Here is a 111,348-nt window from a genome sequence, read left to right as displayed (position 1 = left end):
TGAATAGCCAACAATATCCACATAAACACCACGTGTCAAAGGGCTCAGCATCCTAATTGTTCTTACAGCCTATACTCTTGACACTAGCATTAGAAAATCGAAAAGGCCAAACTTCAAAGTCCCTAACTTCAGCAAATGCTTCAGGGGGCCAAATTCTGCCCTGAATTAAAGCCTACTCAGCATCACTGGCTTTAGAGAACATTGCTCAAGTAAGAACTTGTGAGCTGAAGGGACACCACACGCATTCTTCTGATTTGGTTAAGGAACTTTGCTTCAGAGGTTATGAGGCAGAACATCTGATCAGTGTATTACTCTTTTCCCAGTCCTCCAGAAACCACAACTAGGAAGTAGGCAATACAAAGAAGGAATAGGATGGAGAAGGACAAATGATTTGGAATAGATGCCCTTATCATAAGAAACACAAGGAAGCCTACGTAAATTGTCCATGATTGTACCATAATTTACACTTACTTTCTCTGAAGGATGTTTCAAAGCAGCGTTGGCAATAACTTGCTAAGCAGGGACAGTACAAAAAGGGAAGGAGAGCTAGCATCTATACAATGAAGCACCCTGAAGCAACTATATTTCTCCAGATCTACACAAGTCAGTGAGTTTAAGAATGAAGACCCTTTACATTGCCACTGAGTGGACAAAACCAAACCAGAACACACTGTACCCTCTACAGAATTAAATTTGCATATACTTCTGTATTTGCTCTATCTGTTCAGAAACAAAATTGGCTCAGGTAGAAACAGTTACTGAAAAAATGAAGGGTTGGATGTGACTTTACAGGTCAGATTGAAGTACAAACTTAATGTTACCTTCAATACTAAGTCTGAATGCAGACTTCAGCTGTAGTGTTATCACTTTCTGGTGTGCTACAGAATTTTCCAGACCATGTTTGTAAAGAAACACTGCTTTTTGCCATGAGGTACTTAGGATGACATGGTGTTTCTGAACTGTCCTTGCCCCAGGAGATTGCCCCTCTTCTCACTGCCTTACTGCATTAACACAAAAGACCCTAATATGTCAAAACTCTTCTGTGCTGAGGTCACCTGCCCAGAGCTGTTGTCCTCAACCACAGTCGTATTCTCCAAATTATGCACAATGCACATTCAGTTGCTGTCTCTCCTTAGCTTCCTCAATCACATTCATTTATCTTCTCATTCATTTTCCAGTAGCAGCTTCAGAAGAAGTATGGGGAAATAAGCAAGAGAAGAGAAGCAAGACCAGTGTCAAAAAGGAATAGGAGAAATCTTCAGAAGATGGGCGTTGGCATAATAATTCTTAAGTACAGCTACCAGGAACATCATGTGCACCCATCACACAACATACTAATTGGCTATATTTTGACATCAGCTGTCAAACTGTGACCACGCTATTTAACAACTACCACTCTCATAGGTGTGCAAAGACACCAAATGATATTTGGAGTGAGCTGAGATAGATAGCCCTGAAATGACAGATTGTGCAGAAGTGCAAACTAGGCTTAGATATTGAGAGGGAGAAAATAAGGGGATACAAAACACCCTCCCCATTCGGTCTCCAGCTTTCTCCTAGATCAAGTCACTTCATTATTATTCAGCCCATGTTTCCAGGTCTACATCACAACCATTCCAATGCTTGTACGATCATAAATTAGTACCCCAAAAGAAGATCAAGCAGCAGCAGATTCGTATAAAAGAGTTTAAAGACTAAGCTATTTGCATTAAAGAAATGAATTCCACAGTAATCCCAAGATTCTTGCATGAATAGTTGTTTTGTAACCTCAACTCACTGCATCCTCTCTGAGGTATATTGGATGGCAAAGAATACTTTACTCCACTGCAGCCTTGCTTCCTCAGACTGAGTGCTTCAGCTCTATTGATGGCACTTCTTCCTCCCATGCTTCTTTACCTCTCTGTCCCTTAATGTGTTTCTTGTGTCAGCTCATCACCAGACACACCATTTATCCAACTACATACTGCTTTATTAATTACTAATTTAGATAAGAATAAATAACTCTAAGCTTGAAGGCACAGAAACAAATAGGCCACCATTAAAAGGTACAAGCAATAGGAAGGTCCCAACACTTGAAAAATAGGGCACTCAAATACAGTGGCATAAAGGGAGACAAGGACTTTAACTTGGAATATAAATGCAACATACCACATAAAAATTCAGTTTGATATCCATATCAACCACCAAATTTTGAATGGTTGCCACCAATACTTTGATGACCCACCAGTAAGAATTTCCTAAACATTACAAATTTCAGCTTGATACCATGCCTTACTTACACAAAACAGTACTTACAAAACCAGGGTCATAATGATGTGATGTAGCTTACAGGGCTGTATGACTCCAATATCAATCATCATACCAAACACAGGACTATCTAACCAATCTTAAGAGGTGATTGGTTAGGACATAGGTAGTAAGAGGAGCTAACAAAGAGCAAACCTCAGAACAAGAGATTTTCACCAATACCAGAAGGCAGACAGGTTTCTATGACTGGAAATTGTGTGACGGCCAACAGGGCTGTTCTGTGATGAATCCAAAGAACAGATTCTGAGAACTGTGCTTCTCTGAGATGTGGATCTGACGTATGGAAGGCAATCAAGTAAAATCAGAGAAAAATGTGGTGACCAGACCTCCCATTGAAACAAATGGCAATGCAAAATTATTACTGGAACAGATCAAGAATAACTATATCATGCTCTAGGTTATTTAAATAGAATCTCATATTCTTCAGCTCAGAGTACCTTAAAAAGGAGAATTAAGTTTGAAAGATTAACAGCTCTCACTTCCATTTTAGAATAATCTTAAGATATTCAGCCACTGAAATGTATTAGAAAAAAACCACCTCTGGAGCCAGAACTTTATTACGGTATCTGCAGAAATAGTCTTCAACAACTAACACCACCAAAATTTATAGAAGAAATTTAAACTAAAATTTATGGCAGAAATTGGGAGAAGCCTGTATAATATTCATAGTTCGTTTGGTTAGCATAGATGAATAGGGAAAAAAAAAATCAGGTAAGTAAGGATATGGAAATACGTAAGAGTATGTTAATGAGTAGACTGACACAAGGTTTTAAAAAAAAAAAGTACTAGTAATTAAAAACAACAGCCAGGCAATGAAGCTAACAAAAGGACCATTCCTAATACAACTGAGGTGCTGTGGATGATTAAAAAAAATCAATTAAATACTAATAGAAGGAACCTAAGCAAAAAATGGAGGCCTAAAACATGAAACCAGGCGTTATAGGGATAACAGAAACACAGGTAAGCTATACCAAAAGCATTCATGTTCAGGAAAGAAACACAAACATGCTAAGCTAAACTTGTACAAGGGCAAGACAAAAAGGAGGATCAGAAGGCACATTATGAATAAAGCACCGTCGAAGTTACAACTTTTCAGAAAGAATGGTTGTACTTGGGTATTTCTGAGACCCTACTAGAAACCAACTGGGTAAGACTTGGATGTGAATAAAGATGCTGTAAGATAAAGCTTAATGTTATCACCAGAAAGTGTATCAACATGAATGGAATTTACTTTCTCAGATTGAGACTGAAGAACAAATGCTAATATTAGGAGGAAGCAGTCCTCCTTCAAAATGATGGCTGACAGATTTTTTCATAAGATGAATAAAAGGCAAAAAGAATACACGTTTAGTTTTGTTAACTAATGAATATACTACAGGAAGGCTACCAGAAAATCAGTAAACTTGGATACAATGACTTCAAGTTAATTCTGTGTAAATTATTCAGAAAAATAAATGGAATATGTTTGCAATTAAGATGCACAATTCCAAAATTGAAAACTTTGATATACTATTGAACCTAGGTGGTCCATTGAACTGGCCATTCCAATAACCAAACATAGTTTTCTCAAATGCCTTAAAATAAAAAAAAGTAGGAGCATCTGAAGTCTAAAGTAAGGCACTGAAAAAAATCTCTTAGGAACTGCAGAACTAATAGAATAATTACCTCAAAGGGAGAGTCCATAAGACAGCATCTGTAGCTTACATACTTGGTCTTCAGAATTTAACTCAAGTCAATTAGCAAGTTAGGATTCTAAATACCAGTTAGCAGCTAGGCCTGGACCAAACCTAAGTGCTCTTCTGCTCTTGAGCTTTTGTGTTTAGCATATTTGGGCCTTGCTTTGTTAATCTTGAAGTGCCTCTTGTCATAAAATGTTATGCTTTGAAGTCTATCCCTGGTTTTGGAGGATAACTCATTTTCATAGAAATTTGTTTCTCCACCTTTGACGCTGGGAATACCAGGTCCTTGGAAGGGACAAGCTCAGACTCGTTTCAAAACAAGTGCATCTTGACTGGTCAGAATATAACTAGTATCTTAAGCATTCCCAAGGATTACATTTCAAAGCTTTTGCATTACTCACAGCAATTAAGATGCACCGAGTAAGTTTTGTAGTTTTAGCTCTAACTCTGTAATTAGTGATTTAAAACCGCACATATTTTACATTGTCTTGCCTTTCCATATGGCCAAATACATAAAGCACAACATTTTAGTCCAAACAAAAGCTTTTTTAAAAACAATCAGTATGTCAAGTGTAATTATTAAAGGAATTTTTTTCCAAGAGAACACAGTGACTTGACAGTCACTTTTACTGAAGCCCCATTCCACTGTGAAAAATGTACAGTCTACAGTATCTTAAATGAATCATAATATAGCTTACATCTTTAATGCCTGATCACAGTGCCAGAGGAGTTCAAAGAGCCCTTACTAAAACCAGAAGAATACAGTGGTTGCACAAGACACTGAAGTACCTACTTTGTAGCCAGAAGTAATTACGTTCATCTGCTAATCTCTTCTGGAGAAACTCGATCAAACGGGCAGAGATCACATCTATCAGATAAGAGCTCCATGCAAGACACAGGGGCTGCTGCTTTTCTTGAAAGCACAGCTAAAAGACAAAATAGCATTTTTTGTGTGGGATGGTGCAACATATATGCATTACACCCTTTGGAATAAAAAGTGTCAGTGTTGGGAATACATACCAATGATAAGGACTAACTGTATTTACTTCCTTCCTTTGCTTGAGAGAGTGCAAATCTACATCTCAAGATCACGCCACAACTATGAGGTTCTTGACTTTCACAAGCTCAGTAACTTCAGGTTTAAGAATCTAGTATTGTGAGGCCAGACACACAGTTGCCTCCGTGGATCTCGCTTTTACTCCCCCCTCTTCTTAAAATCATGATGGAATGAGACAGGATCTTGAACCTTCACCTGAACTATGCGATACATCTCACTTCAAAAGGCTATGAGTTAATGCTGTTGAGCTAGTTTAAATCAATACAAAATATTTCAGGTAGATAGCATTCAAGAGCAATAACCATGGGATACAGATTTAAACCTGGAAGCATGCATCATGTAGCATATGTTTTGGAGTTTCACAACGCTAGATCCAAGTAAGCAAGTGCAACCTGCAACTTCATGTAACACAAATGACACTGTACAGTCCAAGCAACAAAAAAAGGTCTTACTCAAACAACTACTTACTACCTACTTTCAAACCAGAGAGGAACTAAAGCACATCCAGGGGAAAAAAAAAAAGTAGGAAAAAATTGTAACATAGAACTATGTACCCTACTTTTATCTAACACCCTCAAACAGCTAAACTGCTTGTTGCAGTGTACCAAAATGAGTCTAAGCCTGAGCTAGAAGGCTTACATTTTATTAAGGTGGCTACGGTTTAGGAAATTGTAAATCTTCTATGGCTTATAATGGAGCACACTAAGCAGATTTAAAACATGTAAGTTGATGCCAGCAAAGTCAGGAAGAAAATGGTCAGACTTTGTATTACCACAAAAAAAACCCCAATATCAATTATATACCAAAACCTCAAATTGTAAGTGTGGAAAATAATTTTGCAGCATGAAGATGAGACAGTTTGAAGAATTTTACTGCTCCCTTTTTAATTTTTCATTATGGTCATACACTTCAACCTTCTTGTATCTGGAGTTACTTTGCTTCTGACCAAAAAAATCATTTGTGCGCATTAGCAAGGTGAAAAGATTCCAGTCTATCCCAGAAGCTCCTATTCACAAGTGTATTTGGTCCTCATTAATTTAAACCTCCAACCACCTCTAGAAAAAACAATTTAGAATACCTAGCTTTCTAAGTGCCCAAATGCAATAAAAAGTAATCATTATACTGCAGCATAAAATACTTAACACTTATTTTGAGCTGTGTACACTATATATGAAAAGATTACAAGAAAACACTAAAGTTGTTTTACCCACTGCAGTTCATCTACCAGGTCACATCTGTGTAACAATACCAAAGCCATACTCCAGTTACATTTGTGCATACTGAAAAACAGCAAAAGCCTTTTTCTGTCAATATTCTCATGCATGGGCAATCATTTACATCACTGTTACCATCTGTATTACCTACACTAATGGGAGCATAAGACAAAAAAGCCTGCTATGTAAAATGAAACTTACACATCTTTCTTGTGAAACAAGATGGAAATAAAGATTTATTTTTTTTACAGTGAATTAATTGCACCATATTCCTGCCTAATGTAACGTTACTTCAGTTACTGCAGGAGTGGATTTGACTATTAGCAAAAGTGCCTAAGACTTAGTAAATGCATCATTTAAACACATTGGTAGGGGAAAAAAAAAAATCAAGCGAGAATATTTCAAGGTATCCTTCCCGTTTCATGATTAAGCATTCTCCCTTTCTACAAGGTAAGAGGTTTTAATTTTTAAGACTCAAAAACTTAATTTTTCAGAAACAAAATTCTGGACACGTTAACATTGCAGTGTTGTGACAGTTAAGAGCTGTAATGCATTAACCACGACATTACCCATCCCACTGCCCCCCATCCAGCCTGCTCCAAAGTACTACTGTTACACAACAATCCCTTGAAATCCTCTGATTTTACATTGTAACAATGATAAGGAAAAAATATTCTCTATTTTAGTGAAAGTCCTTTATGCATTACAAGGATAAAAGGCATTTCACTGCCTTTCTTCTGTCATCCTAACTGAGCTGACATTATTACAGATAAAGTTCATGTACTCCCTACCCTCTAACAATGTTTTATCATGCCTAACACAGAAATTAAACCGTATTTCTCAGGAAACGGAAAACAATGGCTACTTTCAAGCTAAGGCTACTTTCAAATGCTAACCTTAAATAGCATAACAATCTATACTTCCAAACAGCAACATTAGACAAAAACCTCATTGCCATCACCAAATAGAGGACAGTAAATTCTGAATATCTACTTTGGGTTTACCACCTTTTCATTTAAATAGATAGTTTTAGGTCCTGTGTGAATTTATTAGAGGTGACTTTGAAATGCCAAGAGAAGGGAGAGAAGAACTGGACAGGAGTTAAATTTATTTTCATATGTTTCTAAAAGAGTGCTTTGTGTTAAACTTCCTTTGCAAAAATTAACGTTCCATGAAATAGAAGAGCAGAAGAGAATGCATCAGAACCACGGTCACTTTTCTACTTTGTAGCCAGGCGCATTTCATTTCTGGTTCCTGCTGCAGATTTACTTAAAACCCATCCCCTAAACATAAAACTTAAAGATGTAAAGAAAAGTCTTCCTTGCCATGTTTCCATATAGGCCTCTGTGGACGTCTCATACAGACCTCCCTCTAGGGCACAGTAACCCACAGGCACTGCTCTCACCTTCTCCCTCAAGAACTGAACTCTCTTCCAGAACAAAACACTCAAGAAATCAAATAAGCAGCTAAGAAGAGAAACAGTGCATTTGGCAACGCCTTTGCAGCTACCTGCAAGCATTAACAACCTTTTTTGTAACTACTTCACTGCAGAAGAGGGAACAGTAGGGAAGGTTTATTAACACACTGCATTTACAGAGCCTCCTGAAGACACCGGCCCTGTACAGCTGCAGGCCGACCCCAGGCCCGTGGCTCCGCGCCTGCCTGGGCACGGGGATCGCCACCGCCAGGCCCCGCACTCGGCCGCGGGGCCGCCTGACGCCTACCAGAAACACACGACCAGCTCAGACAAGACCCGGGCAGCCAGCGCGGCCTGACTTTATTTTTAACGGCAGGCGGAGAACTGCCGCCGCCGCCGCCTGCGGCAGACAACGCGCCTGAGGCGGCTGCGGCCCTCAGCCGCCCTCCCCGCCGCGCCCCGCCACGGAGCCGCCCTCCCCCGAGCTCCGCGGCGGGGAGAAGACGCCCCCGGCCCCGCTCTGGCTCTGCCGCCCGCAGGAAGGGCGGCGGGCGCTGGCAGCCGGGGGGGCCGGCAGCAACGGCCGCCCCCGCGCCACGGGCCGCCAGCCCAACGGCCGCCGCACTCCCCGTCGCGGGCGCGGCCGGGAAGGGGGGGGGGGAAGTGGAAGGGTGGGAAGAAGCGAGCACTTACGCACGCGCGCACAGGGGGGAGGGCGGGGGAGGGCCGGGGGTTATTTATAGCCCGGCTGCTAATTTGGGAAGCGGGATAACGCGCCCCGCGGAGCGCGGCACCTGCCGCCAGGACTCACCCCATCCCGCAGAGAGGCGCCGGCCCCTTTAAAACCACAGGAGACCCCTCCCTCCGGCCCTCCTCCCTTCCCCCTCCCCTCCCGCCGGGAGCCCGCCAGCCCGCCAATCGGCGGCGGCGACGCAACCGGGGCTGCCGACAGCCAATCGGCAGGCCGCTTAGTGACCGGAGGGGAGGCGAGGAGGCAAGATGGAGGCAGCGGGAGAGACAGCGGCTGCGGTGCCGGCTGAGGAGCTGCGGGCGCCGGCCGCCTTCGTGGCTCCCCTGCAGCCTGAGGTGGCCGCCGCTACCGCCATGGTGCTGCCGGAGCGGCTGCAGCGGCGGGAAGCGGAGCGGCAGCAGGGCGTGGAGCGGCAGCGGCAGAAGAAGGAGGCGCAGGTGGTGAAGGAGGAGCAGAGCGAGTTCTTCGTGGCTGCCTTCGCCCGGGAGCGAGAGGCCGTGGAGGCGCTCCTGGCGGCGGGGCCTCTGGAGGAGGCGGCCGCCCGCCTGCAAGGGCTGCAGAAGCTGCTGACCGAGAGCGTGCGGTTCCTGGCCCCCTACGAGGTGCGGCAGGGGCAGGAGGCCGTGGCGCGGCTCCAGGGGGACCTGGCAGCCCGGCGCCAGCAGCTGCAGCCCAAGAAGAAATTCGCCTTCCGGGCCCTCAAGAAAGAAGCGGCTCCGGGCAGCGAGCCGCGGCCCCCGAAGCCCGCCCAGCCTGCAGTCGCCGCGCCGGCCCCCGGCTACGGCCCCGCCGAAGGGGAGCCGGGCGGGCCGCCGCTGTGCGGGTTCAGCGGCGCCGAGGACGAGGAGCTGGAGCTCGGCCCCGCTGAGCTGCTGCAGCGCGACGTGGTGCTCTCCGAGCTGCGCGGCTGCCGGGTGCGGCTCCGCGGCAACGCCAACACGCTGCGGGTGCGGGACTGCCGGGGCTGCACCGTGCTCTGCGGGCCCGTTTCCACCTCCGTGCTGGTGGATGGTTGCAGCGATTGCCTCCTGGTGCTGGCCTGCCAGCAGCTCCGCACCCATCGCACCCGCGACAGCCGGTTCTACGTGCAGGTGACCAGCCGAGCCGTAATCGAGGGCTGCACTAAGGTCTCCTTCGCCCCCTACACCTGGAGCTACCCTGGTATCGAGAGAGATTTCGAGTCTTCTGGGCTGGACAGAAACAGAAACAACTGGAACCTGGTGGATGACTTTGACTGGCTGGCAACGGACAAGCCTTCACCCAACTGGAGCCTGATCCCCGAGCAGGAAAGAATCAGTTGCTGGGACTGACTGCAAGAGGCAGCTCGGTGCTGAGCAAGAAATCCTGGTGTAAACGCATTGATTCATAAACTCTGGGACTTAATTCCTAATATGCCATTAAATGATTCCATTTGGTATTTAAATTGTGTATTACAACATATGACAGGACTTTTTAAATTTAAGAATACCAGTAAAATATAGTTTACGGTTCTTACACAAGTTGCTGCTATAATCTTTATGTATCACTGGGGAGTTTGCCAATTACTGCAGTACCTCATTGCTGAGTTTTTCTAATTAAGGTGGGGCAAAGGGTCGATACACAAACAGGGAGCCTCTGTTAGAGCTGTTGTGCTGCTTTCACTTGCACAGGCAGAATCTGAATTAGCTGCAAGGAGTAGAAGCTGTACTGGAATGATCAAATAACAAATTTTTCATATTTTTGTGGTTTTTGAATTGCAGACAACAGTACACTATCTTATGGGGTGTATAAGAGAGGACTTCTGTGAGGTAGTAGAGACAAAAGGTTAATTTAAAGGAGGAGCTTGTAACTGAACAGCGTAGCAGACTGAGATGAATCCTAGGCTATGATATAATTATGAGCCAAGTTCTGTTAATGCAGGAGAAATCTGTAAGTTGTCTTTATTTAGACTTCTATTTCAAGTGAGATAAGTCTAAAGGGAAAAAAGTCTCCTAATGAACATTTAATCCTCTCCTAATATATTAATGATTGTTTGAAATTAATGAACCTGTAGAGGCTATATGAATGCTAAACCTTCACAATCTGAAAATACTATGTGAAAGGATGCTCCTTCTGTAAACAATTTTAACCTGAGATGGATGCGTGCTGTGAGTGTACTTTCAGGGGCATACAGTAGGTGCTGATTAACATTACAGAAGCTAGGTAAACTGCTCTGCTGCAGTCTGAAACTTCAGGGAAAAGGTATGTCCTACTAGTTGTTTCATCTGTCTACCAGACAGTAGGCTTTGTGGTGCTGTGTTGTTAATTTACAGCACCCTGCCACTGCATAAGTGCTGTGTTGACAGAGGGACTCAGTAAAAAGGGAAGATGAGGTGCTGTATTCCAGTTCCAAAATTGCATGTTATTGTGCATAAAGTACACAGTAATTTCAGTCCCATTTCTTCATTCCTAAATAAAAAAGTAGCAGCATTATGGAATACAGTGTTTTTACAATGCCCTGTTAGTGGTGGTGAAGTGACCACTATCCATAAAGTATACATAGCAGTTTGAGGTTCCCCAAACCACTTCTTAACTTGTGACATTTTGCAGGAAATCATTGCTTATCTTGCCTAAGAATCAGCTCAGAGTTGTATTTTAAAACTGCAAAATATTTATGCTGCCCTACCATCATATATGTGCCTCTAACAGAAAATGAATACTAGCTGTGAACCATCAAGAACAGCATCATTGCTATGACAAGTACTTGAAACTTCACTTTAGTACTTGACTAGTTTTGAGCAGAGAAGCTTTTTATCTAAGTTGTTTCAGCATATTTAATTTAAAAGGGGAGAAAAAAAGGGATTTTTATATATTCTTCACAACTTTCAGTTTTGTTTACCTCTGTTAATGTATACTTTTTCACTGAATTAGATTGTGTTTCAAATACTTGTTTTGAATTGTTTCAGTTATCCCTTTACTAATGATTCTTTTTGTATTGACAGCATTATGAAATGATTTAAAGAAAACACCCTTAGTCTTGCTTTAATATACATAATTGTAATATCTGTTGTTAAAGGGATGTGATCAGATGAGGCTCTCAAGTATCTTAATTTTAACGCATCCATCTTAGTACAGACCTAGATTTTGTAGTTAATATTTCTTCCCCGCATATCCTGGTAGTGACAAATCAATCCCCTTAGCATCCTCTAGTCCTGGGCCTGCAAACTGTTCAGCCTGTAAGAACTACGGAAATGCCTTTGTTCTGCTAGCCAAAAGCTATGTTTACATTTACTTACTATGTTGATGGACACTGGCAAATCTAGAAATGGAGTGACTACTGCTAGGCTGTAGCAGGTATCAGAGATGTGCACTTCTCAACACACTTCAAACTGGCATGTAAGTGCATTCCTGTGTTAGCTGTTGGTCCATAGCATGCAGTATTGCCTGGATAAACAGAGCATGAGTCAAAACAAGAAATTTTAGACTTCAATTTCAGTCTGAAAATGCTTCCTTAGTGACATTTTTCAGAGGTCAGTTATTGACATACCGGTTCCCAATGTTCCCCCCCAAATACTTAACTTTTGTCAAACCAAAATTACTAGGTAATACTCTCCAGCAATATGACTTAAGAGGAGACGGCTAAAGATGTTTCAGACCATTACTTTCTTTAAAGATTTATCATTACCTTTATAATACAAAACAGGTAACTGAATCTTGGTCTCAAGCATGACAGGAGACAAGAAAATTCAGTCTGAGAACAGCAAGTCCGAAGAAGTTTGGTCAAACAAGTACTTACGTGATTGTGATTTCTAGTTCTAAATATGTACTTTCATATATATATACACACAGTTGCACATGTTTCCATGCACCATTTTGAAATGTTAAATTTCCTAATGGAGAATCCTACTAGGAGAAATTCAAAACTATTTTGATCCAGAAGTATGTTAACAGTAACATAGTATGTGCACAGAAGTTACACACTAGGAAAGGTTTGCTAGCATACTCATAGGCTCTATCAGTATAGAAATTGCAACTTTTTCAGGTGTGGAAGAGAAACACCTAACCATTTCTATCCAATTAGTTATTTTAACAACACTATTTATAGTATTTTTTATTAAAATACATATGGAAAAGGAAGTCACAATTAGTATGAGCACTAGCAGGCCATCATCTGTGTGTCCCAGAAGAAACACTTCCTCCTGACAACAGCAGTGCAGACAGCTCCTGTGTTACCTGTGCTATAACCCCCAGTATTCCGCAAGCCCTTGCAGGTAGGAAAAAAGTAAAATGCCATGTGAGTGAGAGAATATTAGCCGATATCCCAAAAGTATGGTTATTCATTTGAGAATCCATTTTCCAGTCAAATCTAATGGAAAGCGGTAACTCAGGTGTATTGAGAATTATACACTCGTTAAATTTCTACAAAAGTATTTAAAAGCATGGTAGGAATAAATATGTATGTACATATATAAAAATGTTTTACAGGATAGATAGATATAATCTGTATTTAAAATTTCTCAGCTATTTCTTAAACTAATTTCTTCGCATTTCTTAGCATCTATTTTCTTAGATGGAAAAAAAAATATATGTTGACACATATTCAAACTAACGTTTTGGAAACAAGATGTTGGGGATACTTTGGCAGGTCTAGACTACAGAGTTGGCTAGATTATGTCATTGGAACTACTTACAGAGTAAATGCTAAACACTGAAAATCTGAAAGTCTAGTCCACAGTATTTGTAGCTTCAACTGACAAGGCGTCAGAAAAATTGCTTCCTGTCTGCAGGTGAGCTTTAAGCTGTTTGTTCAAGAGGTCAAAAACATACCTTAAGTATGGAAGCGATGAAATAGGTTTACTGAGAGTGTTTGGTTTAAACAAGTGAGGAATTTTGTGCTATCTTGTCTCTGGATGACTTGATGATGGAGCGTCTCATACATCACACTGAAGCAAACCTCAAAGAGAGCAAGGAGTGTGTCATGACGTGCCCTGAGCTGCCAGCGGCAAGTGGCTGGGCTCCTGAATTCCCCTTCTGAAGCTTGCGACCAAGAAATATTCAGAGGGAAGGTTGGGCAGAGTTCGTGCAGCAGCTGGTTTGAGGAGATGTGCCAGGCTGTCTCTGTTCTCCAGGGTCAAGGAGACTTGCTATGCCAGCCTGGTCAGAGCCGCTTTGTCTCTCTGCTAATCGCAGCTTGGAGAAAGGATGGCGGCACGTGCTCGGCTTCTTCCCTCGGAGCGATAAGTAATGCTGACATGAAGAAAACGCCTGGCAGCCTCTTCTAGGCCAGGAGCCAGGACTGCTTTGTGTGTAACCTGCTAGGGAGAGCTTGCAAAAATCTCCTTCCCTGGAGACCCATGGGCAAAGAGGTACTTTGTTCAGGAGGCTTTGCGCAAGCCTGTGCGCTGAGCAGGTTTCACGGCTGAGCAGGTAGCAGGTAAAACCAGGCTCGCAGTCGTGCTACAGGGAGGGCAGAAGCGGTCAGAACTGCTGTGAAAACAAGCTAGTTTCAAGCTACCTTGCCTAGTAGCAAGATGGAGGATTAAAAGCACAATGCAAGGGAGAAGACGGTTCAAGGAGTCCATTGAATGAGCGTGGTCAGGGATGGTAATTCCCCAGCCAGTTAAGAAGGGGGAGTGCCAGGAGCTAGCACCGATTGCTGCCTGCAGCGCAGGCAGCAGCGCACTGTTGGTTGCACCAGGGCTGGCCGGCGGATGAAGCAGTAGCACCACCAGCACCGTTGCCTCGGTCTGCAGCAGTTTGTCGGTGCGACCCACGTGTTGGCCAGAGTCACGTAACCTGCATAATGCAAGACTGAAGCAAACCAAGTCTCCTCAAGAACTTTAGCTCTGGTTTGCATTTCATTGCCACCAGAATAACCAAGGAACTTCTTTAAGAACACATACCCTAAAATTAATTTTGCTAGGCATCAGAAGGGGCTGAAAAACAAACACCTGCCAAGGACGTAGTTCTGAACATTTTATGAGGATAACAGAAGCATCAGCACCATAAACTAGGTGCAAATTGGCCCTGAATAAAGGGCTCGTTGGCAGAAAGGTAGAAAGTTTCTAAACAGTACGGGGCATGGAGGTGTGGAACCACCTTCCCCAGGGAGTCACGAGAGCAAACTCTTGGTTTAAAGATTTTTGAAAGCCAGCCTGGTTGCACAGCCCTCCTCCAGCTGACAGCCTTACGGAAATCTTTAAAGCCAGTGCAACTTCCTTAGCTCACCACAGCGCTGTAACTCAACCTTTTAAAGCTCGTATGTATCTGTGAATGAAATAAAATAGTTCTACGCAAAAACAGACAACCATGAACCCGCAGAAGAGAACTGAGACAATTCTTCAGCTCCACACAGAGCTTTGAGTGTTCGCATTCATTGAGGCTGTGAGAGGTAGCAGGGACTAAAGCTTGCCTCCAGGGAAGCAGCTGAGAGCTTTGGTGCTGCTTCCAGCGAGGCCACCATCTCACCTGGAGGTCCTGTCCCGAAAGGGGCCGACCCCCTCGGTTCCCGCTGGAGTCCAGGCATTTCCCTCTCTCTGTAACTGCTTCTCTGAATGCCAGGAACAAAAACAGAGTTATTTGCATTCCCTCTTTATCCCACCCTGTTTCATTCCAATAGATTCTGATCTGGACTCTAGCAAAATTGTTGTGCGAAAAAACAGGTAAGAAATATGTGCATAACACAATTTCTTAACACACTTTTACGCTTTATATTTTTGAGGCCTTGGATTTTTTTTTAATATATTAGGTGGGGTTTTTTAAAGCTGCTTTCTATTTAGGCAATAGCTATACGTAGACAAGGATCAAGTCTCAGTGGCTTTACCTGGAATTGATTCAGGTGTTACAAAACACTTAGGAATTCTTTAATGGAAGGAGTTTTTGTGAATACATACAATCCTCCTCCCTCCCCCCTTCATATACATCTTACGTCTGTCTTTCCAAGTAGATTTCTCCCAGCATATAAGAGTGGGATCTGAGGGCAGACTTGCTGGATTTGAGAACCGTATGCAGGCAAGTACATTTCTTTACATCCTTTGTACATCATCCTGCTGCTGCTCAGCTCTGCCCCCTTACTTCCTTCTTCCCATCAGGCTCTCCCCACTTCTTGTGACTGTGGCCTTTTTTCTATGAAGCCTTCCTGTTACAGCCATCGGAGCCGCACAAGAGAGGTCATAGCCTGTACTATACTAAAAAGCCAATTTAATCACATACAAGGAAAGATATGAATAGCAAGAAAAAAAGAGAACTGTGCAACTTGTGGAATTTCAGCATTTCCATTCACATCGTGATCTGATTTATCTGGCTTACTTGAGGATCCATCTGTTGTGCTGAGATGTTTTTCAGCAGTAATAACTATTGCGAGCCCTTTGTAAGCTTCTTTCAATTCCCAGCATATTTCTTTCCTGTTTCTGCAGGTACAGACATTGATTTATAACTTAGACTTTCAGTGGTGAATACTACACCCCAGGCATCACAGTAATACAAATAAATACTCATAATGAGCATCTTGGGGGTCAAAGAGAAACTGTGTTTTCTGAACACACGTTACCCGCGCTGCGGATAAGGATGGCTGAAATGCCAGGAACTACCCAGAGCAAAACCCCGCTGGAACCCCCACAGTGCACCCCAGCGTAGTTTAGGAGCCACAGCGTCTGGTGGATCAGATCGCCCTTCCCAGGGCAACTTGCCTCTGTTTCCAGCCTCAGGACCTGCAGGCACCTCACATGCCTTAGTAGTAGCCTACCAAGTTACTTGTGTAAATAGGAGGGGAAAAAAAGAGTCATAAATCAGACTTTTCTCCACCCGTTAATCATACAATGCGGTGCAGCCATTTTATCACGTTGTTCCTCAGGAGTGTTCCTGCACACACCACACAGTTACAAATGCAAGCCAAACCATAAACTACAGTGCATAAACAAACCTCTTATCTCTGCACAATGACTTCCTATCGCAGGTAAAACCAGGCATCTTCATCTTTGCAGTAAAACCTAAGCACTTCTAAGGAATGAAGAGAAAAAAGAGCCCAAGCAAGCCACATGTTTCATATCACAGAGCAGCGTGAAAGAAAGATTGGCCAGGAAATTATTTTTATTACCAACTAAAAGCACTTCCATAGTTTAAGCACATAGGATATACCTATACAAAGGGAATTCACCTTTTATATCTCATATTCCTGAGGACAGAAGCATCATGGTTGGTCCAGGACTAGGCAGCAGACTGTCCAGCAAATACCACGTTTTTAATGTTTGCTTTAAAAACAACTTTTTCCTCTCTCCTAGCATTAAATGGTAAGTTTGTGGGTTATGTTTAGGTTAGCAGGCATAGTTTTTTGAAAGATATCAATATTGTATTGTTATCCATAGAAATTACAGTTTTTTAACAACATTTTGAATTTGAACACAATTCATGGTGAGTTCTAGCAGATCAATAATCATTTAAATATTTTATTCTACCATTTTTTTCTCCAAAATGGCATATGAATTATACATTTGAGTTAATATGCAACCTCTGAGGAGACCATTAACCCAAACATCGTTGCTGCAATTAGCCTTTGTTTGCTGTGGATCCGTTTTGATATTTTCTATTTGAAGTAGAAAGCAGTAATAAGTCTGCCCAATTAAAGGCGAATCCCAGCCAAGATAAAGATTTGTAAGAAGAGCAGATGCCAGGTAAAACCAGTTTTCTTTTTTATGCTGTCCACACCCCACAACACTTCTCAATGATTCTGCATATCCTTCCTCTTCCTTAGGTTGCTCTGCGTGAGACAGCCCTCAGCTGATCGGTTAGTGCTGAAGCTTGCACAGGGCTCATCACCTCTGTGTCTGAGGATAAGGAGGATGCATTAACCCCCTGCTTTTAAAAGTGTTAATTTCATTTTTTGAAGGAAGTGGCAGATTATAGCACATGATTTAATGTCACCAATCTCCTGTAAAGCTTCCAAGCATGGTGAGTTGACTTGATAGCTGGGTAATTTTTGCCACTGTAAGTCCCCAGCTGGTATTGAACCACTAAAAGTACTTAAATAAATGGATTTCCAAATCTGGGTTGTTTTGGTTTGTGTTGATTGCTCTTTGTGATGACTTTAAAGGTATCACCTGAAGTCTTAAAGGTCTAATTAGTACCTGAGTGTCCCTTCCTGAGCAGGTGAATCACTGATCCATCTCCCAGAAACCACTAACTATTTAGGAGTGATTTATTAGGATGACTCCTGTTACTTTTGTTTAAGGAGAGGAGTAAGACAGTGCATTTGGAGGGATCAATGAGCCCCAAAGCATATGCTGCATGTTCTATTTCACTGTTTTTATTCCTGAATTTACAGGAAACACCCTAGTGTATACAACGACATGATTTTGCTGCATCAGATTTATCATGGCCATCTGAACGTTAAATTATTAAGGCAATGGGTATTCAGATCATCATCTGTGCTCCTGAATATAAGCTTCCCACTATCCAGAGCAGCACAAGGCTTACATCTGCTGTGGGCACATTTAATATTTCTTGTCTTATTAATTGCCCTGCAGAACATTTTTCACTGTATCTCCCTGTGATTCAGAGACCTGATAGAAAATTGTTTTTCACTTTAACTAGAGTTTCACTCTGTCGTCACTGACAAGAAAGGAAACAGTTTCAGGTTCATTTATCTAGAATTAACTTCAGGCTATCAGATAAATACACCCTCCAAACTATCTCGTATTTCCTAGCTGAGCCCTGGAGGAGTCAGTGTAATGTAGTAACGTGTGCCGCATGGTTATGGGATATTTTCCTGAGAAGCCAGGAGAGATGTTATTGTGCTTATAGTGTTACAGTGCTATGGCTTATTGCACAAAAATATTTAACAGGCTCTCCCAAGAAACAGCACTTTCCATCCACTTCACGGCAAGCAGACAGAATAACCCCTGCGGGATAATGGCCTTCCTCCTTTCCTCTTACACACTCACCCTCCGCCTGCAAGGGCAGCAGCAATGCTAACAACCAGGGCTGCTTTAAGAAAATCCCTATTACTAGCTGCTGTCCAGGTCACTGCAATAGCACCCGGATGGGCCAGGAAAGGTCCATCTCAGAAACTATTTACTTAGCACAGGAAAAAGTAGCAGCTTGATAGCCTTTGTCTTCACCGAAGAGACCTCTGGAATCCCAGATCTCAAACAGTAACTGAGCAGCACCCGCAGTACCACACAGCAGCAGACTACCACAATGCTATTTTTCAGTGCGTTTTTTTTAAATTATTAGTATTTTTCGCACTTGCCTTCCTCCTAGGCGGGTCCCTTCGCCTTTCCCTCGGGGTCGGAGCACCATGCTGCTGGCAGCCACTAAAGGATGTCCCCCGGGCGGTCGGGGGGGCTCTGGCCAGGGCAGAGCCTCCCGCTCCTTCTCCCGGGGCTGCTCCTTTCCCACCGGTGGCGTTAGCACCCATGCCTTCACACACCTGCAGGTTGATTTTGCATTGCCTGAGGTTGCCTGAGGTTAATTCTGTGTCGCCGTGGCAGGTGGTGAGCCAGCGCAGGACTTTCCCAATAGTTCTGAACCTCTGTGGGGCAAGGGGGGAACAGGTCGTGATATTTCAAAGTGAGTGGAACCCCTGAAGCACTGGAAAGAGCAAAAGCCCAGCATCCACGCTTGCCTGAAACGGCTGCGCGGCGTAAGGGGGAAGGCCACCGCCGAAGGAGGGGTTCGCATTCCTCCCTTTCTGCCTGCTACAGCACAAAAGCAGAGCCGGGCTGCAGGTCCCCCGGCAGACCCCGAGGACCCCGGGGGTGCCTCCGTTGCCCTGGCTGGTGACAACGGCCCAAGGGTCCCTCCCCAGCCGCTGGGTCAAATTCCTCCCTGGTGTAAGCTCCCGGGTCCCCTCGGGCAGCCCTGCTCCCCTCCCTGGCCCGGTGATTATCCAGTAAGCTGCTCATGTCGGCTCGCTTTTTATAAAAGCATCTCTAGATTTCAGGCTGGGGTTTATTTATTGAGTTTCTCCGAACTTTTCCTTTCTCCTTCCCTCCTGCCGAGGCCCAGAGATGGTACAAGCCCTGGAAGTAAATAGAAAGTGCCAAGCTTAGGTTTTTTAGGTCACCGTAAACTACGCGTTTATCTGCTTCCAGAACACGTAAGCCATGGGACGTCATCTCGGGTCAACACAGAAGGATAAGGACCAGAAAGGTGGGTTTGGCCGTAGATATGATTGAATCAGGATCACGCAGGGGAAGTATATTTTTGTATTCAAGCAGCCTTTTTTAACCTCGGAGCCCTCTTCCCTTTTCCTCAAAGGATCTATATTCTTCTGGCAACAAAGATCTTTTTATATCTCTGGGTTTTCACATTCTGCCCAGCAGCCTATCATAAGAAAGCACAAATCTACTAAATAGTAAAATGAGGGATTATTTCCACTCATCTGTTGACAGACATTTCTCCAAATTGGATCAAATGATTAAAGGTATTAGAATGACGTCTTGCAGATCCAGATCAAATGATTTGAAACCTTGAGACTGTTTCTCCTTTGCTTGGAAGGAACCACCAGAAATAGTTGTGGGTGGTAATTGCCCGTTATTCTCACTAATGTGAAATTGTTAATTTGGATCTTTGAATATTTTGCTTGCTTGAATCCTAACCGGGGGAGCTCAAGATGGAAGGACCGTGCAGTGGCTCGCTTCCCGCTGTGCCGTTCGGGGTCTCTTCCAACGCCTGAATGGTTCTTCCTCGAGTTGCTTACGCTGAGAAGAGGGGTCCAGGCTACGAAATCTTCCAACATCTCACATTACGAAGATGGCACTGCTGAAAGTCAAATTCAACCAGAAGAAACGGGTAAAACTAGCGCAGGGACTATGGCTCATGAACTGGTTTTCAGTGTTTGCTGGAATCCTTGTTTTTAGCATGGGGTTGTTCCTCAAAATTGAACTCCGGAAGCGAAGCGAAGTGATGGACAATTCTGAAAGCCACTTTGTGCCCAATTCTTTGATATTGATGGGTATATTATCTTGCGCCTTCAATGGTTTTGCTGGCAAAATTTGTTACGATTCTCTGGATCCCGCTAAATTTGCCAAGTGGAAGCCTTTGCTGAAACCTTACCTGGCACTATGTTTCTTCTTTAACATACTCATTTTTTTTGTTGCTCTGATTTGCTTTCTCATGCGGGGCTCTCTGGAGAGCACGCTGGCCCAGGGGCTCAAGAACGGTATGAAGTTCTACCGGGACACAGACACTCCTGGAAGATGCTTCATGAAGAAGACCATTGACATGCTCCAAATTGAGTTCAAATGCTGTGGGAACAACGGCTTCAAAGATTGGTTTGAAATTCAGTGGATCAGCAACAGATATCTGGACTTCAGCTCCAAAGAAGTGAAAGAGTAAGTGACTTGGTGGGGTTTGTATCGCGTGGTATCGTTCTTTGATCAGTATTATATTAAAGAAATATACATCACAACAGGCACTGTCTGGAGGGCGTTTTGTATAAAAAGGGTATTTTCTCTGCTCTTGCTTAATAAGCATCCCAAATGTTCAGCTAGATTGCTTCCTCCCTTGACAAATTCTTCTAACATTATCCAGAAAATAAAATATAAAGCACAATTCTCACTATTACGTGGTACAATGTAAACAGACTTAAAATAATACTTTTTACTGTCTTTTACCTCTTTATAAAGCCATTATTATCCCACATACACCTACTCCCAAAATCAACAGGAAAGTGTCAGAACTTCACTATTCCTAAAGCAGATTTCAATGCGACTTACTAAGTAAGTTCCTAATAAAAGACTTCCCTGGATATATACTGCTGACACCACTTTTAAAACTCCACTTTAGATATTGGCAATTAATCAGTCTCATGGAAGCAAATAGAAACAGTAATGCTTTACCAATAACTCATGTGTTTTAAATCCTTAAAATTTAGAATTTTATTTTGATATTCACTCAGTGGATTGCTTCAGCACTGTGACAATATTGAGCCATCAACACCCGTTGACGTTCTTAGCTTTACACAGTGTCCCTTGTAGCCAAATGGATTTTAAGTTCTCTCCTGTATAAAAACATGTGCCTAATTTTTTTAAACCTCACATGAAAACAGGACTAGTTTCCTCTATACAGACCAGAACAGATTGTCGACCAGAAACACCTTAACAGCTCTGATGTCAGTGACCAAAGAGGCAGTAATCTCAAAATCAGGTTAGGCGCAGTAAGCGCAAGTAAAAAATAAACATGAGAACAAATTAACTTTTGAAATAAAAAAATGAGCATTGAGCATAAATACCCACAACCTTTTAAAAAATTAAGCATCAGGGGAAGAGATCGTTACTCAGAGTTCTATGAGAACATCATTTGTTAATGTTCATTCTCTGTGGCTGCATAAAGGGTCTTGTAAACTGGAAGCAATCTGCCTTTTAAATATACTGCCTACATTAAAAATGTCTGAAGTAATTTTGAAAAAAGCTTTGTGTATCTCTTGGGATCCCTGCCTGACTGTGTAAATGGTATTTCACTTGTGTGTCTCTCTGCACATTGTTTTGACTTGTTGGGTGGTCTGGTGATTTTTGCAATTCTGAACTAGGACTTCATAGGGAAAACTGTTACAGGCTTAACCTGTTGCACTGCGGGGTTATAACAAATACATTCACTATTTAATAAGGGAGTATTTGCATTGCAAAGGTATGCCCATGGCTATAAATAACTACTTGAAAATCTAATAAGTTCACCTTGCCAGCATTATATGGAGATTTGAGAGCTGTAATCCAGCAGCAGTGGAAGGGCAAAGCACACAGAGAAAACAAGGTTATATTGTCCTTAATAAACGATGTCTTGTTTGGGACTGAGACTCAGGGCAATTTCTTTGTACTACTGAGGCAGGAAATAGGGCATTGAAAAATCCACAAATGGATGTTAATGAGTGAATTCAAGGTTTGAACTATGCGGTGGTGCACGATCTCTGCTCACATTCCTGGTGGAATATTCTGGCCCCTTTAAAGTCAATAGAGAAGTTCTCCTTAATTTCAGGGAAGGTGGGAGTCCATCCCCTGCAGTGTTTTTTTTTATATTATTTGTAGAGCGAAGGCCTGATTGAATTTCTCAGAAACTGGTGGAGAATTTACACATGGAGCATTTACACTGGTGGAGCATTTAGACCCAACTCAGAACACACTTTACATCTAGGGATAAAACCTCAACTGCATTTGGCATTTAGATATATTTAGGTCATGACTGCAAAGCGGAATTTTACTTCACCAGGCTGTTGCAATCGCCCCTCTCTCTAGGACACAACTTTAAAATAGCCATCTAGAATGCTACAAGCAACTCTCAGATTTCTTTCACCTTTCTAGATCACTGGGGCTCTCCATTCTGTCATTTTCAAAGCAAAATGGCATTTGTTAGAGTTGCAGTCCTCTTATTATAATATTTTTTTTCAGTGCCGATGGAACTATTTGCCTTCTAAGTATCCCTCATCTAAACATTTCATAAGGCACCAGACTAAATGGCTGTTTATGGATAGCAACCACAGTCTCAAATGAACAATAGTTGGGGAGCTCCTGCAAGGACTTCAGAAATTTTTCAACATCCTGTTGCTGAAGCACATTTCGTGTTTTCAATACTGGCTACTTTCCCAATCCAAGAATAAATGCGTAACCCCTTCCTGGAGCTATTATCATCAAAGAGAAGCTATTAGATTTGCTGGATCAATGGTCTAGCTGGATATGGTAGGTCCGAAGGCTGTTGTGGGTCCTTTTCCAAGCTCGGGTCACCTCCAGCATCTCCCTTCCACCCTAACTATGCTGTGATCACTCTTTTCTGACTGCCCCTCCTGAAATTTCTCTCTGCCATTTACTTTTCTTAAAAATTAATTTATTCGAAGAAGTGACACGAGAGGGCGCGTTTTCATCATGAAGAGTTAATTATAGACTCAGTGTAGCCTTGACATAGAAAAGGATTTCAGAGAGGAAAAACACCCCGGACAAACGCTGCTATATAAACAGGGGATGCGGAGAAATGGCGTCAGTGGAAAAATCCACGGTGCCTTTGCTTTCCTTCCTCGTGCAAATTTGCTCCGGTATATCTCTATATGTGTGTATTCACGCTTCCTTCTGCCCTTGCCCATAGCCGGATCAAAAGCAATGTGGACGGAAGGTACTTGGTGGACGGCGTCCCGTTCAGCTGCTGCAACCCCAGCTCCCCGAGACCCTGCATCCAGTACCAGGTCACCAACAACTCGGCTCACTACAGCTACGACTACCAAACGGAGGAGCTCAACCTCTGGCGCCGCGGCTGCCGGGAAGCCCTCCTGCACTACTACAGCAGCATGATGAGCTCCATGGGCGCTGTCGTTCTCCTCGTCTGGCTTTTCGAGGTAACCCTCTCCCCCCAGCCCTGCTTTGCTGAAGCACCAGCTCCGGAGAGGCAGAGTGTTTTTCAGCATGGACTTCTGAGTTAAAGATCAGATCTATGTGAAATAAATCATCCGCTGCTGTTCTTTGGCTGAGAAAACATATAATAGTGAACATCTGCATAAGGCCTGAAAGGTCCCAGCTGGAGACACAGCTGGGAAGCATGGGGTGGGGGCTGGATTGCAGACGCCCCTTTGAGAGCAAGGGGCCAGAGCCTCAAGTATCCCACAGCAAGAGGGGAAAAAAAGGACTGATTTTGTGCCAAATGCAGGGTGCTGAACAGGGAAGAGCACGGGAGGGCTCAGCTGTCCAGATGCATTACTTTTACATATGTCACCTTTAGTGGGGAATGAAAAGTACGCAAAGCAGTACATCAGAAAGAGATGGCAGTAATTTGTGGGACAGAAAATGGGGTTTATGTGCTGATGAGAATAAGACCTAGAGCCATGCGCAGCATCCAGCTTCAGGGCAGCATTTGGTTTAAGGTCCTTCATCAGCTTCATCAACGGTTTTGGTCACAAGAAGTGGTTTGGGTGAAGCAGATGAATTAATTTTATTTTATTCTGCTTCCCGAAACCACTGTACATGTGCAAACAGGTGCAGAGACTGCCCAGTGCAGGTATTTGTGGGCACCATAACATGAAGTGCAGCTTTGCTGCTAAAATACTGTTCATTCGATGCAAGGAAAACATGTCCTTCTGCCTCTGGGAGATGGCCAATTTTCCGGGCAGAGTGTTTAATCAATACCAATACGCAGGGAGCCTGGGCTGGCAGCGGCACGAGGGCTGGCGCGTGAGGCGCGGGATGCGGAGGTAGGGCAGGACAGGGTGGCACATGGGGAGGGTGCAGCTCACTGTGTGACATGGAGTGCAGCAGACCCTTTCTCACCCTTGCAATGCTGCTGCAAATGGCATTGCCTCTTTTAAATGGTTCAGCCAGCTTTTTAAAAATTTGGATAAACACAAATTAAAAAAAGATGCATTATATTTTGACACAAGCACTGGGCAACACCCTTCCAGGAATGAAGATGCTTTTTAGCAAATAAACACCTACACAAATAATCTGTGAACTGAAAAAAATATCATAAAGTTACTTCATGTTTTGTTATTTTAAAAATCACTACTCCGCATGGCTGAGAAAGGTACTACCTCCTTGTAGCACTGTTTTTCTGGTAAGAAAAGAAAGAGAAGCTCATGTCTCAGCCCAAATTCAAATGAAGAGCTCTTGAAGAGTGGGGAATTTCAGCTGTATATGAAAATCAGAAGGAAATTCAAAAACTCAGGGGAAAAATGCCCAGAAATACTAATGCCAGCTGTGAAAAATCACGACTAGGAACCTGTAACATACCTCTGCCGATTTGTAGGAGATTAATGATAGTGCTACATTAACATTAATAGCAGCGATAAAAATACAGTATTTTATTTCTAACTCTTCAAAGTACACCCAAGTAGTACTTTCAATCTGTGGTGTAGTGAAAAATACCATCTCTTCTTTTTTTCTTTGTCTTTTTCAAAATAAAAGGTGAGATTTTTCTCAGGTAATCAGAGGACTCTCGGGGCAAAGCTTCAAAGAAGTATCACAGTCCTGGGTTATAGTAGTTGGTCCTCCTGAATATTTATGACTTGCCTGATAGTCTACCACAAAGGGTCCAGATTTGGGTCTCAAACTCCCTCTGCTTTTAAGGCAAGCTTTGAAGGGAGGAAGCAAAGCAGGAAGCAGGCGTTAATTTAGTCTCCCTTGAAATAGAACCACTTTCTTTAAATCGCAGTCAGGATAGGAAACAATTTTTTACTGAGTCGGAGCGCAGCAGAGGTCCCGACTCTTGGCCAAGGGTAGGATGTTAGCCCGACCAGGGCACGACCCAGCAGCGAGTTAGCCTGCTGCTCTGCGCTTCTCGTTTTCCCTTTGACTGGCTTGCTGAGAAGTGACAGAAAAGTGCAAAAGCAAAGGAGCACCCTGGTTTGCTTTGCAGCTGGAGCGCTGTGAACTCCAGCCAAGCGGCATGGCCACAGCACCTCCCCAGCAAAGCCCTTCTGGGGGCTGGCGGAGGACTCTTCCAGCTGGGTTGGTGGTATTGACCTGCGGGAAGTGGGACAGAGCACGGAGGGAAACACTAATCACAGCTGTTGCTTTGAGCTGTCGAAAAACGTAATGTTCCAAATGGGTGTAGGGACCTCAGGGAAGACCATTTAGGTTTAACGTTTCTATATTAGGTGCAAGGAAGAATGAACCTATTTTGAAGTATTAAAACTTCTATTTGAAAAGAATGCAGCGTGTCATATTTTCTGGAAATATATTATTATCCACATGCTGCTTTTACTAGCAAAAGCTGTAGGCTTCCCAGGAGTGACAACCGGTCATGAGGGTGACAAAAAAAGATCACACCCTGCTCTAGCTAAGCCGCCTCAGGCTAAACCCTGGCAAACAGATGGGCTTCGCTGCAGAAGGTCAAGCAGAGCAAGCCTGGCTGTCTTCTTGACCTGCCTCAGCCAGCAAAGAGGAAATGGGGGGTTCAAGGGTGCCCTGAATAAAGCATTTCAAAAGGAAGGGAGGGCAGCAGCTGGTTCTTGAGATGCTCCAGGTCCTTCACCTGCATAAACATGTGGCTCTCGATAGGTCACAGCTACTGCAATGGCCGAGACCTTGAGATTCATCTCACATGTGGTGCCGCAGAGGGAGCCCAGTGCTGAGCTCCAGGAGGTGGGAATCCCGGAGAGCGATGAGACGCGAGCGGGAGGTGCAGTGCACATCGTGCGCTGGAGAGTAAACTCTCCAATGCGTTCACGGGGAGCGAACTCTCGATAATTCAAACCCAGCCCACAGGCAGTAGGAAACAGGGACCCTCCGGAAGGGCACGGTTTGCTCTGCTGCCGCAGACCGAGGGGCTGAGCACGCCGTGGTGCAGGGGGATGCACCAGCCCAGCCTGGCCATGCCCGGCCCTGGAGAAACACTGCGGCCTTGCTCTTCCTGCCACTTGAACATTGCTGTAACATGACAAGAGTTTGCACGACAGTTTGTCCATTGGGCGGGGGAAATAATCACTCAGTGAGACCGGGCTTTGGGGCCCTGATGCCCAGGCCTTCTCTGCTGTACTGTAATGAAGCACAGATCTCCTACTCAGAGCCACAGACTGGTTGAGGTTGGAAGGGACTCTGGAGGACATCCAGGACAACCCCTCCGGCTCAAGCAGGGTCACATGGAGCCGGTTGCCCAGGACCATGTCCAGACAGCTTTTGAGTATCTCCAAGGAGGGAGACTCCACCACCTCTCTGGGCATCTGTGCCAGTGCTCCGTCACCCTCTCAGTGAAAAAGTGTTTCCCGATGTTCAAACAGAAGCTCCTCTGTTTGTGCCCGCGGCCTCTCGTCCTGTTGCTGGGCGCCACTGAAAAGAGCCTGGCTCCATCTTCTTTTCACTCTCCCTTCGGGGATTTGTACACACTGATGAGATTGCCCCTGAGCCTTCTCTTCTCCCGGCTGGCTGAGCAGTCCCACTCCTCTCAGCCTTTCATCACAGGAGAGGTGCTCCAGCCCTTCATCATCTCAGCGGCCCTTCGCTGGACTCTCTCCAGTACGTTCATGTCTGTCTTGTACTGGGGAGCCCAGAACTGGACACAGCACTCCAACTGTGCTGAGTAGAGGGGAAGGATCACCTCCCTCGACCTGCTGGCAATACTTCGTCTAATGCAGCCCAGGATACCATTAGCCTTCTTTGCCAGAAGAGCACATCGCTGGCTCGTGTTCAACTTTGTGTCCACCATGACCCCCTGGCCCTTTACTGCCGAGCTGCTTTCATCTGGTCACCCCCCAGCATATACTGGTGCATGGGGTTGTTCTTTCCCTGGGGCAGGACTTTGCGCTTCTCCTTGTTGAACTTCATGAGGCTCCTGTCAGTCCATTTCTCAAGCCTTTCTAAGAAGTCACTCAAAGTATCTCTACAAAGCTGAAGTGGCTTTGGCTGAGGCATTAGCATACATTTTTGAGGCAGCAGACACATCCAGCTGCCTTCCGTAGTTTTGTTGATAATATGATTTACGCATTGCATGCAGCTCTAAGTGTCCTGGCCAGGACTTGGAAATGGAGAGATGGGGCTATTGAAAAGCTGCCTGCATTAAAAGTTCTGGATAAATGGTTTCCTACATAAAGTACTTCGGCAAAACTGATAGTCCAAGGCTCTATGCTGTCGTATAGGAGATAGACTAATTTGCCAGAGAGTTGTCTTTAACTTCCTGGACTCTTTTCTCATCTGGCAGAGAAGGCAGGCTCAGGTCAGGGAAGATGAGGAGACCCGAAACATTTTGCACTGCTTTTAGAAAATCTCAACCCCAGGGACCCAAAAGCTTTCTGAGCGAGATTTTTAAGAAAATTAAGTCTTCAACTGAGAGAAAATGTCACAGAATCTCATCTGAGGGCAGGTCAGCTGCTCCCTTCCGCACAAGCACCTTCCTTTTTTTAAAGCATGACCATCTTTATTTAGAGCCATCCAGGAAACCTGTAAGTACAGCTAATTTTGCTGTCAAATAGTGGGACTTTGTAATTCAGTCACAAAAAAAAAGCTCCTGCTGACATGCAGTGAAGTAGCACAAGTAGAGAGTAATGTGGAGGCCATCTTTTCTGACCAGTCCTGTTGATCTTTACTTGCAACAGCCATTAAAAGGAAAGATATTACTCCCGTAACTCAGCAGCAAAACTGGGGCTCAAATTGAAAGGAAGATGTAAAAGGCTTTAAATCTCAAGACTGGTGTGATGTGATTTCTTACTTCTTGTGACCTTAAAAGAATAGTGTTTCAACTGATTTAAGTCATCATACTATTGGGTATATCCACAACAAAATAAGACTGTTTCCAGATTCAGGGCCATTAGAACCTTCTTTGAGGACCAAGGTGTTGCAAGTCATGTGTTCCTATGTTGAACAGGATGAAAATTTGCCTTTGGATATGGAAGTGTTTGATGAAGCTTGTTTGTTTGACTAAAGTTTTTCCCTTACTGGTCTTGAATGAAGACAGAGAAACATCAACATCTAAAAATTTTGAGGGTAACCAATGGTAGCTTTAGTCTCCCAAGATTTTGGAGACACTGCTCATACACAAGCAGGATGACCAGGGTAGATAGATAGGCTAACGAATGGTCCACAGAAGCACATGCTTGAGCAGTGCCATGAGTCCAAAAGCCAGATGTGAATTTTGCAATCAGCCACACTATGTGGCTGAATCCTAACTTCAAATCTGCCCAGCTACCCAGTGCTGTAATCCTCCATGGCAGTTTGCATGCTTCCTTCATCTCTAATTCAAAAGCCTCAACAGAAAGCAGCACTTTGCAGATCCAGGGCAGCTCTCCATGGGCCTCAGCTGTGCCACCAGGTAAGCCACACACAGCAATACCAAACTCTTTAAGGAAGACCAGAGGTAATCACTTCCTTGGGAATTTGGATAGGATAACAGGGGCATCGTACTCTCCTTCCAGAGCAAACCCAATGTGGTCATTAACGACAACAAGTGGTCTTGATCTTAGCTTTACTTAGCACAGGAAAGACTAAACTAGTCTTTTGCTTCCCTATCCTGACCACCTGCTCTACCACTTCATCAAGCTGGCTCTTCTGGGCGCTGCCTTTTCTTTCTTTTCTCTACTTCACAGATCAATCACTTTTCTTCATAAGCACCACAATGGTGGAAGTCAGATTGTTCTGAACGGTGTCAGAAGGCAGGAGACTGGCTAAAAACATTCTCTCTGGAGGCAGGTTTGGGGGGTTGCCGGCGTCAGGGGCGTTACACCAGCATAGTACAGTAGAAAGGGTCTCAGTAAGGGTTGCTGGGACTGGTAAATATTTTATCAGAAATAGAAATTTGTTTTAGATGAAACTAGTGAGAGATACAGATCACCTCCTGCCTCGGTTTCCTTACTTGCACATACCTATATAAACACAAAACCGGATTTTGAAGTAGACAAACTGATGGCTCAAATCCTAACGCTGCTCTGTTCTGCACAGATGCTGATTCATTAATATCTCCTTGATCAAATTAATGTACTTGCCAAACATATTAAGGTCAATGGGAAGTAAAAATATTTAGAGTTAAAATTAAGTGGATGGTGGCAGAGCATATTGTTGCACATGTCCATGCATGTTGTCCAGCTTTATGGACATCTAGTGCACAGGAGCAGAGGTTTCATTAAAACCTCTCAGGAGGCGTCTACCCTGTGACGGGGTTCGTGGAAAGCCCCCTTGTGCACATGGCCACATAAAGCTGCCATCTCACAGCAGCCAGCACCTACTTCCTTCCTAAGTTGATGCATCCACGCATTGCTTATCAGCTATCGCATTTCCTGTGGTGCTCACTGATTTCAGACCTCCACCCTTTCCTTTCCTACTTCTGAAGGGACATTTTCCTCCTGCCAGCTCCCCTTCACCCCTCCTGGCCATCCAAAGGGGAAGGCTGCTCAGAATCTCCTCTCGATTGGAGGACTCCCACAGCCCTTAAACTGTATCTGTTTGGTGCCTTTGGGATTTTGCTCATGCCACCAGCCCGGGCTGCTGATAGCAGAGGGCGGCAAAGACGTAGACGTGGACAAGGGTATAAAGGTTTGCCTGACGCTCTCTGTCTTTTCTATTGCATGGTGCAGACATCCGTGATGGTTGGCTTGCGTCTTCTGCACACCTCTCTGGAAAGCATCACAAATCCCGAAGACCCTGAATGTGAAAGCGAAGGGTGGATCCTGGAGAACAGCCTGAAGGACACTTTGAAGTCTGCGCTGGAGCGTTTGAAAAAGATTGGTAAGTTCAATCAGGTGGAAGCAGATGCCGAAGGGGCGGAAGGAGAGGAAGGTGGGAAGACACCAGCCATCACAACGGTCAGTTGAGCTTCTAATCGATGTGGACTTTTTATCAGAGAGGAATAAAAAAACTGAGATTTGTGAATATCTACATTTTAAAAGCTATGTATCAACCATCAGAATACATATTTCTACTCATGCTTTTTTTTTTTTTATATGGGAGTATACAACATCGTGCACCTGGGGATGATACATTTATCCACAATGTGAGTACACCATATTCATAACTTCTGGGGGAAATGACCCCACTAGGACTTGCAATATTCACGTGTTCCCTTATTAGGGACAGTTAGTTAAAAAAAAAAAAAAAATTGCTGGCATTACACAGTGATCCATTCCATCTTATTTTGAAATTAAAAGTGGAATTTGAAAAGTTAATATTTTTTGCTCAAGTTGTTTTATCAGCATACTTTATGTACTTCAACTTTTAAAGACAAACAGATTGGTTTTCTGGGAAGTAACATGTTAGAAGCCAAAGAAAGAAGGATTTCCAGAACTGTATATAACTTAGTATGCAAGTATTTTGACAAACTTGTCATATAATGTGATTTTTGTTAATGTGCTAAGCAATGGTATTTTCTGCTGTATTCTTAAGATGTACATAGAACAAAATGCAAACTTATGCTGAGAATTTATGTACTAAGCAAAAATTGTAATTTAATGAAACAGCACAAGTATCATGAAAACAACATTAAGGTAAAATTTATGGAGTTTGTTTCTCAGGGTTTTTTTCAGCCTGTGTAACTTGAATGAGTGTGTTGTAGACTTAAGCTTCACCTTGTATTTAAACAAGCGGAAGCTTAGACGATTCCTCTTGTCGTGGGTGGAATCAATGCTATGAGCATGTGCCAGTTACAGTTATTCTGGACATTTTAATAAGTATGTAATCTCATAGCTTGCTCGAGAATTTTCAAGCGCAACTACTTTTAAAACAAGAAAAGGAAAAAAAAAAAAAGGCTACTTAGAACTAACACTTTAAAAGTTTTCCAGGGTCCCAGCAAATGAATACCATTCACCCGCAAGTACGTCAAGCCTCAAACTTTGAGGCCAGGGAAAAGTAAGTTTAAATCAGTCCCCAGTGTGCAAATTTTGCTATTTTTATTTTTCTTTATCAGTGATAGGGTACCCTTCATTATATCTTTTAAGTCAAAGTGAAGGCACATTTTGCATATGCTGCATCTCTCCAAACATACTGTCATAGCTGGAGGACCCTGTTCTCGTATACAAAGTTGGAATAAGAAATGGAAAGAGTTTGCTGTGGTGTGTGGCCTCTAGTAAGGGAGCAGAGCATCATTCGTGAGTTTATCTGCAACTGCCAGATAAATTCAGCTAAAGGGAAAGAAACCTGAGAGTGCAAACCCCAACCCCCTGCACCATCAATTGCAGACATCTCAGTCCCTCAGCTACGAGCCAGACACCACACTTATTTTCACCCCGGCTGTGCAAAACCTCTTCTTCTCTGCGGCGTGTGTACTTCGGCAAGCTTTCTCAGCAGGTCCCTTCCAGCAGGCTGGTGGCCAGTTCTTCAAACGAAGCTGTGTGTGCAGCTGCCTGATCATTGCACAGCCCATTAGTTTCCATTCTTCATCACTTGTGCACTTGCTCCAGCAGCACTCAGCTCCTCTGGCTTTTGTTCGAACTCCTTCTAGGGTGGACAGACCAGTTCACAGCGGGACGGGTAGGGATGTGTCAGTACATTGAGCCGTAGCCTATATCTCGGTGGCCAGGCTGTTTCAGGCCCCCTGCACACAAGGTTTGATTTTGACAGGTATTTGTGGCATCCTTTCACTGTTTCAAAGCTGGTCAAAGCTTTTAACTTTAGTTACGACAATAAATTTAGTTAAAATAATGAATTCAAAAGTTAACTCTGTTCTTTTGTACGTAAGACTGACTAGAAAAAGGGCAACTAATGTAAAAGCCAACTTGCTATTCACCACAGCCTATCGTCTATTGCTTTGCTGAGGGACACTCTGCACGGCAGAACTGTACAAACCAGACCAACTCCTTCCTTCTCAGTAAGACATCGCTACGACCAGCTGCTCCTCTCAGCTGGTCCGTTAGAGAAGAACAGGATTGTGGATGGCGCATGATGCGGCCACATATATCAGAGAAGAGCTTTTTGGAGGAGTCACATATGGGTAGGAGGTGCCTTACAAGGACTAGTTACACTTTTTCCTTGTGAGGCCTCACTGTGTTGTGACCTATGCTGGTTACTTGTCTAGACATCTGATTTTTCAAAGAGATCTAGATTTATTGCTGCCCTAGAAATCTGGCTTAGACCATTGCTTTAGACAGGACTCTCCAATTATTTGTGGTCGCTATTTTTTTTTTTTTCAGTCTATTGCTAGAGTGACATAACAAGTTGTCAAATTATTCTTTCAACACCACATTGGAGAAGCCAGTTCCCAGAGCAAGAGTCTCACGGTATTAGACAGGTAGAGAGACCATCGGAGACAGGTTTATGAAGAATAGTACTGGAATCAGGGTTTCGTACAAATAAGAACAAAGAGTGTATATGCTAATGCTGTCTAAATTAAAGCCTCCTGGTTAATGAAGATCTTTGTAACATCTTATGATTACTACAAGATTGTAATATGACTGCTTTGTAAAATATTGCATGTAATATATCATTCGTCCAATCTTAAACATACTCTCTTGTGACATCGCAAATGCTGTTCTAGATAAAGATATCTCTGCTGCCTGCAAATGTAAATCTAGGTATTAAAAATTATATTGCAAGTAAAGACCTCTTTAAAGAAAATGTTTAAATACATACAATTTAATACAGATTTCTTTAATTTGCATTACTGCTGACTTTTTGCTTCTGAATTCGTTTTTTGGACTTATTTTATGCATTCCTATAGATGGAAAGCTTTCCCCCCTCTATATAATGCTCTGAGAGAAAGCAAACCTTCCTCTTCTCATGTGCCCAGCTAAGCCCAGGATGTGCAAATAGACCCCTAAATCACTCTCCTTTTACTAGAAACAGAATTTGCTGGACAATTTTAGTAGTATCCTCTTGTAGTACATAGGAATTACAACGTCTTCACGGGCCTTAGCTTCTAGAAGTGCTCAACAAGTGAAACCACCAGCATCCTCAGGATCTTTGGTGATCAACTAAACTGTGTGTATAACTTCTTTTTTCCCCATTGAAATCTAACTTGCAACAGACATTCGAAAGAAAGCATTGTTGTTATTTTAAATTTAAGTAGTAAAGCTCACGTAGTCAAAGCTGCCTGCAGCAATCCAACAACTCCCAGAGCCGTGCCCTGATTTTCAAACTAATAAACTTCGGAAGGATGTGAGCTTAATTCATGCAAACCAGGCCACTTCTTTTTAGGTACCTCCATATGGATTACCGGCTTAAACTCCAGTACCAAGATCTGAAAGCCAGCCCAAGGCCTTGAATTGCCAACTTTTAAGAAATATCATTTATTTTTTAAAAGAAATGACAAAAAGTGCACTATTTTACTGGTGGCATTTATTTGAAGGGACACAGAACATTCACTAAAGTGCTTTAAAGGAAGAAATATAAACAGCTCCCTTAAAGCTATTAATTCCTAAGTAGCCTTAATACAATTGATAAGATTAGCCTCCATGCATTACATGAGCTTGGACATTTTATAATACCAGCCAAATGCATGTGTGCAGCTTAGCAAAGAGTACAGGAATGCTATATCGGGCTTATAGGCACCACGTACTTCCTAACTAATGGTCAGGGAAGGTTTTCAAGGCTGATATAAAGAAAAAGGGATTCCAGCACAACACTTACTTATTTCCACCTGACTTGTTTGGTTTGTAAAAAACCCAAACACTGCTCTTACCATAATCAACGTAAAATGGGGACGGATCACAAATCCTTATTAAAAAAAAAAAAAAAAAGAGCATTATTAGAGATTAGTTAATTAAGAGATAAGGCCAGAAAAATAGAATGGTGCCACGTGATAACAGCCCCCTGGGGGGAGATGGAGGCTTAGGCAAATTTATTTCTGGTAACAGGAATGCAGCTATCTGGACAAGATCCGAAGTAATGCGTACGTTAAACCTTTTTTTTTTTTTTTTTTTTTAAATTATATCAGACCTATAGTGTTCAGTGACTGACTGAAACACTGAAGTAGTAAAACACCTCTCTCAAAGCACCTGCGTTTCCTGATCCTTTGCTGATCCCATGTCATTTTACAGGTATTACTGAATTTTGACCCAAAGCACATTTGTGAGGTGGGAAAGCTGGAGGAAACCCCAGCTTGGAGCTCAGCTTTGTGGGCACAACCTCTGCAGCACCCATCCCCGGGGAACGTGCCCCCGTTACGCAGCCAACCCCTCGGGCGCGGTGTCAGAGGAAGGGCTGAGCAGCGGTCCCACCTCCCAACCCGCCGGCCCCTTCTGAAGCAACGCACAGAGAACAAGTCTTGCCTGATTAAGCTGTTTCTACTAAAAAAGAAGGATAGTCCATAAACATGAGTCAACTATTAAGTTCATTATGAGGTGCATTTCCATAGTTTGTTCTCAAAGGCAGTTTTTCCAGGGCAAAGAGTGGTGCGGGAATCAGACGTGCCAGGCAAACTCAGCAAAACAAGGACCAAAGGGCAGGTCTGCAGCCTGTCATCTGATGAAATCGCACCGTTTCATGAGGCAACCAAGCCTCCGCTCGTTTTACATCACGTTCCCAGGCAAAACAGGGTCAAGCATCGCAAATCAGAAATGGGGAGACTGAGGCACGTGGAACTCAGAAAGGCATGACGCTGTTTGGGGGGGTGATGAAAGGAGGAGACCAAAGCCTTGGCTCCCAGCAGCGAAGCAGAAAGCGGTAAGCCTGAGGCACACAATTCCCCAGACTGACAGTCTTGTTAAGAGGGTGCAAATGAAGTTTAATTCTTGAAAAAAGACGATAGAAATCACTTTGAAATATGCAACGCTACAGAATTTAACAGCAGCATCAAAGAATCACCATCCCTCCCAGCTGTGCATCCCTCCCAGCTGGAGACACACCGAGCCCACTCTCCAGCCGGGCAGTAACATCAGCACACGCAAACTGGAAGGAGATGGCTAGCTGCGTTCATCTGTTCCAAGACATGCATAGTCCCCAAATGCAAAGTTTTCCTTTTAAGACTCACTTTTTGCCTTCCCAACCGCCCAGGTAACCTGCTCAGAGGGTGGCACAGGGTTTGCCTTGGACAAAACGCTTTCTCAAATGGGTGTGTTTTGCCATTTACACACGTGTTTTCTCTGACACAAATAAGACTAAGGTTAAAAATGAAAAAAACACAGGTGGAAAATAAAAGCAAGGACAAGGTGAATTCACAAGTTCATATGAATGAATCTTTCCTTAATTATATAAATTAATCAAGAGCAGAAGTAACATTGATTCTGTAATGCTGCTGTAGGCATATTTTAAGTAAATTATGACAGCATTCCTTGTTTTCATTCCAGAATTTTAAGTGTAATTAGGTCCTTAAATTTACATTTATTCTCTACTTGTCTTAAGGGGTTTTTTAAATTTTAAAGTACTTCAGATTATTCTTGAGATTAGGTAATGTTAAAAATGGATAACATTAATTTCCTGAAGCATTTTATTCAGGAAGAGACTCACAATGGTATATCTAGATTTCAAAAAATTACTACCACAGCATGTCCCCAACTCCAGCGGGACAAAACGACTTTCTGTTCCCTCCCTCTTTGCTGGCACTCAACCAGGCATGCTGCTCACGCAGGTATGCATTCCCAGTGCCACATACCCTCCTCAAACAGGTCTCTGCCACCGGCAAAGACTTACACGTGGGTCCTGAAGCTCTGAAAGCAGGAAACAACCCCATCCTTCTTCCACTACAATCACTACCACTGCAGCCCTGGGAAACCACGTGCACCTCACTAGCCGTGCCCGGAGCAGAGCTTCCCACCTTGAGCACGTGTTACGCTCCAGTGCAATGAAGCAACCGCATTTGTTCTTGGGTTTGCTGTCTTAGACGGACGTGACACCTTTCAACACCTGCATAACTTTTATTCCGTATCTGCCCAACCATTTGAAATGCTACTCACACTGAAGTGTTTTATTTAAGTATCTCGTACCTGTTGATATTAACAGCAGTTACCCCCTAGCCTCCCAGCCGAACACTGTGCTTCTGCATGCTCCAAGTGCCACACATATTGCTATCATATAGCATTTAGCTTTCCGTTAAATAAAAAAAAACACTCAAAATTTCCTATTTTCAGCTCCATCTTGTTCAAGCTGATAGTAGAGATAGAGGGGAGCTTAAAGCCTGTATTGAGTAGACAGAAAAATAAAATGCAACAGAGAGTACTTTGTTTCAGAGTTCATGCAATCCTCTGAGCTTTCAGCTACTACATCATTTTATGAATTACCAAAGCTTGTCATGGAAAGATTTAAAATACACAGATGAGATGCCTGACCAGTTCAACAGCATTAAATGGATGCCCAACAACTACTGCAGACTTTTTTTCTTCTTCTAGTGTACTTCGTGCCGAATAGCACATTCATTCCAAAAGACTCTGATATAATCATTGCAAGAAAACGCAGGCTCCTTGGAGCTGTCTTTATGGGGAGCAAACGGTCCCCCTCTATGCAGACATCGCTGCTTAGAGGACACCAGTGAATTACATCAGTGAACATACTGCTGATCTCCTTGCCTTTGTTATTTTTATATAACCTTTTCTCCAATTTATTAACATGCTCAGCATCCTCCATGTTTAAAGCACTGCAAGTACAGAAATGTGTTCCACACATTATTCCTCAAATACGTGGTTGATTTCAAATCAACACCTTGGTTTTATAAGTCACTAAAACATCCCGCAGCGGTCTGCACAGATGCCATCACTAACCTGAGCTCACCTGTCCCACCCTGCCTGGGGCTCACTAGCCAGTCTGACTTTCTTTGCAAGATCCGACGCAAAGAACAAGCTGGAAAACTTACCACCTCCGAGCTCATGCTGTCTGGAAAGAGGCTGTGAAAATATATATTCACAAACTGATGAAAAAGTAGCGTTTAATCATTGCTGTCATGGAGACGAAGATCAGTACTTGCCATTTCTTAGCTCCTACACCTGGCGCACTGCGGAAACGCTTCATGCTCTCCCTCTTCTTTTTTCTCCAAGAGAAGACTGTTTGACAAATAAAGATGTAAGATTTGGGCATATAATGTTTGCATGCCAGGAGACGGGGAAAGGTGACAAAAGCAGCAGGATACTGAGACAAAACATGACACCACAGTTACTGCTGAATCCCAGTGGGTATAAGAGACCTTTCCAAAAGCCAGTTTGCCATCACCAACCAAAGGGCATGCAGGGAGGGCACAGCAGCCACCATTCCTGTCCTCTGTGGCACGTAGTTCTGGCCAGACCACTTGGACACACAGGTCTCGGTGCCTATGGGTGTAAGTGTGCGGGTGGATACAGTGAAATTAGAAAGTTAAATAAGATTAAATCACCATGCCCTTCCATAAGATGAAGCAATAGGATATTTTAGTATGAGGCTTCCACCTACCACCAAAAATACTTGGCCACTTCTTAGCTGGTGGTAAGTTGTACTGAACAACAGCGAAACACTCCCTACATGATCAGAGGGGTACAACACACGTGCAATGTGTCACATTCACAGGCCTCTGCTTTGTAAATATCTGAACTATTTTCACAGAATCACAGAGTCATTAAGGTTGGAAAAGACCTGTAAGATCATCAAGTCTAACCATCAACCCAACACCACCATGCCCATTAAACCATGTCCCACAATGCCACATCCACATGTTCCTTGAATGCCTCCAGCGAGGGTGACTCCACCACCTCCCTGGGAAGCCTGTTCCAATGCTTCACCACTCTCCCAGTAAAGACATTTTTCCTAATATTCAGTCTAAACCTCCCCTGGCGCAACTTGAGGCCGTTTCCTCTTGTCCTATCAGTTCTCACTTGGGAGAAGAGACCAACACCCACCTCTCTGCAACCCCCTTTCAGGTAATTGTAGGGAGCGATGAGGTCTCCCTTTCAGCCTCCTCTTCTCCAGGCTAAACAACCCCAGTTCCCTCAGCCGCTCCTCACAGGACTTGTGCTCCAGACCCCTCACCAGCTTCGTCGCCCTTCTCTGGACACGCTCCAGCACCTCTATGTCTTTCTTGTAGTGAGGGGCCCAAAACTGAACACAGGATTCGAGGTGCGGCCTCACCAGAGCCGAGTACAAATGTACAATTGCTTCCCTACTCCTGCTGGCCACACCATTTCTGATACAAGCCAGGATGCCGTTGGCCTTCTTGGCCACCTGGGCACACTGCTGGCTCCTATTCAGCCGGCTGTCAATCAACACCCCCAGGTCCTTTTCCACCAGGCAGCTTTCCAGCCACTCTTCCCCAAACCTGTAGCGTTGCATGGGGTTGTTGTGACCCAAGTGCTGGACCCGGCACTTGGCCTTGTTGAACCTCATACAGTTGGCCTTGGCCCATCGATCCAGCCTGTCCCGATCCCTCTGCAGAGCCTTCCTACCCTCGAGCAGATCAACACTCCCGCCCAACTTGGTGTCATCTGCAAACTTGCTGAGGGAGCACTTTTACTGTAGCTTATGTTCCTGTATCAGCCTGTAACATATTTAACAAAATACGTATTGATCCGCAGAAGGTAAAAATAATAGTATTGACAAAACTAGCTCAATACGGTTACACAAGAGTCACATCTGAATTAGCAATCAGATGCTGAGCTGACTCTCCCAGAACACAGCCAGGAATCGCTGTTTCTCCTGACCACTATTATCCTTGGAATAAAACAGATAATAATGAAACCCCTTCTTCCTCTTACTAGAAAAAGCTGCCTATCAGTCTTAAGAGCACAGCTCTGTGGGCCTTTGAGTCAGGTCTCGGAGGGCTTTCCAGTGGATGAATTCCCAGAGCCTGGTCTGGAGGCAAGCACTGACTGGTCAAGAGCCTCAGTCAAGCCTGGGATCCCCAACCACGCATGTGACATGGAGTTCCTCGCTGCCCCTTACCCAACGGTTCAAACTTCCACAACAGCAAACCCCCAAACTGCATGGGCACTGCTGGCTGGCAGCAAGGAGAGGCAGGGAGGCTCCAGCTCCTTCTGGGCATGCCTCCATGCTCTAGAGCTGCCTGCAGCCTCAGCAGCCAAGCAGGCACCTCTACTTAGTTATCCCAGGCTGATACCAATGCCCTTCCATCAGTCACTGCTGGTTCCCCAAACAAAGAAATGACACTCCAACAAGCTGAAGCCACTTACTGATAACTAGAAGTTATCAGCAACTGGAGATTAAGATATGCTACACACATAGGACTTTCATCAGGCACTAAAAAGATGGAGACTTTTTTGCCTCAGCAATACCTGTTTGCAATGTTCTTACTGTAGGACTTTTCCCACCTTCGCTTGAACATAGCCCGAAAGGAGAAGCCAACTCCACTCCTTCCCATTCTTCTAAACATTCAAATCCCATAAGAAAAAAAAAAAAAAAAAGGAATTCATGGTAAGGAGAGACATTTCTCTAAAGACAACTTGTGTGTAAGACTTCCCATCACTGGTAAGCAACCTTTCTGGGTGCCTGTCCCTATGCCTTTACACTGAGGATATCTTGAAACCATACCATACAACCTCAACCAGTTATCCAGAGAAAGCAGACAGTCAGATGGTGACACGTTAGCTATGTATGCAGAGGTGTGGGTGGCAGGCTCCCTGGCTGTCGTCACTCCTTGAGTGCCTGGAAGCATTCCTGCAGAAGGCCAGCCTTGGTAATTAACTACATCCAGTGTTGTTCCCATGAAGTCTCCAAACTTCTCCATGAAGGGTCAAGTAGGACTCTGGGGCACTCACCATAAGGAGATGAGGAACTGAACAGCTAATGGTAGAGAAGTGGATGCCTCCCTAAGAAAGTTTTCTTTTAATGCCAGTTAAGAGATGAAGAGCACCATGCCATTCGCACCAAGATGCAGGACTGGCCATGTAACAGTCCTGGCTCACCAAAAGCAGAGCAGATTGCAATATGAAAATACAAAGATCAGAAGACCCATAGAAGCCCCACAAAGATCAACCCAGTATGTCTTGCTATTATCAGAGATAGCCTCCCTATCCTAGTCATACACAAAATCATTCAACTGTTGGGTTAGTTTAAAGGCCTGTTCCTCTTTTTCTTCTTAGTGAATGAAAGTTGCTGTAAAACCACTTTCTCTGTATAGTAGATGTCTTAATTTAGAAAAACCTTCAGTACGATTTCAGACAACATCCTCGTAACCAATTTGGGGAGATACAGACATAGACTAGACTGGACACCGTGGACAGAAACCTGGCTGAATTTTCAGGCTCAGAGGGCAGCAATGAACAGTCGGACACCAACCAGTTACAAGTGGCCTTCCCCAGGTATTCATATTCAAGCCAAAACTGTTTAATACTGTCATATTTAACTCAATAATCAATAACCTCAACAGTGGGATGGAAATACAGAGCCACTACTTCTTGCCAAAGGCAATTCCTAGAAACGAGCAGAGAAGGGGAGTCCAGGGCAGAAGGGAGGCAGACTGCAGTCTCACTTGGATCATAACAGGATTCTACTGTGAAGAGGTTTGAGATGCAACTCTCCTTGTGCAATTTAATCTTCCAGAAAGGAAAAATAGCTGGGATTTTGTGCTGAAGGTGCTTTCACAGTAAGTCAAGCATCTAGCTTCTCCTCTACACATTCAGGTCACAGAGAAGACAATCACAGTGATGTAGCTTCTAAACAAAACACCAAAGCCATTTAGCATAAAATAAAATGCACTTAAATGAGATGCCAGGTCTGGAGCCTGAGAGCTGGTAAGGCTTCACATCAAAAGCAAAAGAACAGAAGAAGATCTGTGTGACTACACTTGTAGAGTAAGAAAGAGAGCCTCCTATGGCAGACTGCGGAGAATACAAAGTGTTATCCTGAACTATGAAAAGAGTAAAAAAATCATTATGGATGTGAACCTCAACCCTCATCCCTTGATAAAATATTTTACAATCCTTTAAAGAGACGATTAGATTTTTTGGTAGAGGTCAAGAAAGGTTTAGCTGACTGAAGCAAATGACACTAATAATATAATCATCTTAGCTTTTTAGCCAGGGAATTGCAGATGTTGCACATCCAGGTATTTCTGTTAGCTTGTGATTAACAAGGTGACACACTTGAAGGAACAAGCTCAGCAAAATTCTAAAAGTACTCATTTAATGTTAACACCAGAAGCATTTACTTGATACTTTTCAGCTTTGTTTTGTTTTCTGTTGTGATGGTTTCTGGTTTGGGGATTTTGTGGGGTTTTTGTTGTTTTTTTTCTCCCCCCAAACACATAATACACTGTAGATTGTACACATAATCATTAAAGTTATAGCCAATTTATTACAGATATTATTTCCCTCATACTGAAACAATGTTATATATATGAGTATTTCTACATTAATATAAATACATGCAAACCAAATGAGAAAATAGAAGTCTTGAGTAAAGAATGACTAAACTTGCAAGAAATTATAAATTGTGTACTTTGCAATTATTTGTGGTCACAATTTTACCAACCTATTCAACCTCGCAGTCTCCAACTCTGATCCCAGAGAAAAAAAAAAATATCCTTCTTGCTGTCAGTATTTTGCTTTGCACAGAGAAATCTGTCAGTATCAATTATCTTTTTAATATTATGCTTACAGGAAAAGAGAGTTTTTCAGTGCAGCTACACATTATTTGAAACTGTGGTACACAGCTTCAGAAGCAAGACTCTCAGCAAAGGAATAGTAACACCACCAAAAAAGTGTGATTTTCAAGTACCATGCACAGTAAACTGTTGATATATCAACCAGCTTAAGTAGGGGAAGGCAGAGATGAAGCATTAATGTCATTTTTTCCTGCAACTTCTGCATGTCTCTTTGTAAAAAATGACAGCAATATATAAATTATTAGAACTACAACAGGTAGTAGAGACAAGAGTAGTCTGTACTGTTTTTAAGAAAAGGAAATCAACATTGGCCAAGTTTCTTTATTTCATATTTCACATCTTCACTCAATACTGTTACTGAATGTTTGAAAAATTGTCCTGTACACCATGGATATACAAAATTTATCTGAAGCATTATATCTGTAAAAATAGAAACAATTCAGTCAGACCAAGTGTAACTGAAGACATGGCAGACAGTAAAAGGATTGCCTATCTGGGCTGAACACGTAGTCAGAAAGTAAGACTTAACTAAAAGACCCACAGATTATTAAGGAAACAGAACTATGTAAATCAAGATTTTACTAATTTGTCAGAAGATAGGAGAGATAAAGGTAATGGATTTTATTTTAAATCAATAAGCACAATGTCAGTTTTTAGAGACACCTTGGCGGTCTAATTACATACAGCTAGAAAACTCACTGCCTTCAGGCACCCTCATATCAAGTGCAAATCTGCGCAGTTATAGAATATATTTATAAAATATACTATATGCAAACATCTTTACAGAGCTTTAAATCAAGCCAAAAAGTAAATATACTTGATGGGACAATAGAAAAAAAATAAATGAATCAATGCAAAAATGTGGGCAGTGTGATTGTGGCCCTTCAATGCCAGAGGAAACCATTCAGTTTGTCTGCAACAAAAAGGAGACGGGATTTGCACCTTAAAAGTTGACTGTTAACAAAAATGAAGACAATATCCTCTGTGCTTCTGCAAATTAACATAAAATTAGCTGTCATGACATTTTACGTATTGTTGTTATCTTAAAATATCTTCTAAAGCACAATGTCAACCCTTGAATACCAACAACCAATCACATAATTGAAAGTGAAAGGGTTTCCCAGATAAATTCAAATTGCAAACTACAGAATTCTAAGGAGTGCAATGCTCTGGAAAAAGCTTTAAATTAAATTATTTTACTTGTAAAGCTAGTGTTAGGGTTTTTTAGTTAAAAAACAACTGGAAGCAAGAAAGCTGCAAGAGTACAAATGACAGAATCGTTTTAGATACACCAAGTGAAAGAGTGAATTATCCACTGATGCAGACAGAAACATCCATTTGCTACATTATTTGCTTCCTTACTTCATTCCATTGCATGTACACACAGCTTAAGTATTAAAATGCAGAATAATAAATAAAACGGCTCAGATTACTAGTAAGGGGCAAAACACAATCCATAATTGTGCTCTATCTAGTTTCTGTTTCAGCAGTCTTTTTCTCTTGCAGTTTATAAGAAAGATCATAGTCAGACTTCCAAAAAGAGTCATTCTTTTTTTTATCAGAAACTCAAGTTCATTTGCCCAGGTTTACAACCCAAGACACTTCTGTGAAGGAAGCACAGTGCAAATTATATGACTAATAAAACTTGCTTACATAGAAAGAAATTTACTTGATTAATGTTAACTGATATTCTTTATGAAATACATTGTAAAACAAAGATTAAATAACAGGACTGGGTTTGTGGTTTTTTTTCCTCAGACTTTTTTTCCCCTAATCCCTCCTTTGAAAAGCTTACTGAGTTACAAAAATCTTAATAAAGTTCCAGTCTTCAGCAGATAACCATTATAAATGCTGCCAATCAATGCCAACTAGTGTTTGATTTGCTTCTTGTGCATGTCCAATTTCCTCTGTGATACTGTGCTGCTGCCAGAGTTTTTGAATCTTTTTGAATCGTTCTTTGCACAGATGTAAGGGATTCCCGCGTCTGAAAAGGAGATAATAGGTGTCAGGAATGATAAAACACTGGAACTGAGCACAAACACTCAGGTGCGACATATGAAATATTAGCTAACCCTTTAAAATATTTTAATATTTAGATAACCCTTTAACATTATTCTCTTGTCAGAACAAATCAACAGGTATTTTGAGTAGTAAACTGGAGTGCTACCTTGTCTGGTCCCCCACCCTTACTGCTCAACAGATCTCGCCAGCCTTTGGGAATCTTATGCACAGTCCACCAAAGTCTGAATGTAGGTTTTCAGCAGTCTTTCCATGCTGAACCAGCTCATATTCTATGATTTTGACCAGCTTCAGAAGCAGCAAGCATTAACAGTATCAAGGCCCCAAACTATTCTCATAGGAAGCAGAGATAGGAGTTAAGACAAAGAACTACCACATTAGTTTTAAAATTCCTGTCTTTAAGAGATTTTTTTTCTAGTATTTACCTGAGTCCCTGGTCTGTCTCTCCGTAGTCATCAAGATACGGAGGAGGATAAAAGCAGCCCTTTGTTTTTCCAGCTAAAAATAGCACCTGACATTCTCGTACTCTAGAGAGAAACACAGAAGATTTTAGGTATTCATTTTTAGGTGAATAGTTTAATCACATTTTTTATAGACACTGCTTTTCCAATTCTCACTTACTTTCATTCTGTATAATCTGCATGTACAGTTTTTTAAAGGTGCTTTTGTTTTTCAAAACTAAAAATCTTACTCTCTTCCTGTTAAAAATAATGTAGTTACATGTCATATTATTTGCAGTCTGTGTAAAATACTCAACACAACCACAACAAGAAAATAAAACAATTTCACTTCTTGCTAATCTTTGCCAAAGTGAAAACAGACATTATCTAACCTTTCCTCATATGCAGGAAGACAACTAAAACAAATTTTCATGTTTTCAGCAGCAGCAACAACAAAATCAACGTATTTACCTTCATTGTTTTGTAATACTTGAGTGGAAATAAACACACAGAGGAAACAAATTCACTTGAAAATTAAATTCCAATTTTGTATGATACCTTATCTTCAAGGAAACAACCTCTGAACCATAGTATAAGGAAGTATAGTATACCATAGTATAAGGAAGATGAATACACTCTAGTTTTTAGGCAACCCTGTTATTAACAAACCACTGCCTTTACAAACCACCCCGACAATCACATTTATAGTACTATTCATTTCATGGCCACACACACCATCTAACCTAGCAGTGTAAGCAGAGGTGTTCAGTTCCTTACCTAAGGAATATGCCCACTCCAGAACCACAAGTGTATGTATGTGCAGTACAGGCTCCAACATCTTCTCCTTCTAATTCAGTTTGACAACAGTAACTCTGAGAACATAGCATGGTCCCACACACAAGGCACAATGTTGGGGCTCTGCTTTTATCGCCACCTGATTTTGGACACCTTTTGTTAAGCAAAAAAAAAAAAATATTCATTGTATGTATTAACTCTAGATGGTAAGAAGATTCAAAAGTACAGATCCCTGCAATTTCTATTTCACTGAAACACACAGTGGTTTTGCTGGAAGAGATGACAATCAATATGTGCCAGTAACTTTATGATTCTACACATCTTTCTGAGGCTTTCAGGTTAGAGGTTTCCCAGTTCATCAAAAGGAGCAGAAGACTTTAGGGGTCCTCACTATAATTGCATACAACTTACGAGAAATTGGATGCTTGGTTAATGAGGCAGCTGTAGTCATCCGGAAGGTCTATTAATTTGTTGGATTCTCTTGCATAGCTAGAATAAAGCAATCAGATTAACCACTCATATTTCAATGAATCATACACAGTGATTTCAAACTCATTCATGTTTTTCTGACTCATCTAATAGAATCTGTGAATAATTAAATTTTTAAAGTTTTTCTCTTCTCTGCCATTCATAGAATAAAATGGCAGCACATAGAAAAGGAACCTCAGCTAGACCACCTCCAGTTTTCTTAGTTACATATTTTACGAATTTGAGAAAACACACAGGCAGAAATTCAGAAAAATACATGTCATATCTATGCTTTTAGCTAAGCCTCATGATGAGGTCACTACAGGTTTAACGGAATATTTGTTCTGCTCCCTTATCAGTTTGCTTTATATTTTCCTTTTGTCAATAATATTGAATGGAAAATAGTCTGACACTCAAGTTCAGAGAACTTGTATCCTGAAGAGAATGAAATATTCATGCAATGAAAGGACCTATTTAATACCAAATATTTATATCTTTAGAAATAACAGTTAAAAGTTCATTTTTTTATGGCTGCTATACACTATATTTTAATAATCTTCAACTCTAGGAATAATACAAATTAGACTGTGAAATGTAAATAGAGGTTTGTAACAGAAGCAATGTATAAGAACACAATGAGAGAAAAAAAAAAATCAGTGTCAAGTTAGACATAATCTTGGGAAAAGCAGTTAAGAATCAGCGAGAGGAACACATGGAAAAAAATCCCAACAATCACACAAAACAGGAAATCAATAAAGTGTGTGAAAAGCAAATTTTATTTTTAGCAACTAACTCAGTGTTGATTTCACTGAAGAAATTGGATTCTTTAAAAAGCTCTTCAATGCCTGGTATTTTTAAACAAAGGTTATATGTCTTTTAGCAACAGTGTACCTTTTGAATCAGAAGGTACAAAGCTACTATAGGAAACATGAGAAGAAATGTTATGGCCTCGGATGACTGCAGATCAGTCTAAATAATAATTTAAGCAATATTTCACTTTTCTTAGAAATTTCAAAAATATCTTTGCTTATCCCCCAGTATCTTTGTCATTCAATAAAGCAGACCTGATACTAAAGCATCCTTTAGAAAATATATTTGCAGAAAACCACAGCATTAAAGTTTCCCCCGTCTCTATTTAAAATTTCTCCATGTTTACCTGATAGCATCTCTCTTGCCTTCGAGATATCTTTTTACTTCATTGTTACTACACCAACTACAAGAAAGAAAAAAAACTGGCTTTTAACATTAATGGATGATACTTTCCAAAAACAAATAAGTAAAAATTCTGAAGTACATCTATTCAATAATCTCTACAACCAAAATTATTTATTTCAAAACACTTCTTTCACAAATGCTTTTTCAAAGTCTACTATTCCTTTCCATATATGCACTCCTGGGAGAATACTTATATTACTACCTTGTGCAGAATTCCTTATTATATTTAAACTAAGCATAAAACCACAACTTACCTTTCTATTAAGGTGTTCAGAATCTCACTATTTTCTTGAAAAAGGCAAGTGAGGTTGTTTGGCAAGGAAAGATAGCTACATAAGTGTTCAAACTGGTTTGTTCCATTTACTGTAAAAAAAGAAAAAAGTGTAATTCTCATAGTGGCATTTTTTTAATGACATTAACTATAATAAATGAAATACAGCCCTAAATGGGACAGGTGATTTTTTGGGTGCGTTCTTTGTTTTGTTTTTTTCAATTGTATTCCCCCACACCCAAAATGTGATATGAAAGTGCTAGTAAAGGCACCAGAAGCTAAGTTGGAAAACTTTCCTCAAACTTCCCCTCTAAGTATGTTTCAAGCCTGTTCATGTAAGAACCACAACAGAGAGCTCAATGGTCTTTACAACTTAGTATGTCTTCATTTTAATGTCATCCATTAAATGGCTACTTTGTGGTCCTTGTAGTCCGTGACACAAGTTGAGACAGGCGATTGGTGACAGTATACCAGTGAAGTATACCACAGCCTCAGAAATACAGAAATTCCAAATGCCTGCAATGCTAAACTCTTCAAAAATATTACGTAGGACACAATTGCTACATTGCCATATTCATAACACTACTCTACTGGTTAAAATCCCTGGGCCTCTGCTCTCCCAACTCTGAGGACAAAGAGTACCTGTACCCCTTCTATGGCACAGCCTCTTTTGCTCCTGAATAAAGGAGTGAAGAAAATTAAAATGAAAGCTGCACTCACATCCCTCTCATGGCCAAGTGATTCCTGTTTCACAACCCCCAATAAAATACTAGAGAAGAGCAATACAGGCCAGCTGTGGGATCAATGGGTCATGGGGCAGGGGAGTGGGTAGGGAAAGCAAAACATCCAATGCTACAGCACCATTAGGACATCCCTTGGTGGCAGGGACCTGCAGGCAGGGATCCAAGCACCTGGGACTTGAGGACTGTAACAAAATGAAGCAAAGCCTTCCTCTTCCTCTCTCCTAAAACCAACTCTTTAAAGGCCCACGGACTTACTGTCTGGAAGTACAGCTGCACTTCGTACCTCATCTTTAGAGTATCTCTAACAAAGAAGTTAAGCGGTCACTACTGGTCCAGACTATGAATTTGAGAAAACTTGTTACAGAAAATCAAAGTTCAGAAATAGAGGTTTGTTGGGGTTCTTTTGGCCCAAATGCTTAAGCATCACTATTGTTAAATGAAAATTATCTACATCTTAAACACAATTTGTTAAGAAGATACGTATCAAGGAAACATCCTACAAGTTCTGTAGCTGTTCTCATGTCAGCTCAGCTGACATGTCATACTTTGTTTTAAACATGGGAATCTTGAAGCAGTGTGAACCTACTTATCATTACTGTAATATATTCAGATTTACATTCAGTCCCTACATACTTCACTGTCCTCCACGTATGTGTATGTTAATCACATCAATTATTCGGGGTGTAACATAACATCAGTGTACTTGGAGATTTTAATTGTTAGCAGATGCTGATTTGAATGAAATCAATGTAAGCAAAAGCAGGTCTCACTTGAAAACAGTAATAAATAGATTTGAAATAATCAATATTTCACTTTTTAACAGAAGAGCATCAGTTTCTGTTTTAAGTGATCTAGAACTGCATTGGCTTTGATGTTAAATACAGTTTTTAAAAGGAAACAATTCTTTTTTTTGCCTTTTTCATTATGCAGGTATGATTCTGCACTGGTAATAAAACCCAACATTCATTCATTCAGCTTCTTCAGAAAAGAGAGTTTAAATGTAATTTACTTCGTCCATAAATGTTTGTATCTTTTGAAAAGCTGATTTAATACAAAGCAGACAGTACCTTGAATTTCTGAGGGTGCTGGGACTCCATTTAAGTAATGGAAAAACAAAGCAGAACATCTCAGGAAAGGCATGATTCCAGCTTTTAGATTCCTCCACAGGTGCCAGCCTGAGGAAATTTCTTTCAAGGCACTTAAGAAAACACAATAAAAAAGTTTGCTTTTATTTAATCATTTCCGTCTGAAAGCTATATTTAGTAAGTCTTCAGTTGAAACAAGCATTATGCAAAGTGTTTATTTCAAAGCTAATTCCAAGAAAAACAATGAAATAGCGATTCATAAAAATGTAACCAACTGGGACAGTAAACTAAGGAAAATTCTGCATAGACATTTCAGATCCTAACAAGTTTCCTGTACTCAGATACTGCCAATTCCAGATTCTACACATCTGCAAACTAAAAAAGTTGTTCCAGAGCATAATCTTCATGAGCACAGAGGAATTTATAGGAATAGTTACTTGAAAATTACATCTAGAAGTAGTGGATAAGAAACAAGATGCAAGAGTTCGCAAGTTAAAAGTCTCATCTTTGACAGCATTAGTATATAGAAGCAGAGAGTCATTAAGGTAAGATCATCAAGTCCAACCATCAACCCAACACCACCATGCCCACTAAACAACGTCCCGCAGCGCCACGTCCACACGTTCCTTGAACACCTCCAGCAAGGGTGACTCTACCACCTCCCTGGGCAGCCTGTTCCAATGCTTCACCACTCTCCCAGTAAAGACATTTTTCCTAATATCCAGCCTAAACCTCCCCTGGCGCAACTTGAGGCTGTTTCCTCTTGTCCTATCACTTGTCACTTGGGAGAAGAGACCAGCACCCACCTCTCTGCAACCCCCTTTCAGGTAATTGTAGGGAGCGATAAGGTCTCCCCTCAGCCTTCTCTCTTCTGCAGACTGAACAACCCCAGTTCCCTCAGCCGCTCCTCATCAGACTTGTGCTCCAGACCCCTCAACAGCTTCGTCGCCCTTCTCCGGACAAGCTCCAGCACCTCCATGTCCTTCTTGTAGCGAGGGGCCCAAAAATGAACACAGTGTTCGAGGTGCGGCCTCACCAGCGCCGAGTACAGGGGCACGATCACCTCCCTACTCCTGCTGGCCACACTGTTTCTGATACAGGCCAGGATGCCATTGGCCTTCTTGGCCACCTGGGCACACTGCTGGCTCATATTCAGCCGGCTGTCGACCAGCACCCCCAGGTCCTTTTCTGCGAGGGGGCTTTCCAGCCACTCGTTCTCAAGCCTGTCGCGTTGCACGAGGTTGTTGTGGAAAAAGTGTAGAACCCAGCACTTGGCCTTATTAAACCTCATACAATTGGCCTTGGCCCATCGATCCAGCCTGTCCAGATCCCTCTGCAGAGCCTTCCTACCCTCAAGCAGATCAACACTCCCACCCAGCTTGGTGTCATCTGCAAACTTGCTAAGGGAGCACTCAATCCCTTCATCCAGATCATCAATAAAGATATTAAACAAGACCAGCCCCAAAACTGAGCCCTGGGGGACACTGCTTGTGACCAGCCACCAACTGGATTTAACTCCGTTCACCACAACTCTCTGGGCTTGGCCATCCAGCCAGTTTTTTACCCAGCGAAGAGTGCACCTGTCTGAGCCACGAGCCACCAGCTTCTCCAGGAGAATACTGTGGGAGACAGTGCCGAAGGCTTTACTAAAGTCCAGTCCATTGACAGCTTTTCCCTTATCCACTGTAGGGGTTCACCTGGTCATAGAAGGAGATCAGGTTGGTCAAGCAGGACCTGCCTTTCATGAACCCGTATTGGCTGGGCCTGATCCCTTGGTTGTCCTGCATATGCCCTGTGAGCGCCCTCAAGATGAACCTCTCCATAATCTTCCCCAGCACCGAGGTCAGGCTGACAGGCCTGTAGTTCCCCGGATCCTCCTTACGGCCCTTTTTGTAGATGGACATCACATTGGCAAGCCTCCAGTTGTCTGGGACCTCCCCTGTTAGCCAGGAATGTTGATAAATGATGGAAAGTGGCTTGGCAAGCTCCTCCGCCAGCTCCCTCAGTACTCTTGGGTGGATCCCATCAGACCCCATAGACTTGTGAGTGTCCAGGTGGCATAGCAGGCTGTTAACTGCTTCCTCCTGGATGATGGGGAGTTTATTTTGCTCTCCATCCCTGTATTCCAGCTCAAGGAGCTGAATACCCTGAGGATACCTGGTATGGCCAGGAGGGAGAAAATATTAAAAAGTTTTATCAAAAGATTAGCCTTTTACCTTCCTGTACACTGGCAAAGAAATTTATACAGCGTAAGTACAGCTACTTCCTCTTCACTGTTAGTGTCTTCTTGATCCATGCCATTATCTTCTGAAGAAGAATGAAATAAAAAGCAAGTTACTTCATATATGCATGTTTACACAGCAAGAATGTAATTTTTCAAGTTTTGAGAAAAAGGCCAAAACTAAGTGAAACATTCCACTGTACTACAATATGATGTAGAGGAAAAATGTTTTCTGCTGCATATCTTATGGGGCATGTTTATGCTATTGTCAACTCCACTGAGGTGTTCATTTACTTGGTTGGCTGGGTTTCTTAATATTCTTGCTTGGAGTTCTTAGCTTTTGGTATACTACAACTTATCCAGTTCCTCTTGCCAGAAGATATAATGATTCCTCACTTCGCTAACTGCCAGTTATTCATCATGCAATGCCTAAGCCAAGTTTCTGCAATAAACACTTCCAGGCACTGCTACATTAGCTGGAAAGCTAGGATTCATGACTAGCTATGCTCCAAAAAACCTCTAGTGTTAAGCAATAAAGACAAAAGACTCAATTTTCATGAGTACAATTTATCGATACTTTCTATGGGCTGAAAGAGAGGTACCAGTAATTTTATTTTGCCACTGTAAACTGCATATTTACAGATAGCACCTTAAGTGTTTTTCTAGTACAGATTTGAGGAATCATTTCAATTAAAGTTGAAAGAAAGTGGCATTACCTGTTGATGAGGTAAGTAAAATTTGTATTATGTGTGCCATAGTGACAAGATGAAACAGGTGAAGATCTCCAGTGCCAAGACTAACCCCTGAAAAATCCTGACAATGTATGGCAGGGAAAGAAAGCACCAAGCTTACCTGTAAAAGAAAACAAGAAAGCTGATATAGCCCTTCTCTTTTTGAATCTTTGCATTTTCTCTGCTCATGCTGCAACTATACCCTTTGAAGGCAGCATACCTCATAAAGCTAATTTTGAAGCTAATTAGCCAGCCATTATTTAAGGGGGGGGGGGGTGTGCGCGCTATTTTTTTGTTTGTGGTTTGTTGGGAGGGTTGGTTTTTGTTTTGGTTTTTAACATCCAAAAGAATATATGTTCCGCCTCATTTTACCCCTTTTTTTATTTATAGATAAGAGTACTTGCAACAAAAAAGAAAACTTTAAATTATATTAAGTAGTGAAAAAATACTAAAAACCTGAACATTTTGAAAGGTTCCTAACCCAGAGTAAAGAGAAAGTTTCCAATGAAGTTTTGACATAGTGCCTACTGAATCAAAGCATTATTAATGTATATTATGGAATACTTACCAATAAATGAAACATGTCAATATCAAGTATGCAAGGAACATCTCCATTTTTTTCATTAGGCACCAGTGCTGAGTATTTTAGAGAGAAAAATAAATGTATTAAATGAACATTTATATATGAAAAGGTTTTAGTGTACTTCAGTTACAAAATAAGAGCCACCTCTTTGGTTTATATGCTTAAAGTACTTAAAATACAAATGTACCTGTTTTGGCCAGAAAGGTGTGAATTCAAGAGTTGTTCAACATTATTGGAAAAGACTCTTACCTACTTGATTATACTGTATTGAAATTAAACAAACCCAAAGTAACATAACAGAGTAAGTGCTGCCATTCACTACTCCCATAGTGACCTTCTTTCATTGCTTAGGTTTCCAGTGCAAGATAAAATGAGATAATATCTCAAGCTCTGACCCAGAAATAAGCTCAAACACTAGTGACTAAACAGAAACACTAATTGTTGTCTGTTGGACAGCTGTTCAAAACAGTTCAAAAACTTTTGCAATTCGCTTAGCTTTAAAGGTTCTCTAAATTTGCCTCACATAACTCATTTGGCCTTATGGACTCAAAAATGCATTGCTAAAGAGTCTCTTAAATTCATTATTTTATCTCTAATTAAGAAAGAGCTAGGTATTGGTCTCTCCATCTCTGCAGTATCCACATTCACAGTAACAAGAAAGTATTAAGCAAAGCACTCCAGCTGACAAGAGAAATTCACACTCTTAATAAATTTCAAGTAATGGAGTAAACACCATCTAAAGCAAACATAAAGTGTCTTGAAAACATTACAATGTATTTAAAACAACAATCAAGGAACAGTTGCAAACTTCTTTACTCCAAGCAGTAAAATCTGATTCACAATAAAAGAGTTTAAACTGCAGCTATTAGAATAGTTTTACAATGTAGCTATAAGCATTAAGTTGCCAAGTTTAAAAACACTACTACAGTAAAAAATATTCTCATGATAATAACTTAAGAATACTTCAGCTGAAGACTGCTGCCTTGCTGGCCAGAAAATTAACAGCTCCAGATCTGTGACATTTTGAAGCTATTTCTATTAGCAAATATTTCACCACCACTCAAATGTTTTTACTTTTGTAAGCCTATAGCCACAGAACTCAACTCAAAAGTCTGAAAAATGCTTCTATCAAAAATGTGACCAGAGCAAGGGACTTTCAAAACCAAACTTTTATTCAATAAGTTACCTTTATGTATACATAGTTCATAGAATACCAACAGATCAAAGGCTAATAGCTTTCATTATTCATAGCCTTGAAAAATAAAACAACACTTTTCCTTCATAAAAATAAAAGCAGTACAGTTGCTTCTGTCAGCTGGAGGGAAGAAGAGCTTTGAAGAAAAATTGATTCGAGTTTTCAAGAAAATCCAAACCACACACAACACTGTATACTACAAAGCTCCAGTCAAATATCTAGCAACATTTTCTCTTCTTCTTCACATAGAAAATGGGTCAGTCATTACTGCTACAAACTGATGTCAATTGAGTTCTTCCCCATAAAGCTGACGACTGTTTGCTGAAGTAGGTGGTATCAATTCTACTAGTAATTTCAGTATATGAATGCATTTTAAAAGTTTCCCTGCTCTAGTGACTGTAAATATTAAAGTTATCCTATTTTATAATACCCTTTCAGAATAGTCCTCTCATGGGTAATTGCTGCATTGGGCTGAACGTCAGACTTTTCACCTGCATCTACAAATGCTTCAAGCTTGGAACATTTTGGCTGCTCTCATTGAAATTATCAACTAATATATGACATTACGCAATAAGTCCTGTCTTATCACAGATCCTACTTTTTAAAGGCAGAGAAGTTTGCAGATATATTACAGACCTCTGCAAATACCCTACTTCCTTTCAATGCTGTATTAATCTTAATTTCCTCCTCTTTAAAGGTCCAGCGTATCGCTTTTCTTCTGTGAAGGACCACGCTTCCTTCTCCTTTGCTCTAGGTACCTTTCTAAATGCAGCAATATAAACGCTGGGAAGAATCAACAGAACTTCTTCACAGCAAAATATCCATGCTTCTCTTGAAATGTATCTTGGAACTGCAGACCAAAACAAATGTCTTCTTTTTTTCCATTCTATAATGAAATATGTATAGGTGCACATGTGAAAATACCAGCTCTTGGTCTATTACTTGAAACCACTACATAAACCAATCTTCTTGTAATCAAGACTAACAATCATTCTGTAAGCATCTTTCTATATCTGTATCTTTGTAAAAAACAGAGTAAGGTGGTGAACTTACATGCTAAGAGAGTACAAAAGTGACCCTGTACTGCCGAAAGAGATGAAACTGTCCAGTGAGCTGCTGCGAATCTTGTTAATGATGTAAGGCAGTCATCCTTTAAAAACAAAGAAAAAGAGACACTGCCACAGTTAAAGAAGTTCCTCAATACGAAAAGATCTTTTGAGTTATGGCATTCTTTTCAGGCCCCTCAGGTGCAGTTTATGGGAGCAGTTTGACTGTCTAAGGATATGACAAAGATATTTATGTTTATGCAAATATACAAGTCCCCTTCAGTGTTCTTATTCTGACTGTTAACATGAAAAACTCTGGCCTTACTAAACTATGTATTTATAGAAAAAAATAGTTTTGCTAGATTTGATTTTTACATAGATCAATAATCAGATACTGACTGACTAAACACTGGGATGCAACAAATAGAGCTATCAAATAACCACAACTTAAAATGTAGATGTTCTGCATTAATAAAGCACAATTGCCTCTTTTTCCACTGATTTCGAGAGGAATTGCTACTTGATCCTTACCTGTCGACAAGGTAAATGACCAAATAATGGTTTATCCTCATCAGCTAAAATTCGTTCTGGAAAAAAACAAAACCCCAAAATATTTCAATATTGTGAATTTAACTAAATTCTGAAATTCACATATAAGGGAGCAAAATGAATACATTAGTACCTATAGTCTGTATCGTGTAAGCACAGCTTCCCCAGCACATTATAGGTACACGTGGATCTTCTTCATTTGGATGAACCTTCAAGCCTACTTTGTATGTTGCCGTACCAAAAGTTGTCAACATCTCTTTTATGCTCTCAGAATAAGGATTCCTGAAACAAAGAAAACAATATTACTAATTCATTTTTTTTCCACTGGCAGCATAGTACTTTTAATGATGAGCATTCACCTCATAGCTGAACACCTGGATTTTTAAAATTTAAGTGAGAACTCCAGTATCCTTCTTTGGATCTGGTATTCTGTAACCTCTTTTCTGTGACAGATGCACTCCCAATTATTTTTTTATTATCTGATTGGAACCAATCTCATTTTTTAGCGTTAAGAATATCCAGTCTTCAAAGATAATATAGTTAAGACTAAATTTGAAGAACTGTGTGTGACTGATGGCAAAATCTGCCATCAGCTGGAACAGGTGTCTTGCATTTTTGTGTGCAGTTGGCAGATAAATGCCTGTACCATGTAATCAATTTCATTACTTTCTCCCCAAGTGAAAAAGGGGTAGACTCAAATACAAACATACCATAGTAGCTGAAATTACATATTAACATGCTCTCCATTTCATAGTCTTCCTTGATGTTTTACTTGTAGTGCTGAGCTATAACGATGAGTCCTTCCATCCAGTACCAAGTAATAGGGAAAGAAAGCTTTATCCTGCTGTTGAAATTTATACAACAGCACTGTTGTCTCTGCACATCCATGCATCACATCCGCCTCTGAAATTCTACTGCATTATTTACTACTTGTGGGTTGGACTTCAATACCATCATAATAATAGTATCAATGCTCCTACTTAAGGCAAAATTCGTATTTTTGCCTTAATTAGTGAGACCTTATAAAAATAGAATGTGATTTCTGTGCTATGTTACCATTTCACGATGAAGTTTTAATGATTTATTAAGATGTAAATACATACTTCGGTTTGAAATCTGGTCTAAATCCTTCAGGTAATTGCAGCTGATCCATTTTTTCTGAATTACCAGAACTGCCTGTACAAACAAGAGGTAATAAAACACCAATTATTCACCTATACATAATTTTTACATTATAAGAAGATGCAGGAGCACATCACCAGAAACTGAAATTCCAAGCTACTCTTGCCACATTTGCCACCATCTCTCAACTCCACTGTGGTAGAACCATAATACTTGTTCTTTTTCATGAACTGGGGTTGTTTAGTCTGGAGAAAAGGAGGCTCAGGGGAGACCTTATCACTCTCTACAACTACCCGAAAGTAGGTTGTAGCCAGGTGGGTGTCAGTCTCTTCTCCCAAGTAACAAGCAATAGGATGAGAGAAAATGGCCTCAAGTTGCACCGGGGGCGGGTTTAGATTGGATATTAGGAAAAATTTCTTTACCGCAAGGATTATCAAGCATTGGAACAGGCTGCCCAGGAAAGTGGTTGAGTCACCATCCCCAGAGGTATTTAAAAGACTTGTGGATGAGGCGCTTAGGGACATGGTTTAGTGGTGGACTTGGCAGTGTTAGGTTAACCGTTGGACTCTATCTTAAGGATCTTTTCCAACCTAAATGATTGTATGATTTTTCACATACAAATATACACATTTCTTCAGACTTACTTGCACAGTCTTCATCTCGAAGTAAATACAGCGCTTTTATTTGCTGGGATGTTGTTTTGATCCACTGAGCTAGGTTTGGTTGGCCTGCAATATCTAACCTGTCCAAAAATATATATAAAACAGAATACACACTTCAGTTAAGAACAAACTATATACAGAATTAGTATTTCATAGGCATTCTATGTTCTTCTGTTTCACAACAGGCTCTTTCTCTGTTGCCCACGTATTTCTCTACCTTCAGTTCTTTTCCTGCAGGTCCTACACTTTACTGTCCTTTCACACTCTAAATTCCATACTATAGAATAACCAAGGAAGGTTCATAAACTAAAATAAACAGGCAGGCAATCCATTTGAGATTATAAAAACAGAAGATAATACACATTTTGAAAGGGGTTTGGGGGGTTTAGCTTGTTTGGGATTTGGGTTTTTTTACCATTTATTGAGGACACTTGTAAAGCAAACAGACCTGTTAAACAAAACTCTTGGTGGAGGAAGCAGAGGAATAACGGTGTTGCTTAAGCATTCACAAAGTGGGCAAAGGAATTCACCATTTTCTACATCATAACTTGTGTGTACTCGTAATCTTTGCTGTCTTCGTTGCTCTTTCGCTTGAACAGCATCAAAATACCTTTAGAAAAGAGCAAGATATTAGAGGCAAATTATTAAAACATTACTTGAAAATTCATTAATTTATATGTTAATGAAGACACTGTTTTGCCTTTTCCCAGATACACATAAGAGAATTATCCAAAGGAAAAAGCTCTACCCTCTGACTGATAAAATATTACTAACTGCACGCTATTCCCAGTTTTTGGCAGCCAAAATCCCCCAAAGTGCTGAAGTTCATTGGGCTGTTAAAATCAATGTTTAATTCTGAACTTTACCTCTCCCCCTAACCCTTATTTTCCTAAACGGAAATTGGTAGAGAGAATGTTGAAGGATTAAAAGAAATAAAATTCTGAGGTTTTACATAAAATTTTAAGGGAGGTGTTATGAGCATTATTCACGTGCATATTCCATTACAGGCCACAACAGAGCAGCAACAGGAAAAAATGGTGGCTGATCTCTGAATCCTATAAGAAAACGAACCGAATTCACTGCTTTGTTAAATGTAACTGCTATTCCAGAAGCCTCTGGAACGGTTTAGAGCGTGCCCAACAATGACCCAAAAATGATCTGAATATAGGCATCTAAGGACATTTCCAGGAGTTAATGGTAACCACACAGGACCATACATGAGCTACACAAGATGACAAAGAACACATCTTCAATGAGCAGTGATACCAAAGACCACAAATGAAACCTGCACCCGGTTATGGTCACAGAATCTCTGGGAGCTCCTAACAGTCTTGACACACAAGGCAAAATTTGAAACCAGGCACTTCAGGAGCCATGACAAGGAGCAAAGCAAGGGCCTAATCAAAGTCAGAGGCTTGAATGGTTTGCATTTGCCACGTGACCTTGGCACCACATAGCACTAAGCACGTTTATCCCCGTCCAAAAAACAAAGAATAACTGGAAAAGGTTTTATTAAAAAAACCTAAGAACAAAGGATAAAATTGAGTTTATGTTGAAGATGAGCTTTAACTAGGTCACAGATGTTTCTAGTTCAAACTAAACTTGATGGAGGAATTAAGAGTGCAAGGGACGCACTCTCATTTAAAACTTCAGTAGAGAGCACAAGAAACAGCAGGAATATGTCTATTACTGAACTGCAAAAACCCAAGAAAATCTAAGCTTCAGTGTTCAGATATACGTGCACCACAGGGGACTACGCATAGGGACAAACAATCAAAGGGAATGAAAGCTGCCATGTATGGCTTTGGATTCTTCTTTACCAAGATGACAAATGGTAAATGAAAATTATATTGTACACATTTACAGTATTTATTAGAATGATTTCTACTTTTCCCTTCTTTCTTTTTTTAAACAGAAAGCTGGTTTCATTGCTTCATGACATTAATTTTTAAGTCTACTGCATGGTATTGATTTTGCCATTAAAATTAAGTGCCATTAGGCAAACTGATGGTATGACATGCTGTTTGGACTGAAAACTTAAATATAGTGTTTTACCTTTGCCAACAGTGAGCATGCATAATATGTCCACAGCTACCCGTGTGTGTTCCACATGACAGATCTGGGTGCATGAATAATGGGTCATACTTTTCTGTATTTAAAATAAAACAAAATTAATTTGAAATAAGCATTTATCAAAAGACTAACTGTTGATAAAATGTTACTGCGTTTGCATTATTATTAAACTTTATCACAGAAGTATAACTCGTTTGATGAAGCATAAAACATATTACTCATCCACAACAACTTAAACTGTTTAGGTAATTAACAAGTATTGTGTCATTTTTTTCTGAATGTACGTACTGTATACTTAAACTTCAAACCAAGCTTTCAGAGGCACTGGGCCCTGGTAAAAGTTCCCAAGATCTACCTGCAGCTTTGGTGGTTTAGTACCACTAAACAAGGAGTCTAAGAACATTAATCTCCAGAGTGAGAGTGCAAAATGATTCAGAGCACAAGTTTTCTATGTGTTTACATACATAGAATCCAAAAGGAACCTTTGTAACAATGCCATTGATCAAAGAGTGATCTGTTTCATAAAGTTACCTAAACTCAAGGTATTGGATTTGGAGGCATTTCAGATTGTATAACTGAGAGGAAGGAAATGTGTATCTTGTGCTTTTACAGCAGTAGATCAACACCTCCTCTCTCTATAATGTTACGGGTGTAGTTTAAGAACAAACACTTCTGATTTTGAAGGGTTTTTTAATAGTTACAAATAATTTGTCATAAATGGCTGTCAGAATGTTTAGATAACGCTTTGCCGTGATTTTACATTATTATTATTTAGAAAACAAATTCTGCCTCACTAAAAATATGGGAGTTTTGCAACTGATTGCAATGAATTCATTCACAATTATAGAGTTAACATAAGAAGGTGATGCTACTGTCTCAAACTGCATGTGCTTGTTACAGCTACTCTGACAAGCATTAATATTAGAGACAACTATCAACACTACTTACCAGGGTCTGGAATAATTTTGTTTCTATTTTTAGACAACACAGTTGATCGCTGAATAAATGCTGCCAAGACCATAGCCCTGCTGTCCACTTTAACTTCTTGTTCCTCCTGACACAATATACACATAACAACCTGTCTGTGTTCAGCTACTCTAGTTTGCTCTGGTCCCAAGGCTGTGAGTTTTGCATCTGAAATTACAGGGCTAGAACATTCAAAGAATACTAGTGAGCAAATTATTTGAAAAACATTACAATCAGATCATCATTTAAATGTGATTAATGAGCTTTCTAGGTTTATGATAAATGCTCTCTGACAAAAAAATAGGTATTTTTGTATAAATGCCACAACTATGTCTCCAGAAATAGTTACACAAGAACGTATCTTCCAGAAAAAATTCATACCCTCCGAACAGTATTACCCACTCCAATTTAACATAGAAACTATATCTGCGACGCTCCATCATCACCATCCCTGAAGTGCCTGACAAATTTTGAAAACACTCTCCCCTTCCCCACAAAATCATTAGCGTGCTTCAATTCATATTTCCAGCTACAAGCAGATTTTCTTCCAGATCCTCAACAGACATAATGAGCTATTTCCAATTTACAATGTTTAATAGCATAGTCTCTTCAGTATTATTAACAGTTTACTGGATGAGCACTATGAGGATGGGATGAGGGAGGAACCAATATTTATCCCAGCATTTTGACAGTAACAGGGAGGAAAGCATTCCATTTACTGCTGCTTTTTTGGTCTCAAAAACTTTTGAATACTTTTCCATCAAGACTAAAAAAGGGCTTTTTTAAGCAGTAACAATAGGACAATCTGATGTAAAAGTTAAAGGAAAAAAAATTAAATTCGATTCCTTTACCTATTTTCACATACTCCGGAGGTTGAAGTATCTAGCTCCTCCAAAGTTTGCTGAAAGAGTTCTTTGTTTTCATTAATGAAGTGCCGTTGCATTTCAGACATCTGGGCCATGATCTTTTCCCTGCGCAGTCTGGCAATCTCAGCTTTTCGCTTCCTTTCAGCTTTGTCTTTATCACGTGAACTCTGAAATTGTATTGTTCACTCAGTCATTTTTAAAATAGTGTTGCAACAGACAATTTATTTTAGCTAGTGCTATGTGTCAAAACAATGAAAAACTCATAGAAAAAGAGAAGTCTAGCAAAACCATATTTTGTGCACTCTTTTCTTTAGCTCATGTTCAATGCCAGGTAGAACTGCAAGTCCAGAAAGGTACCCCTCCCCCTCAACTTTTGACTGTATTTTGTATTTCTCTTCCCTTTGAGCATTCATAAGATAAAAAGGCAAGTAAGTGACAGGTCTCTAGTGCTGCTCTTCCTCCATACTAGCTGTATTCCTAAATGCACTACAGTGCTCCAAGGTCTTTGTGTAGTATCTAGAATGTCACGTCGAGCTAAACGAATTGGCAGAGTTTATCTGGAATGACCTGCATGGTAAAAATACATAGATACCATTTCTTAACAACTTTCCAAGGAGTCTGAAATTATGGGAAGAGCAGAATCATTAAATGCTTTGATCAGTACTACAAACAGTTCTAAGCAGGAAACTTGCAAAAGATTTGGAGACTACAACATCTAAAGCAAAGAAAAATAGTCCAGGGACTCTCCCAATTGGTCTTTCAAACAAATGGGTTTGATCTATAAGCTGAGACAGAATTTCAGAAATCACTGATGTTTCCCATCTTTGATTTAGAACTGCAGTTAGAAATATAGTCCTTTGCTAGTCACAACCCAGACCTGTTCCAGATCAGTTAACTGTTACGGCTTACTTTTACCTCCTCCATAATAGTTCCTTCTGTCTCGGCCACAGGACTTGTAGAAGAGCTTTCTCTTAGTTTCTTAATAGTATTAAAAGTCTGTGAGAAAAAAAAAAAACACTTAATTTCTTTGTGACATGTGAATATAACTGTGTATACTATAATGCTGGCCAGATAATGTGCAGTGCTGGATTCCAGAAGAGGAAAAAAGTAGGTACAAAAAATCAACATCGGAAATAAGGAAATCATCACAATATAATTAGGCAAGTTTTAAAAATCTTCTTTCCATGATTTTCAGCAGTTATATAAAACAGATTTACCTTCAATATCCATCTGATCATGTCCTTGTGCACTTCCAGGTGAGGTGCGTTTTGCAGTGTTTCTAGCATAGCTAGTATACTAGGGGAATTACTGGGTGCGTCTCCTGGTTCTGAGAAAAAAATTACAAAGATAATTGATTGTACTGTTACCTGACAAAAGAATCACTTGCCACCATTAAAAACAACAAAAGAACAACACTTGTATATGTTCAGTAGCTGAAGAATTCCTTCAACAAACAGGCACAATACGTAACTTTCATTCCCCCCCAAACATTTTCATGAATACCCCTCCAAATCCTGAAAAGTTAGAGGAAATAGTCTTAAAAGTCTTGCTCACTGACTATATTTTCTTACAAGACAAACGCACTGTATGCGTTCCCTGGCTGTTTTCATCTTGGAAGCTGACATGTAGAACTTCCAATATTTTATTTCCCACCTATTTTAAATGGAAAAGGCTTAGCAACTTTCACATCTTAGCAAAACTAGAGGCACTAGTCAGAAGATGCAAAGGCAAGTCAAGATTAAAAGACCATTTAAGAACACAACTACAGTTTTTGCAATTGTACCATCTGATCATGTACAGCAATCTTTGTTGAGATGCTACTTAAAGATATTAAGAATCAGATTTACCGGGAATTATTCTACTTCTGGATTTCTGCTCTAGAGAAGGCCTTTAGTATTGCTACTATCATAGAATCTACACATATGTAAAGCATATATGTATAGTCAACTTGGTAAAATTTTGATGGATAAACAAATATAATCTTCTAGTAAATAATGTTTCAGAGAATAAAACATGAGATATTGGCATTTTCAGTTATTTAAAACTTGCTATATATTTGAAAAGAACAGCATACTTGATATTTTCTGAGTGAAGGTAAATGTTACAACATTCTCCTCACTGAGATTCTCCAGATGTTGTTTTTCTTCTTGTAGTGCCATTCCAAGCAAATGCAAAACCTAGGTAAAAATTATCAATTTTAGTACTTTTCTTAAATAATTCATATAATCTTTTTATATAGTTTGGGTAATTTATTAAGAGACAAGGAAGTCATACAATGAAATTACATAATAAGAATACATTTGAAGTTATATCTATATACGTAATTCCAAAGCTACATTACACAGGAGTAACAGTATTTGTTTACAAATTCTTAAAATTTTGCCAGATAAAAACCACATTATACCACTTGTATCTTTCTGTTTGCTGTCCTGTCTAGTGAGAAGTCAGTGCTTCTTAGCTTTCTCCCTAGCAATTGCATGTTATTATTGCAAGCCTCTGGACAGAACCATGATGCACACTTAAAATCCTTTTTACACACAAAATTTAACTGACAAAAAGTTAAAATTATTAAACTAAATTTATCCTAACACTCTAGAAACACATTTTAAAATAATGTTAACTTTTAGGTCAGCAAAAAGCTGTAATCTCCTTGAACTTAAAAATTGAAATTACCCTCTTTGGCACTAAAATAGGCCAAATGGCATTTTAAAGCTGAACTACTTAAGTCTTGGTGGTGAACTCTGTCATGCTGAATCAACCACTTTTGCCACCCCATACAAATTGGCAAGATGCTCTAGACAAAAAGAGTTACTGAATGCCTGGAATCAACACTGAAACCTGTGTAAGGAAAGGATAATCACCTGAAAATCTGTAGCAACATAATGCAACAGTCTAAGATAACTAAAGTATCTACAGAAAAAGTGGTAAAACCTGATTTGAGTCTTGAAGTTTTTTGAATTTGTTTTAATAAGTAACAGTCAGTTTTTCCTCAGTCTATCACATCTATCTAACATGGTCTCATCAGATATGGGCCACCTCTTCCTAATGTCTCATATCGACCTTTACATGGTGCTTCCAAGATGAGAGAGGTTGACTTGGGAAAGATGCAGTCCAACTGCATGGCATCAGTGAATACAAAGCACTGTTTCTGAGCAAGTGATAGGTCCCTAATGAACCACATGTTTTGGAGAACACCACAGAGGTACTTCAAATGGCTAAGCATGTTTTAGTTCGGTTTCAAAAAACTAAAAATAAAATCTTATTCTATTCAAGTAGTTATTCCAAAGCCTAGCCGTCTCACATTACCTAAATGTAACTACATTCTTCAATTTTGTGATTTATAATACTGATACATTGTTCCATTTTCAACTTTTTTTTGTGTTTGCTTATGTTAATTTAAACTTAGCTATGAAAGGTAATACACACTCAATAAGACTGAACGTCAAAAAATTAATACTCAGTTTCAGAGTGGGGGTTTTATTTCAAAATGTTATTTAAAAATCCATCAATAGTTTAGAAAAGTTTGGGTTTGGACACTAAGCCAACAACCCTGACCAATACGAATAGCCCTTTGATGGAAGTTCAGAACTTGCCTCTACACACCCCAGAAAATGACCATAATGGACAACAAAATCTACAGTAAGCCCCAGATTTCTAAAGATCATTATAAATATTGAGGAAGAAACAGCTTAGTTGTGTTTCCCAAAACTGACAGATTTTCAAGTTAGAAAATTCTTTTCTGTACTTTTATGATTTTTTTTCTGAAGTGATTTAGCCTAAACTGAAAATAAGCAAAGGAAGGTCAGCAAATACCATTTATTTCTCATTCAGAGTATTCTGGATGTTAGATACCAAGTAAACAACCCAAATCTATAAACCCATGTTAAAATGCTAAAATACATATTCCTTCCTTTAGCATAAGCATAATTTTAAATAAGGAAACATACCCTTTGCAGCATAGACTCTGACCAGGCATAGCCATTGTGTTCTACTGCCCACTGCAGTATAGTTCCCATAATGCACAGCATGACATCAGATTGCAGAATATTAATCAGACTTGCAAAAAGCGGGCAGAAAGGAGGAAGAGCTGGTGGTGGAAGTGCTGAAAGGGAAATTTGTGCATTTGACATTTCAGCATCTCTAAAATTTGCAACACTCATAAAATGTCTGACTTTCAAACAGCTTAACCCAAGTCAGTATACAGTTGCTTGATAAACAGTATTACAGGTAACAGGCTGTAACATTCAACATGGCTTGCATGTTACAGAAAAGCCAAAGGAATAAGCTGTTCAGAAGGCTCGTTCCATGACAGATCAGATTCCTGTCTATAACCAGGGAGACATAAGGGAAATTGCTACATTTTCACCAATTTCTGTGTAGCCCAAGAACAGGATGTTAGTCTTAAGTGTCAGGGCAATACACAGTTTGACAGGTGCTTCCCTCTTCTCCCATCTTCTCTCAAAGAGAAATACCTGTATCTTCTCTGTTCTGTCTTTTCAGCTTTCTTTGTGCTTCCTCTGCCTGAAATAGAAGAATGATGCCAATATTACTCAAAACCTGTAGAAATTCAAAACTAATAAAAATCATTCATACTTTATTACATTGTTACTGTTTTTTCCCTTTTTTCACAGCCTTAAAGAAAACAGGAAAGCTTCCATGTCTTTTCAGTTTGTCTTACATTCTACCTGTAAAGTAGGGCCTGCACCTTCAAAATTAATCTTTCATCTTGAGTCAGCCTGGACTCTTTCTAGCATAAAATTGTAAAACAAGTCTGAGCTAAAATGGTAATTTCCATAAAGGTAAGTGAAAATACAGATTGTTTAAATACTTTCAGTAATATAAGACCTAAGAGAATCCACAGATAATCTCCTGAAGCCCCACTAATTTCAGCAGATCTGTATAGGGCACAGGATCTGGGGCCACAGAAGTCACTGCAAAATCTTGGGCAAATTTCGTCAACTTTCTCAAATAAGTTAACTTTTAAAAGTTAACTTTTAACCAGCTGATAATACTTCTTCACAGAATAAAGCACTGAAAAAAAGCAAACCAAACAAAGACACAAAATAAAAAACAGAAAGTTAAATTACTAGGTACCTTTGATTGCTCTGCCCTTGAAAAGTGATAGAAATACAGATTGAAGTTCCTGGCACATTCTGGTTTTAGTTCATAGAGCCCTCTGCCTGTTAATCCAGGTTTCCTAAAATAAAACCCCAAACAAACAAAAAAACCACTTATGTTCATTGGTTATTAACATCTGAGCATAAAAGGTTAACTAGAACAGCTGAAAAACACTGCTCAACAGGCATTATAGAAATTAAATAAGTAACAGTATTAAGAATGATGCACATGAGCAAAGCCAGGGGGAAAACACCATGACCCACCCCCCTTTCTTCTATTCTCACATTTTCACTAATTTAGATATTACATTTTTAAAGCTGAAATATTAGAATTAAAGGAAACATACTTGAAACAGGCCACTTCTTCAATCACACTTTCCATTCCGGTCTCTCTGTTCTCCTACATTGAGTGAAAAGACAAGACAGTGTGTTACTGTAGTTCTTGGATTAAGCACGTTTAAATATCATACAACACTAGATAAGCATGCAAAACAAATGTAGTACAAAGTCATTTTACCAGCACTCAAGAGAACACTAAAGCACGTAACATGAAAATACATTCAGGAACACCATCTCTGCAAAAAGTATTTTTAAAAAAATCATGCTATTTTAAGTGCTTAAATTTTACTGGTTTTCCCTGTCATAATAAACTTGGATGTAACAGTAACAGAAGAAAACACTAAGTTAGCTTACTCAGCGTATCTTAGGAATATACAGTCAATATTTCTGGTTTCTAGGCCTTTAAAAATGAAATAAACAAAGCTAAAAAGACAAAGTTGCTGAAAAATGGTAAAACAACCACAAAAGGCAGCAGGGGAAATCAGCTCAAGCATGTAACACTACTTCGTACACAAATTACCTTGTAACATTCCCATCCCCTTCCTGCAGTACATACTCACAGCAGTTAACAGGCCAGGGAAAAAAGTATTTAAGACTGACAATACAATTTAGAACTCTAGCTTAAGTTCTAGTTTGCTCTTTCAATCCTGAAATATTTTTTAAAAATCATAGCAGTACCCTAAAATTTAACTTTTCAAATTGTTTAAGTTTAAAATATTTAGAACAATGAAAAATATTTCAGAATTCATCATTAAAAGTACTACCAATACAGTAAAATATTAACTTTTGAATTTTGACTGCCTTTGGAAATCATGTTTAAAAGATTACTTCAAAAATACTCTAAAAAAAAAATATTAAGCTTTGCTATCCTCCAAAACCACTCATACCAGAATTCAGATAAATGCTTCTGTCCATGCAAAGGAAGCATTTAAGTTACACAAGTTGTTATACTGTGTCTGATTCCATGTCTCTTCAATTATTGTTAAGCTTTAAAATATAACAGTTTAATTCTGGGTACCTCCAACAACCCACTTCCATACATCTATTCAGAGTTCACAAGCAGATTGAAGAGACTGCCGGCCAGATGGCCTGATAAGAAACAGTATTAAAAAGAAAAAAGAGCTGAAGAAGCTCTTGGGCTCCTGCCTCTTTCATATGTTGTTTCTTCTTCTATAGCTCTTTCTACCTTCTCCATGACAACTATTAATCTGTACTCATGCTAACCTTACTCTTAGCATGATGTGTAATGGGAGCAGCACAATTAAGTGGCATAAACTTGAGTACGAAAAATTTTCAGCAGTCAGCCTTATAATGTTCAAGTAGCTTTTTTTTTTTCTCTCAAGTTACTTACATCTTCAGGTAATGCCTTTACCAATTCACTGTGAGCCATTGGCCTGATGCTCAGCTGGTGGATGATCTCTCGTTTGATTTCATCTGTTGCATTTACCTGTCCTATTCCAGGACTGAATCTTTCACCTGTAAAAATAAAATGTAACTTTTTTTTTTTAGGATTTTAAACATTTATTTCTCTTCTTTTGCAACTTAAAGCAGAAGACTGGAAAATATGTCTCTTCTGTGAAATCTTGTGTTGACCCAGTGTTCAAAAATTCATTACGTTAATCTAAGCTAGTTTCAAGGCTTTTCTTGTAGGAAAGAAGTCAGAACTACAGGAAGTTCAAGATAGAACTGAACTTGAGATGACAATGAAGAAATGCTCATTCCATTAAAGAGACCATTAAAGAGACTAAAGCTTAAAAATTAATTGTATTCCGAACTTACCAACAATCATTATAATGAGGTATAGCATCTCTTCTATAAGAGTGTTATTTTGTTGAACAACATCCTGAATTAAAAGAAACAAAATTAATTTACATTTTTCAATTAAGGATAAAAGAATTATTCCATATGCTGAAAATATTTTTGCGCTGCTTCAAAACATTGCCCGTTTTCACCCTTAGCAATCCCAAAATAAGCTATGCTGAAATGCAATCACAACTGCCTTAAACTTCTTAAACAATGAAAAATTATGCATCAGTTTCTGACACTTACCAGTTTGACGGGTGAAAAATATTCATGCGTATTTCAAACTGCTCACACTAAATTAAAACAGAACTGGTTTTGCTTTTTTTAATCAACAAGTTCTACAGGCTCAGTACAACAGCATCTGATACACTTTTGAAAACAAAATTGCAGATTTTTCTATTGCAGTAGTACATAAAATACCTTGTTAGTATTTTCTGTGCTAAATCTTTTGCCATAGTCTGGAGTACTAAATATCTGATAAAGTTCAAAGCGACTCAGCATTATCATCAAGAAGTGATTTGGATCCATCATAGAAACACCTGTCTATTAAAGAAAAAAATTATTATAAACAGAAAATAGATTGAGTGTTATTATAGCATGTTTGTATATTTACATACAATGTTCACAGTACATTCTTTATGACATTCATTCCTCTATCCTGGGCACGAAGATTTAATTACTTAATTTTACTCTGTTAGGACTCCAATAACACAAGTGACAGCACGTTTGACAAGCAGGATCCTATGCTGTATTGATAATTTCTGATGCCCTTTTAGTGTAAAATATTCAGTGTTATTCCTTCTATCTCAAATACTCTAAATAAACTCAGTGAAAGACTTTTGGCTGGTTGGTTTTGTCTCTACAATGCTGTTCCTGCTGGCTCAACTTTTAGAAGGCATAATATCACTTAGTATATAGCACAAAGATTTCAAAAACAAATTCCAATCCTCAGAACAAAGGCTGAAGACTTTCACAAGACCTCCCAAACCTTCCTGGAAAGAAGAATACTAATGTTTCAATGTAGTCACAAACATTTACTTCCATTCTGAAAACTACTGGCCAAAATTTTTTTCTGTTTATTAAACAAGGTATCTAAATTAGCCAATTATAAATATATGTGGTTGGTTTACTATTGCTAATGGGACCATCTTTAAGATAGAATAACGTCCAACGAAACTGAAAGATATCTATCCAAATGGGCAGCTGCAGATGATCATTAAAAATCAGGGCAGATCAAGCCTCAGGGAAATACACCCTGAACTGCAAATTTTAGCTTTTATCACTCTCAGTGTAGAAGTAACAGACCTCCCTGTGTCAGAGCTAAGTAGACTGCCAGATTTGTAAAATCTCTTCTGAAAAAAAAAAATTAAAAAAAAATTGCAAACTACTGTATGGGGTTCCACTGTCTATCCAGCATTTTAGATGCCAACTTTGAAGGCAGGGAGGAGACAACACATATTGAATACATTACTGAAGACCTGCAGACTCACACAAATGCCAGTACAGCGCAACCCATTAGTTAAAATATTACATTCTTGAAGATGTAGCATTACATACACGTTACACAGGAAATTCTGCACTTTCCACAGTATATTTAAAAAACAAGGATTACAACAACAGCACTTCCTTTAGAAATTATCCCATAAAGACACAGATACAATAAAAAAAATAGAAGTCCTTCCACAAAAATTTACTTTTTTCCTTGTCCTTTAAAGGTTCTGATGGAACTAAAAACACTTGCACACATATCCTGAAAATGCTTGATAAAAATGCAAACTGGTACATGTGGTTACCTGAAGCATTATTATGTCCTTGTCAAACATCTCCCTCCTGCACTTCACATTATGATAGTAATAAATCTGAAACGAACAAACCACAATAATTAACAAACATCATATTTAATCTTAATTTATTTTCATACTGGAAAAATAGACTTTCTTATACAGTATTAGTAAACAAAAAACGAATCAGTGATTTGAAAAAATTACACAAATACATGTGTATGCAAAAAGCATTTTTATATAGCACAAAACAAGCATAGCTGCTGGCTAGGTTGTATTGATCTGATGTCTAGATTGCATACACTTAGAAGGAAAAAATCTTGTGGACCTCTTTGGGCTACATTTTAATATACCTACTTGTTTAGCAATTAACTGTTTGAAATTCACAGGAGAGAAAGCCCTTGCAGTTGGAGAAATGTTCTTTCTTTGCTCCATGAATTGCTCTCTAATTCTCTGAGATACAGTCTTCCAGGATTTAACAGTTTCAGCAAAATGTTGATATTGTGATAGAACCATACTTAACCCAAACCATCCTGGGAGTGAACTCAACAGTCCTGCACCAAGCAGCAGCAACACTGCAATCACTGCATGGCACTGAAAAGTGGATGGAGCTAGTCTCCAGAAGTATGAAAGAACGATGAGAGACAAGAGCCAAGAAACTCTCAGTTCTACGCTGGTTCTAATGCTTCTGTGTGGTCTTTGGATTTCAATTACCTTATAAACATAAATAGTGATAACACCTTAGAATCATAGAATCATTTAGGTTGGAAAAGACCTTAAAGATCATCAAGTCCAACCATAAACATAACCCTGCTAAGTCCACCACTAATCCATGTCCCTAAGCACCTCATCCTCAATACCTCCAGGGATGGTGACTCAACCACCTCCCTGGGCAGCCTGTTCCAGTGTCTGACAACCCTTTCAGTGAAGAAGGTTTTCCTAATACCCAATCTAAACCTCCCCTGGTGCAACTTGTGGCCATTTCCTCTTGTCCTTAATGGTGCATATTTTTATATTCGAGACACTTTTATGTGAAGCTGATGAAAGCGTTACTGAAGATGAACAGATATAATCCTGCACTTTGCGCTGCTGTTGGACAGTATACAGTAAAAAGGCTAGAAGTCATTAACTGCATTATACTAAAATTTCTTTACGCACAGAGAGCCAAGTTCACTGAGCGCTGTAGCAGTCCTGAAATAAAAAAGCAACTTCTAAGAAATCAAAGACCAGTTTAAAAGCCCAAATATTCAAATGATTCAAGTGCTGATGTAAATGCCTATCTCACATTGCCTCCCACAAGATTTACGTAAGTGAAATTTGAGATCAGTACAGAAAGAGGTTTTGAGGTTCAAAATTATCTTGGGGGAGTTATCAGAAAACAGTGATTCTACAGCTACTATGTAATTACCTGATTAACAAGAGAGAACCCATTTCTTCTCCACATCCCTGCATGCACTTGGGCACATAGGACTAGGCATCGTAGAGGATGTTCTATTAACATAGGCGGGCTAAGTTCACTCTGCATTAAGAAAATGCAATATTTTGATATATACGGAGAAAATAAAAGAAAATGGGATTGAAATGAATAAGGATGATATTTGTGATCATTAAAATATTTTGGCAATAGAAAAGAAGCAAATCCAACACACATATTACAAAGGTTTATGAGCCTATTCACGATCTATCCAATTGCTGTTAACCAGCCTTACATTCTGTCTTCGCTCCACAAGGGCTTTAGTTTATTCTAAAGACAGTTGGCTTTGTATTTTAAAACACCAACACTATCAATTTAATAACATTGTAATTTGCTTTCTTTCATTCAAAGGTTAAGTACGTCTTTCAAAAGACAGTGAGATTTCTTCTCCCAGTTATGTTTTCTCCTCTTTTAATTTATCTTGTTCTTTTGAACTTCCCCTTAAAGAAACATCATATCAATAAGAACATGCAGGAAGCGAGAAAGTTAGAACCTAGGACAAAGGGAAGTAATCAGATCCTGCCAGGAGTTCCTAAAAACAGTTTCCACTACAAAAAGAAGGTCTTAAATAACTTAAGGGCGCAATATTGATTGCTTATGCTCCAGTCATGAATATCTAGATATTAATCTCTTAAGAGGTAATTTTATCTACTAAAGATAATCTCTGAACAGAAGTCATAGCAAAAAGGTCCTTTGTTTTATTTAATAATATCCTACACCTAACATGACCAACTTCATATTCAGCATTAATTATGTTTAATGAATATGCTACATTTAATTACATACCAGGGGTAGCAGCTCTGGAAACTTATACGCCACTTCAGTTTTACTCAGCAAAACATGCAAGCCTACATAAATACATGAAACAAATACATACACGCTATTACACACAATATTTTACATAATTCAAATAGGACAAAAAAGGTCATTAATTTACTATCAGACCATTTTCTGGGCACAGCTACAAGTCGGTCTGCAGATTTATCACCCTGGAGCTACACAGCTATTTCCTGAAGAGACATATTACAAAGCATACATTTTAGGAGAATTAAAGTTCTCCCACTGTATCTGTATAAAACTTGCCATACAAGTAAGATTTTTGCCTTTCTTTTGACTCTGTCATATCCCCTCAGCGACAGCCAAGAGTCTTTGGTCTATCAGGACAAGTTACCAACAACAGATACCCCATCCTTTCTATCAGTATTTAGAGGTTTATAAAACACCCCAGGAACTATAATGAGGCCCCTACAAAATAGATAAAGGTTTTCTGATTTGCTTTGTTTTAAAGCTACAAGGGTTTTGCTTAAAGATTCAAACATTCAAAGTTATTTGATGCTGCGCTGCATAGTAATTTATCTAATTACCTTATTCACTTCATTAACTGTGAATTTATTTTTATCATATGACTTTCTGATTCTGTAAACTAAAATTCATCAACCTTTTTACAAACACAACTGTTGAACAAGATAGGCACGGTATAAAGAGAAAGACATAGCTTAATTTTCTGGTGACACACCTGTTCAATAAATCTGTTCTCTAACCAAAGGTTGATTAGTCTATTCAATCTGACAGCTAAACATATTTCAAAACAGTCAACTACAGTCCATGTTTTGTTGCATTACTTTTGCATTGCTCAAGTGGCAAAAGCAGCAGTAACTGCCTACAACACACCCCACTGACAAATCCAGAGGCATGAGACAATCTCCCCCAGGCCTGAAACAATAACAACTTCTCCAACACTCAGGAACGTTTTGCCTAGAGCCTATCAAACAGCTAGGAAATGGCCAAAATGCATCCTATTCAGGCTTTAAAACCACTGTTGTGTGGTTCCTTACGTACACACAAATACAAATCACATTTATCCAACATTTTTCATTTCCTGAAATATTTTTAAGCTAGTTCATACCTGCAAGTAAACGAGAAACTGGGAGATGAATGCTAACTTTTTCCTGAGAAACACAGTATCTGATGGTCTCAACTGAATGTCCACACATACTGAGAACAATAGGCTGTTCTCCATCAGTAAAACCACTATGACACTGCATCAACACAGTCAGGCATTTCTTGTAAGCTTCAATTAACACTTTTTCCTAAAAGAAAGATTGCAGTTTACAGAGATTATGAAAAAAAACCAGAGCTCTGCAAAATAATACAGCCAATGTTAAAAAGTCTGGCAGGTTTGGCATTTTTACCTTTATTAACAGTCCTGCATAATTAAGATAAGGAATCCAACAAAAGGAGCTGAATTAAGGGGGACACAGATTGCAAAACTCATGCAGGTATGTTTGTTTAGAAAAACACCCACTAGCTTTTTTTTTTTTTAATAACTTATACTAAGGAAACTTTCTGAGCAATGATCATGCTAGGCTAGTAAAACCTGCACACCAACCAACAGTGACAGATTAAAGCCAGCTTGAATGTTCAAATATTCTAGGATCACTTGTTCCAGTCATATTTTACCATGCTGAAGTTCTGTACTCCTAAAACTTGAAACCCTTATGGAGTAGAAACCTGATTTATAATCAGGCAGCATTTGGCAGGTCCAGGGCCTACTCCTCTATTCCCTCTTCACTTTCAGATGCATGACAGAACTCTCTCCGCAGTATTTTTTAAAAGGCATAACCCCATTCTTATGACTCGGTCAGTTCAAGCCATAAAAGATGTGTTCAAATACAGAAGAGATTTGCATTTGCTCAGAGAAGATGATCTTGGCTTATGGTACAGTTATGTGTCTTGCTCAATTGTTACACATTTGTTTGGGTTTTTTCCCCTTCACATATTCACAAGAAAAAACAATTCAGAAGGAACTTACATCTAAAGCACACCAGTCCTGCATCATTGAAATAACAAGTGTTAATTTCATCTGCAACGTAAATGCCGCTTCCCATTCTGGTTCCATTTCTATGTGTTGTCCTACTTGACGAGTTATTGGATCCATACCCTAGAACAAAAAGAATTACGCATTTCAACAATATATCACTGAAATACATTGACAACATCAGCGTAAGTGTGAGACAGTGGCTACCTGTCCTTACAAATATACTGTTGCTACAACAGGAAAAAAGAAGCTTGGGACCATCTGAAAAGGAATTATACACATTGTAATAATAACAAGAAAATGAAACGTGAATTGGAAGACAAGAATACTGGGACAAGAAAGGTTTTTGGATATGAGCTCTGTTTATTATTAATACTTGCAGAGATTTCAGTATTATGAGCAGTACAACAGCATTTGCATACATACATAATCTTACATACACATTTTGGTTTTTGAATGTATTTTCTAGGGATGTGCTATTAAATGCAGTTAAGCACTAACCAAAGACTGGGTACTAGCGTACCTTATCAGCTCTTGGCATAAAAAAACCAGCATGATCTGAGGATTACAATATATTCAAGTGACTATCATAAACAGACTAACGAAAGCTAAGTATGAGAAAGGTATGCTGCTGAAGTACTGAAAAGTGGGAGTGAGTCTGACTTATACCTTACTGATCATACAGTCAATTTGCCCTTGTAAAAGCTGGTCTGCTTTCAAAATACTCCTCTTAAGGTAACATAGCACATGAAAAGGCTGGGGAAAAGAAAAACCAAACAACACAGTGAAGAAGTCTATTTGTATGTCAGCAGCTATATATTCCTCAATACAAGGAGCAATTCTGCTGACACTTAAGGAGTAACTGGAGCTCTCGCTATGAGGGAAAGTTGGTTAAGATGGACCAGATTTTGCTCACACAATTAATTGTGTCTTGTCTCCCTGTATAACTGCAAAATATGCCCAAAATGACATTTTTCTTTTTGAACACTCTTCCTTTCTACTGCCCTCTACAAGAAACTAAACATAAAAAAGTTAAGGTGAGATATTATGTTTCAGGAAAACATAACGACTCCAAAAGTTATACTGCACTGAAGTTACAAAATGGAGAGTACATTAAATTTCCTCGATTTTTATATTATTATAGCAAACTTTCTGCTATAACACAGTGCAAATTTTGTAATTCACAGATTTACATACCTGCATACATTTGAGTAATTCTAAGAAGGCATCAAAACCCTCTAGGAACTTGTGCCTCAAGTCATCTGACCACTCAGTTGGCTTACTTATCAACACATACCTGGGCACATTAGAAAGATACAAGTGTTAATTTTATGTATTTTTTCCCTCCTCAATTAATCAAATGAGCACATAGTTAATATACTTACTTGAGATCCAAAATAAGGCTCTGAACACGCCTGAATTTGAAAGCCTGCAGAGCAGTGTAACGTTCAAACTGAAACCTGCCTTGGATGTCACGGTGCCTTAAGTGGTCCATAAAAGTTTTGATGATAGTGGTCATGAGATTTTCTTCCGTTATTAGCATTCGAGCCTATACCAAAGTACATTGAAATTTGCTGTAATTAACAGACACAGCTAACAAGGGTTTCACGCTGCACCATGAAGTTTACAAAATATATGAATTTTTATCCAAAACAGTTACACCAATAATCAAAACAGAAGAACATATTGAAAGCCAATCTTACAAACATTCACAGAAGAATAAAAAGTAATCTAGCCAGAAATTATCATAAAGCAGATCTCTCTCTTCAGTTCCCTTCTATACAGAAGTTTGAGTATGATTAGGCTCCTGCTAACCTATATAACTATGACACAAGGCATATGTTATTATATGTGTTATAATTAACTTGTACCTCCCTTTAAGTATGTGTTGTCTCCTCTCATATAATTTAAGTATGAGCTCTTTAGGGGAGTAACAGCTCTTCTGCTTTCTGTTTACAAACTGTCAAGCACTGTGGTGAACAGCTTGTCTTATGACCTGATAAGGAACTGTACAGTGCAATTTCCACAGGAAAATTATGTGAAATGACTTATGATTCCCCTCAAGGGTTACTGCATATATCCATGTGTTGTAGCAAACAAATCAACAGGCATCGCAAAGTCCAATGAAGATCATCTTCCATGCCCAACCTAACCTAACCCAACCCCACAAGAGAGTAGGGGGCACTAAGCAGTTACTGCCATCTCCTACTTGTGAGCCTTTCCAGAACTCCCCCATTCTGTTGGTCCTCCAAGGTAAACAGGATGAGTCTTCAGTTCTCAGATCCCATGAGGATTTTATTATGTGGCTGGTAGATTCAAGAAGATTGGCTACTCTGATCTACCTCAAAGACACTGGTTTGTTGACTAGAGCTTCTGGGTTCTACAGTTGCTAATTGATACTCAAAAAAACACAGTTTCTAAAATGCTACTGCATGAGGAAAAAAAAATAAAATGTAATGGTTAACATTTCCCCCCCAGAAAATCACCACCAACACAACCACGCATCCTCCCTCAAATCAAACAAACTCTTAAATTACTAAGATCAGTTTGAAAACATTACTGGAGGGCAGTGGGGTGATTTTACATTCTTCAACTTATTCATTCAGTTAAGAATGAATCCAAATGGCTTTAAATACTTAAAAAATAATTCTTATTTCGTATGGTAGGAGCTTATAACAACTACTTTCATGTCATGTCTATTCTTTACTTCTACAGAACAGTTAAAACCCATTTGGTTTACTTTTTTTGCAGGCTTTTGAAATAGAAAACATGTAAAAGGGACACTGCAATTATTGTCCTCTAAGGAAATGTTTGAATTCCTTTTTTTAAAAAAAAAATACATCTTAATAACCCATATTCCACCACCCCATCTGCCAAAGGAAAAGATAATAACATAACCATTTGAATAATACTAGTTGGTTAAGTCTAACTGTAGATCTGAATACTAGCAACATTCTTATTGACAGCATCAAAATTAGAAGAGGTAACACAATACTGCTTCTGAACCATGGCAACAAAATCCTGAGGTCCTGTTGAATTTCCATGGATAACATCCAACCCTAGGAAACTGAAAAACAGCTTTGCTTAGTATCATAACTGCCATGCTACTATTGAATTTTAGAGCTCAATTAAGTTGATTAAATTTGGAAGGTTTCAGAAGCATTCATTTTTTAAACAATTCTGGCTATGAAAACCAGACTTTTATTTCCAGTACAGCTCCAAAGTTTAATTTGTCTAGTTTGTAATGCAAGCAAGGACAGACTTATTTGGAGACTAGCAACAAAAAGACGTTTCCCAAACAAGCATAAGCTGGTGAAAGACCAGCAGAGTTAGTGAGCTGGGGGAAATAACAGTGCCTGAACCACTGTATCAAAAATTAACTGGAAACCTGAAAGAAGGCATTGTCTGAGTCTAGAAGTACAAAAGGAAGTAGGGAATATCATGAGACAATTCTTGCTTGCACTTGTGTTGATTAGAAAGTTAATAAAACCATAATGTAGATTTCTACAAACAGTAACTGTGGCTCAGTATGACGAGGAATTTAAATATTATGTGTGGTTCTAAATAAACGTTTAAGTACCTTTCTAAAAAATAAGTAAAATAAAACTGTAAAAATAAAAACCAAAAATACCTAGCCTACTCTGGGAAGTCAGACTCAAACTTTGCAATGCTGAATACTTTACCTTCTAAACCCATAGCAATGTATGTAAACAGTCTGACTGCTGTGCAGCAGCAGTGCCATGCACTTCCACAGTAATGTTAAAAGAAATCTGCAGTCTTGATTCAAGAATCTCTAGCTGCTTTTAACAAATAAAGATTTCCTTTTTTGGTCTTTTAGTACTTACAAGAGAAGGCACTGTGAATATCTGTATCGAGAGGTCAGCAATTGAGAACTCTCTGTCGTGGTCATCTTTCATAAAATCACTCTGCAATCGCTCATAGTTCTATTAAGAAGGAGGCAAAAAAAGGCAAGGAGTGCCAACTATCAGTTTTTAAAAGAAAGACAGGCACTACTCACCAGAGTAGGTACAGTGAAGAGTTGGACAGACAGAGCAGCCACCGATACTGCCCGTTCGTGATCATCCTCCATATAATCTCTCTGCAACTGCCGGTAATTCTAAACAACAAGGGGAAATTCACCTCTAATCCACACTGACCTGTTTTTTTTTATTTAAATGTCTGCTCTGGGAAACTTTAATGCCATGATACAGGGAAGAGTAGCTCTTTTGGTTTATTATATAGATATTTTGTACAAAGAACATGACAATTTAATCTGCTCACACGTGAGATCTACTCACTCATTTTCACAATAAAGGCTAATATTTTATTTTCTACTCAAAAAAGTTATTTGTCTTTAGCAGAGTGAGCAGAATTTTGCAATGCTGATTTAAGGCATTTCATATACTAGTTACTGCAGAAATACTAATCAGCATAACTGAACTTCAGCACCATTTCTGAGTAGTGCTGTAACAGCTTACACCTCAACAATGAGAAGCGATTAGCTCTTAAGAAGTGATAGCCTGCATAGCTGATGGTGAAGACAAAAACATCTGAACTGCTTTAGTTCTGGGGAGCCTGCAAAGCCCATTTTCTTCCCAGGAGATGAGATGCCATTACGACTAATAATTGAAGTCGGAAATAAGGTAGTCAGCATTCCACTTCAACTTTTCACTTCCAAAAAATGGAAAAAAAATTCTGGATAACAGTTCATTTGAAGCACTGTATGCTAACTAAACTTTCTTTGCTAGACAGTTTAAGCATTTAATGGCTTTTTGTAAGAAAGATACTTACTCTTGCAAAGCGGATAGCGAAAAGTTTCTTGTATTTCAAATCCATAAGCAGACTGCTCATGAATAACTGGTGATATACATTTCTAGCTCCTGTCAAGAAAAAATGAAATATTGCATGTGACTGTTTTCTATCAACAAATTACAGAAACATTCAGAAAAGTAAACTTTTACAGAATGAGGTAAGTGTACATTTCAGAGCAGAAGCTGCTTCGATTAAGTCTGTTAGGTGGTAGCAAAGGACGAAGAATAATACATAAAACAAAATTCTTCAAGTGGCATTATTTATTACTCCTCTATAAGATTAAACTGAGCTGTTGAATGGGAACACAAACCTTCAAATATAAGGCAAGTCGAGCAAACAAGAACAGAACTCTGTTCCTCCTCAGGATAAACAGAGGATTTGGACAGCCCAAGGCAAAAAAGAACACGCTATTATGATAAGTCCTGAGAACTGCAATAAATTGTTAGTCATTAACAACTCTGCAAAACGATCAGCTCAGCTAGCTCCAAATTTCTAGTGTGTCTGAGCAGCATCCCATCTCATTGAGAATTGACTGTACGTAGCTTGGAAATACATACGTGTTCTTTAGGTCACTTAAGTCAAAAGCCATTACACTATTTCCTTAATGCAGAGTAGCTATGGAATACATGAAAAAATAGAGAAATATTTATGTTGGAATAGACAAGCTAAAGCTACTCCTTGCTTACATGAAAGACATTATCCTAACAAAACCTCTATTAAAAATGTTGTAATGGTCCACAAAAGTAGTACCTTTCAGATCATTAAATTTGCAGTCAAACAAAAAAATAAAAAAAAAAATCTGAGTGCCAGGAATTCATTCACACAAGATAAAAGTATTTGATAAACAAAACCTAAAAGAATCATTTTCTACATACTACATCCACTTTCCACCTTACTTCTTTTACTACTGCTCCAAGACATTCCCAAGACAGACCACAAAGAGATGGTACTAGTCTCTAGGATATCTGTACCTCAGAACTGAAGAACAGTAAAAGATACTGGGGGGAGGGTAGCAATCTTCAAAACACTATATTCATGTTTAAATAAGAAAAGGACAGATATATTGCATCATTCTCTGTCTTCTCTTTGTGCTTCTCTTTCTTACACCCAGCCTTACATGTCCTTTCAGGATATCAAATCAGTCATAGAATCCATAATGGAAAAGAAATTTACTATCTCCACTTCCTCAAAATTACAACTTTCTAGCCAATCCCATTGTATCAATCAGGCTTTTAAAATTTTAAGGACTCTAAAATAACAGAACAATAGTTTTCACTGAATGTTCTCGGAACACCTAAGAATACCTCATGAACACAAACACACGTCAAAGCAGAAAACCTCTGCCCTATCCCTTAAAAAGAGACATTTTTGTAGATGATACAGATGCTCAGATCCTATAAAGCAGAAAAACCCCAAATCACTCTATTGTTTACTCAATTTCCCTTAACTATCACTGTCATCTGTATATTCAAGTCAGCCTTAATTTCAGACTACTTTGAAAAATTAGATCTAAAACCAACCCCATCTCCAAATGGTCTCCTCATGTTCTTGTCTTCAATGTATTTGAAGTGCATCATGAAGAGACAGATTATCACAAATCAGGCAATTCTATCTATAATACACCACAGCAAAAATGATCAAACATTTACAGATACTGTAAAGGGAAAAACTTATATGCATAGCATTGTTTAGTGTTTTCCAGAAGTTTGAAAAAACTCACCTTTCCACAGTTTAGAATCATAAAGCATCAGCTTATCCACAAGAGAAGAATTTTCACCTTCTGGCCCCTCCTGTAAACCAACTTGACATAATATTCGACGAAGGCCATCTTAATGAAGAGAAATTATGTAAATTAGTTATAGCTTAAACACAAACTTATACATTATTTTGACATACTGGAATTTTCATAAGACACAGTAGAAGCCATAGGGCCCTCTTTTCCTTGACAACTGAGTAACATTGCTCATATTTTGCTGATAGAAACAAATATTTCATATCTTGCAAGTTTGACACTAATCTTAGAGTACATTAGGAACCTTGTGAAAATTGCCAAACACAACAGTTTATTTCAAAGCCATCAAATAAAAATGTGCTTTCTTAAAAGTGCTGCTGGCTTACTAATCTAAGAAATAATTACACAGCAGACTAATTTTCTAAGTTATATTTTTCCTGTTTAGAGTCCTATCAAAAGGAAAATATAATTCATATATGAAATGACTCATATATACGAGTTTTTTGTTTACACTTACTAGCTGCTATTATTTTAAAGCTTCTCTACATTTTTTTTTCCTAATGGAAAGCAGTAATAACTGTTATTATATGAACATGTAAGTTATTATAAGCTTGCAGACAAGCCTGCATCTGCAACAGAACACAATACAGACATGCTCGTATTAACAATGCTCAACCTAGGTTTGCACTGCAGGTAATGCACATTCACTAACACAACTATATGACTTATACGTATTAGCCCTTATTTCTGCACACCACTTAGCCATCTCAGCTTCTACGGTAGAGTTGGCAGTGGCTCAGTGCCATGTATACCCTATACTATGTGCTGCACAGTGCAGTTCTACACAGTCCATGAACGACTACAGCAGTTTGGGCGGGGAGGGGAGGGTTTGCCTTGCAGAGTTCAATTCCAACTACTGTTATGCAGAGTAACAAATTAATGGCAACTACCCCATTGTTCAACAAATGGCAAACAGATGCTTATTCCTGAAGAACTGATATTTGCTAGAAAGCATGTGATAGTCAAGCTTGTGACAAAGTTCCATAGCAAGGTTTTTCCCTTTATTCACTGACAAGAGTTTGACACTCATTTCGCAGCAATCATCCAACCTAATTTTGTAGCACAGCAAAAGACCCCTCCACCTGCCAATCTCCCTTTGGTCAGGGACATTTAAGTGTAACCACCTAAGCAGTGCAATTCTATCACCCCACATTACAGATGAATGGTAACAGGCTGTTTAAAAGATTGAGCAGAATCTAGATGTTTGGGTGTGCGTGTTAAAAAGCTAAGGGAAACCAACTTTTTAAAAAGTGCATTTCACAAAACCAGACTCCAGAGTACATTGCAAGACTGCATCCCAAGGTGTGTAAGGCATTTCAAGTAGTTGAGCACGTAGGTCACAGACAGAACATATGCATACTGCTTACCATCAAACATTATTTTTGCCCTTCTGAATCATAAAGGACACTGCATTTAATGAAGTGAACTCCGCAGAATTTCAGAAACACCACACACAAATCAAGCTATAAATTCAACACTTTCCTCTCTAACTTGATACTCCATTAACATACTGAAGTTACTTTTTTGCAACTGCAACTTAGTGCAATGTAGAAAATTAGGGACTTCAGTACCTGGCACAAGTGATATGGCACAAAACTGAGCTCAAAGAATACCAGAAAGACAGTGCCTACCTACATGTTACACTGAAAGGAAAATTTATCTCAGAAATTAAATATCTTCATGCCTCTCCTTTCTATTAATACCTATTATTTGCCAGCAACACTGGCAAGTAGTTGAACAAACTGCTACCATAATTTTTCAAAAGTTTTGATTTATGTATCTTGAAACAGTAGCTTACCAAACATAAACTACTTATCTTTCCAAAAAGATAACGTGACATAGAAATCCTGTGCCTGAAATCTTGGCTGGTTTTTCAACTATCAGTCTAATAAAACATACAATCTCTGAAGAAATCTTGCACCTATGCAGAACATACATGCAATATTACAGCTGAGTGTGCTTTGCTAATAATTCTCATTAACATTTACAGATGCATAGAACACAGAAAGCACGTTGGAGACAGCATCTACATTTCTACATATCAGCAGTTTGACACATTTTCCTTTTATTTCCCCTCATGCGCCACATTTTAACAACCTTACGACTCATCAGGACAAAGGAGGAACCAAGCCAAAACATAGAGCCTTCCCATAAAAATGATACTGAGCATCTTGGTTCCTTAGAAGAAACCTCTTTCTAACTACCTGATTAATACTTCGTTGGCTTCTATACTTGCCCAAAAACCTCCACACATCCCTGCATCTTCTCTGTTCTACTTAGCAAAAAATCTGAAGCAATCACTTTCATCATCTTTCATCAAATTACTTCTGAATAATTTTGTTTTATCTAATCAGACAGGTTATTTTCAGCTTACTGCATTCATTTAAAAGAAACTAGGGACTGAAAAATAGCTTGTTGGCATACAGCATTTGACAGCAATTCTCAGCTTCTGTTCAACAGCAACTAACAGAAAACAGTATCTGAGAAGACTAAGTAAGACTGGCAGCACTTTCACATGGAAGTCAGAACTCAGAACAGCACTCCAGTAAGAGAAAACAGAATGAAGTGTGACAAGTTAGTAACAGCTTTGCCTTATAAATTACGTATCTGAAATAAGTAGACAACATTGCTTCAGGAATTCAGCTTGCCTCACAAATATTGTCTAACTTATCTCAAAAAAGTTTAAGATTGCCCACCTGAATATCCAATAACGCTGCCAAGCCAAGTTAGGAGCTTCAGACCAAAGCTCTGATGTGCAACAATAGATGAATGCATAACTTGTACTTTCAATGGCTTTGTCTGACGACTGGTATTCCTCTGAAAAATAAAAGAAAAAGGAGGTAATGTATATTTAAGTGAGGACTAGCATATATTTCTGTACAGAAACACAGCTTACCTATAATTAATTTCAGTAATTTATAATATTAATGCATATTCTAATTACTAACACCTACATAGGGAAGAAACAAAACCAAAAAAGTCGGAACTTCATTTACTCTATTAATATTTTCAGGACCTTATTATGCAATATCAACATATTTAGGCCAATCCATTTCCCACTCTTGGCCTCTTATCAATATACACACTGATCTGCTGCATTTTACTGATAAGCAGTCCGACGCACAACCTAAGACAGCCATGCACATTTGTTCCTCACAACATGACATGCAAGTCACACAGCAGCCCACGAAGGAAAGAAACTGATTGTCCACGGACTATTTTCAATAATACAAAGTAGACACACAGAGTTAAAACAAGAAAGAAAGTATTTCCCCTCATCTCTGTGTTAGTAACCTTACTAGTTAGACATTACACATAAAAGCCATTTGTTCTATGACTGCATAGGTGGCAAGTTAAAAATACTGCACAACTTTATCTTTAAAGATACATTAACATTTTCAAAATACCTTAAATAGTTTAAGGCCAGTAACTCTAGTTGCAGTATTTGTTTTTCAGTGGTAGCAGTATTATACATAAACTGTTTACTGCATGTGATTAAGTACTGCACTGCAGCAGTTAAAAAATTTAAATAGAAAATATTATTCCCATGTTCTTACATGGAAGAACCCTGTAATATATAGATATTATGAATATATATAGACACATATAAATACACACACGCAAAATGGAAGTGTATTTGTAGTTTCACAATTGGATTCAATCAGTAATAATGACCACAGTTGTGACTGTGAAAGAAGAAAACAACTTCATACTATAGGAGAACTAAAATAGTTCAACTTCATGATCTGAACTGACATGCAATTCTAAAAGATTATATCTGAAGTTCCGCATCAAACTGTTTTCTGATGGGGAAAGTTGTCTGGGAGCTTCTTTTTAGGAAATTATTTTGGGTGCAAGGTTGACCACAGCAGAAAAAAACAAAAAGTAAAATGGAGCATAAACCTGTATTTTGATACCTCTTACTGTGCATATTGTAAATAGTATCTGTAACACTTTGTATTATTAAAATATAAAAGAATCATTATATGGTAACAATATCCCAAAACTGTGTAGCAAAGCCTCTTCTTGCTTAAGATGAGGCAAATAAGTAGGTAATATTACTTACCACTATTACTGATTTTGCTTGATCGCAGTACTGAAAGTCTCCATATCGAACAGACCTACGTCCCTTTAAATTTGTAAAGAAGTAACATTACCACCAGCTTTAAACAAGAAGTGAAAATGCTGTATTTTACATTAGTATAAAAGATACAGTAATAGTTTCAGATGCATGTTAACCACTCCTGCTTTCATGCTATTTTCATTTTTTAAATCACTGAACTCCCAAAATGCACCCTGTACTTTTTAAAAGAAAATAAAATTATACCATATATGCAGTTACCTGTTATACTAAATTTTCTGTGTATAATATTGTTTTTAAGATATAACCATCACATTTATTTAAAATACCGAAAACTTATCTTTAGCACTAATGCATCAATCATGAGTTTTGGTAGAATTTAAAGATATTTCAGACATTTCAATGCCTTTTAAAAAGTAGCTATGAAAGCTAATTGGTCTTTTAAACATACAACTAAAGCACTTGGTTTATTTTAAAACTGGAAGGTTTCCATATCATATGAGTTTTTCTATACTGTCAATACACACATTAAAATAGATAGTTGATTCAATTTATAGTGTATTATAGACAGAATAGCTTACAGAGATTTTAGATCTGGTCTGATGCCAAACCATTGTTTCAGGCATAACCTTCTCATTTCTTTTACATACATACACATGTGCACATGTATATATGCATTCACGTATCTATTTAGAAGTAGGACAGGATCAACAGTAGGGAAAAATCTCCAAAGTGCATCCTACAATACATAGCATGTGCTCAAGTCAGCACACATTCAGGGATCAGACAGGAATCTTTTGGTTACTGATGTCACAACAACAGAGTGGTGATAACATAAAACCAAAATCTAGTTCAGTGTTAAGTAATATAAAGTGGTTGTATTTCCTTTTCTACTGTCCTTCCTGAAGTACTTCAACAACCCAAAACAACATTCTCATTGCCATTTTGGAAGAGACTTCCCTCCCCATGCCACCCACCCAAAAAAAGGCACGAGCCAACAAAACAACATAGAAGGACACTCATTTTCACAGCAACTGCTTACAGGCTCATGTTACAAATAATAAGATGCAGTTGTCCCTATAAAGTTTCTTTTTCTTAAAATGCATACAAGCCAGAATACAAACACAGCTGGCAGAGTGCTTCTGAGACCGACATACTAGTTAAAATTATATTCAGCATGTAGTCATTCTGAACTCATTGTTCTTTCTAAATGCTGTATGAAATGCTTTACCTCTTCCTGCCGTTATCATCTGACAATTATGAAAAAGAAAACTAAATTTAAAGAAGCCACAAATAGTTCCATAAGCACCGGAACAAATACAGCCAATTATCAATTTTATCCCTCACGTTTGACTGGTGTTACTCTGAGAAGCATTTCCCATGCGTGGAAGCACATATAGGCACCCTTTCAATGTCAGCTCCCTGGTGTACAGTGAAGGATGAGCTAAAGTTGCTGCCTGTCCTTGAGGAGTGAGAGACACCCTGCTATCTACACTCACAAGACTTACTGGAATACAGTTACACTGAAACATATATTCAGTATTAGGTCTGGTTTGGATTGGCCAATAAGTTAAGACCTTTTAGGGTGACCTGACACACAGGGCTCCATCACATTAACCACACTCCTTGGGAAAATGAACTAAAGTAAGTGTAGTCATACAAAATAAACATTAGGATGAGTATAATTAAAAGTTCTAGCAATTAATTTACTTACATCTCTATCTACTGTTGTTGCAAAACCAATAGCTTCCTTCTGCGTGCAGTTGACAGCCTTCTGAAGAGTATAAATAACTTGCTCATAGGTATGGACTTCATCATTAAACAGCATGCAGTAGTAAGTGTCACTCTTCTCACTTCAAAGCAAGGATTTAATTTACATAATTCAAAGTAATGTAATTTTAAAAAAATCAACTTCTAGTTTAACAAAGTTTTCCACCAAGCAGACAACCCAAGCTTGGGCTTCTTTTACTATACTGGAACATATCTCAACAATTTATTTGAAAAGGACTGACCACCCCTAACTTCTATAGAAATGTGCATCTTTCCTGCAGAATTAAGTCCAAAATGAGCAAAATCTTAATACAATAGTAAGTTTGAGTATTATTTTTGAACATTTGTTGATTATGAATTGATAGTTTCCTACTAAGAAAAACACATTTCCTTCCATTGCAGCTGTGCTCAATAAATTCTTCCATAGCTTCTTAGAGATTTCACCAGTCCTGGCATTATTTTGCCACACCTGTTTCCCCAATACTGCATAAAGGTCTATTAGACAACAAAAACTTGACAGTCTCTTAAAAAGCCCAAACTCCACAATTCTCAAAACCACAACTTATTAAGCTTACACAGATTCAGTGCAATCTTTTGATTCCCATCATTTATTTACACAGCATTCTTACTCACACAACACAAAGTAAAAGAAGTTACTAACAAGATGTCACAAATGAATCCATGATAACTATGATGCTACAATACACTTAAATATTCTGTAATGCTTCAAAATTTATAAGTGGATCACCAACATTACAAAACGCTTTTGCCATCAGAATTTCAGCAAGAAATTAACATGCCACTTGTTTTAGGGTATTGTATTTTACCAATGCTTCCTTTTCAATATTAAGAAAACAAAGGTATCACAAAGACATTGTTTCATCATCGCTATGGAGATAAATGGGCTGCATAATCACAAAAGTAAAAAATATGAGAAAAACAAATCTACTAAAATTATTTTAGTCCATTGTCTACAAAATATTCCTGACAATTTTAGGAAAGGCAGAAAATATACTTAACATCAGAATTTGCATTTTCTATTGTAAATATCTGCAAGCCTTTAAAAGGGAAAAGACAAATGCTATACTTACATCATTTCTAGGCCAGGCAATTCATTTTCCTTTTCCCATGTTAATATATCTACTGCATACTTAAATGTGATGGCAAAAATATTATAAGCTCTTGCTACCATATCTTCTGGTAACTGCACAAGAGGATCCTGGAAGATAAATATAACTAGCAATTGAGAAATTAAATGACCTTCAAAACAGAAATTGCCAAATTTGCACCTCTCTTTGTCGAAGATGATGTAAGCATCTTTAATGATGTCTTTCTTCAAATTACTTTGCATTTGAAAGGAATAGAGTCAATAATAATCCTGTTTTCTTTTTCCAGTTCTTCACTGACAGTCACAAAAGCACTAATCTAGCATTCAATACCTAAATGTTAACTTGCCTCTGATCACTCATTTAAATTTTCACACTTGTCCATTTTCACTTTCATTGTTCAGGCTTCTGCACACCTTCTAAGATAGTTCTTCTGAAGAACTTTTAACCTCAGCTGTATTAAAATCTGTTTTTTCTGCGATGCCTTCAAAAACATAATTTGAAATCACTGTATCTTTTATTCCACTTACCAATATTAGTAAACTGCAGAATACAAACAACTATGCATCTATTGCCTTGTTTTATATATAGCATGCATTTAGAGGCAGAAGGCTTATCCATCCAAGCTTATACCACATCCAGCACACTGGAATCATTTATGATGCATGCCTCTTATATGCTGTGGCATATAAATAATTAAATGCTTAAATGTAACTAGGTATTTCACAATGATCTGCCCATGTCTCTGCCTTGTTCACAGACAGCTATTCTCCTTTTGTATGTGGACCATGCATGCACTTGTGCCCACTCTGCACTCTCCAGGGTGCCCTCCATTTGACATCTGCAGCAGCAACTATAATCTCATCCTCCTCTCTCTGCCAGGGTAGAATGGCTGCTGCAGGTGGGGGAACTGAAATGAGGAGGGGGAAGAGTGCTGCCTCAGTCTGCAAAGTCAAAGGGACTACTTTTTGGAGCAGCAAATGAGAACCACTGTCAACTCTGAATGAGGTAATACAGGTACCACTGCCATTTCCTTCCAATCCATTTCAAGGGATTTGTGTGTGAATAGAAAAAATTAAAAACCTCTTCTCTGAAAGGATTCTTCTTCTATTATTTCAAATTGTTGATGTTCAGAACCACTAGTCCCTCTTCTACAAAGCTGGAAAGGGAACATTGCATGCCCTGTAGGTCACCTGGACATGTACTATAAATTGGGTCACTGACTCAATTCATCATTTGATATTTTGAAGTATGTGTAACTGTTAGCCAATTAAAATATTTAACAGTAGCCCAATTTCTGTTTTAGGATTACCTAATTCTGTGTTTCACAACAGTTTATGTTGTATAAAAATGGCCACAATAATATTTTCAGAACTTAAGTCTGCATTATCTACAGGAGGCCCTTGACAGTCAGCAATTCACCTGTACTAGTAAAGTTTATTCACCCACCCATCCCAAGATTCTTTTGAAATATTTGGGAGCTTTACATGAGTGTTAATAACTGCCATTTCTCTTTTTTTTTTTTTTCTTCATTTAAAACTTATCTAGGGTATGGAAAACTATCAGTCACCAAAAGCAAAGGCAAATCTTAAACAGCAGCACTGTCTCCATTCCCCGCACTTTCAAAAAAGACATGTATCCAGGCAAGGCACAAAACAGGCTCTGATAATGCTCAACAAACGATCTCTGATCTACGTCAAACACAACATTGCGTAACATAAGAGATCTCAATCCCCATCACTCACGGGGAAGAAACATAAAGCCTGCCCAGTACCTTTATTTTTCTGTCACTCACACTTACTGGGTGAGTATCTTTGCACATAGAAGTAGCAGTCCACCCAAGATTTCAGAACAACAGTTTTCTAGGGCTGCCCACTAATGTAAACTGGCATGTAGATCAAATGGTGGGTCCATGCAGCAGTGCTAGAGTCTTAGGGTTGAGGTAGTGATAACAGATTTTAGAAGGACCACTGCAAATACAGTTACAGTTGCTTCACTTAAACCATCATATCAGCAAAATCACTACAAAAAATTTGCCTTATATTTTCCCTTCAAAAAAATCTCACAGAAAATATATTACATAAGAGACATGAGTGGCTAGACCAAAAGCCCAACTAGCCACTCTCATTCTTGAGATGTCATAACAGATACTAAAGGAAGAGTATAAGAGCAGCACAGAATGATCCTCTGGTCTCCAGTAACTTAAGACACTGATACTTCCCACACCAAAGATTGTATCTGCAATTTCTAAATGGCCATTGATCATTTTTTCCCCCCACAAACATGTTAAATTTCCTTTTGAACACATATAAACTTTTAACAACAATGGTGTTTTGTAACAGTTAGTCCAACAACTTGAATTCATATTGTAAGAAGTAGCATGTCTTTTTGCATTTAATGTGTCCAAGTTGTTATGCTATGAGAAATGGTGAAGATATGTTCTCTATTTACCTTCTCCATACCAAACAAGCTTTTATAGACCTTTATCTTATATCTCCATTACAGTTTTCCTGTAACAGCAAGTCATTTTGATTTAAAAAATCTGTGCAGTTTACTTTGGTAAGAATCAGAACACATGTTGCACAGAGAGCTTAATCTGGCTTCTTCATGCACATGATTACATACAGATTTTTTTTTTTTCATGTGGCAGACTCCCTTCACCTTTCAGAAGACAGAAAAACAAAGAAACAGAACTAAAGCTGCAGAGGCGATCAACAACATACAAAATAAAGCCTTCAAGTAGAGAATGTCATTCTAAGTAACTCTTTAAATTAGACAAGACATTAATTTTGTCTAACACATAGTGTGGTTCAAATATTACTATTAAATTTCCTCCCATCTCTCAAGCATGGTATACAAGACTAAAAATAACCTCATATGAATGAGTTATATATATACACAGTTAACAATGTTTTGAAACATGATGCCTCAATTGTTATTACCTCTTCTTCTGCAGTCTCTGAAGTGTTAAGTTCATGCTTTTGACAGTAGGGACCTTCTTTCCAAGCTTCTGTATCACCACAGTCACAAAAACCTCCTCCACCTGATGTTGTCATCTAAAATTATTTAAAAATTAAACAGTTCATGTGAATACGCATACACATACATGCACATTAAGAAATGAGTAGTCATAACTAAACTACAAAAGCATGATCACAACTCCTGATAGCTTTAGCCAGTACTCTGTTAAAAAAGCACAGTGAAACCATGCCTGTTTCTATGATGGCTGAAAGCTTATCTACTTCATCAGTCTGCCCATGCCAAGAGAAAATTTTAAAAACCAACCAAACAAAAAAACAACAAAAGCTTCAAACACCCGCAATCTGAAAGCTGTGGGTTTTTCTGGGTTTCTGGTTTTCTGGGTTTCAGTTTTTCTGAACCTATTACTTGTAATGCCATCTGTACTATTTCAGATTCTCACATTTTTAAGCTGAACAAAGCTAAATCGTTTCATATAGCAGTATTACACAGTGAGTAAAAGATGTGCTGTTACAGTACAGGAGCTTACAGACAAAACTTACAAACTGTCCACATAAGTCTTAGGAAGCATAGAAAAAACTATCTGAAAACTGTAATGATATATTTACACTGTTTTAATAAAATGGATTTTAAAGCTAAGATCACCTCAAACTAATAAGTGTAATAATAACTCTTTTTGAACCACAACTGTTAACTGATTCATAGAAGAATTCTTCTTTCATATTTTTGGCATACAGGTACAGTCTGTACATACAGATACATCCTACAATATCAACAAAATTAGACGGGCATTTGAAACAACATTTGCTTACACTTTTGGATGTCACCTAGACTTGTCAATTCACTAAGCCTGCAAACTAAAAACCTACATACAACAAGTTTGCTGATATCAGCAAATTGGGTTGGGTTTCTTGGGGCAAGTTGTTCTGTTTGGTTTTTTTTCCTAAATCCTAGTGCTCAGTGTAACCATGCAGTGATCGGATTTACACTAACAGCAGTGCAGTATTGTCAACAACAGATTTACAGAAAGGCTGCACTTGTAGTTTTCATTTAGCTTCTAAGTTTAAAAACACACCAAGACCTTCTTGGTTTTGTTTGTAGGGTTTGGTTTTTTTTTTTTTAACTAATCTGTATAACTAATCCGTACTACTAATAGCAGTAGATTACTAAAATAAACAGCATCTACAGTTTTAGTTTGTGATTTTAACTTTATGTTTAAAAATAAACAAAAATGCTGCTATTGTACAGAATTTGATAACAATTCAGACGTTTAAAGGAAATAAGTTTTAAATAAAAGTGGTTTATCAATAACTGTTTTTCAATGCCTCTTAAAAATAGTCAAACATCAAGGTCAAAGCAAGTCAAAAACCAACTCTAATGCTGTAAAATTCACTAAAGGGCAGGTGTTAAAAATAATACACTCACATTTGTAAGCTTAACTGTTGTGCATAAAATTTAATTGCTCAATATTTTAAAGTGTTAACTTTCAGAATTTGCACTCAGATCAAAACACTCAAGTACTTGTAAGATTATTGCAGACATAATTCCAAACTTTGTGTTCATCCAACATTTTGAAATTATGTATACATTCTTAAACTTTAAACAAGGAGTTTCATACACATACAGAATTATTAATGACTACATCATATATTTCAGCAGTATTACTAACCCTGTATCGGTGTTCTCTATGAATACTTCCAAGAAAGCACTCCATGCATAACACACAAGTTGGGTCAACTGCACAGTCTCTGAAAACAGCAAAAAAAAAAACGGGGTGGGGTGGGGAAAGCAGCATTAAACAAATGTTTTTGCCTTTCATTACACATTTTACAACCGGTAACTTTCAAATATCATCAATATGAGCCTTCTGACTAATGTATATATTATTCTGAAAGAGGAAAGGGATGGCTTCCAAGGAGGGGGAAACAAATGAAGGAGAAAAAATCTGTTATCATAACACAAGAGGCTTTAAAATATTGTCTGGGTAGCATGTTTATTTGGGTAATATAGCCATTGCCCTCAAGAGGTGAGACAAGTATATAAGCAAGTAAACAGATGACTTACAGAACACAGTACAGACAGGTAAACAGTATAAACCCAAGCAAGTTCTCTCAGGTACAGAGTACAAGCATTAACAATCTCCAGCAATCAGAGAAGACATTTTTTCACTGAACACTGGAAAGAAAGATACCACACAACAGATTGGATCAAACCTCTGCTTCCAAGTTCAGCCCTACAAGCTCACTGAAGAGGTCCGAGAACACAATCTCCTCATCCAGGACATCAGAGACCATAGTAAGATCCTGTCTACAAGCATTGCTATATTAGACAGAAGTAATATTTCTAGCAAAAGGGGCTAAACAAATAATTGAGACAATTATGCATTACATTTAACTGTCTCCCTGAGAAACACTGAAAATACATGAACCTATATAATGCAACTGACTTCAAGGCACCTCAAGATTAAGGGAGTCAGGTTTTGCAATGTAAAAATAACTACCAAGAGAATGAGTGTCTTATGATGGTTATTATTAAAACAAGAATTCAGAGAAACAACTTATTTTGTTCAAAAGAAAACACCAGAGATCCTATGAAATGTTATTATCAAGAATTCTCTTAAATTCATTTCACCAAATAAATTAAACCAGGTAATCACTGAAAGATAATCAGGCAACTATGGCTTACTAGGCATAAAGTACTATTTTCACATTTGTTTTCTCCAGAAGAGCCACTAAAGGTGGCAAAATTATACGAAGCAAATTTGTAAAAAATCCAAGCAAAATTATACAAAGCTCTTCTGTTTTAGAATAATTTATGTTCATGGCTTTCTTTTTTAATTAAAAAAAAAAATCAAAAACACTTATTGCAACAATATGCCTACAGTATTGGGTAGATTAGTTCTACAATATTGGGTATCGATTATTCAGAGCCCTAAACTTGTGGCAATATACTTACAAACTCAGAACCATTTGCTAAGTAGTTTCTCAAACAAATAAGGGTGCTTATACCTAATGCAGAGGCAGACCTGTAAGCTTCACAACTGGGCAGAAAAGCCACAGCTTTTTATGTCTTTCATGGACTCAGAAAACAATTCTCTTCTGTATCCCAAAAAAGTTTAATTTAAACTCCCGTTATTCTTCATTACCAAAGAAAATTAGTCAAAGAAAATTATTAACACACAACAGGAAACATTAACAGTCTTACATCTATGTTCAGTACTTAAATGAAAGAAGATGAAACTTCCTCTTGATAGCAGCAACAGCAAAAATACTCTGTATTCACTGCTGGCTCTGACTTGAGCAGAAGATCGAACAAGATGGCATACCAAGACATCCTTTCTAACCTGAATGATATTATGATTACATTGCTGTATTTAAATCATTTTTCTACTGAAACAAAGAACCTGAGTACGAACAGTACACTCACTCATTCTCCAAATTCTACACCAACAGACTGCATTATTCTATGTTTTCATCATACCTAACAGTATTCTTAAGGATATACCTTACATATTGAGCTGTTGGTCTTGAAAAAACGAATGTTTAGAAAAAATTAAACAAAAGTCCCACAGTTTTCATTAGTCCATATGAAGAGCATTTGATCATTAACATATTACTTTTAGGCTGCAATGCAATTTGACTTGAATTAAAACACTAGTTCTGAGGTTTGGGTTTTTTTAGTTCTTTGGGACAGATTTCATTAAAAGGTACTAAAGAAACTGCAGAAATTCTTTTTATAGTCTCTGATAGTCCTCAGCCTCCCACTCTCTACCCAGATCTCTCCATTTTTTCACAGGTGTGAAGGAAGAACTTAAGAGCACCTGAGAGGAGATGGAGTTTTCTTAGTGGTTGAAAGGATCTAGAGTACCCACCAGTTTAATCTCATCCAGCTCAAGATAAGAGGTCTCAAAACATTTCCAAAACTACCTATCTTAACTGATTGTTGAAATAGAAATGCAGAAGAGGCAGCTTGCTGAGATAAATATCTAAAGTCCACCCTGAATCAGAACTTCAGCAAATAAGGCCAATAAGGTATCATGTTTCTAGAAAAGGAGAGAGCTAGAGAGGAAAATTCTTCTACAATCATTCTCTCCTTATAATGAAGGGGATGGAAACCCAGAAAAATAAACCCTCCAAATAAGACAGACATTCCCGTCCTCAGTCACCCCACCAAGTGGGAGTTACACCTGGTTTAGCATCCAATAGATTGGTTTAAGAGGTCATGGAAAGAGATCTAAAATACAGGATCAACACTAACAGCTGATATTAAACACACGAATTACATGCACATACACCTGCCCACTTAATTCTGATCAATGCCCTTAAATCACACTGACAGTTCATCCCAAACGCTTTCCTAATCGTGCATTTCTTTTGTATAGAAAACACTCTACATTATACTAATTAATATTTTTCCATTTCCAAACCTGTAGTGTGTTAATTTTCCTCTGGTCCCACCTGTCACGAAACACTGCAAGGTTACTTTAAACACACATTTGGGGTATTAACTTTTCATTAGGACAGTATATTCTTATTGAAGAATGTTCCATGACTTCACAAATTATAAATACTTCACAATGCTAAGTTGAACTACCTGCAAGAATACGTAGGCTCTCCCACTTTAAAAACACGGCCACAAAGATGGGAAGGTTTGTTCGCTTGCTCAAGCTTTGGAAAACCAAATGCAGGATCTTCACCACAAAGATACCATTCCATTGGTCCCAGCAAAACATGTTGTGCCAGCATGTCTTCTCTTTGTGGGGCAGGGTTAGGTCCCCTGCAGTAAATTTTTGGTACATAATAGGCCAGATGCTGGTATACTTCCTTCTGAAGGTCATTTGCTTGCAGCCATTTCTTTTAAATTAAAAGGAAAGAGAACACAAATCGTTCATTAATAAAAATACCAAACGTAGTTCTATGCATCAAGATGACTTTTTTATTTCTAAATCAAAAATCTAAAATGGCATTGCAAAACCAGAAAGTCATGCTTCCTTCTAAATGTTAAAACTAGAGGATCACAGAAGAAAGACATTAGGAAAGAAATACTTTGTTTCCTTGCTTGCACATTTTATCCTTTTGACACACAAAATTCTTTTCAAAAACACAAGATTTAAGAGACCAAATTCTTAAACATTTTCCTCTGGGATGCAGGACCAGTAAAACGTCCCAACAATAGCAGTGACTTTTAGGATAAGGCTGAAACTATGCTGGTTGCACTTCTTCAGAGTGCAGACTGATGCTGCCAGCTGGGGACACAGAGGAGCAGCAGAAGCCTGGAGCTGGCAAGGAACAGGCAAAGTCAAAAAGTACAAGAATAGCAAACACAGCATTAGGTAACAGTCCCTCTCTTATTTAATTTCAAGAAATTACCTATGAAAACGAGGGGGTTTTGGTTTCTCCTACAAGCAAAATAACTTATCTGAATTACTATTTCAAGCGTGATGTTAGATCCATGAATTCTCTTAGTCAATCAACTGTAAAAAACAACATTGACAGTTTTTAAAAGCCATCAAACTACTGTACCTCCTATAAGCCACTGCCAAACTCACAGCTCTTTCTAGGTTTTTTCCCTTCTATACACACAGAGTAAAAATGTCATCTAGGACAACATTCGTTTTATTTCTGCCTTGTGGATTACAATTTTATCAAGGTTTAAACTGTAAATTAAGGCCACAAGGTTTCTATAATAAACAAATGGGAGCAAGCACATACTGCAAGTGTGCACTGATTAAATCCTGTGTTACATAAACAGCCTTAGTATGCCATTTCTCATTGTAAATATGACAACCAGAAACCCCCCTGGCAACTTCAGAAAAAGAATTCAGAATCAACCTAAAACTGTACATGAAAACCAAGAATTAATTATACCAAAATAAATGGGTTTGGTAATCAAATGCTACAGGCTGATTTACTCTGAATTATTTATGACTTACTCTTAAGAACTTATGTTTGGGACAACACAGTTGTAGGAAGTTTTTCAGGATAGAGACATTTAGAGTCAGCAGACCATTTGTGCCATTTAAGAATGGCTGCATTTTTGTCTTTTTTTTAATATATTGTAGTATTTTCATTTACTAGACTATGTTTTCTAAAGCAGAACTTCATATTAAAAAAACCCCTTTTTTGTCAGTACAGCTCTTAGTAGAGTAATATGCTTTCCTCACTTCTCTGACTTCTTAAAATCATAATCAATCTACTAAATCTTTCTGTATTGATCTAGCTTTGATGGTCAAAGCCCAGATTTTTTCCAAGGAAGTCCATGGGAAAAGGTTGCCAAAAAGCCATATGCAACAGTCTAGAAGTTTACAGATAATCTCACCATTCCCACCAGGATTCAGAGAATAGCGCACAAAAATGAAAAAAGTAAAGTTCTCATTACTAAGAATTTGATTTGATTTTTTTCCTAGCTTATTAATCTTTTCCTCTCCTTTCGCCATTTGTGCCAAATATCTACTATCACCAGGAACTGATCCAATCACAGTGAAACTGGCTTAGTCTTTTCCATGATTTCCATTTAATAAGATCATTTTTAGATTATTTTCTAGGTCATATATTAGTTATTACACTTGCATTTTTCTCAGCAAAATACCTTTAATTTCAGCCTTTTAATTCAGCAGTATATTGCTAATTTCTATCTAGAAAATACATAGTGCATATTAGCTACACTACAAGCTCAGACAAATACCTAGCCAGAGAAAATTCTTGTTCCTCGAGTAAATGGCTTTCCCATCCCAAAAACTCTGGGAGTAGTTGCCTGAAAGTTAGGTGTGGCAACACTGAATGTCATCACACCTAAATCTCTTTGTGGAGCCAGTTCTATACGTATAACTGAGCCAGTTCTATACGTACAACTGAGCATACAGCTTTGAACATCAGATCCTGGCTGAAAGAGTATCAGAAGGAAATACAGGCTACTAGGACAAGGTAACATGTCACTCCAAGAGCTACTAGGAAGGCAACTCAAAATACTGTTGTGCATGTAAAATTGTTACTGGAAATATATACATACTCATACACACGTTGTGCTGCCTTTCTAAATCGCTACCTGGGAGGCACAGATCTCCAGTAAAACTACTCAAAACTTTGGAATTTGTTCTTTAACAAAAATATTTTGTATTTAGGCAAGTTTTCAGCTAGTATTTGTCTATCTTCTATCTTGAAGTCACATGTAAAAAACCCTAATGTTCTACTCTCCCAAGAGAGGTTTTTAATAAAAAGAGAAGCGTATTCCTCTTCACTTCCTCCCCCTCAGACTTACTCTCCTGCAGCAATTTTTGACTGCTCTGGGGAAAAAAAAAAAAACAAAACCACTGATCAAATAACATTCTATGTAAGTAAATACCTAATGGTCCATCAGGGTTTCTATTAAATACACATCGAAGAGATACTAGGCAAACAAAACATGTAATACAAATAAGCCGTAAAACAACTCAGTTTACTGTTTCGAAAGCTAAAAGGTACAATTTATGTTTTTCTTAGCTACACAAATAAATATTTGCAATGTAGGCTCATGTTCTGTTACAGATAATTTATTCTTTTGATTGTTGTTCTTTGGAAGCTTATCATTAAGTTGTTGCAATGAGAAATTAAAGTGCAAAGTGCTACAATTATTGCTTTGGGCTGGCATTTGTTTTGTTAATATTGAGCTATCAGCAAAGTAATGCCATCAGCAAAGGAGGGAGAAAAACAATGCTAAAACCCAAGTACGTTGTTCACTTATACAGTCAGGCAGTGCCAGCAGCATTTAGCTGCTAGCATACTGCAGATTTGAGAGTGATAGGTCTCAGAGTTGTAGCTTGTGCTGGTGATCACAGAGAATAAAAAATGAAAAATAATGACTAAGTTTAAGCTGGCACTTGTACCTACAGCAAATTCCCCAATGTGTTCCACGTGGCACACCATTGCCTTTGGTTTAACTACAGCGTGACCCAAAAAAAGCATCTGCTACTAACAGAAACAAGGTAGTTTGGGCTCAGTTTGGGCTACTATATGAGGTGTTTGATGGAACTACTGGGTTTTCTGTTGAGAGGAAGGAAGACTAATCCTGGAGCTAAACTACCTAGGATATAACTAACTATGCGCATTTGCCCATCTAATCATAGCTTTGTTTGCACTGTAGATACACCACCATAATTTGAGGATAATCTGAACTATAAGACTGTCTTTTGTTTTCTTTTGGAAAGCAGACAGTGTAATTCTCGTTGAAATACATACAGACAGCTCTTCAAGGTCTTATCCTACAGACATGCACATGAGCAGTCCCAATATTTTAACATATATATCCACTTCCTCAAATGCTCAAGTGTCTCTAAGATCTGGCACCTACGCCAGAAACAAAAGTTTCTCAGAAAACTTTACCCTCAAGACTTCACTCCTCTTCCCTTTCAACTACTCTTCATAAAAGCAGGAAAAGTATATAAAGGAAAGTATATTACTTCAAATACTACATTGCTTTTACTAATATTTCCTCTACAAGCATCCCATTCTAATAGTCCTAAACTTAACTAGTGCAAGCTTTTGCCAGAACCGCATCTTAAATACTGGGGGGGGAAGGAAGAATCCTGTAATGAAACTTCAGCACTACAAAGCATATTTGGGGTCAGACATCCACCGAAATTAATGGGGGGAGGGGGATCGTCTCACGTCGAGGCACGATTGCCGGCAGAGAGATGTGGAAAGGCAGCAAACGAGGTAGGAGAACTAAACTTCTCAGCTGCTCGGAGAAGGCGAGAAAGCAGTAGGCGAAGGAGCGAGACACCGAGAAGTGGCCCCGCTCCCACCGCAGGCGTTCGCGCCCGCCAAGCCCCACGCGCGGCGGGGGGGATCGCGGCCGCCCCCGGCTGGGGGTGACCACGTCTGGACGGCTTGCTGCCGAGCCACCTGCGCCAGCCAGAACAACAGGAAAAGCTGGCTGCTCGCTGCCATGGATTTCGGCCACCGCAACAGCGACGCTGGCGACAACAGCAGGCTGAGGGCAGAAAGAGACGCCGCTGGCAGCCAGCGCTGCCCTTGTAACCAGCCCAGGCAGCGACACCCCCTCACGGAAAACGTGCTCCCCCCCCGCCCCCGGGCACAGCCTCGCCCCGGCCCTCACGGCCCCAACGCCGGCCGGGCAGGCCGGTGCCGCCCGCCGGCCTCGCCAGCCCCCGCTCCTTCCCCGCCCCAAGCGCTTCTCGCCCTTCCGCCCCGGGCCCGCCGCCTCACCACGGCGATCTCCTCGGCGGAACACTCCAGCAGGCTCTTGTCAATGGCCTGCACCTCTGCCTCCAAGTCCGCCGCCATCTTCTCTCCCCCCGCGCCACCGCCGCCGCCAAGGCAGGGACACCCGGAACCGGGCCCGGCCGGCCGCTCTGCCCGGGGAACCCACTTCCGCCCCGCCTCCGCCCGGCACGTCACCGACCGCGGCGCCGCTCCGACCGCGGGGCATTATGGGAGTTGTAGTCTTTCCCCGGAGGCCCCGCCCCGGTCTCCTAGGAGACGACGCCCATTGCCCGGGGCCGTGGTGCGGGACCCTGCGAGGGCCCAGCCCGGCGCCGGGGAGGGCCGGCGGCTCGGCACGCCGCGCCACGGCCGCCTTCACGCGGTCGTTCGCCCTCCTCGTCTCCTCTAACGCCAAGCGGTGCTCGGGACGGGGGGCATCTTTGGCCTGGGGTGGCCCCCACGGCTGAAGCCCGCTCGTCCTCACGGGCCCGGTCTGTCAGCACTGCCCGCGGGCGAGGGGGCGGCGAGGGCTCCCCGGGAGGCCCCCCGGCGCCCCGCATGGGTGAAAAGAAAAAAGAATCAGTAAATTACGTGAATCTGCCAATTACGGCTTTCAGACAAATGTTACTAAATTGCAGAAGCTATAAATCCTGTTGCTCAGCCGTCCTCCTTCCCTGGCTGCACAGGGGCCGCACAGCACCCAGGCCGTAGCGTTGTAGCTCAGCCTTGCTCATTCAGGCAGAGCTCCAGGTTTGCAACTCAAAAAAAAGTCACCACCGACAAAACCCGCAAACAATTATCTCCCGTAACTCTATTTCATTGTAGTTAATACAGGCTCTGCTTCTTACGAGGTCTTTCTGAAAACCTGTTGTACCGCTGTAATACCCACGGGCTTGCCTGCCCGTCGGTGCTGCATTGCTGTCATTACCGTCGGGCCGAAAACCGAACAGACGTGTCTAACTTTCCGTGTATGGCACCTGAGCGACTGGGTGAGTCATGCTGAGGGCTTCACACCACATCTTCCTTTGCTTGCTGCAAATTTCTGTGTGGACCTAAGCGTCATGCACAAACTAAATATTATTTCCACCTTGCACCCTCTGTCAGCCTTCACGGAGACAAGCACCCTCCCTGCAGGAACCTACACCAGCAAATCCTGCTGAGGAAGTCTTTGCTCCTGACAATTTACACTCCCAAATTTAGACAATGCAGGGGAGGGGAATAAACAGGCAGGAAAGACAAACTGAGTTACAATTGCCTGAAGTACTAGCCGACGGTGGCCATAAATGTTGCAGTTGCCAACCAGTGCTAAACAACAAAACTGTGCATTAAAGGTGAGTTCCAGTTCACAACTTATATTCCTTAACAATTTTTCAATATTCTCATAGGGGGTATGCATAGTTGGTTTTTCCCTTTTTTGCCTCCTTTCTTTCTTCTTGCTTCTTCTCATTCTCCCCTCAACTAATTTAAATATTGAGTTACTCAAGGGAGAGACATTGTATCTGTCCAAACAGTAACAAATACATCTATGGCCATGTATTGATATAAGAAAGAAGGTGAGCTGCATGGCATTGCCTGGCTACTGTCGAAGAGATTTAACATTCCCTGCATCAGGGGGCAGCAGTGCACACTCGCATATTAGTCGTACTGTATAAGCACTTGTTTCTGAAAATTCAAGGGTTTATAAATCATCGCATTTAGTTACATACTGTATTTGGGAGTTCTGGGGAATTTTGACATGAAGAGAAAATACACATCTGGAAAGACTGACTGCAAGAACTGAAAAAGATGGGTTTAGCCAGTGCTATGAGGGAATCATAAAAGGATGGCCTTTAGAATATTAATTTCACCTTCTAATATTCTAAGAATAAGCTTAATTTCCCTTTGTCTGATTGTACCCTTACTATATGCAGGGTACATCTTTTTTACTGCATTTATTTTAATATCTTTGCCACTTTCTGAATAATTGTTCTTAGAACACGGAAAATAATTATATATTCCTTAGAAGATCAGTAAAGCCCACGCTGTTTCTCATTCATGAGCTGTTGATGCCTAAGGAATACAGAACATGACGCTTCTTTGGAAGAAGGCAGAGGGTGAAAGAAAGCTGTACGATTTAATTGTCTCTCCTTCTGGGCTGCATGAAGAAAATGTTAGAAAAATCCTGGGGTTTAGTAATGTGAAAGGCATCTTATTTTACCTGGAAAGGTGGGCGACCCAAACACAAATTAGACTGCAAAGCCACGATTTCCATGTGAGCATAACAACTTCCTGGGTATCATTTTTTATAACTTTGGGTAGAATTTTCCGTAACTTTTAGCCTGTGCCATTAACTTCATAAGCAAAAAAATTATTTAAATTCAGGAACAATAATTAGAGTTGAGGAGACTGCCTTTATCTTCTGCCAAAAAGCCTAACTCTTCCCAGCTCTATTATCAGATAGAAAGTGAAGAAAAGAAATCTAGAGAATAGCATTTCCCTGCTCTAGCTGATACATTTCTGGGTCTCACCTTGCTGTCAACACACAAGATAGCCCACAGAAGGCTACAGACTATGGTTATGAAAGATGCAAATATCATCTGTATCTCTTTCACCTCCTGACCTGTCGGTTTAAGCACTGCTTGCCTCTGCCATTAAAAAAAAACCCCAACCCTGAAACCTAAATGTTGCTTTGACTGGGGGTCAATTAACTTGATTAGGTTCTAGTATTTTTAATAAATGCTGCATCCATTAAAAACACAATGTAAATAGGCACAATCGAGCAAATATTAATTATGACAGTGGAGACTGATGGTTCCTTCCTAAAAACTGTTTTAGAAGCTATTAATGAAAGAGGATCTTCCACAGCAGAAGACAGCCTCTTGATGCAAGTCCAACAGAAGTCACCAGTGGCAGCCAAGCTGAAGTCTAGCTGTTTTGAAAGAGACAGGGCCTCCAGTAGAGCATGCTCCAAAGAGGTGCTCTGCTTACAGAAAGTATTGTCATCTTGGCTGAGTACTGCTTGAACATGATCATCTTCAGGGCCTGTTGCATTTGTGACTAGGAATGGGTGAAATCATAAGGTAAAGGGATGTTGGAGGGAATTTTTAAGTGGCTAGTTTGCTGGCATGTTCACTGTACCTTAAATGCAGTCCATTTAATATCATTGTAGTAATTTGAATGTAAATAGAAAAATATTGCATATCTAGACTGCAGGGATAGATGTCTTCTTTATAGACTCAGAAAAATAAAATGCTATTTAATTTTCCCTACATTGATGGATTTTTCTGGCAATCATTATGAAAGGCAAGTCTTGTGAGAAGGATTCAGAAATGTTTTATTCTCTGTGAAAGGTTCATCTCCTGGTACAGTTAAAAAAAAAAATTAAAAGCATTTATTTCCTTGTCTGCTCTCTAAAACAATGCTGCGGTTTTAACTTAATTTCAAAGTTTAACTATTAAAGCAAATGATCAGCATTTTGCTGCATTAAGTTGGTATTACATACCTATATCTAAGATCACCACCTTGCAAAGTCATTTGTACCTCTTTAATCTTTCCTAAGTCAGCAACCCTTTCCACCAAATAAAGCACGTGTCTAAGGGTAGGATTCAGGTTTCTATTTTCAATAACAGTAATTTTGATAAAACAGTTTGCTTAGAAGATACTGAATGACCAAATTAGTGATTTTTACATTGCAAATATAATTTTTAAAGCCATTATCATTTACATGGTTTTCCTCCCTTCCTCTTCAGTGCTGAATGAGGTAGGTTTGTAGCCACCATCTCCTACATCGTCTTCAGATAAATTCAGATGGTAATTCTTTTATTTCTGTACTGCCGATTCCAGTGACAAATTATGCTGACCAAAATAGAATTTTGCCTGTGATAATGTTAATTAAAAGATGAATTGTGAATGAGGTGAACAATGACACCCAGTACTTGGTGGATTGGTAAGACATAGTTCACTAAGCAAGACATTATTCAGAACAAAAGAGCACATGGTAATCTGCAAACACAGGTTATTTTAAGAATTTGGTTCAGAATTAGAGTATTAAAAATACTATCTGACAAACTGTAGGTGATTCTTTGTTCCTTGGAGGCACTAGTGCTATAATATCAGCCCTTTTAGCAATAAATCAGAATAAGCTTATTTCTTTTCCCTGCTTTGTCTTTGCATGGTCTTAGATTATACGTGCATAATATTCTAAACATGACGTCAAGAAAAATTATTAAAAACAGATACTAAAAGCAAAGCATATTGCATAATAACAGTGAACATAGGAGACACAATGAAAAGCATAAAGATACTGTGGCCATCTTCCTGTCTGGTGAATGCTCTCTGCAAGTCTAGAAAGGCAGTTACATAACTGATTTTTATTGCATTAGGCAACAGCAATATTGCTAAGCAAACCAGTGTGCAGAATTAGAAATCTTCTTCCACGGTGGAAATGAAGAAAAAAGACGGAGGAAGGGTTCTCACTTAACATCCAGTAAGAAGGCAGGGCAAGAGGGTGTGCATCTTCATTAGTGGATCATGTCAGGATGACAACATGATTTATTCTCATCACGCAGTGTCTTAGAAAAAATACAGTGCAAACTCAGTCCGTGATAATTTCGCTGCTTTCTGCAGTGTAACGTGTCAACAGTCTAGAGCTCAAGCTGGTTAAGTTAAAATGCCAACCTGTAAAAGAGATTTAACAGGACCTAAGATAATAGTCAGCAATGAGTTGTATAGGGGGAAAAAATTAACACAGGAGCAAAGGAAAAAAAATACACAGAAATGTGCCTGATCTCATCTGTTTTCACTATAAATTCAGAACACAGCTAGTGTATATTTAGACATAGCAGTTCATGCAAAGAGGTCTGTGAGCTGGTACCAAGAAAGCCTACATTTGTTGCACATGGGTGGTCAGCTTTGACACCTAGGAAGGTGCAAGCACCACTTGAAATTTTTGCTATAGCTAATGCCCTTCCCCCCTGCTTATTCACTGATGGCGATGAACATACAGGCTTATGTTGCAACCTTCCCCTAGCCAGCCTTTCTTTCATGTGGTTGACTATTTTTCAAGCTTGAACAAACTTAATTATCCTTGAGACTTCTGCCACTCGTGTTTGTGTGGCAAAGTGATAGGAAGGAGGGTATACAGACAGGTAGCCACCCGTATAAAGTGTAATTGTGTATGCTATGTTGCTGTAGGACCAGACTTTTAAAACCCCTGCACTAAGAGAGAGCAGTCATGGTATTTAGCATCAACTGCAGCACAAGAAAGTGCATTGTCAAAGTTCAGAGACCTAAACCTCTTATAATGGGTGTAGGATAAGGTGGAGTAGGTAGGTTAAGCAGTGCTGCTACAACAGAAGAGGACCTTCTGAGTCATGACCACTTTGGTGGCTGCCGTTGAATCATAGAATCATTTAGGTTGGAAAAGACCCTTAACATCATTGAGTCCAAGCGTTAACACTGCCAAGTCCACCACTAAACCATGTCCCTAAGCACCTCATCCACATGTCTTTTAAATACCTCCAGGCATGGTGACTCAACCACCTCCCTGGGCAGCCTGTTCCAGCGTCTGACAACCCTTTCAGTGAAGAAATTCTTCCTAATATCCAAGCTAAACCTCCCCTAGTGCAACTTGAGGCTGTTTCCTCTTGTCCTATCACTTGTCACTTGGGAGAAGAGACCAGCACCCACCTCTCTACAACTCCCTTTGAGGTAGTTGTAGAGAGCGATAAGGTCTCCCCTCAGCCTTCTCTTCTCCAGGCTAAACAACCCCAGTTCCCTCAGCTGCTCCTTATAGCCGCTCCTTCTGCTCCAGACCCTCCACCAGCTTCGGTGCCCTTCTCTGGACACGCTCCAGCACCTCAATGTCCTTCTTGTAGTGAGGGGCCCAAAAATGAACGCAGGATTCGAGGTGCGGCCTCACCAGCACCGAGTACAGGGGCACGATCACTTCCCTACTCCTGCTGGCCACGCTGTTTCTGATACAGGCCAGGATGCCGTTGGCCTTCTTGGCCACCTGGGCACACTGCTGGCTCATCTTCAGCCGGCTGTCAATCAACACCCCCAGGTCCTTCTCTGCAGGGCAGCTTTCCAGCCACTCGTCCCCAAGCCTGTAGCGTTGCATGGGGTTGTTGTGACCCAAGTGCAGGACCCGGCACTTGGCCTTGTTGAACCTTATACAGTTGGCCTCAGCCCATCGATCCAGCCTGTCCAGATCCCTCTGTAGAGCCTTCCTACCCTCACGCAGATCAAGATGCCTGCCCAGCTTGATGTCATCTGCAAACTTACTGAGGGTGCACTTGATCCCCTCGTCCAGATCATTGATAAAGATATTAAACAGAACTGGCCCCAATACTGAGCCCTGGGGAACACCACTTGTGACCGGCCACCAGCTGGATTTAACTCCATTCTCCCCAACTCTTTGGGCCCGGCCATCCAGCCAGTTTTTTACTCCAGCCTTGCAGGAGTCTCGGTCTTGAGCAGAAGGAAAAATCTTGCCTTTCCATATTCGCAGCACTAGGTGGCAATACACTGCACAGGCACAGCAATGCAGAAGTCTTCTGCTGCTGCTTCCAGTCCAAGCCCTTGCCAGCTCCCACTCGCTCCAGTTTGCAACCGGAAGGGTGTGGGCGGTGGGACTGGAGGAGCCATCCGACTTCAGATTTTTTTCTCTCAAATCAGGCTTTAACAGCTTAGTGACTGGTACTTCAGAAAATTCAAGGCATTTTTGGAATGAGTCAGGTGTTAGAAGACAAGAAATGCGCTGTGAAATGCCTGGGGGCCATGGATGATAGGGCCTTGGGTAGTAGGAGAGGCAGGAGAGGGAGAGAAGCAGGAGTGGCCGAGGAGCAGCCTGCAGAGATGGACAGCAGGACCAATGCAGTTGCAGTCATCCTTTGGCAGAAGAAACTGGAACAACCTCCTCCAGCAAGGCCCCTGCCTACAGCACCGCAGAGGAGTTTCTGGATGTCATGAAGAGCTGGACACTGCGATGGTGATGCCCAATGACATTGCTTGTCTCGGCTGATAGAGACAAGAACTGATACCGAACCGCCGGAGGAAGAGTTCTTGGCTCCATCTGAAACCATGTGCAGTTACGCAGGGGATGCACAGAGGAAATGGGAATGTACAGCCCACAAGCAAAGGCAGGGTGGATGGAAGATTTATCTGGGAATATGAAAATGCTTTGAACAAGTGAACTAACTCTTCTTCTTTTCTCCTTCATTCGCACAACGGAGCAATTTTAAATTAGAACAGGTTGTAACAGATTTCATTTAGATCACCATGGTGCCTAGTGTAATGCTACAGAGTTTTATAGTTTATCTTTTTCCCTGATTTTGAAGGGCTAAACAGTTTTTAAATTGTGAATTTGTTATAGAATGTGTGGCTGCTAGACAGTCCTAACCAATTAGAAATTTTTTTACTGCACCATGATTCATTTTGTTAGACAAAACTACTGAAATACAACTGAAGGTAGAAATAAAAAGCATTTAAGTGCTGTACAGCCATGATTTACTCTTCAGAGATGCATTTAATGCTGTCTCCAGCAGAATAGCTTCATTCATTTTCCAAACATTCATTTGTTTATTTCAAGATTAGTCTCAGTTATAAACAGACATTAAATCACCTCCAGGCCCTAATACATTGTAATGAAGTATTGTAAACCATGTAGTATGTTGTTTTAAACAATGTAATCAGAAAGCAACAAAACCATTTTCTCCTGGTTCTTGCTGGCTTCCTGACTTCTTCTGTCTGTTCAAGAAAAGTTCTTTTGAGTCTGTAAATGTCAAGGTCAATCAGAGGTCAAGTTTGTGCTTTTGAGCCAGTTCCTTTCAGGTTATTGGCTTTGTTTTATTACTGAAAGGAACCATCCATTTTGGCATATAGAGCAAAGAAGTCATGTAATCCTATTAAATACAAAACCAACATGTACAAATAATGGTGAGGGTTTGACAATCGCACAAAAGCCCCCTTTTTCTGCCCACGGTTATGCCTGTACTGAGTAATTAATGGTCCTTCTATGAGACTGTCTACACTGGGAAAACTGCCTAACTATATTTCAAAACACTCGCTCGAAAACTGGTTACAAGCACAGCTGAGAGCCCCTTTTAGGTAAGCTGGCGTCTTTCTACTGGGATGCTCGGGAATGGGAGGGGGACAGAAGCAGCTACCTGTCACCTTCCATCTCAGAGCAGAAAATCGCACGGAAGAAGACAGGCAAAACCCTATGCAGAGGATCCTTGAAACCAGAGAGACTTGAATGAACAAGGAAGAAGAAGGGAAGCACCTGTAGAGAGTTAAGGATAAAAAGAGGTACTTGAGAGTTATTAGAAAATAAACTTGCTTTGTTGGCAATAGAGAGAAGAAGTGGAAAGACGGGGTTACAGCACACAAGTTCAGAGGTAACTGGATCATTATGTACTGGGCACAAAATCTAAGACATAAAAAATTAACTACAAGTATCTCACTGATTTCCTTATGAAGAATGTTTATGCATAGTGCGAGATCAGTAGAAGAAAAAATTAGGAAGAGGAAACAAGGTATAATCAGAGGTTAAAATGGAGCAAAGAAAGTGCAGGATAATTTAAAGAAAACTGTCCTCGCAGTGGTATCTACACAGAGGTAACTGAGGGAAAATGCGGAGGATTTTCATATTCAATTAGTTATGATCAGATGTAAACTATGGGCTCGCAATGCTGTCAGTTCTGCTTGTCACTTCTCTGAGGACAGTCAACTACAGCACATGAAAACTACTGAAGATCTACAAAACCCAGTTTCCATAAGCAACATTCATAACATTATTTTCACATCCCTCAGACAAGCATATAGGTTATCACAACCTTAAAATCTCTGTTTGCTGGCAAGACAAGACATTACCGTCCTAGAGCGTATGCAAGCATATGAACCAACTGGATCTATTACTAATAAAAAGAGCTGAGCTGATTGAGAGTGCAGATAGCCATTGCAGATAAGATGAAGAACTGCATGAAACGTAGGCAGGAGCTGCAGAAATGAACACCAAACCAGACATACAATTGAATATAATAAACATTACAGAAGTGGAAATGGGAAGCAGAGAAATCTACATTACCCAGATTGTGAAACAAGCCTTACAAAAAGCCAGACAGTAAAAATTTCCAGCCTATCGTATTACAAGGTCAGATAGACAACAAAGATGCTTGGAGCTTAAGTGTGGAACAGGTCCAAGATCTTCAGATAGCCTTTTAATAGGAAGGAAAAAACACTGGCACACGGCTAGGGAAGGACCTCCACACAGGACTGCTCCTTAAACACAGACTTGAGAGGTTGTCGGCAGACACTTCAGCGAGAACAGCCTCTAATGGTGCAGTCTTAAAACAAGTCTGGAAGAAGCCTCACTCAACGCTGGGTTTGCTCCCTGGGTTGAGCATATTTTAAGGCGGCCACAGGTTCAGTATGAATAATAAGGGCTGAATTTATTTTTTTGTCCTCCTTTATTCCCAGCGCATCACTCAAGTAGTGCAAAGAAAGTAAAATACACCCACAACTCCTCATCTGGGGATTTCCTCAACTGATATACAATCAATGTATAATTAGCTCCTTTGCCTCTCTCTGGGGTGCAGAGGATTTATCAGTGTCTCAATCTTCAGCTATCACTAGCTGCTAGATTAGTCAGCTGGTGTTAAGACTCAAAACAAAAAGCCATGGAGCTGTACCTGTCCTCCCAAGGGGGTCTAGAGGAGATGTTTGCACGGTAAGGGGACATATAAGCTGTAAAATATATACCCACAAAAACACAAATGCATGCCTTGTCATTGTTAGAATTTCTGAATAAAGTGAAATGGATTCTGCAGACCAACACATCAACTAAAGCAAATGTTGATTTGAGAAACCTCTTTTCCCTCCCTAGATGTGGCTCCCTGTATTTCTTCAAGCTTTTCTAGAGAGCTGGCAGTGCTGTGGGTATCGCAGACTAAGAGATGAGCCTTCTGGTCCTTAGGTTATGCAGTCATCTCTGGTGGGTTCCCAGGGAGCTCTCAGATACGGGAGGACAAGTTGTTACTACACATGGCTAGAAGAAAACTTTGGAGACTTCTACAGGAAAATTCCACACTTCAGTGACCCATAAGAGAGTCTTTTTTTTTTCCCTCTGAAAACAATCTCATTCCCAATTTGCACCATTAGATCTCTTCTCAACAGAATAGACACAGAAGTCTGAGACCTTTAGTCTCACAGACCTAAGCTTGCATCTGAAACACTACACGGAGATTGTTTTGGGGACCCTCTGTCTAATTTCCCAACTTCCATATTTGTTTGGACACTCATAGACCATTCGAATGGGATGGAGGTAGTTTCTTCATCTCTAGAAGCAAAATTTGTCCATCAGAAAGCGTACTATAAGACTTCATGTATTTACACACCCCTGGATTTACTTGTCACCTGCTGCCCTTCAGCTGCTGCTGGCAAAACTGTCTCGGCTATAGAGCAAATTGGTTTTCCTCTACTATTAATTTTGTTAACCTGCTTTATAGGGGCCCCCTGCAGTTCCCCGTCTCACTGCAGCTATACAGTAACTCCATCGCATTTTCTGCTTTCTGCTCACTGCAGCTGTACAGTAACTCCATCGCATTTTCTGCTTTCTGTTTTTCAGTGCAGCTCCCACCTCCTCAACTGTTTTGGGGCCACCAAACAAAAACACTGACACAGAAATGTAAATGTGCTTGTCCTCTTCTGTAAGTGCATTTCCATCACTATAAAAATGTGAAACAATACCGCTTATTTCAATTTGATTATGTAAAGTGCCTTGCATCACTATAAACAGCATATACTGTATATATACTGGATATACGAGTCTAGCCATGTTAGTTAATAGTATTTCTTAAATCATGACAGCTGTATCCTTACAGTTTAAATGCATATCTGCCCACTGTCACATATGTAAGAAAAAAAGAAGTAAGATGCAGTGAGACCTAGAAGTGACCAGTATATATGACTATAAAAGACTTGTATAAAAATTCAGGTTACAGTTCTGAATGGGAAAGTTCAGA

At 39.7% G+C, this 111,348-nt stretch overlaps 3 protein-coding genes across 9 annotated transcripts; 2 read left to right on the top strand and 1 right to left on the bottom strand.

The window, feature by feature from the left end:
* Positions 1–8,673: 8,673 nt before the first annotated feature.
* TBCC (tubulin folding cofactor C) lies at positions 8,674–9,924 on the top strand. Its single transcript, XM_059835925.1, has one exon. It carries the CDS (start codon positions 8,674–8,676, stop codon positions 9,733–9,735), a length of 1,062 nt encoding a protein of 353 aa, XP_059691908.1. The 3' UTR covers positions 9,736–9,924.
* A 10,210-nt stretch (positions 9,925–20,134) lies between these two features.
* On the top strand, positions 20,135–30,590 carry PRPH2 (peripherin 2). Its single transcript, XM_009809545.2, has 3 exons — positions 20,135–20,715; positions 23,453–23,699; positions 30,354–30,590. The coding sequence occupies exons 1-3, from the start codon at positions 20,135–20,137 to the stop codon at positions 30,588–30,590; spliced, it is 1,065 nt and encodes a 354-aa protein (XP_009807847.1).
* A 12,239-nt stretch (positions 30,591–42,829) lies between these two features.
* On the bottom strand, positions 42,830–100,453 carry UBR2 (ubiquitin protein ligase E3 component n-recognin 2). 7 transcript variants are annotated; one of them, XM_059835862.1, is made up of 48 exons: positions 100,349–100,453; positions 95,739–95,998; positions 92,815–92,893; positions 91,109–91,222; positions 88,152–88,279; positions 87,005–87,143; positions 85,276–85,338; positions 83,906–84,026; positions 81,138–81,245; positions 79,397–79,485; positions 78,624–78,722; positions 75,991–76,154; positions 75,803–75,902; positions 74,600–74,728; positions 73,694–73,877; positions 72,574–72,635; positions 71,722–71,832; positions 70,326–70,391; positions 68,953–69,075; positions 68,509–68,572; positions 68,081–68,205; positions 66,738–66,790; positions 66,368–66,470; positions 65,746–65,794; positions 65,221–65,375; positions 63,348–63,450; positions 62,491–62,600; positions 62,189–62,269; positions 61,259–61,440; positions 60,390–60,589; positions 59,424–59,517; positions 57,800–57,978; positions 57,351–57,434; positions 57,265–57,273; positions 56,688–56,760; positions 55,718–55,866; positions 55,567–55,622; positions 55,043–55,139; positions 52,780–52,847; positions 52,197–52,332; positions 51,476–51,566; positions 49,242–49,372; positions 47,415–47,523; positions 47,102–47,158; positions 45,889–45,966; positions 45,460–45,630; positions 44,668–44,769; positions 42,830–44,207 (listed from the first exon to the last, which is right to left on the bottom strand). In XM_059835862.1, the coding sequence occupies exons 1-48, from the start codon at positions 100,424–100,426 to the stop codon at positions 44,066–44,068; spliced, it is 5,268 nt and encodes a 1,755-aa protein (XP_059691845.1). In that variant the 5' UTR covers positions 100,427–100,453; the 3' UTR covers positions 42,830–44,065. The 7 variants fall into 7 exon arrangements, with proteins under 7 accessions (XP_059691845.1, XP_059691842.1, XP_059691843.1 ...); XM_059835859.1 differs by lacking the exons at positions 57,265–57,273; positions 78,624–78,722 and adding exons at positions 56,920–56,924; positions 78,451–78,549 and having other exon boundaries at positions 57,347–57,434; XM_059835860.1 differs by lacking the exon at positions 78,624–78,722 and adding an exon at positions 78,451–78,549.
* Between the last annotated feature and the right edge of the window lie 10,895 nt (positions 100,454–111,348).

The sequence above is a fragment of the Gavia stellata genome, chromosome 2 (assembly GCF_030936135.1).
Source record: "Gavia stellata isolate bGavSte3 chromosome 2, bGavSte3.hap2, whole genome shotgun sequence".
NCBI lineage: Eukaryota > Metazoa > Chordata > Aves > Gaviiformes > Gaviidae > Gavia > Gavia stellata.
This window is presented reverse-complemented; position numbering and strand designations above follow the sequence as displayed.

Excerpts from the sequence above, each read along its gene's own strand:
- UBR2 (XM_059835857.1), bottom strand. The coding sequence starts at position 100,426 with ATGGCGGCGGACTTGGAGGCAGAGGTGCAGGCCATTGACAAGAGCCTG. Across the intron at positions 92,894-95,738 it reads GAGCCTACGTATTCTTGCAG|AGACTGTGCAGTTGACCCAA; the intron begins GTAGTTCAACTT and ends TGCTGTTTTCAG. Across the intron at positions 57,449-57,816 it reads CCAAGAGTTTTGTTTAACAG|GTTAGATATTGCAGGCCAAC; the intron begins GTCTGTTTGCTT and ends ATTTTTGGACAG.
- TBCC (XM_059835925.1), top strand. The coding sequence starts at position 8,674 with ATGGAGGCAGCGGGAGAGACAGCGGCTGCGGTGCCGGCTGAGGAGCTG.
- PRPH2 (XM_009809545.2), top strand. The coding sequence starts at position 20,135 with ATGGCACTGCTGAAAGTCAAATTCAACCAGAAGAAACGGGTAAAACTA. Across the intron at positions 20,716-23,452 it reads AGCTCCAAAGAAGTGAAAGA|CCGGATCAAAAGCAATGTGG; the intron begins GTAAGTGACTTG and ends CCTTGCCCATAG. Across the intron at positions 23,700-30,353 it reads TCCTCGTCTGGCTTTTCGAG|ACATCCGTGATGGTTGGCTT; the intron begins GTAACCCTCTCC and ends TGCATGGTGCAG.